Consider the following 144,179-nt stretch of genomic DNA (forward strand, 5'->3'; position numbering starts at 1 on the left):
AACAGAAGAGAGTTCAACTGATTTGGCACCTGCCACCTGCCACCATGTGAGAGACCAGGATGGAGTTCCTGGCTCCTGGCTTTGGCCTGTCCGGACCTGGCTGTTGTATGCATTTGGGAGTGAACCAATAGTAGGAGATCTCTTTCTCATTCGCTCTGTCTCTCTGTCTCTGTCACCTGCCCTTCAACTAAATAGGTAAATAAATCTTTAAAAAATCATTCATGAAGTAAATTTTACTGGTCACAAGATGCTGATGGTCTGCTACCCCTAGTTCCCTTTATGACCTAGAGAATCCCTCTTGTAGTAGTCCAGGTGAGAGATAATGTAATAGATGAAATATCCCTTAAGTTTAATCCATATTTTGTTACCCTCTTTGTTTTTTCAACCAAGTTGTGGCTATTACAAACACCTCTAGCCAACTTTACTACATCAGAATGTGTTTATGCATTTTTATATAATGTCTCCTTTAAAGTTTTCTATATAGTCAAAATCAAATGTGTGCCTGTAGAAAGAAAAAAAAAAAGTCAACAATGGTAGAATACATCCTACTGGAAAACCCTATACGATAGCAAGGTCACCTTCCAAGAAGTTTAATTATCGACAAATTATTACTCTGGACACTTTTATAATTCTATGTGCTGAGAATATCTGCATCATTTCTTCCTCGCAATAGCTAATAACAGAAGCATGTCTTAAAATCAATTTCCTAGGTTACTGTTCCAAAACCACTTGATTCTTTCTAGTAGTCTTGGAACCTTTTATTATATTAAATTAAGCAACAGCCTGGTAAGCCATTAATAGAAAATTCCCCATCTTCTTGGCTGAATGCAGTACGTTTATTCAGAAGCAGTAGAGCACAGTATTTTGGGATGTGGGTTTAGGTAACAAAATGTTTGGGGTTATAATCTGACTCTGTTGATAACCAGCTATAAACATTGATGACTTATTCTACCACTTGATTTTAGTCATTGTAAAATGATAATGTAATATCATAACTATATCATGGGATTGCTATGAGACGTAATATAAAACACAAGGAACATTGTTAAATCTATGGAAAGCATCAGCAATTATGACCTATTATTAGATTTCACAAAGAAGTAAAATTATCTCCATTTGTAGCTGATATAGTCTATGTATATAAAACCTGAAGACTCCACCAAAACACAACTAGGACTGAAAAGCAAATTCAGTGAAGTTGCAGCCTACAAAGTCAACATACAAATATCAGTAGGACTTTTGTACATTAATATAAACTTACTGAGAAAGTAATAATGAGTTTAATCCACATTCACAGCAGCTACAAAAGAAATAAAATACCAAGGAATAAATTTAACCAAGGAAGCAAGTACTTAAATACTTAACACCTTGATGAGAGAAATTGAAAACAGACAAAATAATATACTCCCCATCTCATGTCCATGGATTGGAAAATCAATTCAATTAAAATAACTGTACTACCGAAAAATGATTTACAAGTTCAGTGAAATATCCATTAAAATATTAATGATATTTGTCATAGAACTCAAACTAAGAATTCTTATGAAAACACAAAAGACCCCAAATAACCTATCTGTCTTGAACAAAAGGAACAAATTGGGAGAATTACAATACCTGAATTCACAAAATGAGTTAATGGTAAGCAAAACAGATTTGTACTGGATACAGACAGACACATGGATCAAGCAAATGAAATAGAGATCCCAGAAATAAGCCTACATATCTGTTGCCAACCAAGTCTTCACAATGATATCAAGAACATACAAAAGAGAGAGCACATCCTTTTGAATAAATAATGCATAGAAAACTGGATGACTTAATGCAGTAGAAAGAACTTTACCCCACCTCTTACCCTATATCAAAATCAACTAAAAATCAAAGACCTTCATATGAGATCACAAACTATGACATTGTTAGAAGACAACAGAGAGGAAGAAATTCAAGATATCAGTATAGGAAATGATTTCACCTTCAAGGTCCCCAAAACAATTTCACCAAAAGCAGAAATGTTTCATTTTCTAAATGTTCACTACAAAAATTATTTTTAAAGTCTTATATAAAGGTTAAATGATAAAACAATTATCATAGCTCTGATTCTCATTCAGCTACCTGTATTAGAATTTTCATAGTTGCATAGCAAGTCCAAAATCTTCATGGCAAAACAACAAGTTAGAAGAATTACAATTTCTTTTTTTTTTAACTTTTATTTAATGAATATAAATTTCCAGTGTACAGCTTATGGATTACAATAGCTTCCCCCCCCCATAACTTCCCTCCCACCCGCAACCCTCCCCTCTCCCGCTCCCTCTCCCCTTCCATTTGCATCAAGATTCATTTTCAATTTTCTTTATATACAGAAGATCAATTTAGTATAAAGATTTCAACAGTTTGCACCTACATAGAAACACAAAGTGAAACATCCTGTTTGAGTACTAGTTATAGCATTAAATCACAATATACAGCACATTAAGGACAGAGATCCCACATGAGGAGCAAGTGCACAGTGGCTCCTGTTGTTGACCCAACAAATTGACACTCTAGTTTATGGCGCCAGTAACCATCCTAGGCTGTCGTCATGAGTTGCCAAGGATTACAATTTCAGACAGAAAACAGTTTCCTTTCAGGGAAGTCAGTTTCTTTCACTAAGATGTTCAAATGATGGGATAAAGCACACCTATATTATGGAGAATAGTTTACTTAACTCAGAAGTTAATGATTGAAATATTAATCTCTTGTAAGTAATACCTTCAGAGAAACATCTAGAATAATGTTACACCCAATAACTGAGTGCTGAGAATAGTGAAATTGGCAAATAAAATTAATCAACACAATTCCTTGTCTCTGCTTCCTATCATTACATGAATTATGCTTGAAAAGTGAAGGAAGTAGGTAAATACATGGGAAAGAAATTTTGGATGATTAAACAAGATTTTACTAAGATTTCACTAAAATTCACTAACAATGAACTGTTGACATGTGCAGTAATAAGGTGACATAATTACAATGGATTCAAGAATTTGAATATCTAGCATTGTAATCTACTAGTTGCAATTACCCATCCTTTCAAATGATACGATATGATAAATATTGTGTCTGTATGTCATTTGAATTAGTCTTTTAAATGGAGCCTATAAAATAATCACTAAATGTGGTTAAAATAAGATGGTACATGATAGATTTCTTTCTTTTAAAAGATTGTTATTTATTTATAGAGTTACAGACAGAGGAAGAGACAGAGAGAAATGTCTTCCATTTGCTTGTTCACTCCCCAAATGACTACAAAGGCCAGAGCTGAGCTGATCTTATATCAGGTGCCAGGAGCTTCCTCTAGGTCTCCCACACAGGTGCAGTGGCCCAAGCTCTTGGGCCATCTGCCACTGCTTTCCCAGGCCACAGCAGAGAGCAGTATTGGAAGAGGAGCATCAGGGCCTAGAACCAGTGCCTATATGGGATGCTAGCACTGTGGGAGGATTAACCCACTGTGTGACAGCACTGGCCGCTAGATTTCTTGATGATTGTAAACTTCTTATCATTCTCTCAAAGAATGAAATACCTTTACTGCAATTGCTTACTTAATCATTTGCGGTAAGCACATATAACTTTCACAATAAATGTGAACAAAGAAAACAAAGAAACCAACAACAACAACCAAAAAAAGAAACCCTCAGTTTCTATTTATTTACTTTGATTTTTTTAAGGAAGTTCTCTGGGCTCTATTCTTTACCTGTCTATCTATGTGCTTTGAAATTGTACACAACCAAAGGTATTTGAAAAAGTTCATGGAAAGGCAAATCTGAAAGATAAGTTTCTTTTGGTACAAAAAAATACAACAACCCTGAAATGCAAGCATAGGAGTTTTTTTTCACAATATGTGTCATGCATAAATTTTTTGAAGACATCCCCACTCCCATACATCTTTGTTTTTTCCGTTTTCAACTTTTGGTTATCTACTTTAGGTTTCCAGTTTCAACTAGTATCTGTGTACCTGACTTTAATTTGATACTACTGGAGATTTATCCTTAATCACTACTCCTCCAACCCCAAGCATCCTAGGGGTTAAGTATTCATTAAACTACCAAGCACCCCAATTTCCTGGTGAGACAGAAATCTAATACATACACTGGTTGCTAATAGATTAATAAATCACATCCACAGTTTTACAACAAATATGTCCTTTCCTGGAATAAATATGTTTGGTAATCCATATAGGCAGAGCAACCTGCATAATTATGTTAGAGTAAGTAGTGGTGCACAGGGGCTTTTAGTGAGCCAGAATTAACAACAAGCACTCCTGTGTTCAGGAAAATAAATAAATAGAGAGACCAGTTTTCTAACAGTGCTAACAAAATTACGTCTGCCTATTCCAGAATCCACTAAACAGAATACATCATACTAAGTATAAGAGGAGCTTTTATGATAGCGGAACAATATTAATTAATTCTTATTTCTTTGTATTAAAAGCCTGCCTTCATTCCCTAGTTGTAGCAAATGTCTGTTCTTCCAGTAATACCCAGAAATAGCTATGCTGTTAACCACTCCAGACATAACTCCTGGAAAAATATTCTTCCTAATATCTTTACTTGCATGTAAATTTTATCTTAAATACACTTATTTCAATAGCAACAATAGAATGATTAAATACCTACTGTGTGGTACCTGGTAGGTAGTGCATGCCTTCTAAATATTATGAGTTATGAAATACATATCTGCCTTGTTGTATGGGCCATATGCCTATTAAAGGAAATACTTGGTTAATCCCTTCCCATAAGGAGCTTGTGGTAATATGAAACCTAGAAAATTATACACATAATTACAGAAAATAAATATTCTCTAGAAATTCCTTTTGATGAGTTTCTTTTAAATGTCCCTGAAATATGTTAGAGCTATGGCTCCATGGACTCCTCTAATACAATCTTATCTTCCTTACTCCTCTACTCTATATCATTTATATAAGAAATAAGTATCTTTAATGAATTGCCTAACTTGAGGCTTCATGCTGTTTTCATTCTGTGCTCACTTTATGGTTGACAACATGTTTCACACTCTTGCAGCTGCTCTTGCTTGAGGCATCAAAAACTTCATTATGACTTTTCTATTCACTGTAACTTATTATACTTTTTTGTTTTTATATATTTTGAGTTATCAGACTTTCACATTATTAATCAGTCTTCATTCCCAGATAAAAGTGGTTAAAAAACACTTTAAATTAGAAATACCTTAACCAATGATAATATTCAGATAATACTACCATAAGACGTGGTACTTTGACATATTGATTATTTGATGTTAAAAATGCTTGAAATGCAGATGTAAGAAGGGCACACTGACCTTTTTTTTAGGAAGAAGGAGGGAAGCAGGAGGTAAAATTCTATGTAAAAGGTGTCCTTATACCTGGAAGAAGAAAGACATTCTTATCACCAGAAATAGGGGGTTAGGCTAAGACAAAATTGCACAAATAAGTCCTGTTAAACAATTATTTTCTTCCTAGTCGTTTATCCTCAATTAACTTCTGTAGACCAAATTCTTCTGTCTTGTCTTGTTTTCACAACTTACTACTTACATAATTATTCAACCTAGTCAATAGGCCTGGGACCCTGGCTGTTCTTTGGGTCTCTATTTTTCTTGTGCGTGTACTTTCATATATGTTAGCATTTCTAAATAACATGTATAAGCTTGTTTATATTAATGTGTCTTATGACATTTTAATCCTTAGGCATGGCTGGAGATTCTTAGTGAGTAGAGGAGGAATATTTTCCTTTTCTTACATCAAAAGAATATGTAGTAAGTTGAATGGCAGTCCCCCCAAAATTCTAGTCAATGCAGAAACTCAGAAAGTAAACTTATTTGTAAATAGGGTTTCTACAGATGTAATTAATATAGGGCTCATAATGAGATCACGCTTAACTGGAACGGACCCTCAGTATAATGAAAGTGTCCTTATAGGAGGTTGAGCCAGGCACATAGACACCTGAGAGAAGATAGTGCAAAGATGGTGTCTTTGACTTGTCTACCAGCCACGGATGATGATTTCTAGCAAGCCAATACATATAGGAAGAAGGTATATCCTCCCCTTTTGCCCTCAAAACCATATTAACACCTCGACTTTGGACTACAGGCATTCAGTACTGTAAGAGAATGCATTTTAAACATAGACTACCAAGTTTGTGGTAATTTGGCACAAGAACCCTAGTTAAACTAATACAGAGTTCATTACATAAATACTTACAGAACAATTATGTGCCAGGCACTGATGCGAATGCTATGTATGTGACATGCAATCAGATTCTCGTCTGGTCATCAATCTGTTAACTGTAATTTGAATAACCTTGAGGAATGAGAATAATAATAGATACAAAGTTCTAATTAATTAACAGTGAATTCAACAAAGGAGTCATTAAAAGGCTATTTTAAGAAAATTGATTTTGTCCGTGTATTTTACAGACAGAATGACACACAGAGGGGAGAGAGAAAGGGGTAGGGGAGAGAGAGAGAGAGAAAGGTGTAGAGTAGATTGACTTTTCTATATACTAGTTTACTAGTATATAGTTTACAGAAAATGTGTACCTATATTTATGTATAAAATATACAATAAGCTTTTTGCAAGCCAGTTGCAAACATAATTGGTATCTGAATGAGCAAGCAGGAGACTGCAGCAAGAATCTGTATGTGGTGCTAACACTTAAGGTATAGACTGAAGGACCAGTAGTGGGGACTGTTAGGAGGGAGGTATTCAGTAAGCAGGAGACAGGGAAAACTTTGAATGGATACAAAAATCAACAATGATTGACAAATGGGAACAACTTCCACTGATGCTCTTTTTACATAAGTATTAGAGCCTTATGGAAGAGCATTTGTTTTGATAGAAGTCACCTCTTGAGAGTCATAAGAATAACATCAATGAGTTTTGCTAAATGTTTGAGCAATGTGAAAAGGAAGTGCAGTCATCATTGAATTATTCAGGGGCTGATTATCTAGGTGATGAACTCTTTCAGATGTCTCTTTTTTATTACTGTTTTCCATCTGTTGCTCACAATTGGTCATTTTACTGTTCATTAGTTTCTTTACTAGAGGGATGGGAATTGTTTTGAAACTCCAAAGTCTTTAAATGCTGGATCTTGTTTGTTTATTAATTGAGATTTTATTTGTTTTTATCTCTGTGGATTTCAGCCATCCATTTTCTGCCATCAAAGCAAGAGTGACTGTTGAAAATCATCTACCCCTATAATACCAGAGAATGCTGAATGAGTTGACCTAGGTCATATAGCTGGGAGAGGGAAAAGCTGATTCAAATTCTAGATCCCCTCAAAATTAATACGCCATCCCTTCAACTGAAGTCACTGTCTTTGCCACACTATGTCAACATTAAAAACAAGTTTAAAAAAATAATACATTAAAAATTCTATGGGTCTGTCTCCTTAATGCTCAACCCACCTCACCTTCTCACACGTCTTTCCATGTATCTTAAGGATGTAGCCTTAGACTGCTTCCCATCAGCCTTTACGCCTCTGGGTTCTGTTTCAGAGCTTGAAATAGAGCTGGGGTACAGAATGGTAAACATACTTCCAAGCCTCTGTCTCTTTGGTTCTATCAGAACAAGCCTAGAGAGCCTACATGTTTTGATTTGGTTATTAGTTTTTAAATCATCATTACAGGGTAATAAGAATAAGAGGAAAGAACACTATATTTAGACATAAACCCCTTCCCATGATGATAATTGGAGTTATCCTCTTGATTTATTTCTAAATTTTGGACTTTCATTTGCTCCTGTTCTTTCTAACTATTGTCATTAATCTGGAATATGGTCAGGAAATAGCAGAGACCTGGAGCTTCTAGCATGACTGCCACACTGGGTGGCATTTATTCTTTTGGGAAACTAAAAAATGAAATTTTAAAACGTGACAGAAAAGACAAAGAAGATAACAGCATCAGTGTCATGAATATTTTTCTTTGGGGGACATTACTACATGGGAGATGTGTGTGCACGTAGGTGTGTTTGTGTATATGTGGCATTTATATACAAACATGTGTGAATGCATTTATGTATTTGTGTGTTTGTTGCCCAGTTTATTTTTAAAAATTGACATGAAGTCAGTTACTCTGGGAAACAGAATAATGTACATAGTAGTTTATTAGGCTAACATTCAATAAGTTTTCTACCTCATTGCAATAACTTACAAATGTTTTCCGAAGAATAGGAGCAGTTGCCTTTATATTAGCAATAATTGGTACATCAACTGAAGTAAAAGCACACCTCTAAATTAATTTAAATGAAATCATTTAAATGATTAATTTAATCCATTCAATAAATATTGAGACATTCCATGTTTCATAAGTTATTTGGATTACAATAATGCAGTTCATTACACATTTCTATACTTTTTAATCCTTTCCACTATCTCACAAAACTAGCTAATTTTGTTTCCTATCTCAGCCTCCCACAGCCATTATGTCTAAATTGAGAATACTGCCTGGTATTTTTAATACCCTCATCTTCAAATTCTCTGGCTTCCAGGAATGATCTGTTTGTACCTGCAAATCTTATCTATATTTTAATTTGGTTTCGGAATTTTTGTTCAGATTTACTTCATTAGAATAGCTCTTTCTTCCATGCTTGTATATGCATTCAAAATAGAGCAGTGAACAAATACTAATAGAAAGCCTCCAAATACCAAAGTCCTACATATGTCATATTGTCTAATTCTAATGTTAACAAGTACAAAGAATTTGGTTTTTTACAAGTAAGAAATAAGATGCTCAGAGTATCATATAAGCAATTGTAAAAGCTAGCATTTAAACTATGATCAATCTATCTACCCCATGTTACAGTCATTTCCATAGTGAGGATATTCCTTACATTGTTTATTTTTGACTGTGTATAAAGCATTTATGTGTCTACAACACTGCATTTTTAGCTGAGAGGTGGAATCACATGTAATGTAGCTCTATATCTCAAAGTGACAGAGTGTTTTGTTATGTCATGTTTATCGAAATAAATTGAATAGTTTCTCAATTTTGTAAATAAAAGAAATGAATTATATGAACAGAACATGCTGAAAATCTCATTTTTAGAATAAGGCAGTGGCAATTTTGAATTCTGAACAGAAGTAAATATAATTAAATCTATTACAGATACTTTCAACTGAGGCAGGTACACATGTCAACTAAGAATTAAGCAAAAACTTTAATGCCTTAATAGTTTCCTAGGAACTGTTTTACTGCCTTGGCATAGTTCTTGAGGAACTAAGCCTGTTTCTAGCTTAAAAAAAGTATTGTAATGTCTGCTAGACTTACTTTAGTCAGTAAGCCTGGATACTTTTGCAGTCAGAACCAGAACAAGATACGTGGAAAAACACTGGGGTGGTTTCTATAAAGGGTGAATAGGATCCCTCAAATCAAATGCTGTACTAGCTGTCAAAGAAGGATCTGGATCTTTTAACATTTCTATGTGTTGTTACTCCAGGATACATATTTCATTAGAATCATTGATTTCTGGGGCCTGCTGCAGATCACTTCAATTGGGTTTAAATTGACTGATTTTTTGCCTGGCTGCCATCTAATATATGAAGATAAGTGAATTATATCCCATAAGAAGTACCCTACTTTGCTTGGGAATGGGTTTATATGTAGGCTGGCTTTTAAACCTTTTGTAGTAATGAATGGGACATAGGTTTCATCTATCATTGACTGATCTGTTATCCTCTGTTATGAGGCTGCAGACTGAAGCAGTAATCCATAGCAGCCATTACTGGATGTATACTCTGTCCCAAAGGGATTATACCAGTAAACCCTGTCGCATTAATCAGATATTAGACCCATTGCTCATGTGTGTTTGAGAGTTGGTTGGTGACATAATCACTTTACAAGCAAGACTACCTCAAAGTTTCAAAGAAAGAAAATACATAATTGGATTGTCATTTCCTGTGTATTCAATCAGGAGTTAGCTATATATGGTCAGATAATAATTGTTTTAAGCTCCATGGCCCATGAATTGTCATTTGTAATTAGAAAACAGCTAAAGACACTGCATTAACAAATGGTTTGACTGTGTTCCAATGAAATCTATTTATAGAATGTATTTATAGAAGCAGGCAGACAATAGGCTATCACCCACACACCTTACTGTACTGACTCCTAATTTAGATGTTGCAATGAATTATTCTTGTTTTCACAGCTTCTATGAGGTATATACATTTATTCCTCATTTTAGAATGAATATATAGTCACATTGTTTAACAATGGGAATACATTTTGAGAAATGTTTCATTAGATAATTTTGTTATTGTATGAAAATCGTGGAGTATACCTCTGCAAACTTAAATGGCATTGCCTGTTACACTGCTGAGATCTATGGTATGACCCATTACTTCTCAGCTACAAACCTGAAAAGAATGTTACAGTACTGAACACTGAGAGCACTTGTAACACAATGTGAATTATTTGAGAATCTAAGCATCTTAACATAGAAAATGAACACTAAAGATACTAGATAAAGGGAGTTTTTCAGCTCCATTACAATTTTGTGGGACCACTATCACATAGGATCCATCCATTTTTAAATGTGATTATGCAGCCCTTGACTGTATTTGAGAATGCAACGTTTAAGTATATTGTCATTCAACACATAAAGGTTGAGCTTTGCTTTAAGAACATATAATCATGAACTGTTCAAATTTTTCTCCTTTTGTTCAAGTATTTGTATGAGTTAAGATTAATTTCAATTGAGTGACCAAAAATACAAAATAATGTTGGGTTAAACAGACTAAAATGGACTTTTATTTAAAGTCAAACAGGTTTTCCAGGTGTAATATGAAAACTGAAGATTTCCAAATGTCTAAATCCTTTCTTCTTGTTCTTCTGTAATTCTTACCAAAAATCAAATTTGTCAATCAAGATTTCCACTCCACTTTGACCTGTCCACCATCCAAATGATATTCTGCACATCACACTTTCATTTTCCTTGTGCACATGAAAAAAGCAATAAAATAAAGTCTTTATTCCAGGCAACTAGATACCCAGGTAAAAGGCAGTTTCTATTATTGAAAATGGGAGGAACTGAAATGGAGGAGCTTCCAGATTCTCATGGGAGTTATATTTCATCTGTCTAATGCAATGAATGTGAGAGTGTGGATGCTGGCTGAAAATTATTGAGCTGCTTCAAAGGCATTTTCTGTGAACTTTGCATGGTCTCTGCCATCTAGTAGACCAAATAAGCCAGTGAAAATGCATCCTTGGTGTGTTAATTAATGTTCCTCATTCCCCACATATAATAAATAGCAAATCAAGGAACAAAACTTACTATTTATGATCTCCAAGTTCATATAATTTTCACTAGAATAGTAGCTTTTAAACAGTTTGGAGTGTTTAAACTGAGAATGTGAAAAAAAAAAAAAACCACTAACGTCAATAGAAAAACATTTATTGAAACAAAATTCCTCTTGAGAATTTCTGAGGGCAAAGATTCTATAAAACCAAAAATGGAACATATATAGCAGTGATACTTAATGAAGGTTTTAAGGAAAAAGGTCACCTTTTCCTTGGGGCTTGATCAGAATTTGAGTTGAGATGAGGGAGAGAGAATTTTTAATACATATTTTATTATAAGTAGATATGACTAAAACAAATGAAACAAAATGTAAAGATGAGAAAATTTGTGCAAGCATAATACAAAAAGTCATATAGAGATCTTGTTGAAGGGTAGATTTTAATTCTCCAGATTTGCATTGAAGCTTGCAATTATTCCAAAAAGCTCCCAGCTGAGTAGTAAAAGAACTACAGACCAATATTTTTATGAATATTTGCAAATTTCTTAACAAAATATTGGAAAACAGAATAACTGCACACTAATGGACTATATACTATGACCAAGGACATTTATAGGTGAAATGCAATGGCAGTGATACATATGAAAATCAATGTAGTATACCAAGTTGCAAAAATCAGGGAGAAAAAGGATCATCTCATGTGATGCAGAAATAGCATAGTACAAAATTTGAACTTTTTATGATAAAAATCTATGATAACTAGAAAACAGACAACATAATTAAGGCTAGAAATTAAAAATTAATATTAACCTCATGTACCATGAAGAAAGTCTCAAAGCTTTTCTTCATCAGAAGACCAGGGAGCAAGAGTAGGATGCCTTGCTTCTATTCAACAATGCACTAGAAGAGGTAACTGGAGCATCTAGGCAAGAAAAAGGTATGAATGGAGTACTTACAAGGTAATCTATAGGAGCAAAACTAACCCTTGAGATATGGTGATTTTGAACAGCCCTTGCCTTGACTGTTGAGGAGCAAAGTTTTTCTTGTTTGTTTTTGTTCTCTTTTTCTTTTTTCATCATACTTTTTGGTAAACTCTCTATAAAGTGTATGGTTAATCCTATGAGTATAAATTAACTGAAAATTGATCTCTGTAAAAAATAAGATGGGAAAGGAAGATAGAGGAGGAAGAAAAGTGCGAGTATGGATAGGAAATGAGGGAGGGGGGGGAAGACTCACCATGCTTCCAAATTTGTATATATTAAATGCATGAAGTTGTATTCCTTAAAAAATTTTTAAAAAGAAAGATATGCAAATTTGACAGGAAGAATTAAATTATCTTTGTTTACTGATGATATGATCCTAAATGTTGGACACCCTGAATATCTTATAAAAAATGTTTGTACATATATAGTCACACATTATTACAGCTAATAAATATGTTCAGCATACTTACGGGATATGAAGTCTACACATACACACAATGAATTCAACATCCAAAAAAAAAATCAGTTGCATTTCCATTCACCAAAAATGTACTGTGCAGAAATGTTAGGAATGACATCATTTGTTAGAAAATTTGCACACTGAAAACGACAAAACATGGCAGAAAGAAATTAAAGCAACAAAAAGTCAAAAAACATCAGTGTTTATGGACAGGAAGAATTAATATTGTTAAAATGCCAACACTACACAAAATTATCTATAAATTTAATGTAATTCCTATTAAAATCTCACTGAAATTTTTCATAAAAATAGAAATATCTATCCAAAAATTCATATGACATTTTAAGAGACCTCATGAAGTCAAAGTAGAGGCTGGTATTGTGGGGTAGCTGGATAAGTCGCTGCCTGCAACAGCAGCATCCCATATGGGCAACAGTTCAAGTCCCAGATACTTTGCTTCCAATCCAGCTCCCTGCTAATATGCCTTGGAAAGCAGCAGAGGATGGCCCAAGTACTTATTCTCCAGCCCTGGAGCAGAACAGGGGAGTACCTGTGGGACACCTGGAAGCATCTCCTGACTCCTGGGTTCAGCCCAGCTGTGGCTATTGCATCCATTGGGAGTGAACCAGCAGACAGAAGATACTTCTCTCTCTCCCCCCCTTTTTAACCTTGCCTTTCAAATAAATAAATCATTATAAAAGAAGCCAAAATAATCTTGAAAACGAAATTGGAAGTCTTATATTTCCTGATCTCAAAACTTTTTACAAAGTTACAGCATTTTTAAAAAGTGTGTTACGGCAATACTAGCACATACATCAGTAAATGGAATATAATAGAGAACCTGGAATATAAAGTTTGTTATTGTTAAATATGATCACCTTGCTATGGATCACTAAAACTAGCTTGCCTTATCTATCTGAAGCTCTGTATACATGCACTAACATATATCTATCTCCACCCTACTCTCAGCCTCTGGAAACCATTCCACTCTCTCTCTATTTTTTTTAAGATTTTATTTATTTATTTGAAAAAAAAAAAAAAAAGAGTTACCAGAGGCAGAGGTAGAGAGAGAGACAGAGAGAGTGAAGTCTTCCATCCGCTGGTTCACTCCACAAAGGACCGCAATGGCCGAAGCTGGGCCTATCCCGTCACGAGCCAGGAGGAGCCAGAAGCTTCCTTTGGGTCTCCCACATGGGTGCAGAGGCCCAAGGACTTGCGCCATCTTCTACTGTATTCCCAGGCCATAGCAGAGAGCTGGATTGGAAATGGAGCCGCCGGGACATGAACCAGTATCCATATGGGATGCTGGCACTGCAGGCAGCAGCTTTACCTGCTACACCACAGTGTCAGCCCCCATTCTACTCTCTTGTTCCATGATCTTGTCCTTTTAAGTTCCACATTTAATGTCATGTATGTCTTTCTTTGCTTGGCTTATTTCACTTTCTTAGTGTTTTCTATGTTCATCCATGTTGCAAATGATAGAATTTCCATCTTTATTAAGGCTGTATATAGTAGTCCACTGCAATGGATTACATTTTTCTTTATCTAATCATTGCACTTAAAATTTGTATTAAATGCATTTATATTATATGATAATATCATTCATATCATCCAGTTAAAAACACCTATTATTATCATTTTAATACAAAAAAAGCAGAGAACCTTGAAATAACTCCTTTCATATATAATAAAATGATTTTTGATAAGGATACCTAGATCATTCAGTGCAAAGAGCATTTTTCCATAGTAGTGATGGGAAAACTGGGTATCTATGTGTTTGTTTGTTTGTTTTTGACAGGCAGAGTGGACAGTGAGAGAGACAGACAGAAAGGTCTTCCTTTTCCATTGGTTCACCCTCCAATGGCCGCTGTGGCTGGCGCGCTGTGGCCAGTGCACCACGCTGATCCGAAGCCAGGAGCCAGGTGCTTTTCCTGGTCTCCCATGTGGGTGCAGGGCCCAAGGACTTGGGCCATCCTCCACTGCACTCCTGGGCCATAGCAGAGAGCTGGACATAGCAGAGAGAGGAACGACCAGGACAGAATCCGGCGCCTCGACCGGGACTAGAACCCGGTGTGCCAGTGCCACAGATGGAGGATTAGCCTATTGAGCTGTGGCGCCGACCATATCTATGTATTTAATACAGAAACTTCCTTCACAACATATACAAAAATTAATTCAAAATACATCAGAAATAGTAATGTAAGTGTTACAACTGCAACACTCTTGAAGGATAACATGGAATGAATCTTCCTGATTTAGGATTTGGCAATGATTTTTTATAATATCAAAAATAGAGGCAAGGGACCAGCATTGTGGCTTCATGGGTAAATCTGTAACCTATGAATCTAGCATGCCATGTCCATACTGGTTTGAGTGCCAGCTGCTCCATTTCTGATCTAGCCCCCTGCTAATGCTCTTGGGAAAGCAGCAGAAGATAGACCAAGTGTTTGGGCCCTTGCAACTATGTAGAAGACTTGGAAGAAGCTCCTGGCTCTAGCCAGACTATAAATAAAGAGAAAATAAATAAAATTAGAGATGGAAAAGGAGACATTACAACTGATAGCACTGAAATATAAAGAATCATAACAAATTACTATGAAGGACTATGTGCTACTAAACTGGAAAACCACAAAGAAATGGATGTCACTGTATACATATAAGTTACTTAGATTAAATGAAGAAGATATGGACAATCTAAACAGATCCATAACAAGCAAAAGATTGAAACAGTAACCCAAAGTCTTCCATCAGGGAAATTCTGGGATCTGATGGCTTTACTACTGATTTCTACAAATGTTTAATACTTTGCAAATTGTTTCATAATATTGAACACCATAGAAATCTGCCAAACTCTCTTTATGAGGCCAGCATCCCTTTGATACGAAAATGAAAGATATGACATGAAAAGAAAACTACAGACCTAAATTCTTAATGAACATTAATACAAAGATTTTCTACAACATACTAGCTGATCAAATCCAAAACCATATCCAAAATATCATACATCATGGTTTTATATATATATATATATATATATATATATATATATATATATATACCCCAGGAATGCAAGGGTAGTTCAATATTCCCAAATCAATAAATGTCATAAAGCACATCAATAGAATGAAGAACAAAAAAACACATAGTCATCTCAATAAGCACAGATAAATAATTTGATAAGATTCAACACTCCTTCATGATAAAAACCCTCCACAAAGTTTTGGGTGATACTCTTACCTGGCAGGGAGTCTGCCTGCTCTGTCCATGCAGGAAGTTGAGAGGACATGGCACACCATGCCTCCCTGGAAGGACCCCACAACCTGACTGCTGGCAGGTGGTGGGAGCCCCAGGCACTTTTCCCCACCCATTCCCTATTAAAGGCCCTGTAATTGCCAATCAGGTAAACAGCTCCCAGGGTGTGGCCCAGGCCCATTAGCACCACCTGGAAAGCTATCCTAGCTACCTGACCTTCAAGCTGATTGAAGAGGCATATTGGCACCAGTGTCAGTTCTGTCCTATAGAATTAATGTTGCCCTGAATTAGTTACACCCCTCCTGCCTGCCCTTTAAAAAGTGTACATGGTCATTAATAAGGACAGTCATGTTCACTAAAGCCTGTCTTCAGTGCTTCTTATGGAAGCACACCATTACCCCGCTCTCCCCTCCAGTGTGGGTCTCGCACAAATGAGGTATAGAAGGGGCGGTTTTTTCGATAGCTCAGTTGGTAGAGAGGAGGACTGTAGTGGAAGCTCACAGGTTAAGAAGGAACATTACTCAAAATTATAAAGGCAATATGTGACAAACCAAGAGCCAGTATCATAACTGAGTGGGGAATAACTGAAAGCATTTCCCCTCAGCTTTGGAACAAGAGTAGGATGTCCACTTTCACCACTCTTATTCAATATAGTACTGGACGTTTTAATAAGAGCAATTAAGAAAAAATAAAGAAGTAAAGGATATCAAAATTGTAAAAGAAGTCAAATTATCCATATTTGCAGATGATATGATGTACATGAAAAAAACTGAAACATTCTACAATTTTTAAAATAATTTTAAAATAAATAAACCTTTGAAAAATGATAATCATTGTACCTGTTTGAGTCTTCCATTATTTCCAGTGATTATTACACATTGTGTATTCAGTCTTGGAGTTATAAGAGCTCCAAATAGGTAATTCACTTCTTTTCTCCCCTCTTTCTTCATTCTTTTGATCATGTTCTATGCTATTCCAGGGTTGCAGAGTAGATTAGTGAGTATAAGGGAGGGGAATACACAGGAAAGAATGTTTAAAGTTTAACAGCCAGAAAGTTAGTGTGAAAAGCCTACCATTTGTCAAGGATTCAAGGAATATGTCAGTATAGTATGCATCGAGGGCTGTTCCCCTGCTAGGCTTAACAGGGCTTCCTTTCCCATTTTTACCTCTGACTGAAGCTTCCTCTTTTTATTTCCCTACATACCCCATAGAAGCACCCTGAAAAGAACAGATATTGCCAAACATGTGCTTCATTTGTGTGCCATTCTATGTGCCAAAGAATGCATTGGCTGAAGAGGATCTTGGGGAAGATGCTGGTCGTGCTGTGTCCCCTTCTGTTCTTGAGCTTCTTTGTTATGTCCATCTCTGATCTCAATCTCTTGCCAGACTTTCTGCAACGCCAGTTTGCCTCAGACCTCTCTAAAACTTGTGTTTGCCTGCTCATTCTTTCTCATAGAGACACAATTGCCTACCCTCTGTGGGAGTTCTCTCCCATGCTATTCTGTTTGACAACCCCTTGGCAAGTGCTGCTTGCAGAGGCCTGTTTTCCCTCATTGAACTGTATCCTGGCTGTGTTATCTTCAATTTCACATTTTCCCCTTTTCCTCATCCTATCCTTGTTACACTTTTGGACTCCCAACTCTACATATCTACATTTACCTGCACTAGCTTTATCTGTATCATCAGAGCCCCCTCTAATTAAGTTTTCATGTTCCAGGCCTATTTTTCCATTCAAAACAAGAGTTTCATCCCCTTTTCCTCAAGGGTACTCTTTATCACTCAGTTCTTTTCATATTTTTACTTTTGTTATTATTGCATCTTCTGCTACCTGTCTCATTGTGACTACAAGAATCCTTCTCAGCCATCCAATGCTCACTTGGCTCATTTTACTCCTTTTCTCACCCTGTGTTCTGGCCTGCCTTCTATCAGCACAGCATTTGTTACCTCTGGCCTGGCCACCTTATCACATTCCTTTCTCTCACCTTTGCCATTGAGCCTCTCTCTTAGCAAGATACTTTTTAGCTACTGAATCCCACACTTTCAGGGGAATTTCTTTCACTCCCATAACTTTCCTATTTATCTCTTCAACCAGAACACACTCAGATTCTGGATCCTATGCCTCTGGACTCTACCTCTTCAGTGGGACATACCTTCTCACAGGTCCCAGATGTTTCACCAATTAGAGATCATCCTTCAATCTGAGTAATTCATTGGCTTAGAAATCCTCTACCCGCAACCCTCTGCACCGCCACCACTACCCCCACCAGTCGTCTTCATTATCACTAAACGGTGAATTCCAGTACTTCTGAGGCCCATATGGGATTCGCTGATCCTGATTCCCTGCCCGCCCTCCGCCCTGTAAAGTTTTAAAAGGGCCTGTTCCTGAACACATGGCTCTCTTGGCTCCTCTCCTCTGCTCTCCTCTCCTCCTCTTGTCTCTCTTTTCTCTGCTCTCTCTTCTCTCCTTGCTAGCTCCTCTCCTCTCTGTCTCTCTCTTATACTCTCCTTCTCTCCCTTTTTCCCTCTTTGCCCCTTCCCTCCAGCCTGCTGGGTTTCCTCAGTAAATCCTTTCCCTTACTCCGGTGTTTGGTGTGTTTGGTGTGTTTTGTTGATGGCCTAACAGAAATACATAACAAAAGGACTGCAGAAGTCAGAAGGCCAAGCTACCTGGGTGATTTATTTTCCTAATGAACAGTAATAATGTAGAAGGATTGAGAAAAGGCAGCAGCAAGCTTAAATGAGATTTTAGGCTAGTGAATTACCAAAGGCCTTTTGGGACAAGACTTTGGCAGTCCTGCCACGGAACACACAGGTTTCTTTTGTCCCAAATAAAGCTATGGAAAATATATTTTAAAGTTGCCTACAGTAGCTCTGGGTCCAGAAACTAGGCTAAGAGCAGGAAGGTATGTTAAAGTACATCCACGTCATTAACAGACCATGTCTAAGGCTAGACCCAGATCAAATTAAAATTGGCATCATGGGCCTGAAGATCGGGTGACTCAGGAGCACATGCACACTTCAGTCCTGATCCTGGAAATATTCCATCTTTCAGAGTGGTAAGATGCAAGTAGTTTTGCACTCTTCAGTGTAGCTTTAATAAATTCTAGTAAGTTCCCTTTCTCTACCTTTATATCTCTAGAGGGTTAGGGAAAAATTCATTTCTGTAATGTATAAGCATGGAGCAGGTTCCCCTACCCCCGCCTGCAGTAATAGACTCTCATCAAAAGCAAAATAGGGCTGTCAATGATTCAAAAAATTGAAGGTAACTGTAAGATATTGTACAGATGGCATCAGAGCAATGAATTATATAAATACCATGTTTCATTCTTTAACATATTTTTAAGTTTTCATTTCATGCTAAAGCAACTTCATACGAGCCATAAGGAATATCCTGTGTTCTTATCTGATTCTAATTTACAACAGAGCCACAATCTCTTGTAAATTTCAAGCACGGACTTTAGGGACTGCTGAGAGGCTTTAAAATGTCAGAATTAGTAGAATTTGTGCTTTTCTTTAGGGAAATAGCAAGTCGTTGGAAAAATCACAAGAGTTGCAAAGTCTACATTTGGGCACTGTTTATTGAGCATGTATTATGAAAAGCTATGCAATGCAATGTTATTGAGTTTGTATATGTGCTCACATGTTACTATGTTAGAAATTCCCCATACATTATGTGAGTTACCCCTCAAACAACCCTAGATTTTTGCTCCTAAGTGTTCCATCATTCCTTCAGCTATCCCCTGGGAAGGCACGCAGCTCTTTGACTTTTCATCTGTTTTCTTCCTGTGGTCAGAATCAGCGTATCTTTTCCTTATTCAGCCATCTTGGATCTCCTGCATTTTTTTTTTTTAAGGCACCAAAATATATGGTTCTTTGTTATCATTTATCTGCTTTTGGATTCCATAATGTGAGTACCAACTCTGGAGAGACAGGAGGAACTGCTAACTGGAATTCTGATCTGCCTCAAGTACTTTCTGTGAGAGGCCCATCTGGACTGCTGCGGGACCTAGACAAGGTCTAAGAAGAGAGTGGGTCTGAGCAGGGCTGAGGCAAGCCCGGGATGTTGGCATTTACTTTCTAGAGGAGTGGTTCCTTTTCAAGCCTATGGTGTTTTGGTGAGGGTATACTGGGTTGATAAACTCATTTCCTTAATATGTAAATTCCAGTGGATTCTAAAGTTCTAAATAAATTTCTTATATAACTCTATGAACTCTGAAGTTTACTCTTTTTTTATGTGAACTTTTGTTCTCTATAGGGATTTAAGAACTAGTTCCTCTCTTTATTTTCTGTACACATTGATGACTTTGATATCAGAATTATGTTCTTGAATTTTTCTTTTTCTTCAGTGTTATCATCTTTTTCTGATCCATAGAAAAAATAATTTGAGCAAAGAAATTCAAGCTATGATGAATAAGGTTATTTTCATGGACTTTTCTCTTTATAATCTAAGCTCTTACCATCTGTTCTCTTTTCTTTACATGTTTAGGATGTGTATAATTAACTGAGCAATCATGTTATAAAAGGAAGGATATGAGTGATTTCCATGCATCTTGATACTCTTTACATAGTACATCTGTTAGGAAAAGATGTTCTTCCTAACACATGTTTCAGGTACAAATCAAAGAAAATTATTTTCTTTTGATAAACTGTTCTGAAAATGCAATGAAAATAGAAATAAAATTAAGAATTCTGTTTCCACTGAAGATACCCGGTAAGTTATAGGCAAGAATAGAGTTACTTATCAATACTTTTATCCACAGCACAAGCACTATAATAGAATGCATTTTATCTCCAATTTTACTGATTTGTCATAAATCAATAAACCCTGCTGAACTTATTGTCCAATTTGATGTGCTTCTTCTTTCTCTTGCATGAATAACATCTTTTGTTGTGCTTGAAACATCCTCATTGATCTGAAAATTGTCTCTCTGCGTAGCGCATATTTGCAATCGTGATATGCCTAGCATATTTACCAGAGTAAAACCATCATACTCTTTCATTGTAACTATTTATCCATTTAATTAACTTGGAGCTTGATTTTTAAAATAAAGATTTATTTATTTATTTGAAAGACAGAGTTATAGGCAGAGAGACAAAGAGAGAGGTCTTCCATCTACTGGTTCACTTCCCAAAAGGCCACAACAGCTGGAGCTGGCCCTATCTGAAGCCAGGAGTCAGGAGCTTCTTCTGGGTCTCCCATATGGGTCTGGAGGCTCAAGCACTTGGGCCATCTTCCACTGTGTTCCCAGGTTATAAGCAGAGCGATAGATGGGAAGAGGAGCAGCTGGAACATGAATTGGTGCCCAATGGGTTAGTAGCGCCACAGGTGGAGGCTTATACTATGCCACAGTGCCAGCCCCAATGCTCGTGTGGATATAAAATCTGAAGCTATGATATAGGAAAAAATTTTTCATAAAACAATCAATGAGCTTTGAAAGTTTCTAAACTGTGGGAGAGAAACACTGTATTTCGTAATAAAACAAATAAATCAGACTACAGAGACATTGCCCCTCTGTAAACTGTATATGCAAATATGATCTGTATAACTGAAATCTAAATCATTTACATTGCCCTGAAACGCAGTCATATGTAGGTAGAAATTAGCACTACCTAAATGCATGACAATAGTAAACAATCTATACAATTAATAATTAGATGTTATTCCTTCATATCCCCTTATATAGATTCTCCAATCAAATTCTGCTTATGTAACATATATATAGCCTGTTCTAATTATTTGGTAACTACCCAAAGACTTTTATGTATTCTCAAATCACACACATACAGATACATTTCTTCCTATATGCCACCACAATTCATGAAAAAATTATATGCACAATCACCAATGAATTCAAATAGTTATAATTTGACTTAGTTCTTAGCTTTTCTGGGGAATGACTGTGTCTTCATCCAAATATATACTTTATATCCACCATCTACTGAATTTTGTTGCAGTATTCAGCTCTGTTATACATTGCTTGATTATTTTACTTCTATTTCTTTTTTTTTTTATTTCTAAAGTCTAGAACAGTAAGACAGTTGTGGTATTTTAAGCCAATAATTTTTTTATTAAACTTTTATTTAATGAATATAAATTTCCAAAGTATAGCTTATGGGTTACAATGGCTTCCCCCCTCCCATAACTTCCCTCCCGCCCGCAACCCTCCCCTTTCCCGCTCCCTTTCCCCTTCCATTCATGTAAAGATTCATTTTCAATTCTCTTTGTATACAGAAGATCAGTTTAGTATATATTAGGTAAAGATTTCAACATTTTGCCCATATAGCAACATAAAGTGAAAAAACTACCATTGGATTACTAATTATAGCATTAAATAGCAATGTACAGCACATTAAAGACAGAGATCCTACATAATTTTTTTTCAAATTAATTAATTTTCTATGCCATTTCCATTTTAACACCAGGTTGTTTTTTTTTTTTTTTCATTTCCAATTCTCTTTATATACAGAAGATCACTTCAGTATGTAATTAGTAAAGACCTCATCAGTTTGTGCCCACACAGAAACGCAAAGTATAAAAATACTGTTTCAGTACTAGTTATAGCATCACTTCGCTTTAGACGACACATTAGGGACAGATCCCACATGGGGTGTAAGTACACAGTGACTCCTGTTGCTGACTTAACAATTTGACACTCCTGTTCATGGCGTCAGTAATCTCCCTAGGCTCTAGTCATGAGTTACCAGGGCTATGGAAGCCTTTAGAGTTCGCTGACTTTGATCTTATTCCGATAGGGTTATAGTCAAAGTGGAAGTTCTCTCCTCCCTTCGGAGAAGGGTACCTCCTTCTTTGATAGCCCCATTCTTTCCACTGGGATCTCACTCACAGAGATCATTCATTTAGGTCTATTTTTTTTCCATGATATCTTGGCTTTCCATACCTGCTATACTCTCATGGGCTCTTCCGCCAGATCCGAATGCCTTGAGGGCTGATTCTGAGGCCAGAGTGTTGTTTAGGACATCTGCCATTCTATGAGTCTGCTGTGTATCCCACTTCCCATGTTGGATCTTTCTCTCCCTTTTTGATTCTATCAGTTAGTATTAGCAGATACTTGTCTTGTTTGTGTGATCTCTTTGACTCTTAGACCTATCAGAGCTATCAATTGTGAGCTGAAATTGATCACTTGGACTAGTGCGATGGCATTGGTACATGCCATCTTGATGGGATTGTGTTGGAATCCCCTGGCACATTTCTAACTCCACCATTTGCGGCCAGTCCGATTGAGCATGTTCCAAATTGTTCATCTCCTCCCTCTCTTTTTCCACTCTTAGATTTAACAGGGATCACTTTTCAGTTAAAATTTAAACACCTAAGAATAATTGTGTGTTAATTATTGAGTTCAACCAATAGTACTAGAACAACAACAACAACAACAAATACTAAAAAGGATAAAGTATTACATTGTACATCTAAAGTCAGGACAGGAGCTGATCAGTTCATTGTTGCTTATAGTGTCCATTTCACTTCAACAGGTTTCCCCTTTGGCGCTCAGTTGTCACCGATCAGGGAAAACAAATGATATTTTTCTCTTTGGGACTGGCTTAATTCACTCAGCATGATGTTTTCCAGACTGCTCCATCTTATTGCAAATGACTGGGTTTCGTTGTTTCTTACTGCTGTATAGTATTCTATGGAGTACATGTCCCATAATTTCTTTATCCAGTCTACTGTTGATGGGCATTTGGGTTGGTTCCAGGTCTTAGCTATTGTGAATTGAGCTGCAATAAACATTAATGTGCAGATGGCTTTTTTTATTTGCCAAATTAATTTCCTTTGGGTAAATCCCAAGGAGTGGGATGGCTGGGTTGTATGGTAGGGTTATGTTCAGGTTTCTGAGGAATCTCCAGACAGACTTCCATAGTGGCTTACCCAGTTTGCATTCCCACCAACAGTGGGTTAGTGTCCCTTTTTCCCCACATCCTCTCCAGCATCTGTTGTTGGTAGATTTCTGAATGTGAGCCATTCTCACCAGGGTGAGATGGAACCTCATTGTGGTTTTGATTTGCATTTCTCTGATTGCTAGTGATCTTGAACATTTTTTCATGTGTCTGTTGGCCATTTGGATTTCCTCTTTGGAAAAATGTCCATTGAGGTCCTTGGCCCATCTCTTAAGTGGGTTGTTTGTTTTGTTGTTGTGGATTTTCTTGATTTCTTTGTAGATTCTGGTTATCAATCCTTTATCTGTAGTATAGTTTGCGAATATTTTTTCCCATTCTGTTGGTTGCCTCTTCACTTTCCTGACTGTTTCTTTTGAAGTACAGAAACTTCTCAATTTGATGCAATCCCAAATGTTAATTTTGGTTTTGACTGCCTGTGCTGTTGGAGTATTTTCCAGGAAGTCTTTGCCTGTGCCTATATCTTGCAGGGTTTCTCCAATGCTCTCTAATAATCTGATGGTTTCGGGACGTAGATTTAAGTCTTTAATCCATGTTGAGTGAATTTTTCTGTAAGGTGATAGGTATGGGTCTTGCTTCAAGCTTCTGCACGTGGAAATCCAATTTTCCCAGCACCATTTATTGAATAGACTGTCCTTATTCCAGGGATTAGATTTGGATCTTTGGTCAAATATAAGTTGGCTGTAGATGTTTTGATTGATTTCTGATGTTTCTATTCTGTTCCATTGGTCTATCCATCTGTTTCTGTACCAGTACCATGCTGTTTTGATAACAACTGCCCTGTAGTATGTCCTAAAATCAGGTACCGTGATGCCTCCGGCTTTGTTTTTGTTGTACAGGATTGCTTTGGCTATTCGAGGTCTTCTGTGTCTCCATATGAATTTCAGCATCATTTTTTCCAGATCTGAGAAGAATGCCTTTGGTATCTTGATTGGTATTGCATTGAATGTATAAATTGCTTTTGGGAGAATAGACATTTTGATGATATTGATTCTTCCAATCCATGAGCATGGAAGATTTCTCCATTTTTTGGTATCCTCTTCTATTTCTTTCTTTAAGGTTTTGTAGTTTTCATCGTAGAGATCTTTAACGTCTTTGGTTAAGTTTATTCCAAGGTATTTGATTGTTTTTGTAGCTATTGTGAATGAGATTGATTTTAGAAGTTCTTCCTCAGCCGTGGCATTGCCTGTGTATACAAAGGCTATTGATTTTTGTGCATTGATTTTATATCCTGCTACTTTGCCAAACTCTTCGATGAGTTCCAGCAGTCTCTTAGTAGAGTTCTTTGGGTCCCCTAAATAAAGAATCATATCATCTGCAAAGAGGGATAGTTTGAGTTCGTCCTTCCCGATTTGTATCCCTTTAATTTCTTTTTCTTGCCTAATAGCTCTGGCCAAAACTTCCAGAACTATATTGAATAGCAGTGGTGAGAGAGGGCATCCCTGTCTGGTACCAGATTTCAGTGGAAATGCTTCCAACTTTTCCCCATTCAATAGGATGTTGGCCGTGGGTTTTTCATATATTGCTTTGATTGTATTAAGGAATGTTCCTTCCATACCCAGTTTGCTTAGAGTTTTCATCATGAAAGGGTGTTGTATTTTATCAAATGCTTTCTCTGCATCTATTGAGAGAATCATATGGTTTTTCTTCTGCAGTCTGTTAATGTAGTATATTACGTTGATTGTTTTGCGAATGTTGAACCATCCCTGCATACCGGGGATGAATCCCACTTGGTCTGGGTGGATGATCTTTCTAATGTGTTGTTGCATTCTATTGGCCAGAATTTTATTGAGGATTTTTGCATCTATGTTCATCAGGGATATTGGTCTGTAATTCTCTTTCAATGTTGCATCTCTTTCTGGCTTAGGAATTAAGGTGATGGTGGCTTCATAGAAAGAATTTGGGAGGATTCCCTCTTTTTCGATTGCTCTAAATAGTTTGAGAAGAATTGGAGTTAGTTCTTCTCTAAATGTCTGGTAGAACTCAGCAGTGAATCCATCTGGCCCTGGGCTTTTCTTTGTTGGGAGGGCCTTTATTACTGTTTCAATTTCTGTGTCAGTTATGGGTCTGTTTAGGTTTTCTATGTCTTCCTGGCTCAATTTAGGGAGGTTGTATGTGTCCAAGAATCTGTCCATTTCTGATAGATTTCCCTGTTTGCTGGCATACAAGTCCTTGTAGTAATTTCTGATGATTCTTTTTATTTCTGTGGCGCCTGTTGTTACGTTTCCCATTTCATCTCTGATCCTATTGATTTGGGTCTTTTCTCTTCTTTTTTTAGTTAGTTGGGGCAATGGGGTGTCAATTTTGTTTATTTTTTCAAAAAACCAGCTCCTCGTTTGGCTGATTTTTTGTAATTTTTTTTTGATTCAATCCTGTTGATTTCTTCTCTGATTTTAATTATTTCTCTTCTCCTACTGGGTTTGGGTTTGGTTTGCTGCAGATTTTCTAGATCCTTGAGATGATTTGAAAGCTCATCTATTTGGTGCCTTTCCAATTTCTTGATGTAGGCACCTATTGATATAAACTTTCCTCTTAACACTGCTTTTGTTGTATCCCATAGGTTTTGGTATGTTGTGCTGTTATCCTCATTTACTTCCAGAAAATTTTTGATTTCTCTTTTAATTTCTTCTATGACCCATTGTTCATTCAGGAGCATGTTGTTCAATCTCCATGTGTTTGCACGTGCTCTAGGGATTCCTGAGTTGCCAATTTCCAATTTCATTCCTTTGTGGTCTGAGAAGCTGCATGGTATGATTCTAATTCTTTTGAATTTGCTGAGACTTGCTTTATGGCCTAGTATGTGGTCAATCCTAGAGAGGGTTCCATGTACTGCTGAGAAGAATGTAAAGTCCTTAGATGTAGGATGAAATGTTCTGTAGATATCTGTTAGATCCATTTGGGCTATAGTGTCATTTAAATCTACTGTCTCCTTGTTGATCTTCTGTTCTGTTGATCTGTCTATCTCTGAGAGTGGAGTATTGAAGTCCCCCAGTACTATTGTGTTGGGGTCTAAGTCTCCCTTTAAGTCCCTTAACAAGTCTTTTAAATAAGCTGGTGCCCTGTAATTAGGTGCATATACATTGATAATCGTTATATCTTCCTGTTGAATGGATCCCTTAATCATTATATAGTGCCCCTCTTTGTCTCTCCTAACAGTTTTTGTGGTAAAGTTTATGTTGTCTGATATTAAGATGGCTACGCCCACTCTCTTTTCATTTCTGTTGGCATGGTATATCTTTTTCCAGCCTTTCACTCTCAGCCTGTATGGATCATTGTTGGATAGATGGGTTTCTTGTAAGCAGCAAAAGGATGGGTTTTGTTCCTTAACCCAATCAACCAATTGGTGTCTTTTAACTGGACAGTTCAAGCCATTAACATTCAATGTGACTATTGAGAAGGAGTAACTTTGCCCTGCCATTAGCCAAAGATACTTTCTAATATATGGTTTGAGATTCCTGTGATCTTTTGCTGTGAGGTTTCCTACCTTTACCTTCTTTCATATTGGTGACCGTGTTTCTGTGTTTCTGTATGTAACACATCTTTAAGCATCTTTTGCAGGGCTGGACGAGTGGCGACAAATTCTTTCAATGTCTGTTTGCTGTGAAAGGTCTTTATTTCACTTTCATTCATAAATGAGAGCTTTGCAGGATATAATATTCTGGGCTGGCAGTTTTTCTCTCTTAGCACCTGGGCTATGTCTCGCCATTCTCTCCTAGCTTGTAGGGTTTCTGAAGAGAAGTCAGCTGTGAGTCTAATTGGAGATCCTCTGAGAGTAATCTGGCGTTTCTCTCTTGCACATTTTAGGATCTTTTCTTTGTGTTTCACTGTGGTGAGTTTGATTACGACATGTCGTGGTGAGGATCTCTTTTGGTCATGTTTATTAGGGGTTCTATGAGCTTCCTGTATTAGGATGTCTCCGTCTTTCTCCAAACCTGGGAAATTTTCTGCTAGTATCTCACTAAAAAGGCCTTCTAATCCTTTCTCTCTCTCCATGCCTTCAGGTACTCCTAGAACCCGAATGTTGGGTTTTTTAAGAGTATCCTGTAGATTCCTGACAGTATTTTTTAGATTTCTGATTTCTTCTTCTTTTCTTTGATTTGATTGTTTCCTTTCCTGTTCTCTGTCTTCTAAGTCTGATATTCTCTCTTCTGCTTCGCCCATTCTGTTTTTAAGACTCTCTAATGTGTTTTTCATTTGATCTATTGAATTCTTCATTTCATTATGATTTCTCATCACTATCACAGCTTCTTGTTCCACTAGTTGTTTCATTTCATTTTGATTCCTCCTTAATATTTCATTTTCACGAGAGAGATTTTCTATCTTGTCGATTAAAGATTTCTGTAGTTCAAGAATTTGTTTTTGAGAACTTCTTAATGTATTTAACAATTTTTTGAGATCTGCTTCTTGCATTTCTTCAATCTCCTCATCTTCATAATCTTGAATTGGGGTGTCTTTTTCATTTGGGGGCGTCATAGTGTCTTCCTTGTTCTTGTTACCTCGGTTTTTGCGTTTGTTGTTTGGCATGTTGGAGATATTTGGTTTCTTCACTGTGGTGTTATTTCTTGTTACACTATGGCTCTATATTAAGTGGACTGTCTGCTTTCAGTGGTGCCTTAGAGGCTTGAGATGAGTGTGGATTGAGAGCTGTGTTTGGTTCCTCAGGGCTGAGGGTGTGTCAAAGATGACACTCCCAGGTTAGGTGTGGTAAATCTCTCTCTTTTTTGATTCAAAAGGGAAGTATTTCCGCACAGCTGAACGTAATTGGAGGTACTTAGCAGGCAAATGATATACCCACAGGAGCCAGAGATTGGAAGCTCTTTCCCACGGACCACAAAGGGAATCTCTGCTGCCCTCAGTGTGGGCTCCAATTCTCCTGCAGTCTCCCACTGGGTTGCCAAGTTAGATGCTAATCTCCTGTTATTTCACCCCTCCCCCCAGAGTCAGGTTTTTCTGCTAGGCTCAGGGCCAGTGCAGACCTGAGGTCGCCCTGCTTATGACGTATGTCCAAAATGGCGCCTGCTCTGTCTTGCTCGCCTTTGAGAGGTGAGCGGAGAGAGAGAAACTTGTGTCTGTATCGGTCACTTTTTTTTATTTTTTTCCTATCTCTCTTCTAGTTAGCCTGGTGAATTTTTCCCCACGGAGTTTCAAGCCTCGTTCCCTCTAGCCTCCTCTTTCCGCTTGCCCGCTGGAGTCTTGGGCTATTGTGGTTCAGCTCACCTCGCGTTCCAGCGCTGGTGTGTTGAGTCTGCCGCTGGTGTCCCGAACTTGGGCTCCCATGCTCTCCACGCAGGTACACTGTGAATCACTAGTTCCGGAAGAGTTTCCTATGCTGTTTCATCCCCTACTCTTCCTTGACCCTGCAGTATCTCCACTTATCTCTCTCCCGGACTAATAGTGTGCTCCCTGCCTATTCCGCCATCTTGCCGCCTACTTCTATTTCAATTTAGTTTGTTTGACAGTTGGTTATATTATCTCCTTTGGAAATTGCAATGATGATCCTATTTTCAATGGTAGGATTGATTAAATACTTAAAGTCAAAATAAGCAGAACTGAAACAATAATACATTAAGTAGATATGTTTAAACTACCTAGTATATGAGGTAGGCATTCTGGTACAACAGTTAGGCTGCTGATGGAACACCAGGGTACCACAGCAGAATGCCTGTTTGAGTTTTGGCTACTCTGCTTTCAATCCAGGTTCTTGATAATGCGCCTGTAAAAACAACTGAACATGGCCCAAGTACTGGGCCCCTGCTACCCTTGTAGGAGAGCAGTTTGGATTTCCTGTGCCTGGCTTCAGCCTCATCCAGGCTGTTGCACATTTGATTTCTTTTCTCTGTGAATTTTTCCCATTGCTATATCATTAAACTATTCATTTTGTTTTAGACATTCTTTTAAAAACACACTTACTTTTAGAGAAATTCAAGGATATTTGTGAAATCATAGAGAAGTTTAATTTATAGTCATTTATGTATGTTATGGCTCACTTCTATAAATATTTTAAATGGTAATATTTTCATCTTATATTTATGACTTGAGTATTTATGACTTTCCTGATTCTCCCTAGTTAATTGGGGGAAATATTTTGCTTTAATTTTGATAACGATTACATTTAGAGTTTTGCTTTCTATTCCCAGTATGTGTTTTATACTTTTATACAAACATATATGGAATAATGTGACAGAACAACCCAATTCACAAATTTTCTGATATGATACATCTGCTCAAGATGTTGAAGTTATAAAACATTATATATTATATTTAAAATAATGGTGCCTTTAATAATTAATTCCAGTTTTTACAAAATAGTCACATGAAAGAATAGATCTCATAAACTTAATATATTGGGATTCATAAGCTATCATCAGATACTGACAGCTTCACTTTTGTCAATTATGTGCTCATTTCTGAATAAAATTTTTTTGGAAAATTATATAACCAGATGGAAAATGTATAGACAAATTGGCACTTAAGAGATATATTACAATTTATCAAGTAAAAGCGCTTATGTCTGTCTTGGAATCAAATTTCCTTTAGCAAGTATGTTTATCATTTGGTGACTTAGACTTTCTATTTTCATAAATGTAATAGAAAATATTTAAAAATAGGACAAATATATTACCAAAATATAAAAATAGTAAAAATATAAAAATAAATTATTTTAAGAAGAACCATATTCAAGCTTTTAGTTTTCAGAATATATTGTCCCCTTTTAAAAGTAAGTCCATTATTTTGATATTGAGTTGTATTATTTTAATACATTTTTAGAAACATTTCAAATAAAAATGTTATTCTATCAGTACCAGAGGGAAAATGCGAATCTAAGAAGCAAAGAATAAAGAATCTTTCTGAAAAGAAAAACTCACTGCAGGAAGCAGACATAAATTTTATATAGTATCCTTTTATTCTGAAATTAATTCAAGAGAATTTGGTTTATATATAATAAAAGATACAAGGCAAGCCTTTCAGACTGCTGAGTAAATACTATAGGAAACAGTCAAGAAAATTTTAAGGGCAGTAGAGAAAATGACAATGAAAACAAGTTTTATAAAAATAATGTGCTACATGGCTTTTAAAATACAAAGTAAGTAAAGGGATTTATAAAGAAAGCAAACTCCCAGAAGCATAGTAAAAGATGACAACAAGATCCATGGAAAATAATTCAGAAACTATTACTAAATCTGGGGTCTAGGGATACAGCAAACTTTGATGATTCTGTGCTAGAGCTCTTTAAATATCTTCTAATAACAGAACAGCTTTTGGAATGTGTGGTGGCTGTAGTTGACCATACATGGCTTAGCAAAATCAAGACAATTCAGTAGTAACAGCTTTTGTGAGAATTTTCCACTTCAGTTTGACAAACCCTACAAGGCTCCAAATCTGAGCCATTGTATGTAATTAAATCCACACATTGTGTCTGTACCTAGGCAAATTCCTTCTCCCATGCAGCCACAATTCATCTATCTATAAAAGGATGGACTTGTACAAGCAGTTTAAAAAAAAAAAAAAACATTCAAAGTCTAACCTATCCCTTCTTTGTGATGCCGGAAAGTTAATATTCTGTTTGTTTACTTCAAGTTTGATGCTGGCTAAGCAGAGACAAGTAGTAGGGTAATGAGACTCACAGGGAAAGTGAAATCGATAACCCCAAACTGGATGCATCAAAGCCTGTGCACACTCTTTGCGTCTTCCCTAGGGGCAGATGCTTGAAAGGATGGAAATGAAAGACGCCAGAACAATAACTATGAGTTCCTTGGAAACAAGAAGAAAAAAAATATAAGGCTGGTGTGATACTAGTTGATAGATGATTAAATTTTGAGGGAAGATCTTAACATTTATAAGACTGACTGGATTTTGATCATGAAACTTCATGATTTCTGCAGATGCCATATGTGCAATGTTGGATTTAGACTATATAATGTGTTAGTACGTAAAATTAGCCATCTTCCTAACTGTTCCTCCCTGCTCATAATCTCAGAATCCCAGCAATGATCTTTCCATTGAAATATATATTTCTGTTTTGGAATTAAAAGAAAATATTTAGGGATAGTAACAAACCTCAGCTCAACATCATACATTTCTTTTTCTATGATTTGCTCTCACTGTTAATTTTTTCTGTTTCCAGTTATATTTCTATACATGCCTCAATCTACATCCATTGTTATTTTTTTCCTATTCTAACCTTTTCTCCTCCTGTATGCTTATCTCCATGTAATAGAATTCAGAGCAGAAAAAGAAAGCCAACATAATAGCAACGAAATAAGCCTCAGGGATCTCATGTCCAAAGTGTTAATGTCTTACAGTTCAAAAATGTAGAAAATGACTCATCCAACTTCATGACACTGGTAATAAAAGAGTAAAAGCAGAAAATTCAATTTTAGATCAATCAAACTGTCTTATTCAATAAAAAGGCAAATAAAAATGAGAACATTGTGGTATTAAACTCAAAGATTATTTTGCTGAATTGTATTATTTGATTTGAAATAACTTTATATATGTTTCTTTTGGTGAATTTTAATTTAAATACTGATTAGAATTATCTTTATTGTAGTGTTCATATCCAGAATTTTATTCCACTGAAAGGTCATTAGTATGATCGATTTTTTAATGCCAATGAATGGAAAAAATATGCATTCTGATAATTCCAAGGAGGATACATTTAAAGATAGATCCCAGAAATTACAAAATCATTTACAACACAAGAATAATGAATTGCATGACATAGAGACCAAACTGGTTGTGGAGGTAAAAAGGCAGATGGTTTCTTTCAATTCTGTCATGTTAGTTGGGAATAACTGCACATCACTCAGAGTCTAGCCTGGATTCAAAAAGGCATGATTTTCAGTAGATGATTCATAATGTTGCCAAAGGCAATAAACAATTAAGATATTACAGCAAGTTACACATTGCAAAGTTAGGGAGTGGAGTCATATCTTTCACAGAAAATGGATGATTAATACTATATTTACCATGGAACCATAAAAATGATGAATGATAGAAATTTTGGGAGGTGATTAGCTTATTTTTAAAAAAGAAGAGTGAGATGGAGAGTGTGAATAAAAAGCATTGTCTAAAATGGAAACTCACAAAATCCATTGTTCATTTTTTAACCTAAATTCAATATAATAACAATTCTACCTTGTAAATCCAATTTTCAAAACATTGATTTTCAATCTAAAAAGACATTCTGCAATATTCTGACATTACAACACCTTAATATCACATCAGAAGGTTATTTTGAGTTTCTATTTTTATATTTTGATAAATTTTGCTGAGCTTTTCAGTAGCAAATATGTCATGATTTTCTTTTATAATCATACCTAAGTAGCTTTCAGCAGAGCAGATGGTTTTGAATAAGAATGAGGTCTAGTAAAATCCTTGCAAAGGGTTAAGTTCCTGATAAGTGTTTCCTTAGTTAAAACTTTTTGCAGAGGCATCTGATTCTATAGATAACAAGTGTGAATGTTGCAGAAGTCATGGAGGTGTGTGTGTGTGTGTGTGTGTATAATTAGGAAGCAGAAAATTTAAAAAAATCATGTTCTTTAAATCTAACAGTTGTAGGAAGATGTAGAATAAACAAGGTAAGTATAATGGAAATATATTACAAGGTAATAGATGTTAAAACAGAAAATAAAAATGAAAGTACTATGAGGATCTTTGAGGTGACGATGATAAGTTCTCCCTTAGGTGATACTTGATTGAATACTTGGAAGATCTGAGGACGTAAGCAATATGAGGAGCTGGCAGAACAGCGTTTTCAGGCAATGGGATCTGCAAATGCAATGTTCCTGAAAAGGAGTGCTCACAGTGTGCACAGTAATAAAAAGAAGGCAGTGTGTTTAGGGTTGAGAGAGGGAGAGAAGTGGAGAGGGAGAAAATTGTGGTCATGGTGTTGGGCAGTGGTAAGGTGGTACCTAACTCGCAGAAGGCCAACAAAAGACTTTTAAGGATTTTGACTTTTATTCCAAATGAGGTAGGAGGGAAGCTCACTAATTTCTGTTTCCTTACCTTTCTAAAAAATATTTTTGTCAGTACCTGTTAATTTTATCTATGACTTCTCTGGAATTTTTTGGGAAATTGTATTTAACTCTATCAGAATATTTTCACATACTACTTTTTTTTTATTTAGTGAATATAAATTTCCTAAGTGCAGCTTATGGATTACAAGGCTTCCCCCCCTACAACTTCCCCCCCACCCGCAACCCTCCCCTTTCCCACTCGCTCTCCCCTTCCATTCCCATCAAGATTCATTTTCAATTCTCTTTATATACTGAAAATCAGTTTAGTATATATAAAGATTTCAACAGTTTGCCCTCACATAGCAACACAAAGTGAAAAAAAATACTGTTGGAGTACTAGTTATAGCATTAAATAACAGTGTACATCACATTAATGACAGAGATTCTGCAAGATATTTTTTTTAAAAAAAGATTGATTATTTTTCTATGTAATTTCCAATTTAAAACCAAGGTTTTTTTTTTTCATTTTCAATTATCTTTATATACAGAAGATCGCTTTAGTATAATATATAATATATACTATATAATATATAGTATATATAATATATAATATAATATATTATATATAATATAATATATAATATAATATAATAGTATATATTATATATATATATAATAGTTGCCACCGCCCTCCTTTAGATGATAGGACATTGTGAGTGCAAAGATCATGCATTCATTTCTGGTAGTTATCTCAACATCTGGAATGCAGCAACATTGTCATCCATGTTGCTGAATAAGTACTATGATGTAAATAAATTGTATTCATTGACAGATCTCAGTCAAATATCAAAGCTTCGGATAAAAACTATATGTTAAAATTATGTATTATACTCAAGTTGGAAAATATTTAATTGCCATCTATATAAAAATTCTGTTAGTTAAAGAAGGTAGAAGGATATAGATCAGTTGTATTGGAAATAGGATGCAATGTACACAAATAGCTATCATAAAATGGAATTTGAAGGAGCAGGTGTTTGATGATTAAAATGTCCAGGTGCCTGGGTACCTGGGTTTGATTCCTGGAACTGACGCCTGACTCCAGCTTCCTGGAATGGAACCAGGATGTGAACTCATGCATTCCGATACGGAATGCAAGTGTCCCAAGTGTCATCTTAACCTTTATGCCAAGTACTTTCACTTTGAACACCCTAACAACCTAATTCTAGATTCTTACATTTATCAAATAGAAGTGTCAAGCAGACAGTAGGATGTGATTGTGAACGTCAGGAAAGATGTCTTAGCTTGTTTTAAAATAGCTATTTGGGAGATATTGCCATAAAGATTACTTTTAATGGCATGAAACCGAGTCACATCTCTAGCTCATGACCTAAGATAAAAAGAGTCCTGAGGTACAAAGACATTTAGGTGACATCATGATGAGCAGGAAACAGAATATGCATCCCAGAAAGTAAACTGAGAGAAATAAGAACACAATGTGTCTGTGGGATCTTTGAGCACAGAGAATATATCCTCTATATCTGTTTATTTCTCTATGGCTTTATTGATAGATAAATAGAAACACACACACACATACACACAAATACAAAAGTACACATGCATGCACACAGAGAATATGGTAATTATTTTTAAAATTTTATTTACAGAGAGAGGTAGAGATAGAGAGAGATGTCTTTGCTACGTTGGTTCCCTCCCCAGATGGCCGCAATGGCCAGAGATGTGCAGATCTGAAGCCAGGAGCCAGGAGCTTCCTCCAGGTCTCCCATGCGGGTGCAGGGTTCCAAGGACCTGGGCCATCTTCCACTGCTATTCCAGGCCATAACAGAGAGCTGGATCAGAAGAGGAGCAGCAGGGACTAGAACCGGTGCCCATATGGGATGCTGGCACTTCAGGACAGGGCTTTAGCCCACTGTGCCACAGTGCCAGCCCCAGAAGATGGACATTTTAAAAATACATAGAGAATATCTTGAAATTAATAAGAAAACAACACTATAAAATTGGCATTGGTATATAAAATAGAACAAGAAATATGATGTCTCATACAGATGGGAAAAGGAGTTCATCTTTCCTTGCTTCCTGGTGAGGAAACGTTTCAGGTACAAATCTGCTTTTTGATCCTGGGGCTGGAATTTCCTAAGCTATATTCCTCCTGGTTTCTTGTCAGGTTCTGTTAACGTGAGGCAGTAGAGAAAGACTAGAAGGCCAGAGAAAGGTGTACGAAATTGTCTTTTTTATAAGCCTGCTACTTCCCTTTTATCAACCCAGCAGTGTAATTTAACAGGAGTGAGTAAGTCAACTTAGGAAAACACAGAGAAGATCAAGGTCCAAGAGCAGAAGCATAAATTAGAAATTATTCTGAAAATGGACAATTGTATGCTTTTGGGAATAACATGATTTGGGATCAATAAAATTATGTGCCAAGCTGTTAAACAAAATCTCATAGTATTCACAGAATGTAAGGTGCTTAAACATATACAATGAGTAAATTAGAAGGAGGGGGGACATGCATTTAGCCTGTCAGTTAAGATGCCCAAATCCTCCATCAAAGTCCTTGGGTTTGAGACCAAGTTCTAGCTTCTGACTGCAGCTCTCTGCTAAGGCAGACCCTGGGAAGCAGTAGTGATGACTCAAGTTATTGGGTTTCTGCCACTCACATGGGGGCCTCGGATTGCTTACAGAGGCCCTATCTTAGTTTGATCTTAGCCCCCAAATTAGGTGTATTTGGGAAGTGAACCAGTGCTTGGCAGCATGCTCTCTTTACCTCTTTCTCTGCCTATATCACGAACTCTCAAATAAATAATGCTAAATAAAAATAATTATAAATACACGAGAAAATATCAGACTTTAAAATGACACTGATTAAACATGTATTAACTTAGATAATCATTAATATAAAATGTGCGTTCTTATATACATATTTTTGAAATTATACTCCAACAACGTAAAAATGTGCATAGAAAATTCTGAAATGAAACACAATTGACAGTGGTAATTGCTTTGAGATTGGGTGCCTATATGTTATTTTCTTGCACTTTCAGATATGTGTCAACTTTGCTCTACGATGTTTGTAATGAAGAAAATTCGTTGAAAAAGTATTTCCTTCCAATTCTAGTGGAGACAAATACAGCTTGTTTCTATCTAATATAGGCCTTACACTTATTAAGACACCAATAAATATAAATGAAGGTATCAACAACTTTTTTGAGGACATTGCTTCAGATTTTCTGCCAGATTACAAAACCCACATCTGCAGTCAGCCCTAAGAGTTGTGGCATGTTACTCAGCAGTATAGGATTAAATGGAATGAAATATTTAGGGACACTCTGTAATTTTCTTTCTTTCTTTTTTTTTTTTTTTTTTTTTTTTTTGACAGGCAGAGTTAGTGAGAGAGAGAGAGACAGAGAAAAAGGTCTTCCTTTTTCCGTTGGTTCACTCCCCAAGTGGCTGCTAAGGCTGGCGCATTGTGGCCAGCACGCTGTGCCGATCAAAAGACAGGAGCCAGGTGCTTCCTCCTGGTCTCCCATGTGGGTGCAGGGCCCAAGGACCTGGGCCATCCACAACTGCTCTCCCTGGGCCACAGCAGAGAGCTAGACTGGAAGAGGAGCAACCGGGACAGAATCCAGCGCCCCGACTGGGGCTAGAACCCAGGGTGTTGGCGCCGTAGGCGGAGGATTAGCCCAGTGAGCCACGACACCGGCCGACACTCTACAGATTTAAACTATGAGATTCCCCAGAATTACTATATGAGGTTAAAGGAACAAAGAAAATAAAATTAAGGCTCACTTTGTCATTGTATTTTATCATTTACAAAGCATGTTCACATAAGAGGGCACTTAACATTTTCATTTTCATTAAAAGTAGAATAAAAGTTGCTTATTTAGTGCACAAAATGTTTAAAATCCGTGTGTATGAGGGGGTCTTCAAAAAGTTCATGGAAAATTTATGTTTTTAAAAAGACCATACATATATCTCAAAATTCTTTCACACCAAAATAAACATCTTTTCATTCCATTTTCCACAAACTTTTTAAAGTACCCTCTTATAAATGTTTAGCAATTACCCAAAGTTATAATCATAGGAGTAAGAAAGTTTTAAATTGTATGCTTGTGCATAAATAACTATAAATTGCCATATAGGAAGCAGTTATAAATGGATTTCTTGTACATCATCCTATGTAATTCTCAAAATAAGCCCTACGAGGAAAGCCAACACAGTGCTGTCTCAGGAAGAACTCTGCAAAATCCAAAGTTTTCCCTGAAATTCTTGTAAAACCATTACATCTTCCACCATACCTCAAAACACACCTCGTGGGCAGGACACATTGCCCAACTCACTTTTTTATCTCCAAATCAGTCTGAGAGCTGTTTTCTTCCCCATGAATTTTCTCTCTGAACCTTTGTTTTGTGAGAGAATTGACCTAGAAACTGAAATCCCCGGAGAATTTGGACAGGGGAACCCGTGGAAAGATGAGATTAGGGCTCAGCCTTGGGGAGCTCTGTGTTAAATAGTAGACTCTCACCTTTCAACATTCCCCTTTTGTTGCTTTTTTATCTTGTGTTGATGCTGAACTGAATGATGCACTGGGACTCAGCTCACTGTCCTCTGCAAAGCAAGCTGCAGATGTTCATTATGTGTGAATAACACCACCTTCTACACTAAATTAACAGACTCTTTCCTTGTTTCTTGTTTTTAAAGTAGTTAAAATACTTTGTTACTTCTTTCTGAAAAGCTCCAGTGAATAATAGTTTTTTTATTGAATTGATTTTTCAGTCAGAAGGCCTCTGCTGAAAGAGGTGGCCAGCATCTCAGATCTACATTTATTTCATGCTCTATGGCACAGAATTCTGTTCTTTGGCAGTGTAGCTTGGGCTCTGAGGGGCTTTCAGAAGCTAAATATTGCTTTCTGTGTTCACCCTAAAAGCAAAGGAGACCCAAGGCATTTGAGAAAGAACAATGAAAAAAGCAGAAGAGCAATTCACCACTGCTTTTGGGAATATTAATGTTTTGAGGGTTGTGTATAAAGTAGTATTTTGGCTGTCAAAGCTATTTAAAACATATGCAATTATGTATAAATTAAGGGAAGTCTACACTGGGTATTTAAAATAATGAATCAGGAGTAGATTCTGTGGCACAACGGATTAAGCTGCCCTGCCACTTGGGATGCCTGCACCCAATATCAGAGTGCCAGTTGGAGTCCAAGCTCCTCCACTTCCAGCCCAGCTTCCTGGTAATCTGCTTGGGAAGGCAACAGATGACAGCTCAAGTGCTTGGATTACTGCTACCATGTGGAGAACCTGGATAGAGTTCATGGCTCCTGGCTGCAACCTGAATCAGAAGATGGGTGATCTCTTTCCCCTACTTCCTCTCTCTCTGTCTCTCTTTTTCTCTCTCTGTCACTCTTTCAACAAAAAATAAGTAAATAAAAAAAAGTGGATGAATATGTGATCAAGAGTTTTATCTAGTACTACTTTCCAAGGACATGATATATGAATATATTGAAAAATAGGCAAATTATCTGAGTGGAAAACCAATGTAAACTAGTACAACCATTATGGAAAACAGTATGGGGATTCTTCAGAAATCTGCAAATAGATCTACCATATGACCCAGCCATGACAGTCCTTGGAATTTACCCAAAGGAAATGAAATCAACATATTACAGAGTTATTTATACTCCCATGCTTATCTCAGCTCAGTTCAAAATAGCTAAGATATGGAATCGACCCGAGGTCCAACAACTGATGACTAGGTAAAGAAAATATGGTATATATACACTAAAAATACTACTCAGCCATAGAAAAACGGAATCCTGCCTTTTGCAACAAAATGGATGCAACTGGAAATCATTATGTTTAATGAAATAAGCTAGTCCCCAAAACACAAATATCATATGTGTGCTCCGATATGTGGGGGTCAATGTAGAATACAAAAACCAAAGGAATGCAATGAACATCTTGTGATTTGATTGTTGTTTTTAGCCCTTATTTATACTCCTGTGGAACTGCAGTTTTTCTACTTCTTACGTTTAATATTACATTCAGCAGTGCATTTGCCTGTGATTGTGTAGTGGAATGTAATTATGTTTTGGCAAAAATAAAAAAAAAAGGAAGGAATAAAGCACAGGGATTGAGGGAGAGAAAGAGAGAGGGAGAGAAGCATAGTTATCCTCTTAGAACTGTATCTATGAAATACATGAAATCGGTTTTCTTTATATTAAAAATTTTAAAAAGAAATTGTGGTATATATACATAAAAATAGAAACTAATAAACTTAGTTTTAAAGTGTTTTTCATTGAAATTGATGAATACAGATGCTGAAAATATACTTTCTTTGAAATACATCATTTGAATATGATAATGATTTAAATGACAATGATTTTTGAGCTTCATTTCAACAATTAAAATGCTTGAGATCACAAAACTATGAATAATTACATTAGTTTCACTTATTCTCTTAAGAGAGTTAAAACAAAGGGAAATTACATAATTGCAAATAATTATTCCAAATTCCAAAAGTCAGGAAATAAGTGAACAATTCAATGCTATTATTTCACAGATGTTAAATATCACTATTTCCTTTATCAGATATGTAACTTGTAAATATTTTCTCCCATTCTGTAGATTTTTCTTCACAATTTAGATGTATATCAGGACAATACATGACACTCAATTAATATGTAAAATTTTATGTGTTAAATTATTTATATATTTATTTGAGAGGTAAAGTTATATATATAGAGAGAGGGAGAGATAGAGATAGAGATAGAGAGATCTTCCATCTGCTGGCTGAAATGGCTGCAATGACCAGAGCTTGGTTGATTTGAAGCCAGGAGCCAGATGCTTCTTCTGGCTCTCACCTGAGTGCAGGGGCCCAAGGACTTGGGTCGTCTTCCACTGCTTTCCCAGGCCATAGGAGAGCTAGAGCAGAAGAGGAGTAGCTGAGGTGCCCATATGGGATGCTGCACTACAGGCAGCTTTACCTGCTATGTCACAGTGCTGGCCGCTGTGTTAAATAAAAAAATAAAATAAAAAAATTACAAATCACCAGATAGCTAATTGGAAGGATTTAATTTACAACTTATTTATGAATTTTGATTTAGCAATTTCAGACATATGCTCAGACCAACAGATGTGAAACATGCACCGATGTTTCTTTTTTGAAAATCAGTATGATCATGTTGTACTCCAGAAATGTATACAATAATGAAAGCCACATATATAAAAGATAAACACAAAAACAATATGTTCTAGGTACTGAACAAGAACCTTATAGATATTAGTTAATTTTTTCATACAAGCATGGGAAAAAATGGGCCCAGCATGCACAAAAATTTGGTCTCTTATGAAATATATATTATCATAAGTATATCCTACTAAAAATGGCAGGTGAAAGAAATATTAAACCTGTTTATATAAAAGCAGTCCTTTATAGAGATAAAATTATATATTTTAGAATTACATATAAAATCTTTAGAGTTAAAATCACTTTTTAATTCCTTCTTAGAGTTAAAATCATATATTTTAGTATTGCAGATAAAATCTGGACTATGAAAAAACATGAAGTTTTCAAAAGAGGTAAAAACCTGACTCCTTATTTTTCCTTTTCTTCCAATGTTTGCATTGATTCTACTTTCTTAGTGTCTCATAATTAATTTCTTTCCCTCCAACTCACTGCTTTAATTTTTGCCTACATCTTCACTCAAATTATTGCAAGAGCCTCCTAAAAGGTCTTGATTCTTGCCTCTGTGAAATGTATTCCACAGTGATCTTTTTAAAAATGCAAATCAGATTAAAATATATTCTTCCATAAATTTTTCAATGGGTACTAATTACTTTCAGCATTAAAATTAAGGAATGTAGCATGTCATACAAATTTATTATCTGGCCCTCTATCTTTTCAATCTATATTCTCATCTTTTCCCCTATTCTTGTCAATAGTTACTCCAACTGTTTTCTCTATCCAAGATACACCCCGAACCTTCATTTTCTGTGTGTTCTAAATTACATTTTCTCTTGGAGCCAGTGCTGTGGGACAGTAAGTTCGTCCTCCACCTGCAGTGCTGCCATCTCATATGGGAGCTGGTTCTAGTCCCAGCTGCTCCTCTTCTGATCCAGCTCTCTACTATGGCCTGTGAAAGCAGTGGGAGATGACCCTAGTACCTGGGCTCCTGCACTCTTGTGGGAGACTGGAAAGAAGCTCCTGGCTCCTCCTGGCTTTGGATCAGTCCAGCTCTGGCTACTGCAGCCATTTGGGGAGTGAACCAGCTGATGGAAGACCTTTCTCTCTGTCTCTTCCTCTCACTGTTTGTGACTCTACCACTCAAATAAATCAATAACCCTTAAAAAACACAAAATTACATTCTATCTACAAGGAATGTTTTTCTCACTCCAATGTCCTGTTTTTCTAACTCAGTAAATGTCATCCCATCTAAATAACTTCCTTGACTCATCATTAACAAGCCTTCAATCCCATAAAATATAATATAAAATATAATATATAATATATAATATATAAAATATATATAATATATATAATATTCTTGAGATATACACACACATGCACACACATATACCTCTCTATAGTGAGAACCGTAAAGTTCTACTCTTACTATCCATTTACTAGTCTTAGTACTAAAACTTAGATTATTATCGAATATAGGATAGCTCTTTTAAATTTTGTTATTCCCAGAGACTTATATGTGTTGAATATACAATAGGTGCTTAATAAGTGAATGAAATATAAACGAAGACAGAGTAGGGACAAATGACTTTACATTCATCTTAAACTATCTTTTTTTATCAGCATATTTTATAATGTAGTTCTTTGCAATATTATGCAAATTGCTTTCTGAGTGTGCAATTACAAGCACAATAGCTATCCCAAAAAAAGGAGTTACTTTTTATTGGTACATTAAAATTACTGCCTTGTAGAATAGGATTTCGGGTAATTTGGCAGTCTTCGGAGATTGCCAGTTGTAGATGATTCTCTTTCCTGCTGAAATCGGCACTCCTTTGATAACCCCGCTTTCTAAAGTTATTACTAGGCTCATCAGGTTTCATAGATAGCACCTAAACTGATATGATAGTACCATGAAAATCTGCCATGTGTGGGTTCCTGTGCTGATTGCCATTTGTATTATCTTACAGAAGAGGCAAATAAACTACTAAAATACATAAAGCATTGTTCATGGATAGCACTCTTTTGTAATGGTGCAGAATTGCAAAATGTACAATTAAGTTTTATGGCACTAAGATTTTGATTTATATTATCTGTAGAAGAGAAAAGAAAAAATGTAGATGGGGTAATGAAAATGAGACAACACCCTATCAAATAAATCTTAGCAATACACATTCAAACTGTCATATGCTGAAACAGAATTAAATATATGAAAGACGGTATCTCTACAAAAGTAATGGCTCGTTGGAATGCATGTTTGCTAAGGAAAATATTTCACTATCATGCTTTGTTTACAGGGTCAAACCAGCTATGGAACAGTGCAAAATTGGATTTTATTAAAAAAATGAATAACAAGCTAATCAGAAAGTTTTCCAAATTCATTGTGATACTAATAATACAGAACCTTAGATGCTTCTTGTTTTAAAAGGGCAAATGCATGAAGATCACAAAATCAGCAAGCCTATTGAAAATGTATGTGGCTCAAATGTTAGACATTTTACACCTCACAGTACTTTAAAAATCATGCTATATACTTATATATTTGCTTTATCTGCAGTTGCAATAGAATAACAACATAGTTCTTTTGAGTAGAGAGTAGGTGTGCAGTATAATATGTAGTAGATACTTGAACCTGTTTTTAGACTCCTTTCCTTGTTTTTGGAAACTGTAAATATGATGAGTTGTAGAGCTATTTTGGTATCATTTTAGGGTCATCTAACTCTGTATATGCCAGCATCAAAGGAATTATAATCAAAATCCATTTAAGAAGATGGTTCTTTCAACTTTGTGTCATCTGTGAAACCACACAGTATGCATCCTACCTCGGCTTCTGGATCATGACCATGTTTCCTCAAACTTGGGTTCATTCTCCTTATGAACTAATTCAGCTGTTATTTATCATCTTATTTGGCACATGCATCCTCTGCAGTATATAATAATTATTGTACATGAATTTACTGAAACCCATTTATAAGTAGGGTGCCTAGAATCAATGCCATAGACACTTCTCAGTTCAGTCTGCTTACCATCAAATCCCTGTGACCACATTCATTTCCATTAATTTCTTGCAACAATATAGGCTCCATAAATAATTGTTGAATAATCAATCAACTATCATGTTGAATCCTTGGCCTTTTCCCCCATGAATCTCTCCCTATTTATCCTATGCAGCGACCTGAGGCACCATCTATGCAGTAGGGACTACTTTCTACTTTAGTCCTTTATTCATGTAGATCTCTAAGCTGTTGCAATATATCCTACAAACACTAAAGAATAATCTAAACCTCATTCTATGTATATTCTTATTACAGTTCAAATATTTACAAATAGTTTGCCCTTATTATTCTTAATTTTTTTGTGATAGAAATAGATTCCTGGCCGGCGCCGTGAATCAACAGGCTAATCCTCCGCCTTGCGGCGCCAGCACATCGGGTTCTAGTCCCGGTCAGGGCACCGATCCTGTCCCGGTTGCCCCTCTTCCAGGCCAGCTCTCTGCTGTGGCCAGGGAGTGCAGTGGAGGATGGCCCAAGTTCTTGGGCCCTGCACCCCATAGGAGACCAGGATAAGTACCTGGCTCCTGCCATCGGAACAGCGTGGTGTGTCAGCCGCAGCGCGCCAGCCGCGGCGGCCATTGGAGGGTGAACCAATGGCAAAAAGGAAGACCTTTCTCTCTGTCTCCCTCTACTGTCCACTCTGCCTGACCAAAAAAAAAAAAAAAGAAATAGATTCCTTGCTCCTTACCTCAAATTGTTATACTCATATTTCTTTATAGCAAAAAAACCTTTAGACTCTGAAGTTCTAGAGATCTCTGCAAGGAATTGCCTTAACTCATCCCTTGAGTTCCTGTATTGCATATTGACTTCCATGATAGTCTCAAGTGATATATCATGGAATGTATCCCATTGAAAATATAGCTTCCGTTTTGCTTGCTGCAATGACACTTCCAACCCTGGATCAAAACAAAATAAAACAAAACTAAACTATTCAATGAATGACTTGCTTTACTGATATGTACAGTGACCTACAATAAAATTTATTTTCTCTCTGACAAATCTTACTGCTTTTCCTCAATCCTGCCTCTCTTTTATCTGCTTTTTTTTTAAGAGTTTCAGATTATAGTAATGCAGAATTACATTGCACTGTGCACAATCATGTCTTATCATAATAACTTTTATTTTATCATCTGAAATAAAAGTAAAGAATGAGATGGGACACTGGAAATAGGTCATCTTATGTATCTTGGTTATGAGACTCAAACATCCAAATTCTGAAAGAAATATCCAGATCATATTACTTTGAATCTTATGGGCTCTCAAAAATTACCCTTGGTGCCTTGGAGATATTTATGATAATATTTATAAGATATAATTTAAGAAATCGATAGGACAACTTACTATTTTATTCCTTTTAGTATTTTTGTTGTTGTGGTTGTTGTTGTTGTTGTTGCTCTGTTTGTTCTACATAAGAACACTGGTTGAAGTCTGTAATCAACGCACAATCATTCTTAGGCATTTAAAAAAAAAAGAAAGAAAGAAATCGGATAGGTAAAGCCCAAAATGAACCTATGGTTTTTGAAAAAAAAATGTATACATTACTGAAGTGACACCTTGACAGAAGGGACTCCATTTTAGAGCCCCAGAGACTCCATCTTGCTAAAGCACCCCCACCATGAGACTCTCTGCTGAAACTATGATGTAATGGTCCACCTCATCCCACTTGGCAGAACATAGAAACTCCCAGACATGGTCATTCAAGCTTAAAACAGATAGGCTGCACTGTATTAATGTTAAGATTGTAATTTGTCTATTGTTAAGATTGTAATCAGTATTAGTTTCTCATAGGCCTTAGGTTAGTTTGACCACAGCAACCATGTATTGCCCTTCCCCCATTTGTGGTTTTTGACTTTATAAAACACCGTTGCTTTGAGTTTTTGGGGTTGAGAGTTCTTTAGAGCATGCCTCTGGTAATAAAGGACCATCAAATTTTATCAATGTGTGGTGCTTCTCTGTTTGCACTTGCTCAGGTACAACAATTCATATGTTTTTAATATACTTATCAAGTTGAAAAAAAAATAAACATAAGACTATAGAGGGCTGGCACCATGGCTCACTTGGTTAATCCTCTGCCTGCATCCCATATGGGCACTGGGTTCGTGTCCCAGCTGCTCCACTTCCCATCCAGCTCTCTGCTGTGGCCCAGAATGGCAGTGGAGGATGGCCCAAGAGCTTGAGTGCCTGCATCCACGTCGGAGACCAGGAAGAAGCACCTGGCTCCTGCCTTCAGATTGGCATAGCTCCAGCCCTGGTGGCCATTTTGGGGGTGAACCAACAGAAGAAGACCTTTCTCTCTGTCTCTCTCACTGTCTAACTCTGTCAGAAAAACAACAACAACAACAACAACAACAACAACTATAGAGCAAGTGAGGAGAGTAAATTAACTATTTAAATTCATTATCTCTGCAATAAGTGTGTAAAAATCATGAATAAAGTAACTATCTTTTCCAAAATGGATGCTTAAAAAACAATCTAGGCTGTAAACTTGAGGTAAGAGTTTGAACTTTAATTCATTCTAAATGCACATGTAAATGTGAAAGGGTGATAAATTTGTTTGTATTAAAATTCAAAGACCTCTTTTTTCCTCTTATGTAAACAAATTAATGGACTAAGAAAGTTTCTGTAAATTTTAAATAAGGAATATAGGCAATGATGATGGATATTTTTAAGTCTTCTGTAACACTGACAGAGTTTGGAATATGAGACCTATTTGTCTTCATTATCTGTAAGCTGGAAGAACGGAAATTAAATTAAGACAAATATATTGAACTCACAACAGACGTATGTTGAGAGGCAGCATGTGCCCTCGTGAATTTAGAATTAAAATAAGTAGCTTACTAGTAAAGTAAGCCTTTCTTGAGTAAGCTTAAGGTGACATAACCTATTCCATGATAATTGCCTCACTTCTTTCTTAACTAGAATTTGATAATTCATCCCTTTTTCTTAAAGTATATGAAAATGTGTGGTTCTTTGCCTTTATAATCTGCTTAAAGTAATAGGCATATCACTTTTAAGTAAATTAATTTAAGTTTATTACAGGATATTTTAGCTACCTTTCAATTATAATTTCTGAATATTTTAATCAAGACAATTATTTAGGATTTATGGAAATAAAAATTGTTCAAAAAATACAATGTGCAGATGACAAGCTATGTAAAAACAAATATGGAGAATTTTTTTCAAAATTTTTTTCTGAGTTTTATTTTATGAAACTAATATATTTGGAAATTTAAATGCTAGTACAGTGAAGAAAGTTTTACATAATTTAGTTTGATTTTATGTAAAAGCACTCAATTAGATTTATGAAAACTGAAATTGAAGTATGGTGTAGCAACATGTTCTGGTAGGACTAGAAATTTATTTCTCTTGTTACACCTTCTGTTTCATGTTATTCCAAAGAAACCGAAGGAAAAGAGGGACAGTATGTGTACAGAATGTTTAGGAAAAGAATCTGGAGGAGAAAAGGACAGAGAGGAAAAAGAAAGAAAGAGAAAAAAGGAAGGGGCGGGGAAACATGGGCATCTAGTAGCAGATTAGACAAGATGAAGTGGGAAGAAAGGAACAAGCAGAGAATAAAAGTGTTAAAAGAAAAGGTAACATTTTAATGGGAAGGAGAAATAATAGGGAGGTAGGGAGAGAAAACAGGAAGAAAAGAAAGGGAAAGAAAAGAAAAGAAAAAGAAAAATATGTCAGTGATAAAAAAGACACAAATGAGGAAGAAAGGGAAGAAAAAGGTAGGAGAGCCAGAGTCATAAGAAGTCATAAGGTGGAAAACAGTTGTAATTTATCGAATGTTTTTCACTTTCAGGCACTATACAAAATATATGCATACCTAGTTTAAGTGAATCACTATGATAGATCTATAAAATGTTATTTAATTACGTCATTATATACATGAAGCAAAAGAAATAATAATGGCATTATTTTTGTGACATAGCCACTTTTCAGATTAACTGTAACGTAAACCTTAATCTGTTTAGGTTGGGAGTTTGTGATTTTTTTTTGCAGACCGGAATTTCCTTACTTAAAAAATGCTTGTATATAGTTTGTTACATATAGGCAAAAATGTGTGTAACAAATAATACCTATATTTGCAAAAGAGAATCCTCCATTTAAAAATATTAAAAGACTAAGCAAGAATTTAAACTAGCAGTTATGGCACCTACATGAGTTTCATTACCAATTTAGACTCGTGATTCTAGCTTGCTGCTAATGTACACCCTGGAAGGCAACTGATGGCTCTAGTAGTTGGTGCCTGCCATGTATGTGAGAGACCTGGTCTGAATTCTGGGCTCCTGGTTTCAGCTGGCCCAGACTTTTGGGGAGCAAACCAGCACATGGATATCTGTTTCTCTCTTTCCTTAAAGGTTATGTTACCTTGATTAGATGAACTACTTTCAGTGTCCAACATGTTTATACTCTCTTGGTGTTATACAAATAAATTCATATGCTCTGAACAGGTATACCTTTCTTCTGTTTTTCTTTATCCTTGCTTTTAAATATTCTAAATACACATCAAACCTGTTTATACTGAATATATACCCATATATAATCTATCTATACACCTATAATTTATACATATACACACATCCTTATCTGTACTTTCCAATATCCAAACTAATGTCCATGCCGATTCCTTCTTCTCTTGATTACTGATGTTTAACATTATCTTTTTATGATATAAACCTATGATTATAATTCATAATTTGGGGAAGACCATTTAACAAATCAATTACACATATTCAATGTATAAATATGAATTAATTTCTAATATTTACATACTCATGAATATTAAATTTATGAGGTTTCTTGTTTTCATAATAGGCATTGGTGCAGTATTACAAAGACTTTAAGGCCTTAAAATGATTGGTCAGTGAATGCTAATGAAGGTAAAAGAAAAAGTCAAATTTCTGATGCAAATTAAATTTGCCAATCCGCAATTACATTTTTTGATGAGTCAGAGATCCACCTGAGGCAAAGCCCATAACATTTCTATTCCTTAGTGATTTTTTTCCTTCTACTTATAAAATAATTTTAAGAACTTTAATAAAATGCATAAAATAAAAGAGCAATTAATATTAAAACTGTAATCTTAGTCTCAGATTAAGGAAAGAGCAGGTAAATATAGAGCTTTGGATAAAGAATTTACTGAAATTGGTCATTTTCTTGTTTTTCAAAACCAAAACTTGTGAATCATATTTTTTTTTATAAAAAGAAAATGCTATTTTATTTTCCAATCAGAAATGTAAGTTTTCCTCTTGATCTCATATAAGGTAGATTTTCTTGGGAAAAATTTAAGTAAGTATCATCTGTGAATTAAATATTATTAAATAGTGTTATATGCATATCAGTTTGCAATGATAGTTTTATGTTATGACAATATTTTTACACAATTTATTACCTAATCCAAAACTTGCTAATCATCAACAAAACCACAGGAGATGTGATTTCTTTCTCTATGAAAAAAAAGGTAAATAATGTTTACAGGATGGAAAGTTTCTTATATTCTTTTTTTTGTGTTTATTTTTGACAGGCAGAGTGGACAGTGAGAGAGAGAGAGACAGAGAGAAAGGTCTTCCTTTTGCCATTGGTTCACCCTCCAATGGCCGCCGCGGCCTGCGCCCTGCGGCCAGTGCACCGCACTGATCTGGCAGGAGCCAGGTGCTTCTCCTGGTCTCCCATGCAGGTGCAGGGTCCAAGCACTTAGGCCATCCTCCACTGCACTCCCTGACCACAGCAGAGAGCTGGCCTGGAAGAGGGGCAACCGGGATAGAATCTGGCGCCCCGACCGGGACTAGAACCCAGTGTGCCGGCGCTGCTAGGCGGAGGATTAGCCTGTTGAGCCATGGCGCCGGCCTTCTTATATTCTTAAAATGTTATTTTTGAGTAGTAGCATAAATATTTCAGATAAGAAGCACTTTTGAATAATTGCAAAAGTATTTTTTTACAGTTTCTTCCTCTGCCCTGTGAGGCCATGTTGTCATGGAGCCTCTTGCAAAACAGAGTTGAATAACAAGTACCAAATAATAAAATGTAAAGAAGTATGGAAGTACAAGACCACATTACTCCATAGAGCACCATGAAACACAGCAATTATTTTGTTGGTTCAGACATCCACCTTTTTTTTCCTTTATACTCCCCTGACCCTCCCCTTCTCATGCCATAGAAGTCTTTCTTTCTCTTATATACTACTAAAATATTGCTTGAACACTCTGATCTTCATTTCAGATTATTTTTGTCTAGTGTTCTTAGTTTGTTGGTGTTCTTCAGAGGGTGGGGAATGGCATTAGATTAAAGTGATAAAAAAGCATTGATCCTGGAAGTCACTGTGCATATTGTGTGTCATTTGAGGGGGTATGAAAAATGATAATGCATAAAAACCATTTGAAAGTGAACAAAAGAAGCTGAATACATGATTGGGGAGTCTATGTAATGATAAGTATAGGAAAGGGAAAAAGTCAACCTGCTTTGTGGACCACTTGCTCAGTACGTAGGACATCTACATACGTCTACTATAGACCATTAAACAGAACATGGTGCTGTTAGAATGTGTTAACACAGAACCCGGGAGCAAAGAGTAGGTCTCACATAATGCAGGCTGGCAAGAAGTCTGGCACTTCAAGGACTTCCATCAGTACATATTAGGGCTCAGGAAAACCCAGTGTGTTTGCAGAAAGAATTTTGATTGCTTAGAGGAATAGGAAATGTTGTTGTCAAAGCTGCAGTTCATATAACCAGAGTGCCTGGGAGACTTTCTAAATATGCATAAGACCAAAGATTAACCAATCAGCCAATGAACCAATTCATCCAGCAATTTTAAAATCAATTTTAAAAATTAAAAAGAGCCCATTTCAAGCAGCAAAATGATGAGTTTAATTCTATTTAGAGTATAAATAAAAATTACTTAACCAAAGGTTGTAAAATATAGGACATTCATTTAAATTTGAATTTCTATTAACCATGGATAAATTGCAATTTTGGGGACATATTTACACTTAACAATCAATAATTTATTAGATTCAAATTTAACTATGTGCTCTCTATTTTTTTTTTTTTTGACAGAGTGGACAGTGAGAGAGAGAGACAGAGAGAAAGGTCTTCCTTTTTGCCATTGGTTCACCCTCCAATGGCCGCTGTGGCCAGCGTGCTGCGGCCAGCACACCGTGCTGATCCGAAGGCAGGAGCCAGGTGCTTCTCCTGATCTCCCATGGGGTGCAGGTCCCAAGCACTTGGGCCATCCTCCACTGCACTCCCTGGCCACAGCAGAGAGCTGGACTGGAAGAGGGGCAACCAGGACAGAATCCGGTGCCCCGACCAGGACTAGAACCCAGTGTGCCGGCGCTGCAAGGCGGAGGATTAGCCTATTGAGCCGCGGCGCTGGCTGTGCTCTCTATTTTTACTGACAATCTAGCAATCCTAATTTAATGGCTTCTGCATATGAGAAGTAAGCCTTGTGTACTTCTCCAGGCCTGAATATGTAAGATAGGACAATAGTAGAGTCAACTTCAGAGCTAAGAGGCATGCAGGTGGAGGTTGGCAATCAAGCAGGCTGGGCACATGTTTGGCCTGTCTTAGGTGCTGTGGAGAGTTTCGATAAGCTATTTGCTTTTAACAATTGTATGGGGCAAACTAACCCTTTTATTTATGTCCAATTTCAATATGTATGCAACATGCAATGTTTCTAGTCTGTAGTGTTCAACAAGGGTAGGTAACCACCATGATTTTTCAAAGTCTCTGCATCAGAGACAAGCAGATTTTCTTTTAAAATATATTGCATTTTAAACTGTAAGTTAAGCTATGCAATAATGCTATGTGATGATGGCTATACTTTATCATAAGCTTTGAGTTTTGGAAGAGGAGAGTTAAGGCTTCTTGACTTGTCTGAGAAATAAAGCATACCACTTAAACGACTCACTAGCAAGAGTGATTATTAATAACAATTAGTGATGAACAAAAGCCTTAACCAACCAGACAGTCAACCAAATGCTGCTATCTGGCTCCCCAACCCAGGAGATAACAGGTTGAGACTCATCGCCCCAAGTCAGCAGGAAGCAGCTATAGAAGATAGACCATCGCCCCTTCACCCTTCCTGGACCTTTGGGCCCAAGTAATCCCATACAATGCCTGCTCTATTAAAAAATAAAAGGTGGGAATGTTAGTAAAATGATGGTATCTTATTTGTGACACCATCTATGCCCCAGATGCCATATTAGGCCCTGGCCCCCAGTACCACATTGCCCAGTAGGCTTTGGTCCTAAACCTCATGGTTCAACCACTGGTGTCAGCTCCACCCCCACCCTAATGGAATTCATTACTCCTACTTCCTACCTGCCCCCTGACAAAGGGGTATTTGGACCCATTTCCCAGACATGTGCTCTCTCTCTCTTTTCCTTCTTTGCCCCTTCCCTCTGGTCTGTCAGGTTTCCCCAGCAATAAACCCTTTCCCTTAGGAAAAAAAAAAATTAGTGGAACTCTGAACTAGATATTAGTAGCATATTCTTGCTCTTCATACCTCTAAAGCAGAAAACAATTTGTCATCCCTTACTCAGATGGATTGCCTAGAACAGGGGACTTGAGATATAAACTTTTATTTGTTGTTTCTTATTTTACTTAATCAATCTCTTAACAGTTGTCATAACTCTCCTAATAACATAGTGGTACAGTTGCAGCTGAAATTCCACTGCCAGGGAATTCATGGTTCGTGGAATTAATCTGCAGACTTATGAAACCTTTGTCCCCCAAAGCCTGTGAGTTTTTAAGGTAACACAGTGCTTTATCTCCTTCATATCTTCAATGGGATTTGCAGGATAGTTTCTATAACTACTTTAGATAATGACAATTTTCTAGTGAAATTACTTTTTTATTATTAGTCCCTGCCTCTATCTTCTATATTTTAATACCAAAATCAATATGAAATAATAAGACCATTTCCCACAAGGTAGTATTTTTGTTAACATAGAAAAAAATTCTAGCAAATATCAGAGTTCTGGCGGCTAGGAGAGAGAATCTGATTGTTTCCCCTTCTCTTTATAATTTTAATGATATATTAAATTATAAGAGGCTGTGTATTTTGCTCTACCTAAAAAAAAAAAAACATTATATGTAATTCATGGAAAAAATACTAAATTCCGGGTTTAGAAGGCATCTTTCCTGTTTAGATCCTGAGTGAACGAATGCGCCTTGTGATTGAAAGCTTCGCTAAACTCTCTGCAGGGTGTGACTTGCTTCAGATCATGGGTGACACATGATCTTCTGGCTCCCTATGCCAGAGGACGCAAGAAGAAACAAATCACAAAAAAGACCACTGACAACATACTCTCTGTCTGATCTCCTTAGAATCGTTTCTGATCATGTATTTTTTTATGGAATACTGATTATTATGATAGCATAATTTTAGGATTATTGTTTCTAAATAAGAGCAATCTATAGCAAAGTCTGCATTGGGGAATAGCTTGCATTATAAAATTTGTAAAACTTTAATATTAGGGCTTGAAATTTCACTACTCCTGGAAAAGCACAGCTATTAGAGCAAAAAAGACTTCTTAAGTGTCTTAATGCCCAGAAAAGTCATTCAATGTCCAACAGTTCTCTGCCTCAGGAAAGTAGTGATAGGGAGGAAATGAATCATAGTAATGTATTTTATTTTTTTATTTTATTTTATTTATTTATTTTTTTTTATTTTTGACAGGCAGAGTGGACAGTGAGAGAGAGAGAGAGACAGAGAGAAAGGTCTTCCTTTTGCCGTTGGTTCACCCTCTAATGGCCGCCCCGGTAGCGCGCTGCGGCTGGCGCACGGCGCTGTTCCGATGGCAGGAGCCAGGTGCTTATCCTGGTCTCCCATGGGGTGCAGAGCCCAAACACTTGGGCCATCCTCCACTGCACTCCCTGGCCACAGCAGAGAGCTGGCCTGGAAGAGGGGCAACCGGGACAGGATCGGTGCCCCGACCGGGACTAGAACCCGGTGTGCCGGCGCCGCAAGGCGGAGGATTAGCCTGTTGAGCCACGGCGCCGGCCATAGTAATGTATTTTAAAATCTTAAAAGATGCCACAAATAATAATAGCCTGAACTTTATATCACTTATACAAGAAGATGTGAATCATGATGGCTAAAATATTAGATCTAGAGCCAGAATGCCTCTGATCCTTATTAGTTGTATGGATTTTATTGTTTTATGTTTGTGTTTAGATTTAATAAATTTCATAATATTACATCATTTTGTTTTGTAAATTACTCATAGTAAGTGGCTAGATATATGTCTTTTTTTGTTTTTGTTTTTGTTTTTTGTTTGTTTTTATTAAACTTTTATTTATTGAATATAAATTTCCAAAGTACAGCTTATGGGTTACAATGGCTTACCCCTCTCCCAAAACTTCCCTCCCACCCACAACCCTCCCCTTTCCCACTCCCTCTCCCCTTCCAATCACATCACGATTCATTTTCAATTCGAGAAGATCAGTTTAGTATATATTAGGTAACGATTTCAACAGTTTGCTATTGTATATAGCTATTGTTTATCTGTTGTATACCTGTTGATATAGCAACACAAAGTGAAAAAAAAATACTGTTGGAGTACTAGTTATAGCATTAAATAAGAGTGTACAGCACATTAAAGACAGAGATCCTACATAATATTTTTTTAAAAATTAATTTTCTATGCCATTTCCAATTTAACACCAGTTTTTTTTTTCATTTCCAATTATCTTTATATACAGAAGATCGATTCAGTATATAATTAGTAAAGATCTCATCAGTTTGTACCCACGCAGAAACACAAAGTGTAAAAATACTGTTTCAGTACTAGTTATAGCATCACTGCAGATTAGACAACACATTAAGGACAGATCTCACATGGGATGTAAGTACACAGTGACTTCTGTTGCTGACTTAACAATTTGACACTCCTGTTCATGGCGTCAGTATGTCTTAGACTGTGTATGGAGGTCTCCCAGAAGCAGCTTTTCCTACAACAACATGTTGTACTTTTTAAAAATTTTTTTAACTTTTATTTAGCAAATATCAATGTCCAAAGTACAGTTTATGGATTACAATGGCTGTCCCCCCCCCATAACTTCCCTCCCGCCCGCAACCCTATCAACTCCCACTCCCTCTCCCATTCCATTCACATTAAGATTCATTTTCGATTATCTTTATATACAGAATATCAATTTAGTATATATTAAGTAAAGATTTCAACACTTTGCACCCACACAGAACATAAAGTGTAAAATACTGTTTGAGTACTAGTTATAGCATTAATTCACATTGAACAACACATTAAGGACAGAGATCCTACATGAGGAGTAAGTGCACAGTGACTCCCGTTGTCAACTTAACAAATTGACACTCTTGTTTATGGTGTCAGTAATCTCCCTAGGCTCTTGTCATGAGTTGCCAAGGCTATGGAAGCCTTTTGAGTTCGCTGACTTCAATCTTATTTAGATAAGTTCATAGTCAAAGTTGATGTTCACTTCTCCCTTCAGAAAAAGGTACCTCCTTCTTTGATGGCCCGTTCTTTCAACTGGGATCTCACTGGCAGAGATCTTTCATTTAGGTTTGTTTGTTTGTTTGTTTGTTTGTTTTTACCAGAATGTCTTAGCTTTCCATGCCTAAAATATTCTCATGGGCTCTTCAGCCAGATCCGAATGCCTTAAGGGCTGATTCAATTTCAGTTCACAATTGATCATACTGATAGGTCTAAGAGTCAAAGGGATCACATAAACAACACTCTGCTAATACTAACTGATAGAGTTAAAAAAGGGAGAGAACGATCCAACATGGGAAGCGGGATACACAGCAGACTCATAGAATGGCAGACGTCCTAAACAGCACTCTGGCCTCAGTTGTAAGGAGTTTAGATGGAAGCTTTACTCACTTCCTGAGTTTGTGAATTGATACAATAAGACTAATGATAATAAATACTAATTTTAATCTATTCCTATCATTGGGTTGTTGCAGTGAGTTGTTTCTCTTAATAGTCATGAAATATTAGCTCATATTTAAAAGAATCTCTGTTATGGACACTGTGATAGGTACATTTCCGTAAATTGTAGTGAATATGATTACAAGTGAATCTGAAGATAAGGATAGCTAATAACTTCTTTATATGTGAAAAATTGAGATTTATGAATTTATAAACCAAGTGTCCTAATTGTACCAGGTCAGAGTTTGTATCCAATGTATATAAAGAAGTGATATTCAAAAGACTTAAATAGCCATCTCACTAAAGAAAACACAGAAAACAAGTTTATGAAAAGATGTTCAATAATACATTAAGATAACAATAAAAACAGCAATGAAATATGCTTATTAGAATGGTTAAAATTAAATTATTAGATAAAATTAAATTATTAGTAAGAATAAAAAGTAAAGCAGCAATGAAATATGATTAGTAGAACATAAAATTTTAAAAAAGCTATTTTAATGTGGAAAACACAATACTCTGATATGGGTTGGTGGGAATGCAAAATGGTACAGTCATTTAGAAGAACTTATGGCAGTTTTTTCTTACAAAGATAACCATAGTTGATAATATGATGTGGAAATCATCCCCTCGTTTTGAAAGTATGTGCCCACACTAAAACCTATGCATGAATATTTGTGGCAATTATATTCTTGATCCCTAAAATGTAGAAGAAATCATGGTGATCCTCAATCTGTAAATGAAGAAAATCTGCAGTGCATGCATAAAATAGAATATTATTCAGTGATAAATAAGAACGAACTAACAAGCCTTGAAAAGACATGAAAAAATGATAAATACATAACATTAAATCTAAGATGGTAATCTGAAAAGTCTACATATTAAATGATATCATGTATATGACATTATGGAAAAGAAAAGATTCTAAACCCTATAAAAATATCAGTGACTACAAAAATATACATAAATAGGTGAAGCACAGGTGATTTTTTAAAGAATCCATTCAATATAGTGCTGTAAAATAAGGCAAACACAAAAACACAAATAACACACTTTTTCTCTCATCTGTGGAGTACATATGTGTGTGTGTGTGTGTGTAGGCATTTGGGTCAGAATTGGGATTAAAAGAGGCTGGGAAGGTTGGGGGAATGGAAGATATGACAATGAGTCTCAAAATGCAGTCAGATAAAAATGATGGGTTCTGCGGTGCCACAGAACAAAATAAGGTAACTATAGCATGTGATAAAGGAAATGGAATAGCTATTGTATATTGCTATTGTTTATATCTGTTGTATACCTGTTGATATATATTTATATATATATATATATAATGTATATCTGTTGAAATATTGCATTATATTCCACAGTAGTATAGATATTTTGTGTCAATACAAAATTTTTATAATAAAAATATACTAAATATTATAATAATTGTTAAAATAGAATAAGATATTTAAGTAACACAGTGCGTTTTCCAAAACCACAAAAATGTATGATACAAAGAATGATGTACGCAAACTTTAATGCATATAAATAAAAATAATTTAAGAGATTATTAGATCCCAAATGATATGGTGACTTTGACAAAACAATCTGTTACAGATGTATGAAATGATATTACTGAATGTGTGGAGTAAATGAGCTTATCTAGGTGATTTTGGAATTGAGTGTACGATAAAATAAAAAAGGAAACCTGCATAGCAGTCTGCTTTTATTGGGAAAGTATTTCCCTTGGGAGTCTGGTTAGCAACTGTGAAACCAAAACATGTTTATACTGGAATGGAACAAGTAAGTAAACGATGGTGGATTGTGGCATTCTATTTCCATTTGTCAGCGTGTGTGTTAGATAGAATCAAAGGGAAGAGATTAGGATCACCATGTGTTGATAGTCTATAGCAGAAGCATCAGAATGTACTCATGAAAACTGACTATATAAACATGTTTAAATGTTGAAATATTTCAGATATGTGTATAGACATGTTAATATGGTCATGTTTATCACTTTGTGTTGACACCTAGGAGGGTATAGTCACAGCAAAACTTCAGTAGCAATAACTATATATCTACCAGAATTTCTAATACTGTCTACAAAGGAAGGAAGCAGGACTTCTGGAAGAAATGGCTGATTCTAGGTCTGGGATAGAAATAACACAATGCATCTGGGATATTGTAACACCATAAAATAATGGAGTGAATAGAAAAGAAGGAAGGCAAGGCAGTAACATAATCTTTACTTAATATATACTAAATTGATCTTCTGTATATAAAGGTAATTGAAAATGTATCTTGATGTGAGTGGGATGGGAGAGGGAGCGGGAGATGGGAGAGTTGTGGGTGGGAGGGAAGTTATGGGGGGGGAAGGCCACTGTAATCCAAAAGCTGTACTTTGGAAATTTATATTTATTAATAAAAGTTAAAAAAATTATAGGATATAATAGTCACAGGAACCAATTGAAGCTGCTCCCATTATACAAACCTGGAATAATTTGAACAGCAATGTATACAGTTGAGGTATGTCCCAAAGTATGAAATAACCAATCATAACCCGGCATGGATGTGAATATATAACTTAGTAAATAAATAGAGAGGGAGATGCAAATTTCCATTGTAAGAAAATTTTAAATAAATTATATAAATTCTCCATTATTAAAGAATTAGAGGATAATATTTCTTTAAGTGTGGGCTCTGTATAGCATCTTTGTTCCAAAGAGTACAGTAACAATCATTGGGATATATAGTAAATTTACAATGTCAAAACCTAACAAATACTACCTTAATTGGGCAACCAAAGCAAACATCAACAGTGGAAAATCATGTTGATCTGTACCCTTGATTTGATGTAATGGTAATGACAGTTCACCTGCCCAAAACTAATAATCACATTGTAGTCAGGAGAAAAACATCAAGCAAATACAAACTGAGGCATACAAAATACTGTATTATATTCCTTGTAACTGTAAAACTAATCAAAAACAAAGAGAATTTGTCCTAACAAAGAAGACTCTAAGAAAACATTATGGCTACATGTAATGTGGTATTTTGCATGTCACTGTGGAACAGGAACAGGACATTATGTAAAATCAAAAATAATCTGAATGATGTATGGATTTTTATAAATAAAATATATCAATATATTTTCAACAGTTATGAACTATACATCATAACACATCATAATGATGTAATATAATATTAATATATAAAGCCAGGTATGGGATAGTGGCAATACTTTGTGAAATCTCACAATATTTTATGTAAATCTAAAAGTACTCTAACATTACTTTTTTTTATTAAACTTTTATTTAATGAATATAAATTTCCAAAGTACAGCTTATGGGTTACAATGGCTTCCCCCTCCCAAAACTTCCCTCCCACCCGCAACCCTCCCCTTTCCCGCTCCCTCTCCCCTTCCAATCACATCATGATTCATTTTCAATTCTCTTTATACACAGAAGATCAGTTTAGTATATATTAGGTAACGATTTCAACAGTTTGCCCCCATATAGCAACACAAAGTGAAAAAATACTGTTGGAGTACTAGTTATAGCATTAAATAACAGTGTACAGCACATTAAAGACAGAGATCCTACATAATATTTTTTAAAAAAAATAATTAATTTTCTATGCCACTTCCAATTAACACCAGGTTTTTTTTTCATTTCCAATTATCTTTATATACAGAAGATCGATTCAGTATATAATTAGTAAAGATCTCATCAGTTTGTACCCACGCAGAAACACAAAGTGTAAAAATACTGTTTCAGTACTAGTTATAGCATCACTTCACATTAGACAACACATTAAGGACAGATCTCACATGGGATGTAAGTACACAGTGACTTCTGTTGCTGACTTAACAATTTGACACTCCTGTTCATGGCGTCAGTAATCTCCCTAGGCTCTAGTCATGAGTTGCCAGGGCTATGGAAGCCTTTAGAGTTCGCTGACTTTGATCTTATTCCGATAGGGTCATAGTCAAAGTGGAAGTTCTCTCCTCCCTTCAGAGAAAGGTACCTCCTTCTTTGATGGCCCCGTTCTTTCCACTGGGATCTCACTCACAGAGATCTTTCATTTAGGTCTTCTTCTTTTTTTTTTTTCTTTTCCATGGTATCTTGGCTTTCCATGCCTACAATACTCTCATGGGCTCTTCAGCCAGATCCAAATGCCTTAAGGGCTGATTCTGAGGTCAGAGTGTTGTTTGGGACGTCTGCCATTCTATGAGTCTGCTGTGTATCCCGCTTCCCATGTTGGATCCTTCTCTCCCTTTTTGGTTCTATCAGTTAGTATTAGCAGACACTTGTCTTGTTTGTGTGATCCCTTTGACTCTTTGACCTATCAGAGCCATCGATTGTGAACTGAAATTGATCACTTGGACTAGTGAGATGGCATTGGTACCTGCCACCTTGATGGGATTGTATTGGAATCCCCTGGCACATTTCTAACTCCATCATTTGGGGCAAGTCTGACTGTGCATGTCCCAAATTGTACATCTCCTCCCTCTCTTTTTCCACTCTGAAATTTAACAGGGATCACCTTTCAGTTAAAATTTAAACACCTAAGAATAATTGTGTGTTAATTACAGAGTTCAACCACTAGTACTAGAATAACAACAAAAAAAACAACAACAAATTCTAAAAAGGATAAAGTATTACATTGTACATCTAGAGTCAGGACAAGAGCTGGTCGGGTCATAGTTTCTTATAGTGTCCATTTCACTTCAACAGGTTTCCCCTTTGGTGCTCAGTTGTCGCTGATCAGGGAAAACAAATGATATTTGTCTCTTTGGGACTGGCTTAATTCACTCAGCATGATGTTTTCCATATTCCTCCATCTTGTTGCAAATGACTGGGTTTCGTTGTTTCTTACTGCTGTATAGTATTCTATGGAGTACATGTCCCATAATTTCTTTATCCAGTCTACTGTTGATGGGCATTTGGGTTGGTTCCAGGTCTTAGCTATTGTGAATTGAGCTGCAATAAACATTAACGTGCAGATGACTTTTTTATTAGCCAAATTAATTTCCTTTGGGTAAATTCCAAGGAGTGGGATGGCTGGGTTGTATGGTAGGGTTATGTTCAGGTTTCTGAGGAATCTCCAGACTGACTTCCATAGTGGCTTAACCAGTTTGCATTCCCACCAACAGTGGGTTAGTGTCCCTTTTTCCCCACATCCTCTCCAGCATCTATTGTTGATAGATTTCTGAATGTGAGCCATTCTCACCGGGGTGAGGTGAAACCTCATTGTGGTTTTGATTTGCATTTCTCTGATTGCTAGTGATCTTGAACATTTTTTCATGTGTCTGTTGGCCATTTGGATTTCCTCTTTCGAAAAATGTCCATTGAGGTCCTTGGCCCATCTCTTAAGTGGGTTGTTTGTTTTGTTGTTGTGGATTTTCTTGATTTCTTTGTAGATTCTGGTTATCAACCCTTTATCTGTAGTATAGTTTGCAAATATTTTTTCCCATTCTGTCGGTTGCCTCTTCACTTTCCTGACTGTTTCTTTTGAAGTACAGAAACTTCTCAATTTGATGCAATCCCAAATGTTAATTTTGGTTTTGACTGCCTGTGCTCCTGGGGTCTTTTCCAAGAAGTCTTTGCCTGTAACTATATCTTGCAGGGTTTCTCCAATGCTCTCTAGTAATTTGATGGTTTCGGGTCTTAGATTTAAGTCTTTAATCCATGTTGAGTGAATTTTTGTGTAAGGTGAAAGGTAGGGGTCTTGCTTCAAGCTTCTGCACGTGGAAATCCAATTTTCCCAGCACCATTTATTGAATAGGCTGTCCTTATTCCAAGGATTAGTTTTGGATCTTTGGTCAAATATAAGTTGGCTGTAGATGTTTGGATTGATTTCTGGTGTTTCTATTCTGTTCCATTGGTCTATCATTCTGTTTCTGTACCAGTACCATGCTTCTAAAAAGCACCTGTGTGTGAGTATATAGATGATAATGTGTAGACACATAGATATAAAGAGGATGACCACATTGACCATATGTTGGAATGATTTAAAATAGTCTGTAAATATTTTAAATATTTAAAAAATTAAATAACATTAAATATTAAATGCATTATTCTATTTTTTATTTTTTGTAGAGAGTTTATTTACTTAAAGAGACAGACAGACACAGAGAGATCTCTCATCTGCTGATTCACTCTCAAAATCCCTGCAACAACTGTTGCTGAGCCAACCCTAAGCCAGGAGCAGGGAACTTAATCCAAGTCTCCCACACAAGTGGGAGATACTGAAATCTGAAGTGGAGCCAGGACTGAACCCAGGCAGTTCAATATGGAAGATTGGCATCTAATGTAGCATCCTGACTGCCATACCAAAAGCTTGGCCCTAATTTTCAATTTTTTTGACAAGAGGAATTTTGGCAAATACAATTATTGATTCCATGTGAATATGTTTGGCTATATTACATTTATTTTGGAGAAATGTGTTAACTATAATGCAATTCATTTTCTCATTCTTCAAATGGATTCTTAAATTGCTTCCAATGGTTATGCTATGGATAATGGCAGATCTATGAAGAATCTTATGCCTGCCTTCTTATTAATGTGTGAAAGAATATCTCCTTGGCCGGTGCCGTGGCTTAACAGGCTAATCCTCCACCTTGCGGCGCTGGAACACTGGGTTCTAGTCCCGGTTGGGGCGCCGGATTCTATCCCGGTTGCCCCTCTTCCAGGCCAGCTCTCTGCTGTGGCCCGGGAGTGCAGTGGAGGATGGCCCGAGTGCTTGGGCCCTGCACCCGCATGGGATACCAGGAGAAGCACCTGGCTTCTGGCTTCGGATCAGCGAGATGCGCTGGCCGCAGCAGCCATTGGAGGGTGAACCAATGGCAAAAATGAAGACCTTTCTCTCTGTCTCTCTCTCTCTCTCACTATCCACTCTGCCTGTCAAAAAAAAAAAAAAAAGAAAGAAAGAAAATCTCCAGCATGTAAAACTACAAATGGAATTACTCAACAATAGAAAATATAGATCTGCAACCTAAGCAAATATTACAAAACTGCACTTAGTAAACCAAAGTGTATGTGTTTTCCTTACTGGTTCTCCAAAACAGAGAAAAATAAATTTGGAATTTGTACAGTTTGTTTTTTCTTTTCAACACAGATGACATAGTATCTTACTTTTCTTTTAAGTCATGGTATTTTATTATTAATGAAATGTATTATCTGCATATATATGGTGTATTCTTTTTGTCATATTATATTTATGTATTTGATTATTAATTATATATTCCTGATACTGACATGCATCAGTTATATATGCAGTCTCTGTCGTTTATTGATTACACTGTGTTTATTATTTCCTTTGGAGTGGTAATAAAATTTTGCCTAAGAGAAATATTGAAGTTTGTGGAAGCTGATCCATTTGGATTTTCTCCTGGTGTGAATTAACAATCAACCTCCCCACACCCATTGATATAATTCATTGTCTGAATAACTTTATTTTTAAAGATATATTTATTTATTTGAAAGCCAGATAGAGACAAAGAGAGAGAGAGAGAGAGAGAGAGAGAATCTTTCATGCTCTGATTCACTGAGTCCTACAACAGCAAGGGTGAGGCCAGGCCAAAGCCAGGAGCCAGGAATTCCATCCAGACCCCACATATGGGTATCACAAAACCACATACTTGGATCACCACCTGACACCTCCTGGATTCATTAACAAGAACCTAGATTGGAAGTGTGATGTAGCTGGGAATGGAACTAGGCTGCTAAGCAGCGAGTTAAACAGTTGTATCACAACACCTATCCCAATAGCTTTTATTGTAGACCGCTACTCATATATTCTTTTATTACTGATTTATAGTTCTGTGTTCATAAACTCAAATTTATATATTAATATATATAATTTAATATATAAAATACACCCATGGATCAGTATGTACACATACACAGACACACACTACATTCATCTCTCTCTGGACTTTCTGTGATGTTCCATTGACATAGTTGCTTATTCCTGAGGTGAAAAAAAGCTGAAAGTATGAGGCTTCAGATTTTGGCTCTGTTACTGAATATTTTGTCTAATCATGGGTAGTTTGATTTCATATTAAATGATGAAAATAGTAATGCATTAATATTATTTCTAAAGGCAATTTAAAGGAATTGTAGAGAGACCTGTGCCTTTATCACAATAGCTAGTCAATAAATAATCTTTCTTCTAAGTCAGTGGTATTTTTCATTGACATGGGGAGGTGTTGGGGGTGGATGTACAAGGGAAACCCCAAAACATGTATAACAGAATGATCGATTTTCATGTAATGATTTCGAGTAAGACTTCTAATTCCTATATGATGTTTATACATTTAATATGCAGAAAACCTGAAAAAAACTATTATAGAAGCTAGAAGGGCTTGGTAGAACTAAAGAGAAAGAGTATTACTTGAGAACTGCTATGCTGACCTAAAGGTTAATTTAATATATATGCTAATTATTGTTGAAAGAGGCAACATGACAGTAAGAAAAATATAAATGAAAATAGATACAATGTGGAAATTTCTAACTTTGTAATTTTGTCTATTTTCTTATATAATATGAAGCAATGTTCTTAGCAGCAAATCATTTCAAAGTAATTTTATCTTGCTCTTAAGTTAAACATTTTACCCTTCTTTAACAATAAAAGTCTTTTGCCTAAGAAGTTATATTTTCACATATTTCTGTGGGAACACTATGTTAGAAATCTCCAGGCACGAATGGTTTTAGACAAGAACAACATCTGCACACCTACCTCTACTACCCATCCGGCATATACCATGGATAATTAGCAAGTTGCCAATATATTATAAAGATTTTTAAATTATTCCTCAGTTACCTCTGTATTTTAAGAGAATTTCCTTTTATTATTTTTGTAATACCAACTTCGGACTCTAAGATGTTCCTGACAACTCAGAAACACAGATTCTGTCAGTTCTACCTGTTTACACAGACTGCTATTAATTTTCTCTGGCACCTTGTACTCTAGAATACTTGTGCTTTTGTTTTATATTTGAAATTCTGCTACAAAATAATGTTGAAATGGCTGAAGGGAATCATTTGTAGCAATTTTATTCCTGCACATGGGGGAAAATAGCAAAATAAATCACTCCAACAAATGTGCACTAAAGCTGGTGCAAACAGCACTTATGAATGATGAAAATAATGGAATGGGATCTAAAGCTACTTATCTTATAATGACTTTTCTTATAGGAATTCTAATACCTTCCCATTGAAGGTGAGTGGAAGCAAAGTCATTTTTGAACAACCTTTTTTTCGTTAGTATGTATGCCTACGATTTAGGAAATGTGCATTTTTAGACTTAAAATTTTCTTTTCTGAAGTTTCCTTGATTTGTTTCCTATGAAAATCATGACATTTCTTGTTTCCTCTTTCTTTTTTAAGATTTATTTATTTATTTGAAAGTTGGTGTTGAGAGAGAGAGAGAGGGAGAGAGATAGAGAGAGAGAGAGAGAGAGAGAGAGAGAGAGAGAGAGAGAATCTCATCTGGGTCTTCCACATGGGTGACAGGGCCCCAAGCACTTGGATCATCTTTGCTGCTTTTCCTAGGCCATTAGCAGGGAGCTAGATTGGAAATGCACCTGCCCTCGTATGCAATGCCAGGGTCACAGGCAAATGCTTTACAATTGCCCAACTTCAGGCTCTGTTTTCTCTTTCTTAAAGAGAACTATTTTCACAACTGGGGTACAGAAATACATTCACCAACCTCAGTATTGCTCCCACTGTTATAACCGCGGCTCATTAAATAAAACACAAAACAGATCGTGCACCTGTTTGTTTTCATATTTGTCAGCTACAATTCGTTCAAGTGTATGCATTACTTGAATTAACTATGCTTAATTACCCAAGGAGTAACTACAAAAATGTGCATGTAATTCTGAGCATTTTGAGAGTGAAACAGCGATGGAAGATGTTCGTGTGTGTGTGTGTGTGTGTCTTACAAATAGATAAATAAATCTTATAAAAATAACAAAATTCTTGATGGCCATGAGCATGTTTCCCATACAGTTACTTCCATCCCTGTGGTTTGAATGTTAAATATCCCATGCTGACCCCCACACTGCCACTATGTTTCTCATGTGCAAAAGGCTTGATTTCTAGAATGGCTTGTTTGGGTGGCAGTAGAGCATTTAGGAGGAGGGGTACATCGTAGACATTTGGTTACTGAAGGTGTGTTCTCCAAGAAGAGAGTTCTCACATGGGAATTGTTATATGAGCCTGAGTTTTCCTCGTTCTCTCCACTTGGTCACTAACCATGTGATTCTTCCAATGTCTGCACTCCACCATCCACCAATCCGCCATATATTATGAACCCCTTACCATAGGTAAGCCTGCACCATGCTGTGTGGAGTTTGAACCTCCAAAACCGTGGGCTATATAAAACTGTTGTTCTTGTAATATGTAAGTTCATTCGAGTATTTTGATACAGTGTCAAAAAAGCAGACAAATACATAAAGACACATCAGAAAGTTCAAGGGAAAAATCAAACTAAAATGTAAGTTGATGTTGGCTCAAATTTTTTGAAATTCATACATGCAAGGGATTTTCAAAACGTTCATCAAAAAATTCATACTATAAAAAGTAGGTATGGATTTCAAAAACTCACCCAAATATTCTTATCTTTTGATTAGACTTTTCCAAAAGCCTTTTAGAACCCATGGTGTTCTGTATGTTTTTTTAAAATATTGCTTGGTGTACATTGCTGAAAGCAGAGAATGCAGAACCCCTGCCTTCACTTAGAAAACTTTTGATGGATTTGAGATATCTCAAAGTTTTTCTCCCAATATAGATGAAAAAGAAAATAAAAACATAAAAATTCAAAAAATAATACAGTGAGCACAAATATACCTCTCAATCATAAAATGCCATATTGGTAGCATTTTCCAAATTTCTCTTTCTCCCTTTGGTCTTACATACACACACACACACACACACCATGCACAGAGACATGATATTTTGATGAACAAATTGAAACTGCAGACATAATTATATCGTTCTATGTTATCCTTACACTTTAGCATGAATCTTCCAGGAAAAAGTAATACTTTCTGTATAACCACAATATCATTAAAGTAAAAATAGCATCAATTTAATAAAGTTTCATATTTATTTTTCTGAATTTCCTAAAAATACTGCTTTGGATGAAGAAATTGTATGCAAATCTGGTTTTATTTCTTTGTGCATGGCAGTATTATTGCTTAGATGCCCAAGCATTTGTTGTTTTTCTTGATCAGTCTTATACACATTAGTTTTACTATAGCATGTCCAAAATTTGATTTGGGGCTCAATTTTCTGAGATTCTTAGTTCTTATTTACTCCATATACCTTACAGTTTTACTTCCATAAAATATCATGGATCATAACATTTAACATTCAGACCACAGAGATTGAGGCATCTCTTTTATTGTTTTAACTTTTGCCTCCTGTAATTTTACAGATGTATCATTTTCTTTTTTTGATCTTACATATCTAATTCTTGATGATCCTTTTAATGACTCTATGTATTTCCTCGTTATTCTTCTTTTTTGATCTCCATTTTTAATCTCTGTACTCAAACTATTATCTTACTTTCAATAAAATATATTCCTTCTTTTATATTTTGTAAATTAGATTATATTTCTGGAAGAAATTTGTATTTTCTGTCTCTTTTTCTTGGATCTGACTAATTTGCTAATCTTCATTTTTCAACTGGGCTTTACTTAACTGTTTTCAATATTTTCTTTTCTTTTTCTTTTTTTTATTTGCATGCATTTCATAACTACAACTTTAGGAACATAGTAATTCCCACTGTACCCACCCTCCCACACACACTCCTACACCTCCTCTTTTTCTATCCCCTGTTCCCAATCTTGTTTTTTTTTTTTTTACTAAAATCTATTTTCGTTTAACTTTCTACACAGAAGATTAACTCTGATATTTGCTTTTCTAAAGTGAATATTGCTCCCTCTCTGCAAAACATTTTATGGAGATTTTATTCTTGTACATTTTTTGCTAGAGTTTTCACCAGTTGTGAGACTGTCTTGGGGAGTGTTTTCTTCAACTGCAAAGTAGTCTGTTGTTTACATGTTGTAGAAGTCTGTGTGTGTGTGTTGCCATTTTTCTCTACTTTAAAAATATCTTTGATGTTCCTTGATTGGCAAGGAACTACTCCTTCATTGGTAGGTGAAGAGTTGATGATATGTTCTAGGTTTTTCTATTAGAAGGAACCATCTTCTGGTTTTTTTTTTGTTGTTGTTGTTGTTTTTTGACAGGCAGAGTTAGACAGTGAGAGAGACAGACAGAGAGAAAGGTCTTCCTTTTTCTGTTGGTTCACCCCATAAGTGGCCGCTAAGGCCGGCGCGTTGCGGCCGGTGGGCTGCACTGATCCGAAGCCAGGGGCCAGGGGCTTCCTCCTGGTCTCCCATGCGGGTGCAGGGCCCAAGGACCTGGGCCATCCTCCACTGCCTTCCTGGGCCACAGCAGAGAGCTGCACTGGGAGAGGAGCAACCAGGACAGAATCTGGCACCCCAACCGGGACTAGAACCTGGTGTGCCAGCGCCACAGGCGGAGGATTAGCCAATTGAGTTGTGGCGCTGGCCCCATCTTCTGTTTAATAGAAAAGTATTTATTTGATTTTACTTTTATTTTTGAGGAGAATATTTGCTGTCTTTCTCCACTTTGGACATTATTTCCTGTAACCTCCAAATCTCCAGAGACAACCTCTCACACACCAAAGTTGACTTCCACAATCCATAAATGGCTACTTCAGAAGATTGCTGCTTCCAGTGCTGTCCTGTCTTAGGCCTCATTTCTCAACTTATCAGCCAGTCGTCCATTATATCAGGTTTCAGATCATCCTCTGTAATTCTCTTCAGAAGCTAAAACTCCTTACTTGTTGGTATAAATGCATCTGCTTTCTGACACCACTGTGATATAATTTTTTCTGGTACTTTTCTCTTTGACTTTAGAGTTTATTTCAATTACTTATTTCTGTTATGAATTAAATTTTATTGTATGCCGACTTCAAATTCTGCTATGCATGTTACTAATTTTTTTAACTTTTATTTAATGAATATAAATTTCCAAAGTACAGTTTATGGATTGCAATGGCTTTCTCCCCCCCACCATAACTTCCCTCCCACCCGCAACTCTCCCCTTTCCCACTCACTCTCCCCTTCCATTCACATCAAGATTCATTTTCAATTCTCTTTATATACAAAAGATCAGTTTAGTATATATTAAGTAAAGACTTCAACAGTTTGCACCTACATAGAAACACAAAGTGAAAAATACTGTTTGAGTACTATTATAGCATTAAATCACAATGTACAGCACATTAAGGACAGAGATCCTACATGAGGAGTAAGTGCACAGTGACTCCTGTTGTTGACTTAACAAATTGACACTCTTGTTTATGGCATCAGTAATCACCCTAGGCTCTTGTCATGAGTTGCCAAGGCTATGGAAGTCTTTTGAGTTCACTGACTCTGATCATATTTAAACAAGTTCATAGTCAAAGTGGAAGTCCTCTCCTCCCTTCTCCTCCCTTCAGAGAAATGTGCCTCCTTCTTTGATGACCTGTTCTTACCACTGTTGTGGTGGAGTTTCTTGATCACGTTGTAGATTCTGGTTATTAATCCTTTATCTGTAGCATAGTTTGCAAATATTTTTTCCCATTCTCTCGGTTGCCTCTTCACTCTCCTGACTGTTTCTTTTGCAGTACAGAAACTTCTCAATTTGATGCAATCCCATTAGTTAATTTTGGCTTTGATTGCCTGCGCCTCCAGGGTCTTTTCCAGGAATTCTTTGCCGGTGCCAATATCTTGCAGGGTTTCTCCAATGTTCTCTAATAATTTGATGGTGTCAGGTAATAGATTTAGGTCTTTAATCCATGTTGAGTGGATTTTTGTGTAAGATGTAAGGTAGGGGTGTTGCTTCATGCTTCTGCACGTGGAAATCCAGTTTTCCCTGCACCATTTATTGAATAGACTGTCCTTGCTACAGGAATTGGTTTTAGATCCTTGATCAAATGTAAGTTGGCTGTAGATCTGGGTTGATTTCTGGTGTTTCTATTCTGTTCCATTGGTCTATCCATCTGTTTCTGTACCAGTACCATGCTGTTTTGATTACAACTGCCCTGTAGTATGTCCTGAAATCTGGTATTGTGATGCCTCCGGCTTTGCTTTTGTTGTACAAAATGGCTTTAGCTATTCGAGCTCTCCTGTGTCTCCATATGAATTTCAACATCATTTTTTCCAGATCTGAAAAGAATGTCTTTGGTATCTTGATTGGTTTCGCATTGAATCTTAAATTGCTTTTGGGAGAATGGACATTTTGATGATGTTGATTCTTCCAATCCATGAGCATGGAAGATTTTTCCATTTTTTGGTATCCTCTTCTATTTCTTTCTTTAAGATTTTGTAATTCTCGTCGTAGAGATCTTTAACATCCTTGGTTAAGTTTATTCCAAGGTATTTGATTGTTTTTGTAGCTATTGTGAATGGGATTGATCTTAGAAGTTCTTCCTCAGCCGTGGCATTGCCTGTGTATACAAAGGCTGTTGATTTTTGTGCATTGATTTTATATCCTGCTACTTTGCCAAACTCTTCGATGAGTTCCAATAGTCTCTTAGTAAAGTTCTTTGGATCCTTTAAATAAAGAATCATATCATCTGCAGAGAGGGATAGTTTGAGTTCTTCCTTCCCAATTTGTATCCCTTTAATTTCTTTTTCTTGCCTCATGGCTCTGGCTAAAATTTCCAGAACTATATTGAATAGCAGTGGTGAGAGTGGGCATCCCTGTCTGGTACCAGATCTCGGTGGAAATGCTTCCAACTTTTCCCCATTCAATAGGATGCTGGCCATGGGTTTTTCATAAATTGCTTTGATTATATTGAGGAATGTTCCTTCTATACACAATTTGCTTAGAATTTTCATCATGCAAGGGTGTTGAATTTTATCGAATGCTTTCTCTGCATCTACTGAGATAATCATATGGTTTTTCTTCTGCAGTTTTTTAATGTGGTGTATCACATTGATTGATTTACATATTGAACCATCCCTGCATACCAGGGATAAATCCCACTTGCTCTGGGTGGATGATTTTTTTGATGTGTTGTTGTATTCCATTGGCAAGAATTTTATTGATGATTTTTGTGTCTATGTTCATCATGGATATTGGTCTGTAATTTTCTTTCAAAGCTATTCTTTCTCTGGCTTAGGGATTAAGGTGATGCTGGCTTCATAGAAAGAATTTGGGAGGATTCCCTCTTTTTTGATTGTTCTGAATAGTTTGAGAAGAATTGGAGTTAGTTCTTCTTTAAATGTCTGGTTGAATTCAGCAGTGAATCCATCTGGTCCTGGATTTGCTTTGTTGGGATGGCCTTTATTACTGTTTCAATTTCTTTCTCAATTATGGGTCTATTTAGGTTTTCTATGTCTTCATGGTTCAATTTAGGTAGATTGCATGTGTCCAGGAATCTATCCATTTCTGATAGATTTCTCTGTTTGCTTGCATACAACTCTTTGTAGTAATTTCTGATGATTCTTTTTATTTCTGTGGTGTCTGTTGTTACGTTTCCTTTTTCATCTCTGATTTTATTGATTTGGGTCTTTTCTCTTCTTTTTTTAGTTAGTTGAGCCAATGGTGTGTCAATTTTATTCATTTTTTCAAAAGCCAGCTCTTCACTTGGCTGATTTTTTGTAATTTTTTTTTTGGATTCAATCCTGTTTATTTCTTCTCTGATTTTAATTATTTCTCTTCTCCTACTAGATTTGGATCTGGTTTGCTGCAGTTTTTCTAGATCCTTGAGATGCATTGAAAGCTCATTTATTTGGTGCCTTTCCAATTTCCTGATGTAGGCAGCTATTGCTATAAACTTTCCTCTCAACACTGCTTTTGCTGTGTGCCATAAGTTTTGATATGCTGTGTTGTTATTCTCATTTACTTCCAGAAAGTTTTTGATTTCTCTTTTGATTTCTTCTATGACCCAGTGTTCATTGAGGAGCATGTTGTTCAGTCTCCATATGTTTGCATACTCTTTAGGGATTCCTGAGTTGCTAATTTCCACCTTCATTCCACTGTGGTCTGAGAAGCTACATCATATGATTCTAATTCTTTTAAATTTGCTGAGACTTGCTTTATGGCCTAGTATGTGGTCAATCCTAGAGAAGGTTCCATGTACTGCTGAGAAGAATGTAAATTGTTTATGTGTAGGATGAAAAGTTCTGTAGATATCTGTTAGATACATTTTTGCAATAGTGTCAATTAAATCTCCTGTTTCTTTGTTGATCTTCTGTCCGGTTGTTCTGTCTATGTCTGAGAGTGGAGTATTGAAGTCCCCCAGTGCTATTGTACTGGAATCTGTCTCCCTTTAAGTTCCTTAACATATCTTTTAAATAAACCGGTGCACTGTAATTAGGTGCATATACATTTGTAATAGTTACATCTTCCTGTTGAATTGAACCCTTAATCATTATATAGTGTATATAGTGTCCCTCTTTGTCTCTCTTAACAGTTTTTGTGTTAAAGTTTATTTTGTCTGATATTAATATGGCTACGCCTGCTCTTTTTTGGTTTCTTTTGGCATGGAATATCTTTTTCCAACCTTTCACTTTCAGTCTGCATGCATCTTTGTTGGAAAGATGTGTTTCTTGTAGGCAGCAAATATATGGGTTTTATTCCTTAATCCATTCAGCCAGTCTGTGCCTTTTAACTATAGAGTTGAGTCCATTAACGTTCAATGTGACTATTGATAAGTAGTGACTTTACCCTGCCATTTTCCCAAAGATATTTTGTAGTATATGCTTTGAGCTTCCTATGATCTTTTACTGGTAAGTTTTTTTCCTTAACCATATTTCATATTGATGGCCGTGTTTCTGTGTTTCTGTGTGTAGCACATCTTTAAGCATCTTTTGCAGGGCTGGACGAGTGGCGACAAATTCTTTCAATTTCTGTTTGCTATGAAAGGTCTTTATTTCACCTTCATTCACAAATGAGAGCTTTGCAGGATATAATATTCTGGGCTGGCAGTTTTTCTCTCTTAGTACCTGGGCTATATCTCACCATTCGCTGCTAGCCAGTAGGGTTTCTGATGAGAAGTCAGCTGTGAGTCTAATTGGAGATCTCTGAGAGAATCTGACGTTTCTCTCTTGTACATTTTAGGATCTTTTCTTTATGTTTCACTGTGGTGAGTTTAAGTACAACGTGTCGTGGTGAGGATCTCTTTTGATCATGTTTATTAGGGGTTCTATGAGCTTCCTGTACTAGGATGTCTCTGTCCTTCTCCAAACCTGGGAAATTTTCTGCTAGTATCTCACTAAAAAGGCCTTCTAATCCTTTCTCCCTCTCCATGCCTTCAGGAACTCCTAGAACCCAATGTTGGGTTTCTAAATAGTATCCTGTAGATTCCTGACAATATTTTTCTAATTTCCTCTTCTTTTCTTTGGTTTGCCTGTTTCCTTTCCTATTCTCTGTCTTCTAAGTCCGATATTCTCTCTTCTGCTTCACCCATTCTGTTTTTAAGGCTCTCTAATGTGTTTGTCATTTGATCTATTGAATTCTTCATTTCATTATGATTTCTCATCACTATCACAGTTTCATGTTCTACTAGTTGCTTCATTTCATTTTGATTCCTCCTTAGTATTTCATTTTCACGTGAGAGATTTTCTATCTTGTCCATGAAGGATTTCTGTAGTTCAAGAATTTGTTTTTGAGAACGTCTTAGTGTTCTTATCAATTTTTTGAGATCTGCTTCTTGCATTTCTTCTATCTCATCATCTTCATAATCTTGGATTGGGGTGTCTTTTTCATTTGGGGACATCATAGTGTCTTCTTTGTTCTTGTTACCTCAGTTTTTGCATTTGTTGTTTGGCATTTTGGAGATATTCTTTGGTTTCTTCACTGTGGTGCTTTTTCTCGTTATACTATGACTCTAGATTAAGTGGACTGTCTCCTTTTGATGGATCCTTAGAGGCTGTGATGGGTGTGGCCAGAGAGCTCTGTTTGGTTCTTCAGGATTAAGGGTGTGCCAAAGGTAACTCACCCAGGTTATACTCTCTAGCTCGCTCTCTCTCTCTTTCGTCTGCTCTACCCCTGGGACCACACAAAGAGTTTATGCTTCCCTCAGTGTGGTCTCAAATTCTCTGCAGTCTCTCACCAGGTTGCCAAGGTTACCAAGTTTGTGTACTCGGTGAGTTCTTTCGCCCACCCTCAGATTTTCACAGTTTCAGTTCGTTAGCTCCACACTTTCACTAGGTCCTAACCTCCTGTTATTTCTCCCCACCAGAGTCAGGTTTTTCTGCTTGGCTGATGGCGGGCACCACTTTACATATGTCCAAAATGGCGCCAGCTCTTTGTCTTGCCTGGCTTTGTAAGGTGAGTGGAGAGACAGGCTAGTGTCTGTGCCGGTTCCCCTTATTTATTCATTTTTTTCTCTCCTCCAGTCAGCCTGGTGAACTTTCCCCAGTGGGGCTTCAAGCCTCGTTCCCTCTAGGCTCTTTCTGCATTTCCCTGCCAATGTCTTGGGTTACCGAGGTTTTTGTCTCACCTCCCCTTTCAGCGCTGGTGCGCAGACTCTGTGGCTGGGCTTCTGTGCGGTGGGTGACCTTCCTTTCCCCGTAGGTCCTCCATATCATATCCACTAGATCTGTGAGAGTTTCCTCTGTAATTTTTTCCTGAGCCTTTTCCTGAGACTACAGTAACTCCACTTTTATTAAACTATCTTTTCCCGGACTATCAGTGCGCGCCCTTACTATTCCACCTTCTTGGCTCCGCCCACATGTTACTATTTTAAATATTTGTATTCTTCTCTCTGTGTGTGTGTGTGTGTCTGAGATGTAGATTTCAATAGCTAAATACATTTTTTAGAATGTTGCCAAGTTTATTCTAAAATTAGCAACAAAAACTATAAAATATATACTTTTGCATTTTAATTTTTGATCCAAATAATAATATTTTAGGACATAAAATGTGCCTATCTCTTATGTAGTTACTATCAATTATTTCAAATTTACTTTTCTTTAATGGTATCAATGAGCTCTGAAAAAACAAATGCAATTGCAGCTAATAAATTTTATCCCTAATTTTAATTGAAATTATGTTACAGGGAAATTGTATAAAACAGAAAAAATGTGGTTTACAGATCAGTTCCTTGGGCTTTCATTGTGGTGCAGAGGTTAAACTGCCACTTGGGACAGTGAATTGCAATATTGTAGTGCGGCTATGAGTACCAGCTGCTCCACTCCCATACCAGCTTCCACCACTGCACCTGGGAAGGCAGTGGAAGATGGCCCAAGTACTTTGGTCCCTGCCACCTTTGTTGGAGACTTGGATGGACTTCCTAGCTCCTTGCTTTGTCCAGATCCAGACCTGACTGTTAGGGACATTTCAGAAGTGAAGCGATGAATAATCTTTTTCTGTCTCTCCCTAACTCTATCACTTTTCCTTTAAAATAGATACTTAGATAGTTGATAGATAGATAAATAGATAGAAAGATAAATATATAATGATAGATAGATCTGTCAATTGATAGCTGTTTCCAATTGTATATGCTGTTGGACATTTTATACCTCATCTCTCTCATACATATATAATATGAAAAACTGTAACTCAAGGATAGATCTGAGGATTAAGAATTCAAAGGAAACTGTTACAAAGCATAAAGAACTGTACAAGTTACTTCAATAAATGAGAGATATTTATTGAAATTTGTTTAGAAAAATATCATCAAACAGTCCATGCTTCTAGTCATCATCTAAATTTATTTTTAAGATATATTATTTATTTATTTGAAAGGTAAAATTATGAAGAGAAAGGCCAGAGAGAGAGAGAGAGAGGGAGATCTCCCATCCACTGATCACTCACCAAATGGCCACAATGGCCCAGTCTGGAACAGATGGAAGCTAAGAGCACAGAGCTTCTTCCAGGGCTCCACATGGATGCAGGGGCTGAAAGCCCTTGGGCCATCTTCCACTGCTTTCCCAGATGCATTAGCAGGGAGCTGAATCAGAGGTAGAGCAGCCTAGTCTCGAACTGTGCCCATATGAGATTCCGGCATCACAGGTGGAGGCTTAACCTGGTTTGCCACAAAGCCAGCCCTCTAAATTTATTCTTGACAGATACTTTACAAAAGTAATCCAATTACAAAGAAAATCTATCCATTTTGAGTAACATGTTCAAATTAATTTCAGCATGTTAGACTTTGTGCTAATTTACTGCATGTACGTGTCTGTGTGTGTGTGTGTGTGTGATCATTTCCTTTGCTGTGAAGAAGCTTCTGAGTTTGATACAGTCCCATTTGTTGAGTTTTGCTTTTGTTGCCTACATTTTGGGGATCTTGTCCAAGATGTTGTCCCCTACACCGATGTCTTGGAGTTTATAAACAAAAATGACATTGGAACTCCAGCCTTCAGAAACTAGGCCAACCCGTACTTACAGTGTGCACTTCATTGAATCTCCTGTCTACTGAAGTAACAATTTAAACTTTCTTCAAAATATTTAAAGATATTAATAACATTGTATGAAAAATGGACAAGATACTAGAACATATATGCCATAAAAAGAATCAGGAGAATCTGAACTATCAAGGGAATAGAAAACAGAAAGTTGGATTGGTGTTATGGCGTAGCCAGTAAAAGTCCTACCTGCAGTGGCCATCTCCCAGCTGCTCCACTTCTGATCCAGATTCTTGCTAATGATTCAGGAAAAGCTGTGGAAGATACTGGGCCCCTGCCACCCACTTGGGAGACCTGGATGAATTTCCTGGCTCTTGACATTGCCCTGCCCAACCCTGGCCATTGCAGCCATCTGGGTAGTGAATCAAAGGATGGGAGATCTCTCTCCATCTTTGTCTCTCTGTAACTCTGAGTTTCAAAATAAAATAGAAAGAACTTCTAGTTTCAAGTATCAATATATTGAAATTTTAAAATATTAATAATTAAAAATTTATAGGTAAAATGTTAATTGAAGTTGATATAAAATTTGGTGAGTATATTATAATCTTTGGAATAAGCTTGAATAAACATAAACAAAGATATATAATTAAAATTCAATTGATAAATTTAAGAAGGATTCTTAAAAATTATATAAGTAAGAAAAGGAGAAACAGTAATGGAAATGTGTTGTGACAAGAAAAAAATAATAGGGGCCAGTGCTGTGGCACAGCGGGTTAAAGCCCTGGCCTGAAGCACCAACATCCCATGTGGGTGCCAGTTCTAGTCCTGGCTGCTCCACTTCCAATCCAGCTCTCTGCAATGGCCTGGGAAAGCAGTAGAGGATGGCCCAAGTTTTTGGGTCATCGCACTTGGGAGACCCGCAAGAAGATCCTGGCTCCTGGCTCCTGGCTTCAGATCGGCACAGCTCCAGCCGTTGCAGCCATCTGGGAATGAACCAGCGGATGGAAGACTTCTCTCTCTGTCTCCTCCTCTCTCTGTAACTCTTTCAAATAAATAAAATAAATATTTAAAAAAAAGAAAAACAAATAATAAAATATAGGCCTTAAATAATGATATAAATTGTTAGCTAAATATAATGTTCAAAATATGTCATTTAAAGATAGATTGACAGGTTACATTAAAATTTAAAATTATTTTATACTTGTTTAAAAGTATTTGCTTGAAACATAATATTGTAGATAGCACACAAGCAAAAATATGGACAATCATGTCCTGCAAGTACTAATTAATATTTCAATGGCTATAACATGATAAGACAATGCAAAGTAAAATAATTAAAATAGCATTTATGAATACAGCATTACATAGTGATAAACAATCAAAGATCCCAAAAGATCTACTATCCTCAATTTGCATGTGCCTTACAAACACACCTTCAAATTACATGGAATAAAAAAATTTATCCCCAAATAATTAATAGAACAAGTAGGGGAAATCAGGGAAGTTAAGATATGAAGCATCAATAAATAATTTCCCTGATTGATATCTATAGTACACTACAATAGCAGAATAAGCATCATTTTCACATGCATGTGAACTCTTCAACAAGGTAGAATATATTATTGATTAAAAACTGCCTTTCATTTGAGTTAAAAGTGTTACAAAAATTCAAGTATTAGACCTGACACTTTCAAAATTGAACAAAATGCCAAAATTAGAATGATATATAGAAATAGAGATATTTGAAAATACACTACTTAATAATCCATGAGTCAAAGATGAAAGTCTCAAAGGTAACTAGAAGAAAAAAAGTTTGCATTGCAAGGAATCAAGAAAAAGCAAGGCTTGTAGCATGATTTCTGTTGTTTCATCAAATGAAGAGATGAAGTTTCAATGATTGAATCATCCACTTTGACTGACTGAGGCTTTGGAAAAACCATAGTATTAAAAGAACAAATGGAATAAGGATACAACCATAAGCCAATTAAGAATATAAATGACATCAAAAGCTAGTTCTTTGAAAAGTTTGATAAATAAGCCTCTAGCCACATGGGCAAATGAAGAGTCAGGGGAAAATCACCAGTTCTAGGAATGAAAGAGAAGATATCACTCCAGACACAGAAACTTGAAAATAATAAGGGAGTATTACAGAAGAATTTGGGCACATAAATGAGACAATTGGATTGAAATGAACTGTTTTTGACAGATTACAATACCATTCTCTCAAGAAAAAAATTCAAATATTTCTATATCTTTGAAGAATTAGAATCAACAGAAGGAAGAAAAAAAAGTTTTTTTTTTCATTGTAAACATTATTCTTTTATCAAAGAATACAAAAATAAGCATCAGTAAAATTTTGACGTAGTCCAGTAATAATTGAAAAGTTTACCAAATCAAAATAAGCACACCTTAGTTTAGCCTTGTGAATAAGACCTTGATGTTCAACACTGGAGTGCCCAAATTAGATCCCTGGATCTAGATCCTGACTCCAGCTTTCTGCAGACCAAATGAAGTAGCAGTAAGGACTTAAGGGATCCAGTTTCTTCCAGTTTGGTAGGAGACCTAGATTATGTTTCTGGCTCCTTTTTCCTGCCCTAACCCAGTACTAGGCCGGTAGGCTTTGGGGGAGCTCACTCATCTATCTATGTATGTGTCTCTTCTCTCTTTCTCTCTGACTCCCAAAAATGTTGATAAATGTCTTCAAAAAGTACACAATTATATCAATAGATGCAACAAAACTATTTGACAAATTCAACATTGATTCTTGATAAAGCTTATCTGTATGCCAGGAATAGAAATCAACTTTCACAATCTGATAAAAGGTATATACAAAAGAAAAAAAAGCTTTCAAGGAACAAAGGGACATCATATTTAGTTTTGAAAAAACTGAATGCTATTTCCCTTTGATAAGGAACTGGCGGAGAATGTCCCATTGGGATTTTCAGCAACTGTAGTACGGCAAGACAAATAAAAGTCACTCATATAGGAAAAGAAGAGATAATGTTACTCCTATCCACAGATGACAGGATTTTTATTTCAAAGAATCTACAAAATTGTCTTAGAAGCAATAAGGGAATTTAGCAAGTTAACGTGATATAAAATCAAAAGATAAAAAGGAGTCACTTTTATGCTTTAGAAATGACCATTTAGAAACAAATTTTCAAAAAGTATTAATTATAACAGTATCCTAAAACTGAAATATGTAAATATTAACCTAGTGATCTATGTGCAGAGTGAGTCAAAACTATATAATGTGGATTTAAAAAGAGAAAGTATTTAAACAGTGTGTTTAACATGTGTAAAGAGGTATTGTATTAATTTATTACAAGATATAATTTTTGCTACAATGTTAGTTTCTTCTGAAATGAGCCAAAGGTTTATTTTTTAAAGTTTTTAAAAGATTTATTTATTTAGGCCGGCGCCGTGGCTTAACTGGCTAATCCTCCGCCTTGCGGTGCCGCCACACCGGGTTCTAGTCCCGGTTGGGGAGCCGGATTCTATCCCTGTTGCCCCTCTTCCAGGCCAGCTCTCTGCTGTGGCCCGGGAGTGCAGTGGAGGATGGCTCAAGTGCTTGGGCCCTGCACCCACATGGGAGACCAGGAGAAGCACCTGGCTCCTGGCTTCGGATCAGCACGATGCGCCGGCCGCAGCAGCCATTGGAGGGTGAACCAACGGCAAAAAGGAAGACCTTTCTCTCTGTCTCTCTCTCTCACTATCCACTCTGCCTGTCAAAAAAAAAAAAAAAAAAGATTTATTTATTTATTTGAAAGTCAGAGTTATACAGAGAGAGTAGAGGAAGAGAGAGACAGAGAGAGTCTTCCATTCGTTGGTTCACTCCCCAGATGGCCACAATGGCCGGAGCTGCACCAATCTGAAGCCAGGAGCCAGGAGATTCTTCCAGGTCTCTCATGCAGGAACAGAGGCTCAAGGCCTTGGGCCATCTTCTACTGCTTTCCCAGGCCACAGCAGAGAGCTGGATCAGAAGTGGAACCACTGGATCTCGAACAAGCACTTATACGGGATGCTGGCACTGCAGGTGGCAGCTTTACCAACTAAGCCACAATGCCAGCCCCATTAGCCATAGATTTAAAACAGCCCCCTCCAAAATTAAAAAAGGAGTCTTTATATATAAGTAGATAAACTGATCCCAAATTTTGGAAAAAAATAAATTAGTGTAGTCAAGACGTTTTTTGGCAAAGGACGAGTTGGAAGACTCACACAATACAATTTAGGATAAAACTATAAACAATAGTTAATGCCGGCGCTGTGGCTCATTTGGCTAATCCTCCGCCTGTGGCGCCAGCACCCCAGGTTCTAGTCCTGGTTGGGGCATTGAATTCTGTCCCGGTTGCCCCTTTTCCAGTCCAGCTCTCTGCTGTGGCCAGGGAGTGCAGTGGAGGATGGCCCAAGTGCTTGGGCCCTGCACCCGCATGGGAGACCAGGAGGAAGCAGCTGGCTCCTGGCTTCAGATCAGCACAGCACATCAGCCGTCGTGGCCATTTGGGGACTGAACCAATGGAAGGAAGACCTTTCTCTCTCTCTCTCTCTCTCTCTCTCTCACTAACTCTGCCTGTCAAAAAAAAAAAAGTTAAGACACTGTATTCACCAAAGAATAGAAAAAAGGACCAATTGCATCAAAGAAAAATCTAGGAAAAAAAAACTATAATATGTTCAACCTAGCTTTGAAAATGATACAAACGCAGCCGAGTGTCTTTTCAACAGTTTTATTTGAAACAACTAGATATCCATGTGCAAAACTGGGAAACTTTGCTATATATATATATATATATATATATATATATATATATAAAACATATATAGACATAAATCCAAGTAGAGATCTTCTATATTGAAAACAACTTCCTGGGTTTTGTTACATAAATATTTCTTAAAAGCAATGCAAAAGTACATTTGAATAATTAATTGGACTTCATCATAATTAAGAAACTTTGTTATGTTAAGGTTAGAAGTAAGAATAAAAAGAGCATGTCACAGATATGAGGAACAAATTTACAAATCACACATTAAAAAGGTTATATCTTGGCTATATAAAGGTTATATCTTGGCCGGCACTGTGGCACAGTGGGTTAATTCTCTGGCCTGAAGAGCCGATATCCCGTATGGGTGCCGGTTCAAGTTCCAGCTGCTCCTCTTCCAATCCAGCTCTCTGCTGTGGCCTGGGAGAGTAGTGGAAGATGGCCCAAGTCATTGGGCCCCTGCTCCTGGCTTCAGATTGGCGCATCTCTGGCTATTGTGGCCATCTGGAGAGTGGGCCAGCAGAGTAAGTGCACAGTGACTCCTGTTGTTGATTTAACAATTGACACTCTTGTTTATGGCATCAGTAATCTCCCTAGGCTCTTGTCATGAGTTGCCAAGGCTATGGAAGCCTTTTGAGTTCACCAACTCCGATCTTATTTAGACAAGGCAATAGTCAAAGTGGAAGTTCTCTCCTCCCTTCAGGGAAAGGTACCTCCTTCTTTGATGACCTATTCTTTCTACTGGGATCTCACTTGCAGAGATCTTTCATTTAGGTGTTTTTTTTTTGTTTTTTTGTTTTTTTGTTTTTTTTTTGTTTTTTTTTTTTTTTGCCACTGTGTCTTGGCTTTCCATACCTGAAATAATCTCATGGGCTTTTTAGCTGTATCTGAATGCATAAGGGCTGATTCTGAGGCCAGAGTGCTGTTTAGGATATCTGCCATTCTATGAGTCTGCTATGCATCCTGCTTCCCATGTTGGATTGTTCCCTCCTTTTAAATTCTATCAATTAGTATTAGCAGACACTGGTCTTGTTTATGTGATCCCTTTGACTCTTAATCCTATCATTATGATCAGTTATGATCTGAAAGTTGATCACTTTGACTAGTGAGATGGCATTGGTACATGCTACCTTGATGGGATTGAGTTGGAATCCCCAGGCACGTTTCTAACTCTACCGTTTGGGGCAAGTCCAATTGAGCATGTGCCAAATTGTACATCTCCTCTGTCTCTTATTCCCATTCTTATATTTAACTGGGATCACTTTTCAGTTAAATTTAATTGACTAACAATAATTGTGTGTTAATTAAAGAGTTCAACCAAGAGTATTAAGTAGAACAAAAAAAAAATACTAAAAGGGATAAAGTATTAAGTTGTTCCTCAACAGTCAGGACAAGGCCTGATCAAGTCATTGTTTCTCATAGTGTCCATTTCACTTCAACAGGTTTCCTTTTTTGGTGCTCTGTTAGTAGGACAACCATTTTAACAAGTAGAAAAGAGTTATACTTAATAAGGTAATGATGGAATTAAAACTAAACAATTAAAAGCATACATGAAATTCATACCAAACAGAAAAAGAGAAGGAGGGACTCAGAATATAGAGAAAAAATGGAAACAAACCAGCAGATTGATATATAAATAATTGTATTATTTGTAAATGGCCTGAGATTCTATATAGAATGCTGTGAATGTTGCACAATGCAGGAAATCCTAACTACTTTTCATAAGAATCCCATGTAAAATACACAGGTAGATACACTAAAAGTAAAAAAGAAAGAAAAGAGATTCATTGAAAAAATCAATCAGAAGTATACTGGAGAGGTTACTTAAATAATAGACAAAGGCAGCTTCAGATCAAGGAGTTTTACAAGAGAAGAGGAAAATATTGCATAATCATTAAATATTGTATTCTCCCAGGAGACAGCATGCTTCAATAGCTAATTCACTTAAAAACAGAACTTCCAATTGAATGAAATAAAATCTGACAGAATCCAAAAGAGAACTAGACAAATCCACAATTGTAGTTTGAAATATCATCTTTCAGTAAGCAGTAGAAAAAATAAAAAAAATTCCATCAAATTACAGAGGTCTGAATAGCCCCAATCAACTCAAACTACTGAGCAATCATAGACTAATCTTCCAAACAGAAGCAAATGTTTACATACATTCTTCACAGGTGTAAAGTTGTCATGTATTTTGTTCATCCAGTTTCACCAATAGTTATTTTAAGATTTAGTTATTTATTTGAGAGGCAGTGTAACAGACAGAGACAGGGAGAGACAGAGAGAGAGCTCTTCCATCCACTGGGTCAGGCCGTATATGGTAGCAATGGTCAGAGCTGGGCCAATCATAAGCCAGGAGCCGGGAGCTTCTTTCAGTTCTTCATGTGGGTGCAAGCGCCCAAGCACCTGGGCCATCTTCCACTGCTTTCCCAGGCTATTAGTAGGGAGCTGGATTGGAAGTGTACTTGAACTAGTGCTCTATGGGATACCAGCACCTAAGACTTAACCAACTACTCCACAGTGCCAACCCCTCCATTAGTTAACATGTTACATTACTGTGATATATTTTCTCGACTACCAACCAACGTTGGCACATTGTTATTATTAACCAAATTTCACACTGGATTTAAATTTTACTAAATTTTCCTTTCCTGTACATTTTCTGTTCCAGCATCCTCACTCAAGAGATCACATTGCATGATCTCATCTCCTTTGTTTCTTCTGGTCTGTACAATTTCCTTACCTTCCATTATTTTTCATTACCTTAGCAATTTTGAGGAGCATTCCATAGAATGTGCTTCAGCTCAGGTTTGTCTTATGTATTCCTCTTGATTGGACTGAGGTTATGGGTCTTGAAAGAACAAAAGTACCATTTGTCACATATCAGAAGTGCAGGCTATCAACATGACTTGTCACTGAGGATATTGACCTTGTTCACCTAGTTAAGGTGGTGGTTGCCAGTTTCTGCCACTAATCCTTTCATTTTTACCAGGCTGTAGAATTTAGGAACAAATCTGTGAATGTCACAGTCAAGATAGTGGAAGAGAGGAGTAAGATTCATGCCTTGAAGAGACAAAGACCTACATAGTATATTTAGATTCTTTGTAAAAAAAAGTCTTATTTCTTATTTATTTATTTAATCATTTATTTATATCAGTTTGGATTCTTGGATACTTTTATTTTGAGGGTTAATGCCTGATAAAATATATTATTAGTGTATTTAGGTTATTATATATTGTTTATTAGTGGTCACTAATTTTGAGTAAGGTACATATCAAACTTCCATCAAACTACCTCATTTGTTATTGCTTTCTTACTGACTAAATGAGTTTATTACTGGTTAAATTATTTCTAGAATGCCTATTTTTAGTTAAATATAAGAATTATAAAGAAAATAGAATTTATTATAAAATGATCTGTTATTATTCTATATCTGAATTATTTAATCTGTTTTCATTTTTATTGGTTAGATGAACTTTTGTAAATGAGAATATTACCAAGTATTAATGTTACTCTCATCATTATAATATATGAGGGCAGGTATTTTTCATGTTCTTCTATTAAAATCAAAGCAACACAGTTTCCACTTTATATGCTATTTTGGTTGAAAATATAAGAAAAATGAAAGGAACATATGAAGCTTGCATTTTTTGAATATATCTTGTTTCTGGTAAAATAACATATTCTGTTTTATTGTGAAGTATCTGGTACATAAGCAATCATTCTCTGATATATACCTCAGAGGTTTATGAGGCATATATATATATATATTTATTTATTTTAAATTCTTTTCACATGTACATAGTCCATATTCTCGAGACTAAGTAATTTTATGCCTGGGAAACCTACTAGCAGGATTTGAGGAAAATTAAAAATGCTCCTATATGAACCATGGAGTAAGAGAATGGAAAATGTCAACCACAAGTCTAAATACACACTCATTCTTCCTATTTAATTAGTTTGGATTCTATGGAATGAGAAAATAAAGAAAGATACAACAACAAAAATAATTAAATAACTCTAAAACTCCAGAGAACAGTCTAAATATTCAAGCTTGAAGTGAATCAAATTAGCTACAAAGTTGACAAAGATATGAATCATTGTTTCATGAGTGAATAAATAAGCATTTTATCATAAAATGAAAAACAAATAGAAACACTAAGAAATTCATTATCTGAGGAAAGTGATTAGATCTATTGTCCAGTAATTTGTTAATTTCCCTTTCTGTTCACTTTATTAGTAATGGAGATTAAATATAGAAAAATTATGGTATTATCTTTCCATAACAACACATTTCAATACATGAACTATAAATGATATTAACTACACCTTAAAATTATTTTAATTAAAGTCTGATGGAATACAATTCAAAGGTGCAAAATACTAAGTCATGTTGTATTTATATTTCTACCCAGATAAAGCTTTCTATATAAATTGTAACTGGTAATGAAAAATGTGTGTAATTATTATGTGCAATTTGTTTTGAAATACACATAAATATATACCATGGTAACTATTTTTTTTTATTTTTTTGACAGGCAGAGTGGACAGTGAGAGAGACAGACAGAGAGAAAGGTCTTCCTTTTGCCGTTGGTTCACCCTCCAATGGCCGCCGCGGCTGGCACGCTGCGGCCGGCGCACCGCGCTGATCCGATGGCAGGAGCCAGGTGCTTCTCCTGGTCTCCCATGCGGGTGCAGGACCCAAGCACTTGGGCCATCCTCCACTGCACTCCCTGGCCACAGCAGAGAGCTGGCCTGTAAGAGGGGCAACCGGGACAGAATCCGGCGCCCTGACCGGGACTAGAACCAGGTGTGCCAGCGCCGCAAGGCGGAGGATTAGCCTAGTGAGCCGCGGCGCCGGCCCATCGTAACTATTTAAAATTAGCATGTTGGGCAGTGCCATGCCTTAGCAGGTAAAGTAACTGCCTGCAGCTCCGGCATCCTATATGGGTGCCAGTTTGAGTGCCAGCTACTCCACTTCCAATCCAGCTTCCTATTAATGTGCCTAAGAAAACAGCAGAGGATGACCCAAATGCTTGGACCCTTGCACCCACATGGGAGACTTAGATGCAGTTCCTGACCCCTGGCTTTTAGCACTGGTGTTTGTGTCCATTTGGGGAGTGAACCAGTGGATAGAGGTCTCTTTGTCTTTCTCTCTCTCTAGTTAATCGTAAGGAGTTCTGAACACCTTTTTTCTCAAGACTATTTTGTAAATTTCTACTGACATTCTTCCCCCATTGCTTAATGTGTCTTCAAGATACTCAAGATTTTGCTTTCATCATTTAAATTGTATTGTAAAAGAAAAGCTTAAAAACATGAAGGAAATAGGTGAGTAGGTAGTAAGAGTTATACTACCAATATTAATCCAATAAAGAGATAATTTGATAAATCAACTACTACAGAACTAATTGAGAAGATGACAGTAAGTCTCTTTTTAAAAGTCATTGACCAGTGGGTTAGTCCTCTGCCTGTGGCACCAGCATCTCATATTGGTGCTGGTTCTAGTCCCGGCTGCTCCTCCTCCAATCCTGCTCTCTTCTGTGGCCTGAGATAGCAGTAGAGAATGGCCCAGGTCCTTGGGCCTCTGCACCTGTGTGGGAGACCAAGAAGAAGCTCCTGTCTCCTGGATTCAGATCAGCGAAGCTCTGTCCATTGTGGCCATTTTGAGAGTGAACCAATGGAAGGAAGACCTTTCTCTCTGTCTCTCCCTCTCACTGTCTGTAACTCTACCTCTCAAATAAATAAATAAAATCAAAAAGAAAAAAGAAAAATCATTGACCAGGGGCAGACCTTTGGTGTAGACATTAATCCACATGTATCACATATGAGAATGCCTAGGTTCCCGTTTAGGTTCCACTCCCAATTCCAACTTCCAATGCACACCCTGGAAGACAGCACTTGATGGCTCATGTAGCTGGGTCCTTGCTATGCAAGGAAAATTTCAACTCAACTCTAAATATCCAAGAAATATATTGTCATTTTTTATGAAAACACAAGCGAACCTCCATGTCTAATTTATTGTAGCTGTATAAATCAGGTACAAAACATATCTACACTTGTGTGATACAAACACATATCTGATTTTCAAACTGAAACCCATTATGCTTAAATGGTTTATTTTACTTCTAAAGACTCATGTCAACATTCAGAGAGCTAATCACCCACTAGTAATTATAAATCCTAATGTTATTTGCAGGTCTAATTTTATATGCAGTATTTTCTATGGTCGTGCTTTATAAGTGTACTTATTTTATCAGACTGTAATCTTCTTAGGATGGGAATAAATAGAGGTTTGCTGAAGCTTAATACAGTATGGTTACACTGAGGAAACCGAATTGAGGCTTTCAAAATCCGAAGACTGATTCAAAGTGGAATGATTAACCCATGTTACATGGAGACACCGTAAATGATACTCAGATTCCTGCAGTGGAATACATGCCAAAGATGCCAGAAGATTTGTAAAGAAAATGTGAAAATTTCCTAACATCACAGAACAATGCATTAGAGCAGAAAATTCCATTTTGAGGCTTTGAGAAATGAAACCACAGTCAGTTGGTACATTTAAAATGAAACTTCACTGAATGTACCTTGAAATTTCCTGACAGAAGGGAATGCTGGCCATCATATCATCCAGAAATTCCCCCATGTGTTCATTCTGTCGGCTGAGAAAGATGCAATCGATTATGACAGAAGGGCATGAAATCTGTCACAGTTCTGATGGATGAATACTAAGAGACAGATTATGACTTCGTGATTATTTTTTTGTGAAGCCAATCATCTGTACTGAGTACTTATTATAAGCTACTCAAGGAAAATTATTATTGCCTACTAATTGGCATATATTTTCACTTTTGACTTAAAATGTCAATGATAATATTATGCTTGAAATGATTATGTATAGCAATACAGAAAATCATCAACTTCATAGCATACAGTTTTAAAAATCATTTATATTTCACTGTTTGTTTCTACATTATTTATTATCAGTGCCAAATGTACCTGAAGTATAAGAATATACAAAATTATGGCTTGATTACACTGTCTCCAGTCTGTATCATGCTTTTGTTTATGTTAACATAAGAGTACAGTACATCTTAATTTTTCCATAAAACTCTTCTGAAAAAAAAATCACTTGGATACTGTACCTGTGTAACTTTTCTAGTGTGTAAATTGATTTTGTGATTTATAATGGTCAGATTATACATGTAAAGTTCATGTAAGAGCAAACACAGTTTAACATATTCTAATGCGTGCCGTATACCAGGCTGGAGATCTGCAGACAAATAAAATTAGAAGTAAACTTATATAAATAGAACTATTCATCTTATGCATCTCAGTTTTGATCATCATTATGTCTTGAAAAACCACATATATTTTACAAAGTCTTTATTTTTCAATATGTTCTATTTAGAGTTCCTTGACATAGCCAGGAAGGTTTTTTTGGTTTTTTTTTTAATGTAATGCACTTTCATTTTCCTTAACATAGCATGTTAATAGCATGTTACAGTAGCCCAGAGCCAATTGCTCTCATTCCTTTCCTGGCTCTCCTTACTCTGATTGGCCCAGCAGAAAACATGAACTCGGCATAATAGGTTTTTTGGCTGCAGTTTTAGCAAACTTCCAACCTGAGAAATTAATATGTGGCACTAACTTCCATTTTTTTTGAATGATAGCAGATGGTAGTGTGGATTCAAATTTTCAGAAGTAGCACCAGCTTCGAAGTAACAAGCCATAGTTACAATGTCTATAGGAAGATCCCAACTTCTGGACTATTACTTTTCACTTTGTCTTAGCAGATTAAATGTGGTAGTGTTTTTCTGTTATAGCTAATATCAGAGTATCCTCAATTTTTGTTTCTATCTTCTCAGCTCCATCATTCATATAACACATTTCTATTCAATTACATAGGTTTTAAATACTTTGAATGGTTCCTATTTTTCTGAGATTTTGAATGTCACATATTCCAATTGAAAAGAAAAAAATTAGTAGGTGCCTTAACTGGTATGTCAAAGTGTGCCTTGAGGCTATACAGTGGTTGGGATCAGCTCTAAATGCATACCATGGAGAAGGACAAACTATGTATCTACTCACATGCCTACAATACATGGCTATTCCTGCTTCACTAGACACTTCAGAATCCTTATATTACCTGTCATTTGATCTTGCCACCATAGACTTGTCTTCATCATGTACACTCTAAGTAACTCCCTTCCCAAGAAACTACATCATTCTCTCCTTTCAACTCCCTGCATTATAAAAGTTTCTGAAACTTAAGGTCCTCACTGCTTTAAGATCAACTCACTTTTTAAATTTTTTATTTTAATTTTTAATTAGATTTTGACAGACTCCATGTAATTTGTAGATAAAATTCTTTTGGTTCAAGTCCCGGCTGCTCCACTTCCAATTCAGCTCCCTCCTAATGCACCTGGGAAAGCAGTGGAAGATAACTCAATTCCTTGAGTCTCTGCACCCATATGGGAAAGCCACAAGAAGCTCCTTGCTCCTGGCTCCTGGCTTTAGCCTAGCCCAACCCTGGCTGTTGTGGCCATATGGAGAGTGTCTATTTGGGGAATGAACCAATGAATGGAAGATTTTCTGTCTTTCTCTCTCCCTTTCTCTCTATTTCTCCCCCCTGCCCTATAACTCTCCATTTCAAATAAATAAAATAAATCTTAAAAAAGAAAAAAATACTAATATTCCCTCCTCCATCCTTCCCTCCTTCTCTCCCTCCCACCCTCCCTCCTTCTCCCTTTCTTTCTCTTTTTTTTTAGCTTTTGAGATAGCATATTTTAAATTAACATATTAGTAAAAAGATTTAATGCTTCACTGAATAACAAGTTTAATAAATAAAAAACAAGAATACTGTAGTGTAGTAGGAATATAGACAGCTGTTATAAACAATACTTGAATGGAAAAATGATCATTTCACCTATATTCAGTAAATTTAAAAATAATCACAGATATTAAAATAATACTACTATAACATTCTTAACCATTGGTTTGACAAAGGTATAAAACTGCCTGTGTGTATCAGTATTGTTGCAAATATAGTTTTGTAAGACCAGCTCATTTTTTAAAGATTTTTATTTATTTACTTATTTGAGAAGTATAGTAACAGACAGAGAGAGGGTGAGAGAGAGAAAAAGGTCTTCCATCCACTGGTTCACTCCCCAAATGGCCGCAAAAGCTGAAGCTGAGCTGATCATAAGCTAGGAGTTTCTTCTGGGTCTCCCACATGGGTACAGGTGCCCAAGCATTTGGGCTATCTTCCACTACTCTCCCAGGCCATAAGCAGAGAGCTGGATCAGAAGAGGAGCAGCTGGGACATGAACCTGCACCCATATGGAATGCCAGCACTGAAGATGGAGGCCTAGCCCACTATGCCACGGCACTGGCCCCAACCAACTCATTTTTAAACCCAGGAAATATGGTTCCATATTTTAACATGTATTGGAAATTAGATTTGGACCTATATTCATGTTCTGTTGCTGCTATCAGACATTAACACAAATGCAGTGAGCTAAATTTATTATTTCTAGTTACAGGAATTAGAAGTCTCACTGGATTAAACACAGTGCCTGCAGCCCTGCATTTGTCCAGAGGCTTTAGAGGTGATATCCATTCATTATATTTTCCAACTGCTAGTGGCCGCCTCCATTGGTTGGCTGGTGAGTTTCCTATCTTCTACATTAGCAATTGCATCACTCTAACCTTTGCTTCTATGCTCATATATTCTTCCGTGATTTTGGTGTCTCTCTTATCACACTGGTGTACCTGGACAGAATAATCCCCTCACATCGAATTCTTTTTTTTTTATTTTTTATTTTATTTTTTTTGACAGGCAGAGTGGATAGTGAGAGAGACAGAGAGAAAGGTCTTCCTTTGCCATTGGTTCACCCTCCAATAGCCGCTGCGGCCAGCGCACCGCGCTGATTTGATGGCAGGAGCCAGGTGCTTCTCCTGGTTTCCCATGGGGTGCAGGGCCCAAAGACTTGGGCCATCCTCCACTGCACTCCCTGGCCACAGCAAAGAGCTGGCCTGGAAGAGGGGCAACCGGGATAGAATCCGGTGCCCTGACTGGGACTAGAACCCGGTGTGCCGGCGCCACTAGGCAGAGGATTAGCCTATTGAGCCGCGGCTCCAGCCTCACATCGAATTCTTTAAGTTCATCATATCTGGAAAGCTCATTGTATCATGTAAACTGAAATGTTTTCAGGTTCCAGGATTAAGACAAGATCATCTATTGGGAGATAGTGGTCATTATTATTTCATCTATCATTGAATCCGAATCTACTTGAATTCACATTGCATGTTGTTAGGCTTTGTGAAACACAGATATTCCATGATTATAGCATAATACAGGGTTCACATATTTCCTAAGTACAACACAAAAGGAAAATAATAACTATTCTTATCCTTGTTGTATGGTCATTGTAAGATGAGAATTATGTCTTTCCAGAGCTATGGTAGAGCAGATGGCTGAATTTGCTTCAGCATAACTGAATAAGTTTCAGTAGGGTGGTTTGGGTAGGAAATAACCAAGATCTTTGGCTTATTTACTACAACTACTAAGGAGGATCCCGTGTTTCACAGAAAATAATGTGTTCAAAGTTTAATGTAATCTGATACAGAATGCATTCTGGGCTAGCCTTCATAATTGAGCACAGGATGTGTTAACAGTTTCGTACTCATCTTCATCTTTGAAATAAAAGGACTCTAAACATGAAGAATGGGGTAGCCTCTATATTTAAATTAACAGACAAGATTAATTTCTGGTTTAATAATGTAAGAAGCTTCAAAGTTATTATTTCATTCTAACAATTAAAAGGCATAGCAAACTGAAAAATCAACTATTCTTCTAAGAACTGTCAGAAAAGTGAAGTCACAGTGCAAACCAAAGCTTCCCGAATTGGAAAGATGGACAGGTAAACCCAGAGAATCACAGCTTAGTGTAGCAGAAACCCAGGAGCAAAAGCTCAGCAGGAGCCAACAGAGAATAGCACAGCCGGCACTGTAAATGACAGGTCACCGGAGGCTGTGTGGAGATGGCTGAGAGTTCCAAACTCCAGGGAGGCTGGGGTGAGGGTGGGCTACCGGGGCCAGGATGCATTTGTAACTTTTAGCTCCAGGGGTTTTACTAGAGTCTTACAGTGATGATTTGTGAAAAATCTTCTCATGCTTCCTAGGGAGCGCAAAAGTAGCCATACTGAAATTGTCTGGAGTATTCTGCTTTTCTTCTCAAGACTTGCCCTCAAGAGAAGCTATTTTACCAAGGAATAACTTTTGGGGATTTTGTCAAATCCTAACGTACCAGGGGGAGGGGAAAAATCCAATTCTAGGCCCCTCTAATGATCCATATAGGGGAGGGAAAATACCCAACTGTAATTCCCACTAGTCTTCAGTGTGGGGGAAGGGAAATGCTAAACCCCATCCTGCTCTATCCTGGTGTGAAGTTCACAGCTGAGAGACCAAGTCCCACCAAATGACTGAGACCTAATCAGAGACAGTAAAATCCTTCTCTTACCCCATCAAATTACTACTACACCAACAGTGGTCTCAATACCAGAGTTTGTTTTGCCTAGAACATCACGCCCAGCTTTCAAGAATAATTACAAAAATAGGCAAAAATACCCTTTGGAGAGACAGAGCAAGCATCAGAGCCAGATTCAAATATCTATGTGATTTGGAAATTATCAGATTAGGAATTTAAAATAGCTGTGATCAATATGCTAAGAGCTATAATGGCAAAAGTAGATGAGGATACTAGAACTGGTAGGTAATGTAAACAGACAGATGGAAATTCTAAGAAAGAATTGTTAGAAACTAAAATTACTCTAAAAAAAGGAAAACTGTCTTTCCTCAGCTCATTATTAGATTCAACAAGCTAATGAAAGAATCACAGAATGCACGAATATGTGAATAGAAATTTTCAAAACTGAAAAATAAAGAATTATAAAGATAGGATGGAATGAATACTCTATGTACACTGGAATAACTACAAAATGTATACCACACATATAATAGGAATGCCAGAAGAAGAGAAAAAATGGGAAAGAGAGAGACAGAGAAAGAAATAAATGGAAAAATATTTTAGAAAATAACAATTGAGACTCTTCCCAAATAAATATTATATATCAAATCACAAGTCTAGAAAGCCCAGATTCCACCATATAAATTAAATACCAAACAAAACAGAAAAAAAAAAGTCTATTTTATCCTATTCAAATTGTAGGAAAACAGATTTAAAAAAAATTCTTAAAAGAAGTTATAGGGTTAAAAACATTTATTTACAATGAGTAAAAAGAATTACATTGAGCTTCTCATAAATTGGGCAAACAAAAAAAGAATAGAGCAAAATATTAAAAATATTTACAGTAGAAAAATATCAACTTCATTTAGCCTCCAAAATTGATCTTCAGAACTGAAGGAGGGGCCAGGTATTGTGGCTTGGTGGTTTAGGCTGACACTTGAGACTCTGGTACAACATATATAGGAGTGCCACTTCTCGTCCTTTTATTCTCCTTTGAACCCAACTTCTTGTGAAGGGCCTGGGATGGCAGTGGAAGATGGCTCAAATATCTAGGCCCTGCCACCCATGTGGGAAACCTGGTGGAGTTACAGTCTCCTGGTTTTGGCATGGACTACTCTGGCTGTTATTGCCATTTAAGGACTGCACCAGTAGATGGAAGGTATCAGTGAGTCTGTGTTAATGATATTTCCATCCCTCCATCCTTCATCTTTCCTTTATTTATTTTTTTCTGTTTTAAATTCTGTGATTACGTATTTTTAATTTACTTTATAATCACAGACCTAATAACACATAAAAAGTAGAAAGATCATCGTTTGCAGGAACATAGATAAGGGCTAGAAGCAATAATCAAATTCCAAAATACCAATTTCACTAATGTATATTGAGTTTTTTGCCTTTAAAAAAGTGAAAGAAATAAAGACTAAAATAAATAACATCATTGCTTATAGAACTACTGTGTTATAAATATTAAAACCTTTCCAGAGAGATGGAAAATGTTTTGGGATACTGGATGAAATGGACTAATCCCTTAATGACATAGAATACCAACATTTATACAACGAGTAGACAACCTGAGTAGGACTGTATCTATTAAAAAAATTGAGTCAATACTTATTTAAACTGCCAAAATGTATAAGAATTATATGGTCATTGTGGAATAATTTTCATTTTTAGTCCTTGTTTACACTCCTGTGGATTTGTGGCCTTCCTATTTTTTATTTGTTAAATACTATTATTAATGGCAAATTAAACCTGTGAATATGGAGTGGATTATAATTATGTCTTTAGAAAAACTGATGAAGAGAGGGTAGGGAGGGAAGGAGATGGGAAAATACCCTTTAGACTGTTTCTCAGTCATTCTCTGTGTGTCTCTCTGCTTTTCAAATAAAATCCAAAAAACAAAAATGAAAGTCAATCAATGCATCCCATTATGTTAAAAAGCTAAAGAAAAGGTCACATGACTATATCAATAAATACATGTGAAAAAGTCCAATAAATTGCTCTGACAAAATTGAAATTAGAGGGGAACTTTCTTATCCCAATAAAGAAAATTTATAAAGGAAAAGCAGGCAGTGCCATACTTAATGGTGAGAAACTCAATTTTCCAGCTAAGATATGAATTAAAGCAAATTTTCCTTTTACTAACTATTTAATGTAGATAATGGTAATGGGACAAAAAAAGAAGCAAAATTGTACAGATTTCAAAAAAGAAATGTCTTTTTGCAGATGACATGATCATACATATAGAAAATATGAAAAAAATTAATGAAATATTCCTGAGACTATATGTGATTATATTTCAGATTATAGATGGATACAAGGTTAATATACGTCAGCCATTTTGTTATACACTAACAGTAATCAATTGAATTTGAAATGAAAATCACAGTATAATTTACCTTAACATTTTTTCAAAGTGAAATATTTATGTATAAATGTAATACAAATCTACACAAGCAAAACTATAAGCCTAATGAATACAGTTAAAAAAGCCCTAAGTAGACACTACCCAAAGATCATGGATAGGAAAATCCAAAGTAGTCAAGATGTCATTTCTTCCCAACTTGATGTATAGATTCAACATAATTCCAATCAACATCCCAGCAAGCTATTTCATGAATTTCAATAAAATAATAACAAAGTTTAGATGGAGAAGCAGAAGCCCCAGAATTGCTAACAAAATATGAAAGGAGAAGAACAAAGTTAGAAGTCTGACACTAAATGACATCAAACCTCACTAAAATATTACAGTAATCAATAAAGTATTGTATTGGTAATAAAATAGACTAATAGATGAATGGAAAATAATACAATGTCCAGAAATAGATACATACAAATATAGTCAAGATATCTTTGACAAAAGGACAAAGTAATTACAAAGAGAAAAAATACACTTTTCAAGTGCTTTTAAAAATAGATAAAAATTGAATCACATCACAGATTAGATAAACTTCATAAAAATTAAGTCAAAATGAACAATAGAATTAAATATAAAATGCTGAACTATAAAAGTCCTGGAAGATAACATAAATGACAATCTAGATAATCTTGGGTTTTGCAATGAGTTCTTAGACACAATGTAAATGAAAAATCTATCAAAGAAATTTCTGGTAAGTTGGACTTCATCAAAACTAAACATTTCTGCTCTGTGAAAGATAATGTCAGGGCTGGCGCTGTGGCACAGTAGGTTATCACCCTGAGCTGAAGTGCCGGCATCCCATATGGGTGCCAGTTTGAGACCCGCCTGCTCCACTTCCAATCTAGCTCTCTGCTATGGCCTGGGAAAGCAGTGGAAGATGGGCCAAGTCGTTGGGCCCCTGAACCTGCATGGGAGACCTGGAAGAGGCTCCTGGCTCCTGGCTTTGATTGGTTCAGCTCCAGCATTGCAGCCAGTTGGGGAGTGAACCAGCGGATGGAAGACCTCTCTCTCTCTCTCTTCCTCTCCTTCTCTCTCTGTGTAATTCTGACTTTCAAATAAATAAATAAATCTTTTAAAAAAAGACCCAAACCCACAATCTTAAAAACAAAAAGAAAGATGTCAACAGAATTAAAAAGAAAAAAAAAACCAGGATATTGGCTGGTAGAAAATATTTGTGGAAAACATATCTGATAAAGGTACATTTAAATGTACAAAGAAATCTTAAGACTCAAAAATAAGAAAACAATAGCTCAATTAAAGAATGAATTAAAGCCCTTAACACACATTTCACAATAGAAAAGTACATTTGTCAAGTAAGCATATGAAACATACTGCACATAATGTGTCATCAAAGAAGTGCAAATTAAAATATAATACCACTACATAACTATTAGATTTGTCAAAATCTAAAATGCCAAGAACACCAAAATCTGAGGAGGATCTTGAAAACCAAGGATTCTCATTCATTTCTGATGAAACTGTAAAATATTACAACCTCTTTGGAGGATAATGCGCAGTTTCTTTCTAAGCTAATCAAACTCTTACCCAACAAACTCTTACCCTACAACACAACAATCGACCTCTTGATATTTAGTCAAATGAGTCAGCCATTTGTGTTCACAGAAAAATCTGCATACAAATGTTTGCAGGTGCTTTTATTCACAATTGCAAAACTTGGAAGCAGTCAAGCAATCCTTCAGTAGGTGAATGGATAAATAAATTGTGCTTTATCCAGAGCATGGAATATTATTCAGTGCAAAAAAGAAATTAACAATCTAGCTATGAAAAGATATGGAAGATCTTCAAATACGTATTACTAAGTGAAAGAATACAATCTTAAAAGGCAACATAGAGTGTTATTACAAAGATATGATGCTCTGGGAAAGACAAAACTATACACATAGTAACACGATCACTGTTTGCAGGGATTTGAGGAGAGGGAGGGAATAATAGGCAGAGCACAGAGGATTGTTATGGCAGTGAAATCATTCTATGTGATACTAAAATGGTAGAAGTCATGATGCCTTTGTCAAAACCCATGGACTGTGCAACATCAGAGTGAATCCTAAAAGGGTGTGTTAATTTACTATTATGTCAGGTTCATTGATAACAAATATACCCTTCTGGTGTAGGATGTTGACTGTTGAGGAGCTTATTCAAGTTTGAAGGAAGGATGTATATAGCAAACTGCTATACCTTCCTCTCAATTTTGATGTGAATCAAAAAATATAATGAGTCAAAGTGTTCAATCAATCTTCTATTGGTATCCACATCTAGTCCAAAAACAGAAATTTAATCTCTTGTGATCATTCATAGACTTCCATTCGTTGGAAACAATATGTGGGGAAAACGCAAATGTAGAGGGTAAAGCTGCAGGTACAAGACCCAGCTGCTCCACTTCCAATCCAGCTACCTGCTAATGTGTCTGGGAAAGCAGCAGAAAATGATCCAAGTGCCTTAAATACAAAAACAATTTGAGCAAAAATCACCATAGTGACTCAGCAAACCCTTAACATGAAAATCTGTGGAGTATTTGGCAGTCTTGTGTGAATAGGTTAAGGAATCCATGTAGTCCACTATGAGGGTACATTATCAGCAGTTGACAGAGTATCAGTTATTCTAGTTAAGGAGAAAGCCAATTGGCTTGTGAAAAGTAACGCCTTATTTCTAACATTAGCAGACACAAGGGATCCATACACTTGAGGTGTTGCTGAATAATCAGCCTCAAGTGGGAGTATCTTGGAGGAGAGCTTTATTTTCTGTGACAAGTAAAGGTGACGGGGGCATATATAGTTACCTAAAGAAACTGCTTTACTAAGAAGCAAGGAGTCAGAGAGGATCTGGATGTAGAAAAGGAGAACAAAGAGTCTTCCCCATTTGCAGTAAACACGCAGGATGTAGGAAAGGGGAATGAGTATGTCCCTTCCAGCTCAAGCAGCAGAGTTCTTGATCCATTGTTCAAAAATTTGACTCAGATTGGCTTCTCACAGGTTGTGTTGTCTATGGTCCACCTTCCCTGAGTTCAATGTCACAAGCTAGACTCCTGGATCATCCTCTGAAAACAAGCTCTGAAGAGGAAACTGTTTCAGCCTCTCTGTATATGCTTCTGTGCTGCACTCTGGGTTCCAAAAGCACCCTCAGATACTGCATTCCTCATTCATGCAGGGAGAGGCAGGAAGGTCAGTCTTCTGAACTGCTTCCTGCTTAATGAGGATGCTGCCTTCTCCCAGGCTAGAGGGGCAAAACGCTCATGCAACAAAAACACAACTTTCTCCCCTTATTCCTAGGGTAACTCAGGCGTTTTGGGGAAAGAACTGGATTTTGTTGTAAGAAGCCAATTAGGGAGCCCCTGACCCTTCTTGAGCTTCTGTCAAGAAGAGCAGAAAAGAATCCATTTGCCCTCAAATGTGCCTCCTGCTTGCAATATGCACACTAGTAAGACTCCAATTTAGTTGGTGCCCTATTACTAGTCCTGCACTGGGGGCCAGGCTTTGTCACACACAGAGGTTTCCCTAATCTGCTGGGTTCAGCAGACTGAAGAATAATGGCCAATAAAATCATCCCCTTTGATTTCTTTTTGTAATCCTTTTTATTGTGTGCCGTGTCTCTGTTTTTTAAAACCTTAAAGGCAAACTCTACCAACAGAAAGGGATTGGTCTCAGGAGCCATATCCAAGTCCTGAAAGCTTTCTCTGGATGTTCCAAGCACTCTGAGATAGGGGATAGATGTTCAGTGCTCCCTAACTTCTCTGGGCTTCAGAGTCCCAGGAAGTACACTGAAACACTTCATTGGCCTCCCTAGGAAGACAGAATTTCCTCTGTTGTAGCTCTCTTAGTTTACTCCAGTTTGGTGGGGTCAGTGGGGCAATAAGGAGGCTGCGTGTTTCTGGCATGCATTTCACCAACGTAGTCCTATACTAAATTAATTATTTTATGTCTATTGGTAGAGTGGAGTCCCAGTTTAGGACCATCATTGGGACTGATTCCTCAGCTGGCCTCCATACCTGGTTACCATGGTGATTGGTGTGCTGCTTGTCAACATGTTGTCTGACCTTTGCTAGCAAAGTTCACTTTTCCTTTATTGTCAGGTAAGTGATCATTAAGGTTTGAATATCTTCCCAGGTGGTGTTGTGGGTTGTAAAACTCCCCTTAGAAGTGACAGGGATTCTTCAGCGTAGGCTTTTAATGTGTGCCTTCTAATTATCCAAGTCGGAGGTGGTGAATTGTACATGCACTTTAATCACCTTCCCTTCCCCATCTGTAACCTTTAAGACAGGGAACACATCTCCTCAGGGGTTACAGCTAGCGCCATGCCAGATTATCTGAACTGCGCCATTGAGAAGGGATGGGTATAGTGCTGACTGAGCGGCTCCTGTAGATACAGAGCTAGCTTTAAAATCAGGGGATGTGATAGGAGTCTTTGTAGATCCTTAGTATTAGGAGTTGAGATTTTAGGCACAGGACTGAGTACCAGAGGTATCCTGCCCCCTTATCTTTTACTCTTATAAATCTAAAGAGATTCTTGTTCTTATGGGGGCTGTTAAGAATGAGAATTCTGGGGGCCGAAGCAGTGGTGTAGCAGGTAGGCCGTGCCAGCATCCCAAATGGGTGCCGGTTTGAGTCCTGGCTGCTTCACTTCTGATCCAGCTCTCTGCTATGGCCTGGCAAAGCAGTGGAAGATGTCTCAAGTCCTCAGGCCCCTGTACCCACATGGGAGACCTGGAAGAATCTCCTGTCTCCTAGCCTCAAACCAGCCCAGCTCTGGCCGTTGTGGCCATCTGGGGAGTGAACCAGCGGATGGAAGACCTCTTTCTTTTCTCTCTCTCTCTCTCTCTCTCTCTCTCTCTCTCTAACTCTGCCTTTCAAATAAATAAATAAATAAATAAATCTTCTAAAAAAATAATGAGAATTCCTTTCTCTTTGGGTTTAGGAAAGAAATAATTAACTTGAGTATTATCCATTTTCAAGTTCCTAGGGGCTCTTGGTGGTGAGTTGTAATTACAATTTCTGATCAATAGTCTTTTCCAGTAGTTCTCTTTCCAAGTTATCCTTGCTATCACACTTGTGAAACAGGGAGGGGCAGGTTCAAGTAAACCAGACTAACAGATAAACCTGGCTTAAAAAGTTCTTCAGTTATCCTTTTGCAATACTGCATCCTTCAGAGTGAACCCTGACACTTTTCATTCAAGCATCTCCAGGAAAAGGACATCACTTTCTCGATCTTATTACTTTCCAAATGGAGCCTCCCTGTTTTACGTTTTGGTTTTAACAACTTTTAGACATTTATAAGAGCAGCAATCTCAAATAACTCACTCCTTGAGTCCCTGGGGTGCTGGGCAGAAAAGAGTCCAGGTAGGCACTTTACCTTTGATCTCTGAGATACCAGATTAGGACCACCAAGCAAACTCTCCTGTACCAACAAGATGGAGCAACAATTTCCCAAGAATGAATAAGCCCACGTTAAACTGCTTCTGCTAAATTGCTTTATTCCCAGTTCCCAGTCACGACAATCCTAGACTAGGGACAATCCTGTGTGTCTCCAATTTTGTTACTGAGCACAAAAGTTCCATTCACTTGGAATATTACTGAATAATCAGCCTTGAGTGGGAGTTACTCAGAACACTTTCCTATGACAAGTAATGGAGACAGTAATAAAGTACTATTCCCTAAAGAAACTGTCTCACTGAAAAATCCTTTGCCAGGACTTTACAGCAAGAGTTGGGGGAGTTGTCCAAGATACAGAAAGGGAAAAGCAAGAGGACCTTTCCTGCTTGTAATATACATCAGGATATAGAAAAGGTGGATAGGGCTGGCCCTTCACTGTAAGCAATATGTATTCATATATAGCAAGTTCAAAAAATCTACTCAAACCGGTTTCTTACACATTTTCTTGTTTGTATTGGTTGTTTGGCCCTCTGAGAGTACAATGTGGCAACCATCCTCTGGAAAACCAATGAACTGTTGCAGATATTCTTGCCTGGGTCCATGTGCCTCTCTCCTACCTAAAACCTATACTGTTGAGTAACACTACATTTTAGTAACACTAAAATAAAATAAATGAAAGGCTAGGGAAGCAGTCACAATGAAACAAATGTGTTGAGGAATATCTACAGCTGAGGTATGATCTTTGGAAATTAATAAATATCATTCATATAGATTTTCACACATTACTAAATTTTAGAAATCATGGTGCTAAAAATATCAAAGCCTGAATTTCAATACAATTTTTTAAATGTGTTCATTCTGTTTTTACCACATGAAATCATTTCCCAAGTACTCACTAGAAAGTTTATAAGTACTCAGAATAATGTACTCATGTTTCAACTAGCAGGTAGAAGAGATGATCCTGATTTACATTTAGTGAGAGTGAAAAATTACATAGCTCTTAGAATTAATTTTGTGCATTTGAATAAGCCATTTTCTAGTTGCACGTCAAAATTCAAAATTAGTAAGAGCATTTTCACTTTATTTTCATTCAAATGTTACATAAGCTTCTCTTGCAACCTGAACCCTTGGGGCATTAAGAGACTTTTATTCTTTAATGTATTGTATATGGGGAGATAACTAAGAATTTTGGCCAAACCGGACACTTGATGTGGTTAGAGATATAGTACAATCATAAGTTGGAAATAACAGTACCCTGATAAGATTTTAAGTAATTCTGGTGAAATTGTAACTGTTGATATAGAAAAAAAAATGAACATACTGGAAACAGTTGAACTAAAATGTTAAAATTGACAATATAGTATGCAATGTAATCCTAGCTTACATTTTACCAATTTCTACTTTAGCAGAAAAGGATAATTTCACAAAAAAGAAACTTGACATTATTTATCTGTTGGAACTGTAGAACTGAAACGTCCCCTGATTTATTCTTCATATTATACTTTTCTAACAATTAATGTGAATGTCATCAGTAACTCAAAACCCAATGAAAAGAAAAGGACAGTGACATTATAAAGAAACAATCTTTAGCAAAAAAAAAAAAAAAAAAAAAAAAAAAAACATTTTTTTCCAAAGATTCTCATAACACATTGAAAATGTCACTAAAATCAACAAAATTAAGATACTGGATTTAGTTCCTAAAAGTTGAGTTACAGAACATGAGTAGATGAAAATTATAAATAATTAAAAGGGCTATATATTTTCAGTCATAATTTTATGGCACTGAAAGACAGACTCTTGAATTGCTTTGGATTTATTTTTACCCTTTAAATATGAAAAAAATCTATGAGTACCTAATGTTCAATGCATTTCATGAGAATGAAATATATCAGATATATTTTCCTGACTTCTCTTACTTGATCTCTTGATAATTCATGATAATATTATTTACTTTAGTGACTGGAAAATACTGCAAAACTAACTAAATTAGATTCATAAACATTATATTAGAAGAAAACAATTTATACAGATACATAGACATTATTGAAAGTGAAATATTTCATTTCTCTTTTGAAGGAAAATAATTGTCTCTATTGTTACCTTGCAATATAATTGTGAATAATATAATTTACATACACATAGATATTGGTTATATTCCATAAATAACTTCATATTGTTTTGATGATCATCCACCTAGAAAAGTATTTCTGTAATATAAAGAGAATAAAAACCTATCGGCAGTTTCTTAAGCATGATCTTTTTCTTTATTTTGTGAATTAGAGCATCCATAATCACAAAAATAAAACTTTTTAACATTGCAATTTCAACATTTCTTTCTGGTTTTAAAATTACCTATTTGAATTACAATTTTAAATGTTTACTTCACTAAGTTTAAGTACTACTGAACTACCACTAAGTTTTAAACAGTTTAACACAAGAAAAGGGAGTATACTTATGCCACACTTTGGTCACCTTAATTTTATACAATTTTAACTGCTTGTATGAAAATAGCAATATCTCCTCTCCCATTGATTAAATTTTGGAGCTATATTAATATTTGGATATTACTATAAGGCAGTTATGAACATTTTATATGATTTTTATGTTTATTTTGGAAATTGTGTTATTTCTTTGGACCCTTATTTAATTTTATATTTAAAAAATATCAGTGGAAGGGCCAGCCTTGTGGCACAGTGTGTTTGACTTCTACTTGCAACTCTCACCCCTGTATTGTAATGGCTGTTCAAGTTCCAGATGCTTTTCTTCCAATCCATCCACTTGGCAATGCACCAGAAAAAGGAGCAGAAGATGGCCCAATTACCCAGAACCCTTCTGCCCACAAGATGCCAAGATGTAGTTCTAGACTGCTCCTGCTGTTGTGGGGAGTTAACCAGCAGATGGAAGATCTCTTTCTGTCCCTCTCCCTGTCTCCCTCTGCCTTTCAAATAAATAAATACATCTTGAACAAAGGGAATTTATAAATGTATACTTGTACATGGTACAAAAAGGGGCATATAGTGATGCATCTTCCAACCACTGACTCACTCTCCAAATGCCACAAAAAGCCAGGGCTGGACCAGGTCAAATCCAAGAGCCTATAACCTAATTTGAATATTCCCTGTCGAAGCCAGGGACCCAAGTACTAGAGTCATCATTGCCTATTTCCAGAGTGTATATTATCAAGAAACCAACTTGGAAGCCAATGTGGGACTCAAACCTGGATATTCCAGTATCGGAAGTGGGCATTCCAACTGGCATCTTAAATGCTCCACCAAACATCTGATCTATAAGTAGCATTTTATGTGGATGCTATAGCACATTGCTTTTTTTTTTTTTTTTTTTTTTGACAGGCAGAGTGGACAGTGAGAGAGACAGACAGAGAGAAAGGTCTTCCTTTGCTGTTGGTTCACCCTCCAATGGCCACCGCGGTCAGCGCGCTGCTGCCGGCGCACCGTCCTGATCTGAAGGCAGGAGCCAGGTGCTTCTCCTGGTCTCCCATGCGGGTGCAGGACCCAAGCACTTGGGCCATCCTCCACTGCACTCCCTGGCCACAGCAGAGAGCTTGCCTGTAAGAGGGGCAACCGGGACAGAATCCGGCGCCCCGACCGGGACTAGAACCTGGTGTGCCGGCGCCTCAAAGCGGAGGATTAGCCTATTGAGCCGTGGCGCCGGCCAGCACATTGCTTTTAATATTTCCCTTAATATTGTTTTGTAGAGATATAACTCAAATATTTTCACTACTTAGTACTCTGTGGATGACTCCTCTCAAAGTGATGTACTTTGTATGAGTATTTGTCTGTTTTCAGCATCTTACTATTGCTCATTAAAATTATAATAAGTAATCTTATACATAACTTATTTGGATATATGGAGGCAAGAAGTGACTTTCTGGGTCTAAATAGCAGAATATACAGAATGTTGTATATGAAAGGGCACCTCAAATATTCATGGCAAGAATGAGATTAAAAGGTAAGTTCATTCTGAGACAAACTTTTTTTAATCGATGCAGTTTTGTCATAAGATGAATTTGCCATGATTTTTTTGCAGACCCCTCCTAGTTTCCATTCTGTGACAACACATTGAGTTATGAACTATTGTAGTTTTCCAGTCTGCTCTAAGCATAGAGAAAAATGGGATTTAATGCATTATTTTGCTATGTTTTCTGCACACTTGTGGCATTTTTTTAGTATAAAAGGAAATATAGATAATTTATGGCTTCTCTTTAGGATTCAAAACTTGAAAGAGTGCTGATTCCAATATGACTAGAAAAAGCAAGATGATCTATAAATCTTCTACTCATCAGAGAATTGAGGTCAAAGGATGGACAAATTTTCTGCAACAGGGCCTTGCCTCTGAAACATGAGACAGAAGTTCTGACTTTGACAGAGTGTGGGTGGGAAGAAAAATTCAACCAAAATTATTAACACATTTATAACATTTGGGTGTCAGCAAATGTGAGTATATTGCAACATTAGAAGCCAAAATGCAAGAAAGTGTCCTACCATTCACTTCCCCCAAAACTACACAGGATGTTGTCAAGAAAGATTTAGTAAAGAAGAAGAGATCAGAGAACTCCTTCCTCAGTGGTTTGTTCCTGGATGTGGGAAAAAACACTCAAGGCTTGTGGGGAAGAATATTAATGCTGGTACTTGCAAGGCATAAGTGAATACCCATTGCTATTCTTGGGTGAGAGGTAAGATCATCCAAGCCCCAAATCACTGAATTTCGGTTATCACTGGGCAATGGTGTTAGAAGTGAAAAATTCAATTCCTGATTGCAAGAACTAAAAACCTGTGTAAGCCTGAAGTTGAATCAAACCAAGATCATCACTTTTCTGTTTTTACTTCCAGACTAGAAAACTGCAAAAATGCGCAATAATAATTTATTGCTGAAACACAGGCAAGGTATGAGACCTTCTGTGAAATGCAGTCATGAAGGAAAAGCCGAAATTTCCTGATGGAACAGAAACACTGAGTAAAACCATTTGCAAAATCAACACCTGCCACAAGCAAAAGGTAACTATACAGATTTAGAAATGCCCATTTAGTGGCAGTAACAGCAACAATGAAATATGAATCCAGTTCAATTCCTGACTAAGCTGACTGAAATTACACACTAACAACCTTGCAAGACACGAGACACAGACATTTAAAGGCCTAAGTACTATTTATCCAAGTGTTTACTGTCCGCACATGACATCTGTCATTTATTCCAAATACCTAGACCTAGAAAGAAACAAGATAAATTAGTAGGGGACAAAGAAGACTTAAGAACCACACTTAGAGATGAAGTATCTATTAGAGAATTCAAAATTACTGTAATTAATATGCTAAAGAAACTTGTGGAAAATCTTGGCAGACATGTGTGAACAGATGTTAAATAGAAGCTACCCAACCAGATGCACAAATAGATAAAAGAGTGGGAGGGAATTAAGGCTTACACAGGATTTTGCTTCCCAGTTTCATTCAGATGCTGAAACCTATCTTGTGTTGAGTTTGCTGTATTTGTGCTAGTGATAGATGGATTAGGGTGGAGACTTGGTGCAATAATGGCAACCAGGAGGAAGGCACAGTGGACATCTTCAGATCATGGAGAGCTTGCCTTTGGAAGGAAGTCCTTGCAAGAAGCTTGGTTATTGAAGCTGAGTGTGTCCCAGCTTCTTTTGTTTTTTTTTTTTTAATATTTTTTAAGATCCATTTATTTATTTGAAAGGAAGAGCCACAGAGATATAGATAGAGGGAGAACAGAGCAAGAGAGAGATCATCCATTCACCAGTTCACTCCCCAATTGACTGCAGCAGTCCAGGCTGGGCCAATCCAAAGTCAGGTGCCAGGAGCTTCATTCAGGTCTCCCAAGCAGGTACAGGGGCCCCAAGCACTTGAATCTTACTCCACTGCTTTCCCATGCCATCAGCAGGGAGCTGAAAAAAGTAGTAGAGCAGCTGGCACTCAAACCGGTACCCATATGGGATGCCAGCACGCAGGAGGCAGCTTTACCCGCTACGCCACAAGGCTGGCCCCTGTTCCAGCTTCTCGGTAAGTTTCCTGGCTTATCATATGATCACCCCTCCACACATGCCATATCAGTGCCAGCCCCCCCACCAACCAGATTAACGAGGCTGCCTGATCTTGGACACTGAATCTCCAGAATCTAAGTCAAATAAGAGAGGGAGAAGATGTACAATTTGGGACATGCTCAAGCTGACATGCCCCAAATGGTAGAGTTAGAAACGTGCCAGGGGAGTCCAATTCAATCCCATCAAGGTGGCATGTACCAATGCCATCTCACTAGTCAAAGTGATCAATTTCATTTCACAATTGATCATAATGATAGGACTAAGAGTCAAAGGGATCACATAAACAAGACTAGTGTCTGCTAATACTAACTGATAGAATCAAAAAGGGAGAGAATGATCCAACATGGGAAGCAGGATACACAGCAGACTCATAGAATGGCAGATGTCCTAAACAGCACTCTGGCCTCAGAATCTCCCAGGGGAAAGAACGGAGGTACCTTTCTCTGAAGGGAGGAGAGAACTTCCACTTTGACTATGACCTTGTCTAAATAAGATTAGAGTCGGTGAACTCAAAAGGCTTCCATAGCCTTGGCAACTCATGACAAGAGCCTAGGGAGATTACTGATGCCATAAACAAGAGTGTCAATTTCTTAAGTCAACAACAAGAGTCACTGTGCACTTACTCCTCATGTAAGTTCTCTGTCCTTAATGTGTTGTTCAATGTGAATTAATGCTGTAACAAGTACTGAAATAGTATTTTACACTTTATGTTTCTGTGTGGGTGCAAAGTGTTGAAATCTTTACTTAATAATACTAAATTGATCTTCTGTATATAAAGAGAATTGAAAATGAATCTTCATGTGAATGGAATGGGAGAATGATTGGGAGATGGGAGGGTTGAGGGTGGGAGGGAAGTTATGGGCGGGGGGGAAGCCGTTGTAATCCATAAGCTGTACTTTGGAAATGTATATGTATTAAATAAATGTTTAAAAACAAAAACTTAGAATGGTGCAGGAAGCCAAATTTAGACACTAAGTTCTACAATATTATTAGCTTTTTATGTTATCTTGTTTATACTTTCTCTAATGTGTAACAAAGAGTGTTAATGAAACAAATGCAATTCTAGATTTGTTAATAAGCCTCAATGGCTAAAATGTATAAATGGAGATTGTTTACCAGTTTTAGTGCAATCTATGCATTAATTGTACATTTAAATGTTCTGGTAGGTTATTTGTGAGTGTGGTTACTCATTTGCTTTTCATAATTTATCTGAATTATGTCCAGGCTAGTGAGCCCTGCTATTTTTAAAAGGCAAAATACAGAGCTGATTTGTTATTCACCTTGCACTACATGTTGATAATTTTTTAACTTATAGAAGTTATTAGCATGCTCTTAGATAAGTTATTGCCATGAAAACTGAATTCTGAAGCACACAAGGTATTTGGATTATACTGCATATATTGAAACTGTATCCATTAGCAGCAGACTAAGTAAGTAAAAAGACCATGTTTTTACTTTAAAAGCTATAAATGCATATTTTATAGTGAATATTGGATTTTTGTGAGTCATTTTCTCCAAAGGACTACAAACATAAAAGAGATAACTTAAGAGTTAACTCCAAAAGGGCTAGTGAATAATTAGAAAGATCAAAGAAAGATAATTCCTTTGGTTTTGGGTGGATAGTAATAGACGACAATGGAAAATAACAACAAGGATAACTTAAAAGCATGGGAAGGCTGGACTTAATGGATATTTCCACTAGTCAGGGTGAGTAAATTATGGGTGGTGAAATACAAATCTCTTTTATGTTAAAATCTATTTACTTTTTTATTTTTATTTTTTGTATATTAAAATCTATTTCTAATCCATAAAGAAGAAAGAGACTGATTTTCAGGGAGAAGTGTGGTGATCAAGGCCCAATTTGAACTAGAAAATCTTGCAAAGCTCATACTCAGACACACTTCTGGCAGTTTCCTTTGTGCTGCCATCACAGATTACTCCAACCTGGGTAATTTATACAGAACATAAATTCATTCTCCCACAGCTGCGGAGGCTGGGAAGTTCTGGATTAAGGAGCCAGAACTTGGTGAGGATTTTGGAGCCAGAACTTGGTGAGGATTTTGTTGTTTTTGTTGTTGTTTTACGGCATCCTCATAGGGTGTAAGGATGAAGGACGAAAGAAGAATGTGCTATTTGTTCTCACAAAGCGGAAGAGGAGAAATGAAAGAACCCACTCCTTCCAGCTGCTTTCTTGGCAGCATCAAGCTACTCAAGAAGGGGAATCACTGTGATAGAAAACTTCCCATAGATGATCTATCTTCTGATGCTGGTGCCTTGTTGATTGAGTTTCCAACAAATGAATTTAGGGGAACACATTCAGACCGCAGAATGTTCTGAGCAGAAAACAGGAAGCAACCACAGGTTTATCGTGATAGGGGATTCCCTGGGGAAAGACTAAAGACTGACCTGCCTAAATTTTCACTGTAGATGAGTTCATTCCAAAATTGATATTGGATATTCTTTAAGAGTTTTCATTCTAATCAACTTTTTATGTGAAAAAGGCATAAGAAAGAAGTACATTGCATTCTATTGCTGTTGAAGGAACCTATCACAAATTTAGAGCTCAAGACATTTTATTGTTTTAGAATCCTGTAGATTAGAAGTCCAACACAAGGCTCACTGGGCTAAATTCAAGGCATCAGTTAGAATCTTGTATTTAGAAGCCTCAGGGGAGGGGCCAGCACTGTAGCATAGTGGGTAAAGCTGCCACCTGCAGTGCCAGCATCCCATATGGGCGCAGGTTCAAGTCTCGGCTAGTCCACTACCAAGTCAGCTCTCTGATATGGGCTGGGGAAAGCAGTAGAAGATGGCCCAAGTGCTTGAGCTCCTGCACCTGCGTGGGGGGCCTGGAAGAAGCTCCTGGCTCCTGACTTCCAATCATTAAAGCTCCAGCTGTTGTGGCCAACAGAGGAGTGAACCAGGTGATGGAGACCTCTCTCTCTCTCTCTCTCTCTCTCTCTCTCTCTCTCTCTCTCTCTCTCTCTCTCCCCCTCCCTCCCTCTCTCCCTCCCCTTCTCTCTCTGTGTAACTCTAACTTTCAAATATATAAATAAACCTCAAAAAGAAAGAAGCCTCAGGGGAAGAATATGTTTCAAACCTTTCTCCAGCTTCTGAAACCTACCACAGAATTCCTAACACTCAATATCTGATAAAAAGCAGAGCTGAGATTAGAAATCGCACATTGTGAGTCCGTGATTTTATCACATGACAAATTATTTCAATCATCTAAAGTGGAGTAAATAACTTAGAATACTACTAACTTCTAGACTAGATAGCTTATTGTATATAGGAAAAACAACCTTTTTATTAACAAAGGATTATGGACGTCCCCACTGTTTATTTTAACCAAGTATTGTGTAACAATATAGGCTTAGAACTGAGATTTATAGAGAGAGACTAAAAAATGATAACACATTTGGAGGGTCCATGCCAGAAATGTGCAGTCATAGTCAATCTTGGAGATGGCATCTGGTAACATGACAAAAGTTGATGTGACCAGTAGTTAATGTGGCTTAGAAGATTTTATCAGAAAAAAGCCGGCACCGTGGCTTAACAGGCTAATCCTCCACCTTGCGGCACTGGCCCAGCGAGTTCTAGTCCCGGTTGGGGCGCCGGATTCAATCCCGGTTGCCCCTCTTCCAGGCCAGCTCTCTGCTATGGCCCAGGAAAGCAGTGGAGGATGGCCCAAGTCCCTGGGCCCTGCACCCACATGGGAGACCAGGAGAAGCACCTGGCTCCTGGCTTCGGATCAGCGAGATGCGCTGGCCGCAGCGGCCATTGGAGGGTGAACCAATGGCAAAAAGGAAGACCTTTCTCTCTCTCTCTCTCTATCCACTCTGCCTGTCAAAAAAAAAAAAAAAGACCCTCAAGTGGCCATTGGATTACAGATCATTTATAGGAAACTTAGGGAAGACATCATTCTTTCCACAGGAACTCAGTCATCTACCCACTAATGCATAGGTAAACCCTCACTGAGAGCTGAGCTGCAAAGTTTTATACCTTTTATGTTTTTACTTCATTTGGCCAGGTCAAATTAATATTCTAGAATCTCTTAGTTGGTATGTATAAGCAAATTTATCCCCCACCAATTTAATAATACCTCCCCACAGACTGGCTTAACTTACTTTTAAAATTTACTATGAAAATAATGCAAAACTCTGACAATTTATTTAACTAAAAATGTATCTCATTAATATCTAAATTTGCATTTCATTTCTATTGTAAGTGATTTCACAATGCCTGATATTTGATTTCATTTAATCTGGCTAAATGTGTATACTTTCCCTTTCATTAATGCATTTTTCCCCTTCCTGTTGTCTTCTGCATATTCAATGATGAATGAAAGCGATATATTATCCAATCCAATAGGTCTAATGGGCAACAGAGGAAACAATCAAGTGAAAAAACAGTGGCACAGGGAACAAAAGTGTTAAGTGTTGTTTGACAGAGGAGGTGGAAAAAGCTTAGAACTAAAATAGTTACTTAAGAAAGGATTCAAGATGTAGTTTAAAAATTCCCTTTTATGTTTGAAGGTAAATATACAACTCCTTGATATAAATGACATTCTAGAAAGAAAAAAGGTCAGGATTTGTTTTGTTTCATTATCACAATACTCTATGACTAACTGTATTCTTTATTTTGTTTAATAAGACACTATCATCGGCCAGCACTGCAGCTCACTAGGCTAATCCTCCGCCTAGTGGCACCGGCACCCCGAGGTTCTAGTCCCGGTCAGGGCACCGGATTCTGTCCCGGTTGCCCCTCTTCCAGGCCAGCTCTCTGCTGTGGCCCGGGAGTGCAGTGGAGGATGGATGGCCCAAGTCCTTGGGCCCTGCATCCCATGGGAGACCAGGAGAAGCACCTGGCTCCTGGCTTCAGATCAGCGTGGTGCGCAGGCCACAGCGTGACGGCCGCGGCAGCCATTGGAGGGTGAACCAACAGTAAAGGAAGACCTTTCTCTCTGTCTGTCTCTCACTGTGTGCTCTGCCTGTCAAAAAAAAAATTAGACACTATCATCAACAACACAATAGCATAACTGTATAGACAACATAGATGCACATATCTTCATTTAATATTAAATAAAAATAAGTCAAAGAAAGTTGAATTGAATTGTTCAGATAAAATCACAACCATGTTTCAATCTCAGCCTTTACCCTGCTCAATACAGGGTCTTGAGATCAAGACTTAATCCCATTTTACTTCATGGTGATAATCATAATCCAAGTGTCATATTTTAATATAACAAAAATATTTTATTAAAAATTATTGGGGTAGGCATTTGGCCTAGCAATTAAGACACTGATTTAGATGCCTGCATCCTGTTAGCAGAGTGTCTGGATTTTACCCTTGGCTCTTCTTTCAATTCGTTTCCTGCTAATGTGTACCCTGATTGACAGCAGGTGATGGCTCAAATAATTGAGTCTCTGCCAAACACATAGGAGATCTGCTTTGCATTCCTCTCTTGTCTTCATCCAACTCTGATTGTTGATGACCTTTGGGGAATGAACCAGTGGATGAGCTATCCCTCTCTCATCCCCTTTTCACATAAAAAATATATAAATATTTTTAAAAAACATTAATGAATTCACATTTGGTATGATTTGGCAGAGTAAGATGGTGTCAGTCTATTTAATGACATCTATCTTAACTTCTTGTCACTTCCCAAAGATTTACTGCCTGTCATCATATTGATTGTCACATACTCCATCCCTCTCTATCCTCTCAACTGCCAAGTTTTTTGTCACAAATTATTTAGTACCAGATAGAGTAACTAAGGTGCACTACAGTAATCAAAGAAGGTACACAGTCTGTGAGTCACTAATTCTAAAGTTGCAAGTTTTATAATTTATGGTAGGTTTAAATTAGAATAAAATAAAATAAAATAATGTGTCTTATGATAGAGCATAGGCAAAGGACAGAATGTCTGCATATACTAAAGATTGTATTTTATGAGTCTCTATTACAATTTTCCTATGTTCTTATTCACATTTGAAATATGCAATTTAGATAGGCAGAATGTGAGAATGTCATTTGTTCAGAATCCAAAGCACAATACTTCCTATAACTTTAAAATATAGCAAGGTACAGTATTTCTTTTTATAAATTACTGTTGAGATATATTTAGTATTAAGTGTGAAAGGTTCCTATACTAATTTAATTTAATTTTTTGTTAAGAAGAAAAGTTAAATTGATTTCAACATATTGTATTTTGGTTAAATATGTACAAAACGATATATGATATTAAAGTTAATATTATAATCAATAAAGAAGTGTGCATTTTTACTTTTAATAAAGAATGCCACAGGGTTGGCATGTGGTCCTTCAGGTTCAGCCACAATTGACACTGGCATCCCATGTCAGAATGCTCCTTCAAGTCTGGTTGTTCCACTTACAAGCCAACTCCCTGCTGATGCATCTGGAAGGGAAGTGCATGCTGGCCCAAATAATTAGGCCCTGCCACCCACATGGAAGGTCCAATAACAGGCTCCTGTCTTCAGCCTGGCCTAGCCTCGGATGTTGTGGGCCATTTGGGGAGGGAACAAGCAGATGGAAGATGAATCTCTCTCTCTTTCTCTCTCTCTCTCCCTCTCTCTCTCTCTCTCTCTTTATCTCTCTATCCCCTTTTCTCTCTCCTCTTTCTGTCACTCTTTCCAAAATAAATAAATCTCAAAAAAGATTGCCTCATGTAGGAACTCAATATGAATTTTTTAAAGGATTGCATTTTCAAGGTGTCCAAAAGTATTCTTCAGTGATAGATTTCATTGAAACTGCAGCAGCTATTTCAAGACATTCAGTATGGCAAGAATTAGTTCTCATTGCATCGTGGAGATTGACAACTGACTTAAGCTGATGTCAGGTGAGAACAAAGCCACATACAAGGAAAATTGAACAATGTTACATCTTAAGTTTACTGATGCAGTCAGAAAAAACATATTCCCTAGGAATAAAGCACTTGAAAAAAATCTAAGTGGGAAAGACTTTGTAATGATAAATGAAATTGCATGGTCTCCATGGCCCATAAAATTAGATTTTATTTTATTCTAATTGGTTTTTGATTTAAAACTTCTAGCACAAATAAAAATCGTGAAAGGGGAAGAAGCTTTAAAAGAACAATTTGATTATCTGTATTATATGAGGTTTGACCTTAGTACTTTTCCATTGAACTATGTAACTACCCTATTATTGTTAGGGCATAGTGTATTGAATCTTTAAGATGAATATATGGTAAGAAAAACATGCAATTTACTCACCCAGTCAGCTTTAAAATAATGTTTGCATAAGTTAGCACAATCATTTATGGCTGATCTAACCATCAGAGGCTAAACATTTATTTATTTATTTATTTATTTATTTTTTGACAGGCAGAGTGGACAGTGAGAGAGAGAAAGAGAGAAAGGTCTTCCTTTGCTGTTGGTTCACTCCCCAGTGGCTGCTGCGGCCAGCGCGCTGCAGCCGGCGCATCGCACTGATCTGAAGCCAGGAGCCAGGTGCTTCTCCTGGTCTTCCATGCGGGTGCAGGGCCCAAGGACTTGGGCCATCCATCCTCCACTGCACTCCCGGGCCACAGCAGAGAGCTGGCCTAGAAGAGGGGCAACTGGGACAGAATCCAGCACCCCGACCGGGACTAGAACCCGGTGTGCCGGGGCCGCAAGGCAGAGGATTAGCCTATTGAGCCGCAGTGCCGGCCCAGAGGGTAAACATTTATTAACCACTTAACTGTCATTTACATTTTCAGTTTCTTACAGTTAATTGTAAAAAATTGAAAATGATTTAAATTGTGTAATCTCCCAGTTAACTTTTTAAAAGATAACTATATAGACTTTATTAGATTCTGTAGATCCTACAAAATGATGATTTCCAAAGTATTTATAATTGTGTATTACAAATGGCATGATGTCCTGGCTGAAAGGATTAAAAGTATGACATTTCCTCAAATGTTTTGCTCAATGTCAGGTTTACAAAGTTTAACTAATTTAGATAAAACAATGAAGAAGAATTGAAAGAACTCTGAACTATTTCACAAGACAGATGATGGAAGGCAGCATGGCGTTTTGAAAGAACAAATAGTTGTCTCACAGGGGAATTAGATATATCTCTTTAGTATTTGAAAGCCTGTCATGAATAAGGGGATTCATGTCTGCTTCAGATAAGTATTTCAAATATAGATTTGTGTTTAAGTAAAGGTAGAGTTTTGTGCCAGAGTGATCCAATTGTATCTGGTACTGGAGAAAATGAGTACCCAAGCCCTGTATGTGTTAAGCATTGGTTCAATAGACGTTAAAGGTGAATGTTCTTGAGAAAATGTAATTGTTATCTAAGCAACGTCCATCTGTTGATATTGGAATTAAATTAACTAACTACTCAATAGCCCAAATGTAATATCAGTATGAATACACACTGATGTATATTTATAAATCAGCTACTACTGTACTGGTCATATTAGTTAGATCAATTAATTGCGATGTTGGTGTAAAGATTCAAACTTAGCTGATAAGGAATATATGTTGAAATTTCTAATGAAAGCATATCTTGAACAAAACAAGGATCTTTTAAAAATCCAAATATTTCTGGCAAAAAGCTATTTCCTTAACATGCTTCTATGGGTTAAAACTGAATATATTAGGTTTTTTTTAGAAAGTACCATTATATTCTTAGAATTCTACCTATGAACTCAATAACTCTTTCTTCTTTGTATTATTATCATATTATGTGAGAATTGATAAAAATTGTGTCATAGTAATTAGCATACATCTGTTCTAACCATGAAAATCTAATGCATTAGTGACTTCCTTTTAAAAAATGGTAGGTTTTTGAATTCAGTCATATCTAGGCTACAATTTCCACTCTGCGATGTATTTATCAGTCATTGCATATACTCTGTAGATGGAGAATAAAAAGGATAAATGTATAGATAAAATTACATGATATAAGAAATGGTCTCATTCAATATCTCTCACATACCATATGCTCATATAGGATCATTTCATTCTCTTGATGTTAAATGCAATTCATTTAATTTCTCACAGGAAACAATAACAATTTTAATAATAATTCCCAGATAATAAAAAGACCAAAATATGACTTTTAGAAAATAATGTCTACAAAACTTACCTTCATGTCTTAATCTACCCTGAATTCATCTACATCATTAGGAGATCAAGCTAAACTTACAGAAGTATAAGCTGTTCATGGCATTTTTCCCATATATAGTCAGTTACAATAATCAGTGCAAACTACATTGTTTAAGACTAAGTCCATGTTCTGTCCATTTGGGCACAAAGTAAACTCTCACTGCCTGGTGACCTAGGACTAACCTCATACTGAAATGACTATCTGCAATTTCTGCTGAAACTGTAAGTTCTTAAAAAGTACAGAAAACTCACCATCCTCCTATTTAAAAATCCGTTTAATGTCTGGAAGCCATAAAATTTGGCAGAGACAAATGAACTCTCAAATGCAAACCATAAGGGCCAAAAGAGTCTTGTAACTTGTTCTGAGGGAGAGAGAAAAGCATAGAGAAGTTCAGATAGCTGATTTGTAACCCTCAGTCATCCCCTAGGACAGCATTGATAATGGGTCACTTTTCCATATAGTAAAGACAAAGGGATGTCAAAAAGTTTCTAGAGAATGGAATTAAAATATGTTTATTCCTGTACAAAAACAGTTTTGAAGCTTGTGTACACAAGAGGTCATAATAAAATTCATGAAAAAATCATATTGTGAGAAAATTATAGGTGAATTTAAAAAAAAATGTTTGTACCAAAATAAATACCTTTATATTACATTTTTCATAAACTTTTTGAGTATGCTCACATTTTTCCTTCTATACAGTGTATCTGAGTTATCACTACTTCAAGATAATAAATGCAATTTTCTTTCTTTCTTTTTTTTTTTTTTTTTTTTGACAGGCAGAGTGGACAGTGAGAGAGAGAGACAGGGAGAAAGGTCTTCCTTTACCATTGGTTCATCCTCCAATGGCCACTGTGGCCGGCGCGCTGCGGCCGGCACACCACGCTGATCCAAAGCCAGGAGCCAGGTTTACCATACTGGTGCAGGGCCCAAGGACTTGGGCCATCCTCCACTGCATTCCCGGGCCACAGCAGAGAGCTGGCCTGGAAGAGGGGCAACCGGGACAGAATCCGGTGCCCCGACAGGGACTAGAACCCAGTGTGCCGGTGCCACAGGCAGAGGATTAGCCTATTGAGCTGCAGCGCCGGCCAAATACAATTTTCTAAATCTTAATAGTGTGCTACTTTGACTTGTTCCACAAAATAGTTGATTACATTTCCACAGGCATGGAATCACAAAACCTCATTTTCTCTTTTTCATTAGTTTTTATTATTGTTAGAATGTAACTACAAATGACTTTTGATCTCTCTCTAACAATTTTGAATCAATAGATTCACCCAAGTATAGACAGTCACTTAGATTTTAATTAAATAAATGGAATTTTAATTATATATTTGCTACAATGCAAATTCAGATAAGCATATAATGGTCATGTAATTTGGATAACTATGGATTTTTGAACTACTGTTATTATATGTATTTGTCAGCAAATATAAGTAAGTCTTAGTGAAAATAAAAAATTATATAAACGACTTACAAGCACACACCCTACTTTTCCTGACAAATATTGCATCATACTATTTTAAAATTTTATTGTATTATTTAATTTTTTTAATTTGGAGGTAGAAGAGGATTAAATAGTGATATATAATCTGACTAGGTTCATCAAGCTCTAACTACTTTGTCTAGATTAGATTAGAGAATGTTATACCTACAAATACTACTTTGACTTTTCTGTGTCTTCTCCCCTCTTTTTTTTCCACTCCCCTTCTCTGCTTTCATGAATAATTCCAACCAGGTCTGGAGCAAGAGGGACATCATTTGAAGAGATGTCCTGACAAAAGGTCAGAGACCAATGAGGTGACAATGGCATCCGTATTGAGAGGCCTCTTGGCATGGGGTGCTGTCTTGCTCTGTTTTCTGTTACTGTAACAATATCTGAGATTGGGAAATTTATAAATTAACAGGTTTATTTAGTTTTTATATAGTTTTATTTCTCAGTTTTGGGGGGCTAAAGAAGAAAACATTGGGGTTGGCCCTGGTGATTTCAACATGAACTATATGGGGAAAAGGTGAGAAATATATAAATGGAATCTCTCCTGTTGTCTATATATTTCTCTATGGAGGCATAATTTCTAAAAGACATGCAATTTATCATAAACTGCTGGTAAATTACACAAAATACATGGGGGGAAAACCTCTTTACAAACACTGACCAAGAGTAGAATCCCAGAATTTGCATTTTCAAACCATGTCATTCTTTCATGGTGATTCTTCCCGTGTACTTCTCAGGTCAGGGCTGCCACTTTGAGGAATCCCTGCACAACTTTTATTTTTGCCCCATGTCTGGCTAACACTCTGTGTGAAGTCATCTTCACCAGAGTTACCAGTTTTCTGCCCAAAGGAGGGTTCTAAACAGCAGAAGACAAAGCAGTAGAAAAAAGACAGTCTTTTCAGCAAAAGATGCTGGACCACCTAGACAGTTATATGCCAAAAAAATGTAGACAAGCCATACTCTCTTCAGAAGTGCAACTCAAAATTGTATACTTAGATATAAAATATGAAACTGTAAAACTTCTAGAAGAGAACAAAAGAAAATATATATTTCCAATGTTGTGTAGTAATTTGAGGTACGGGGTTGGAGATTTAGGCATTTGATCCATTCTGAGTGGATTTTTTGTGTAAGGTGTAGTGTAGGGGTCTAATCAGTCTTATACTTCTGCATGCAGAGATGCAGTTTTACCAGCAACATTTGTTGAAGAGATTGTCTTTGCTCCAGGGATTGACTTTAGCTCCTTTGTCAAGGATGAGTTGGTTATAGATACATGGATTGATTTCTGGAGTTTCTATATGTTCCATTGGTCTATATGTCTGTTTTTGTGCAAGTACCTTTTTTTTTTTTTAGTATAACTGCTCTATAGTAAGTTTTGAAATCTAGTATTGTGATGCCTCCAGCTTTGTTTTTGTTGCATAAAATTGCTTTAGCTATTTGGGGTCTCCTGTGTTTCCATATGAGGCTTTTTTTTTTTTTTTTTTGACAGGCAGAGTGGACAGTGAGAGAGAGAGACAGGGAGAAAGGTCTTCCTTTACTGTTGGTTCACCCTCCAATGGCCGCTGCAGCCGGCGCGCTGCGGCCGGCACACCATACTGATCCAAAGCCAGGAGCCAGGTTTACCATACTGGTGCAGGGCCCAAGCACTTAGGCCATCCTCCACTGCACTCCCAGGCCACAGCAGAGAGCTGGACTGGAAGAGGGGCAACTGCGACAGAATCCGGTGCCCCGACCGGGACTAGAACCCAGGGTGCTGGTGCCACAGGTGGAGGATTAGCCTATTGAGCCGTGGTACCGGCCTCCATATGAGTTTTAACATCACTTTTTTCTAGATCTGAGAAGAATGTCACTGGTATTTTGATTGGGATCACATTGAATCTGTAAGTTGCTTTCAGTAGTATGGACACTTTGATGTTATTGATTTTTCCAGTCCATGATCATGGGATATTTTTTCCTTTTCTTATCTCTTTTTCTAGTTATTTCTTTAATTAATGTTTTATAATTTTCATCATAGAGACTAATGACATCCTTGGTTAAATTTATTCTGAAGTAGTTAATTTTTCTGTAGCTATTGTGAATGGGATTGATCTTTAAAGTTCTTTCTCAGACATGGCATTATCTATGTATACAAATGCACTTGATTTTTGTGTGTTGCTTTTATATTCTGTGACTTTACCAACTCTTATGAGTTCCAGTAGTCTCTCAGCAGTCTTTTGGATCCCCTGTGTATAGAATCATGTCATCTGAAAATAGGGATAGCTGGAATTATTCCTTTCCAATTTGTATCCATTTGATTTCTTTTCTTTCCTGAACGCTCTGGCTAAAACTTTCAGGACTATATTAAACAGCCATGATCAGAGTAGATATCTTTGTCTGGGTCTGTGTCTTAGGGGGAGGGTTTCCAGCTTTTCCCCATTCAATAAGATGATGGCTGTGGGTTTGTCATAAATTGCCTTGGTTGTATTGAGAAATTTTCCTTCTATACCCAGTTTTCTTTTTTTTTTCAATTTTTTTTAACTTTTATTTAATGAATATAAATTTCCAGTGTACAGCTTATGGATTACAATGGCTTCCCCCTCCCATAACTTCCCTCCCACCTGCAACCCTCCCCTCTCGTGCTCCCTCTCCCCTTCCATTCACATCAAGATACATTTTCAATTCTCTTTATATACAGAATATCAATTTAGTATAAAGATTTCAACAGTTTGCACCCACATAGAAACACAAAGTGAAACATACTGTTTGAGTACTAGTTATAGCATTAAATCACAATGTACAGCACATTAAGGACAGAGATCCCACATGAGGAACAAGTGCACAGTGGCTCCTGTTGTTGACCCAACAAATTGACACTCTAGTTTATGGCGCCAGTAACCACCCTAGGCTGTCGTCATGAGTTGCCAAGGCTATGGAAGCCTTCCAAGTTTGCCGACTCTGATCATATTTAGACAAGGTCATAAGAGACAGAGTGAGGATAGTAACCAATGATCCTAAGAGTGGCATTTGCCAGGTTTGAACAATTATACAGCATTAAGTGGGGAAGAGGACCATCAGTACACACATGTTGGGAGTAGAGACATTGGTGGTAGAGTAGAGGTTATGATTACAAAGGAATGAGGCCCAAGTGCGCTAGACAGGGTCTAGAACAAAGCACAGAGTCATTATTAGAGGAGCTAAGAAAGGTGCTGTCTAAGCTACAATTAAGTTTTCTGATTTAGAGGCAAATAGAACCTGATAGAAGGGGCTTGATAACAATCTTTTGGGCTTTAGGCCTTGTAAGTTAAGAGGCCCAGACCTATCTATCTCTTCACATGGGGTATATCCTAAGGGAGGTGTGAACCTCCTAGGGGAAGGCACTCTGTTGACTTTCATTACTTGGCTGGCCTGGGAGGAGAGCTGGCCAGGTAAAGGCAGGTGGCATCTCTAACAAGAAATTTACAGTTCTGCCTGCAATGCTGCTGACCCTACTTGGCCATCCCCTCAGCTGCAGTGGTCACTTTGGAAGTTGGGCTGAGTGAAGGGCTTTTCAGCTTAGAGCCAGTAAGATCTGTGGCTCTGACCTGGGCATCCTTTGACTCCAGGGCAGGTCCATTACCAGTGATCCAACTCTTGGCAGAGCTGCCAGAGCTCTTCACAAGCTGACTTCTGCTGAAACCAAGGCTTACCACATTGAAAGCCACTGCAGTGGACTGGCCTGTTGGGTCTCCTTGAGGGCAGATCACTGTACAGATCAGCCATTAATAGGCCCGCCACCCATTGCTTCTGATGCCTAGCTTTCTTTTCCTCCTGGTTTGTGTTAAAGCAGACCAGAGGATGCAAGTCAAGGGAGTGCCCGTGTCCCATCTCTAATCTTCGGTGGCCTGAACTACAAGTCTATAGTCACAGGCATGTTCTGTAGTAGTTTTTCTAAGGTAGACAATGCCCATGAGGAAAATTATATTCTCACTTTAAAACTTTCTTTCCCTTTGGTCTGAAAGGGAGGTTTTTTCTACTTACTGTATACTTCGCTGATGGCGAAGAGAATCTAGCTATGAGATTATAATTTAAGTTCTTATTTTGGCTATGCTATTACAGAAAAATGTTAGCCATCTCTTGCATAAGGTCTAAAGATTAAATTGTGCGTCCTACAGATTCCTTCATAATAGAATTAGTTTCCTACCTTGAAGAGAATAGAGAGATGAAAGAACAAGTTGGGCTTAGAATAGAGAAATGAGGGAGCAAGTCCTAGATCGCTTGCTGACAATAGCAATATTGCATGAATACTTAGCAAACCGTTTCAACCATTAGATAACAACTTAAGAAAACATTTACCAGAAGGTCCAATGCCTTCTATAAATTTTAAGAATCATGTATTTGAAAACACCTCTTAAATATCTAACATGGTGTACTTTGTTTAACCAGTAAACTTAAGCATAACCATATAAAATGTTTTTAGTTTCTTTCTACCAACAAGTTTAAAACATATGATACACAGATTCAGGTCACACAAATTAAAATCTACCTTTGATTGATTTTAGCAGCTTAAATTTATGGACAATCTTATCTATAAGCCATTTAAAATAAAACTCTTAATAAAATTTTCCCATATGGACATACAACATGTACACATATATAACATAGCATAGTAGACCAATATAGCAATTTTAATAATAGCTTTTAAAATCTTTAACTCTTTTTGTAGATTGCCAATTGATTTGAATTGCTTTTTGTTTTTAGTAACCTCAGTTAACCATACTTTCTCTCAGTTGGTACTGTTAATACATTATTGGCTTCATCTGTTTACAGAGCCATCCCAAAGTACTGGATACAATAGAAGTGGCTGGAAAAAGTCCATAGGAACCTATAGGAGGACAGCTAAACACAGAACCAACAACGCTTTAGTTTTATGAGCAGCAAATCATATATAACTGTGGATGACAAAAGACTTTAAGTCGCCATGTTTAAAATTATAAACTCATCAACCAACAAGAGGCACTTGCTTACTTCACAGTATTTTTGAAAGCACTTGTAGGATTTTACAAGTATTTAACCCTTTAGGCCTCTGGGGCTTTCTCATTAAGATAACTATCATGTCTAGTAACACAAGATCATTAGACTTTTTAATTCTCAAACATTTGTATTAATAGCATTTTCCATTATAGAAACTTAAAGTTTGGTACCACGTCACATCTTGACAGTCCTTCTAATATAATCCAAATAGCCTGATTAGTTGGTGTCTCTATAAGATGAGAGACATAGGTCCTTCGATTTTTTCAGTTGGGCCCAAACTGGAAAAACCAAAGTCCAAGCTTTACTGGAAATTTTAGAGACCAGATTGTTTGAAACTTTGATTTTTTGAATGCCTGTCAAGAATGCCAAGAAGGCTCAAAGTCCAAAATACCTGGTTGAAATAAGATTCCTTAAAATGATGACATAACATAGACCAAATTTGATCATTGTTACAAGGTGATTATTCAAATCTTTGAAAATAAGCACATATTTAAATAACCCATAGCTCTTAATAAAAATTCAGCTGTTTTTGAACAATTAGAATTTAACAGACATCAAGAGAACATAATAGATTACTTTAACACATTGCTTTAACAGAGCATCAGAGTTTAATTCTATGTCAAAGAGAAATTGAGCTTCCTGTGATCTTTTGCTGTGAGGTTTCCTTCCTTTACCTTCTTTCATATTGGTGACCATGTTTCTGTGTTTCTGTGTGTAACACATCTTTAAGCATCTTTTGCAGGGCAGGATGAGTGGCAACAAATTCTTTCAGTTTCTGTTTGCTATGAAAGGTCTTTATTTCACCTTCATTCACAAATGAGAGCTTTGCAGGATATAATATTCTGGGCTGGCAGTTTTTCTCTCTTAGTACCTGGGCTATGTCTCACCATTCCCTTCTAGCTTGTAGGGTTTCTGCTGAGAAGTCTGCTGTGAGTCTAATTGGAGATCCTCTAAGAGTAATCTGACGTTTCTCTCTTGCACATTTTAGGATCTTTTCTTTATGTTTCACTGTGGTGAGTTTGATTATAACATGTCGTGGTGAGGATCTCTTTTGGTCATGTTTATTAGGGGTTCTATAAGCTTCCTGTACTAAGGTGCCTCTGTCCTTCTCCAAACCTGGGAAATTTTCTGCTAGTATCTCACTGAAAATGCCTTCTAATCCTTTCTCCCTCTCCATGCCTTCAGGAACTCCTAGAACCCGAATGTTCGGTTTTTTAATGGTATCCTGTAGATTCCTGACAATATTTTTTAGATTTCTAATTTCTTCTTCTTTTCTTTGGTTTGCTTGTTTCCTTTCCTGTTCTCTGTCTTCTAAGTCTGATATTCTCTCTTCTGCTTTGCCCATTCTGTTTTTAAGGCTCTCCAATGTGTTTGTCATTTGATCTATTGAATTCTTCATTTCATTATGATTTCTCGTCACTATCACAGTTTCTTGTTCTACTAGTTGTTTCATTTCATTTTGATTCCTCCTTAATATTTCATTTTCATGAGAGAGATTTTCTATCTTGTCCATTAAGGATTTCTGTAGTTCAAGAATTTGTTTTTGAGAACTTCTTAATGTTCTTATCAATTTTTTGAGATCCGCTTCTTGCATTTCTTCGATCTCATCATCTTCGTAATCTTGAATTGGGGTGTCTTTTTCATTTGGGGACATCATAGTGTCTTCTTTGTTCTTGTTACCTTGGTTTTTGCGTTTGTTGTTTGGCATGTTGGAGATATTTGGTTTCTTCACTGTGGTGTTTTTTCTTGGTACACTATGGCTCTATATTAAGTGGAGTGTCTGCTTTCGGTGGAGCCTTAGAGGCTTGAGATGAGTGTGGACTGAGAGCTGTGTTTGGTTCCTCAGGGCTGAGGGTGTGTCAAAGATGACACTCCCAGGTTAGGCGTAGTAAATCTCTCTTTCTTTTTTTTTTTTTTTTTTTTGATTCAAAAGGGAAGTAATTCCGCACAGCTGAACGTACTTGGAGGTAGTTAGCAGGCAAATGATATACCCACAGGAGCTAGAGATTGGAAGCTCTTTCCCACGGACCACACAGGGAATCTGTGCTGCCCTCAGTGTGGGCTCCAATTCTCCTGCAGTCTCCCACTGGGTTGCCAAGTTAGATCCTAATCTCCTGTTATTTCACCCCTCCCCCCAGAGTCAGGTTTTTCTGCTAGGCTCAGGGCCGGTGCAGACCTGAGGTCGCCCTGCTTATGACGTATCTCCAAAATGGCGCCTGCTCTTTGTCTTGCTCGCCTTTGAGGGGTGAGCGGAGAGAAACTAGTGTCCATATCAGTCACTTTTTTTTTCCCTCTCTCTCTCTTCTAGTTAGCCTGGTGAACTTTTCCCCACTGAGTTTCAAGCCTCGTTCCCTCTAGCCTCCTTTTCCACTTGCCCGCTGGTGTCTTGGGCTATTGAGGTTCGGCTCACCTCGCATTCCAGCGCTGGTGTGTTGAGTCTGCCGCTGGTGTCCCAAACTTGGGCTCCCACGCTCTCCACGCAGGTCCACCGTGAATCACTAGTTCCAGAGGAGTTTCCTCTGCTGTTTCTTCCCCTACTCTTCCTTGACCCTGCAGTATCTCCACTTTTATTAACCTGTCTCTCCCCCAGACTAATAGTGTGCTCCCTTCCTATTCTGCCATCTTGCCGCTCTCTCTCCTATACCCAGTTTTCTTAAGGTTTCATAATGAAAAGATGTATTTTATCAAATGCTTTTTATGCATATATTGAGATAACTATGATTTTTGTTCATCAATTTGTTAATGTGTTGTATCACATTTATTCATTTGTGAATGTTGAGCTATCCCTGCATACTAGGGATAAATCTCATTTGGTCCAGATGAATGATCCTTCTGATGTTTTCTTGCATTAGATGAGCTAATATTTTGTTGAGGATTTTGCTTCTATGTTTATCAGGGATATTGGTCTATGGTTCTCTTTCTCTGTTGTATCTTTTCAGGTTTGGGTATTAAGGTGATGCTGGCTTTGATAAACAAAGTTTGGAAGGAATCTTCCCCTTTCAATTTTTGAATAGCTTGAGAAAAATTGGAATTAGTGTTTTTTAAATATCTGGTAAAATTCAGCAGGGAGGCAAGCAGTTCTTGGTTTTTCTTTCTTGGGAGAGTATTACTGATTCAATCTCCATCTTGATTATTAGTCTGTTTTGGTTTTCTATGTCTTCATGAGTCAATTTTGGTAGATTGTATGTGTCCAGGAATCTTCCATTTCTTTTACATTTCCCAATTTGTAAATATACAGCTCCTCATAGTAATTCCTGATGAGTCTTTTTTAATTTTGGTATCTGTTACATTTCCGTTCACCTTTGATATTATTGATTTGAGTATTCTCCTTTTTTTTTTTTTTTTGGTTAGTTGGGCCAATGTATCAATTTTTTTTTTCACAAAGCTAACTCTTTTTTTTTTTTTTTGGACAGGCAGAGTGGACAGTGAGAGAGAGAAACAGAGAGAAAGGTCTTCCTTTACTGTTGGTTCACCCTTCAATGGCCAGCGCACTGAGGCCGGCGCACCGCACTAATCCAAAGTCAGGAGCCAGGTGCTTCCTCCTGGTCCCCCATGCGGGTGCAGGGCCCAAGGACCTGGGCCATCCTCCACTGCACTCCCAGGCCACAGCAGAGAGCTGGACTGGAAGAGGAGCAACCGGGACAGAATCCGGCACCCCGACCGGGACTGGAACCCAGGCTGCCGGCCCTGCAGGTAGAGGATTAGCCTATTGAGCCATGGCACCAGCCAGAAAGCTAACTTTTAATTTCACTGATCATTTGTATTTGTTTTTTTGTTTCAATTTTATTTTTTCTCTAATTTTAATTATTTCCTCATACTAATTTGGAGTTTGGTGTGTTGTTTTTCTAGGTCGTTGAGATGCATTTGTAGCTTATTTATCTAATATAGATAAATATAGAATATATTTATATAGAATACATGAAGCTAATATAACTTAAACATTTTAAGAAAGAATGAAATTCTACCATTTGTAGCAATATGGACACAACTGGAGGACATCTTATTGAGTGAAATAATCTGGACTCATAAAGAGAAATATTACATGTTTTCCCTTATATATGTGAGTTAAAATTCAAAAACAAAATCAACAAAACAAATAGAAAAAAGTTAAAAAAAAGATACTCCATTCTCTGTAAAAATCAGTGAATCTTAATCAAAGGAAATGCTTGGCACAAGTGATTAGTGAAGTATGGAACACAAATATACTCAAGTTATACAAAAGGGGATAGAAAAGAGATATGTCATACCTGACATATTATCTAATTGTCATGCCCCCAGTATCCTATTATTAACATCTGTAAAAGTTGAGAAAAATTTGTAGTTAGGCAGGTAAGTGTTTGGGACTTATAGAACTTCAAGGGAATTATTTAACCTCTTTATGTCATAGGCAACTTACCTTTAATACCATATACACCAAGTGATTTCCCTCTCTATTTTGAATTGTGTTAAGTTCTTCAATGATATTAACAAGGAAAAGAATAATTACGAGGCCTAAGTTTTGTTATACTCATTCATACAAAATCTAGTCTCACGTAAATTATCCATGGCAATAGTACTCAAAAATAAAATGTGTGTCACCTTTTAACTTGTAGCTTATTCTGACAGGCATTTCCTTGCTGAGAGGATGCTCTGACTGATAACTGTCAGTGCCTGCAGCTGGATGCAGTTGTGAGAAAACCACATACTGACTAGAAATGTGCATAAGATTTAGAAACCATAGCCAAAAGCCACAAAAGGAAAAGCAGCCTTAGACATCTGATGGACCATAAACTTAATATAAAGGAACTGTAACATGAGTGAGGCTGCATTAGTTGAAATTTAATCCTTAGGGTTGAGAAAGCAAAACAATTCTGCTCTCTTCTGATTCCCTGAACCAGAATTTTGAGTAATGCTTGTAGTCATGGGCATTTCACTTTCAGTGGCATTGATACATTGGGGAACATTAGAAGACAGTGACCTTTGTCTTGGAATCATGGTTTATGAGGAATATTTGAAAAGCAAACACAATAATATTTTGTATGAAATCAAATAAAATCAAATAATAAATGTTCCAACAATTGCTACATAACAGGCTATGAAATAGGTCACAGAAAAAAAAAGTACCAGAAGCTAAACAACAAAGAAAACTTTATTCTTGACTTTTGCCCAACTAAGTGGAGATGTCTGTCAGAAGGTAACTCTGTGCTGTGATCAAAACTTGAAATTGTTTGGCATGTGTATTGTATTTTCATTTGATGACATTAGTTAAGTCACAAAAGAAGACAGTGAGGGGCTAATGTTGTGGCACAGCAGGTCAAGCCTCCTGCAGTGCTTACATTCTTTATAGGCAATGGTTCCAGTCCTGGATGTTCACATCTAATCCAGCTCCCTGAAATGTGCCTGAGAAAGCAGCAGAAGATGGCCTGAGTCCTTAGGCCCTTGTACCCACGTGGGGGATCCAAAAGAAGCTCTCTTCTGGCTTTGGTCTGGCCCAACCCTGGCTATTGCGGCCATTTGTGGGGTACACTGTGGATGTAAGATCTCTCTCTGTCTCTGTCCCTCTCTCTCTCTCTCTCTCTCTCTGTCCCTTTCTCTCTGTAACTCAGTCTTTCTAATAAACAAAATAAATATTTTTAAAAAGACAGTGAAAGTAATTAAAAAGACAGTTGAGCTTGTGGAATAAGACCCCTGAAAACAAAGGAAAATTGATGAAACTATGATAATGGAAGAATTCAAACTAGCAGAATTTAGTATCCTAAAGGACAAAGAGGAAACTTTTCCAAATCCAAAGGAATAGTCAACTGTGTGAAAGCAGCAGTGGCAAGTCAGGTAGTGAGTGATTTCCACTGGATGTTATTGATAAACCATATGAAGATCAGTTTTATGAAGTTTGGAGTTTGGGTGATAGGGGATGATTGAAATGGATTGAAAGTGGGAAATAAAAAGAAGAGTGTATTTCATGCAACAGAGAAACTTCCAATGAAGAGAAACAAGTAGGAGATTCTTGAGGAAAATAGATGACAGATTGGGTAAGGCATTGGCAGGGGATGTGCTCCCAAAGGAACTTGGAAAATGGCCTTTGATAGAAGGAGCTCATTTCCTCTGTGGCTTACAACTATCCACAGAAAATGAGTACAGGCACCTAAGAAATTGCAATAGAGCTAAAAAAACATTATGTGTTAAGGATGTACCTAAGATTGATAATAATGCATTTCTGATGGCTTTCAGTCTTCCCCAGCTCTGTCTTGATGGCATGGAGAAAGCAAGTATTTCACTTATAGTTTGGGACATTAGGATTTAGCAAATAGGTGAATACAGTTGATAGTGAAGTAAATGAGTCAAGAAACTTATGGATAGGACAATTTTGTAGGTAAGTACCTATGAGGTGGGAAATTATTAGCAGAAGGAGGAGTTGGTCAAGAAAGTTGAAGTTTGTGGTCAGAATGTGTTTGTGTGTATACATTTACTTAAATGGGATCATGCTTAATATACAGTTGAATGACTAAAAGAGACCACAATGTAGAATTTTTTTAACCATACTATCTTTTTGATTATTCTGCTTTTATGATTGTAAATAATGTTGCCATGAAAATATGTGTGCATAAATTTAACACACACACACACATACACACACACACACCTACTGTAATAGAGGTCAAACATGGGAGAAACATTACATTCAACTCCACTGAGTAAAAGAGAAAGAGTGTTTAAGAATGATATGATTGATTAGGCCAGATGTGTTTGCTAATAGGTTCTTATCAAAGTTAGTTGTCTACTCTCTCACAAAGGCTAAGAAATTTGAGCATTGTCTTTTTTTGATTATTATGTTTCAAATAGATGCCTGTCTAGTCCTTGAGAAAGATATTCCTGGTTGTAAAACTGAGTGACTGGAGGAAGATTTATAGACAAGTTGCATTCTGAGTGATATTAATGACAGGAAGTTACACTTACTAAAGAAAATTTAAATGAATCTGACCTATGCATAATTATGTAGAAATTTTATAATACAATGATATTTATAGGTTATATAATACTAATATATTGATAACAATAAATATATTAGTTACATTCCATCAATTTTAACTTCAATTGCAAGAGGATTCCATTAATTTATACCATAGGAGTTACAGGACACAAAGGAGACTCGCTGTTAGTAATTTCTGTGTACAGGAGATCAGAAACAAAAATGGAAATATATTAGCATAAACAAATGGGCTTAATGATTCCATTAATTAGGCTGTAGGTACATTGCATAATAGACTTTTTAGCTCTTGTTTATACTGCTATGGAATTGTAGTTTTCCTACTTTTACTTGTGAATATTATAAAAGTGGTGAATTAAGTCTGTGAATATAGAGTGGATTAAAATTATGCCTTTGCAAAAACTGAAGACAGGGAGAGAGAGAGAGGTGCTACATAGGAGCATGCAAATGAGGAAAGTGCAGTTATCTTCTTGGAACTGTACCTATGGAATGCATAAAATCTGTTAACTTTATATTACTAAAATTTTTTAAAAGACTTTCATATTACTTTTTCAAAAACATTATTTTACTATTTTCTACAAGCAGTTTCTCTGCAAGTTTTTTTTTTTTTCTGTTAAGAAACCTTATATCTGTGATGTCACAAATGTCATTAGCTTTATGGGGTTAAAACTTCAACATTATTATTAGAACCATTTATGACAAATCGATCAGTAGCCTAGATTGGTGGCATTTCAATGTGGGCAAGAGAGTCAAGTTTAGTTGAAGAGATAGACCCTGATGAATTATTTTTAACCTTTAAAATTATCTCTCATTTAGAAACGACTATCAAATAGCTTGTGTTTCAATAACCACCTCAGTGTTTAAATCTATAAAATTATAAAGCCTATTTTACCAAAATAGAATGTTAATAATTCTCAAAGAATGAAGATTTTTGTCCTTACATTTCTATGATATAATATAAAAATTAACACAGATATGGTTTCCATTTTAATTTTTAGTGATAACATACACTAGCTGCATAATGATGTCATCATTTTAACACAATTATCAACAAACTAAGTCAATGACTTCTTCCTCTAATTAATGCCCACATTCATCCTAGGAATCAAGTCACACTGGATTACTCATTGCTCCCCAAATATTATCATTTACTTCCTACTGCCTCAGCCTTTGCATTCCCCTTGATTACTCACCTCTGAGTCATTGATATTTATCATCATGGGGAAACATTTTTAGTCACTTACAGGGATCTGCTACTCTAATCACTGTAATTTTAAAATTCTATATACAAATGAAATTTCTACCATTTTGAATATGATTAATAGATGTAAGTTGTAATTTTCATTTTTTAAATCACATGTTTTACAGTATTGGAATCTGAATAGCTATTCACCAAAATAATTTTCTGTTTCTTCTTGGCTGACAGGTAGACCATATTCATCATACTTTTATGTTTAGGTATGACAGATGCTAGTGAAATATATGAATTCTTCCATTCTTATTTCAGTTCTGGCCTGTAAATGCCTTCCATTACATTCTTCACCATTTATTTTTCTTCTCCTCTCATATGCGCATAGCATGTGGATAGCTAATTGGTCTGGAAAGCTATGTATTGGTATTGGCATTGTTTTTCTGTATAATTGAAGGGCTGCATGTAGCAATCATCCCCTAGTGCCATGCAAGTGATTGGATTATCCTTTTAATTTTTGTTTGATTTTAAGTAGCTGAGATTTTTGTGCAATTTATGTTACTACCTCATGTGTCACCAAATCTATTTATCCACTTAGCAAATATATATTGAGAGCTGAGTATCTGCTAAACACTTTTATATTTATTCAATAGCATGGAGTTCCTGCTATATACCAAGAGATGTTTGTAGCACTTGACACACATTCACTCATTTACTCTTCTCTTTACATACAAGGAAATTGAGACACAGAGAAGTCATTTCACCTACTATAAGTGATCCAGTGGATAGGTGGCAAAACCAGGTCAAGGCTGTGGTACCTACCTGTAATTCTAGCTCTCTGTTGCCTCTCCTGTTGCAGAAACATTACAACAAACAAAGCTGTGCAGTCTTTAAATAAACAGATGATCTAGAATGAGATTTAAAGAGTTTTTAAAAATTTTTAAAATATAATTGGCAGTATTATGATAATTTTCAAAATACAGCACCAATTTCAAATGCCTCATTTTCATTCTTTAAAATAATTTCACTTATAAGTGTAATGATCATACTTATTACTGAAGTTAGATACAGAAAGAAAATGATAAAGCAAAAGCAAAGGAACAAATTGAAATATAAATAATTATTGAATTTAAGTAAAAGACTTATAGGAATTTTGTGAAATTCCCTTTGAAATTTTCTGCTATTTATTTGCAATTAGAGTAAACTAAGATTATTATTAAAAATTCAGTAATACCAAGGTACTTCAAAAGTCACAGAAAATTAAATTAAATGTTTAGTTTGGTCCAAAAAATTTCTAAAATCATATATTAGTATGTCTTCAAAAAGTGTGTGGAAATATGCATTATGAAAAAATATGCATGAACTTCAAAAATTTTCCAACTCTTGTAAGTTTATTTTGGTGTGCCACATTTTGGAAATGCATGTATGATTTTTAAATAATATTTATTTTTCTTGAACCTTGGGTGTGTGTTGATGAAATTCCACTTTCTTCCCCTCCCCCTATATACACACACACACAATCATTAATTCTTGAGTCCAAAAGATGAGTTCAAATATTTGCCTCTGACAACTCATAAAAATATTCAACATCTGAAATTATTTGTTGTTGTAGCTGTTTCAGCTTCTGAAGACAGCAATAGTCTCATACAAAATCATCAACTATGGCTTAAAGGTGCTTCCAAAACTCTACCTATTCCTTGAGTAACTGCCTTACTTTTAGTTCTAGAGCAAATTCCAGTGATCATGACATTTCAACACTTTTCATAAAATGATTGATAATTAAATGAAGGTAGTATTTGTAATTGGATGTGACTAATGTCTTATTTCTAATTAAGTAAAACTTTTAAAAACATAAGAATCTTGAATAAGCAGGTAACATATTCACCATTGTGCAACTATGTGAGTGATTGAAAAACAAGAAAGGCATAGAAGCTGGTATTTTGGTCGAGTCCTGGCTGCTCCACTTACTCCAACTCCCTGCTGATGCTCCTGGAAAGGTAGCAGAGAATGAGCTGCTGCACCCATGGAGGAGACCAGGATGAAGTTTCTGGCTCCTAGCTTTGGCCTGGCCCATTGCTGACTGCTGCAGCTGTTTGGGAAGTGAACCAGCAGATGGAATACCTTCCTCTCTCTCTCTTTCTCATCTCTTTCTCTCTCCCTCTCCACCTCTCCCTCTCCCTCTCCTTCTCTCTCCCTCTCTAATTCTACCCTTCAAATAAATAATATAAATCTTTAAAAATTTATAGACATATACACATAGCAGACATGATTATGGTAGAAATGTATAATTTTCACCAGTGTCAACACGGCATTTTAAAAGCCTGCTGGTAATAATATTCATGTTACAGTACACAATGATTTTGCTTGTAGGACACTGACCAAATCCCTAGTCGTATTATAGTGGGTGAAGTCTGTTTGTACTTATGGATGTTATAGTATTAAAAGTTAGAGTGTGACATGGTACACTGGATAGGATCTTCCTCATTGGAAGGTACAGACAAAATTAGGGAACAAAGTCAATATGCTCCTTCTGTATTTATTGGCCTTGTCAAAAATAGGACATAACCAGCCATCCTGGGCTGATAGCTGATTTTTCATTGCCATCGTTATTCACTGGTAGTAGCATTGCCATTTTCTAAAAGGAAAGCTGAAAATCAATAAAACTACTAATAATGTTGACTCACCTACAGCTAATCTACACTGTGAGTTGGATCTGCTTTATTATAATTACTGATAAATGATGTGAAATTGACTCTTCACATAGCCAAAACAACTTGGCACTGTTAGAAAAAAATCCCAGAAAAACTTTGTCATAATTCACACTAAAAGTCCAATTGCTTACAAAAAACAGGTTTAAAAAAATCTTCAGGTATGAATTTCTAGGTAAGAATTTATTTTCTCCAAAAGGAATAATATTGAAGAGACATATTTCAGCCAACATTACAAAGCACCTCAGGACTAATCATAAGATGCATAATTTCTTTACTTTGAGTTTCTAAGTGTAAGGCAAATGATAGTCTTTAATGATGGAGATAGGCAAATTTTATCCAATAATTCCACATTTGGGAAGACTGCGCCACAGGTGGAGATAATTCCCTGGTGCTTAGAAAAACATTTCTTCAACTGCTTCCTGTACAAGATAGTGGCAAAGGAGCAGAAGTGTTACTTTCCTCATTGGAAGAATATTCAAAGTCATTTCAGTGGTGTACTTGATAAAGACAAATTGTCATGAAAAAATCTGATACCCTGTGTGGCCTAATCATTCAATTATTTATTTAAGTTGTTGAGCCATCAGTTTTTCAAGTAACAGTCATCATGTGCTGTTTCCCACAGTGTACATTAGTAGGCTGCTGGAACTGGAAATGCAGCTGAGGCACCTCCATGTGGTAGGTTAGCATCCCAAACTGCATCGAAGCAACCCTGCCAAATGCTTGCCCTTATCCTAACCACTCTATGGAATCTTTCGGGCATTTGGGGGGTTGAAATATTTTATTTTCATAATTTCACTTACAGAAATTGAATGCACTGATTTTGACATGTGAGCGTTTAAAACTTTCCTTCATTCTAAATTTTATTTGGGATTTCTCATTCTTCCCCAGCCTATAAAATTTTACTACCACGAATAACACTAAATGTGTATAGGTAAAGACACATATTTTTGTTGAAAAAGTTTCAGTTCATCAGGATCCCATACATAAAAGTATCTAGAAATCTTTGAAGACTCATTATTTGGTCCCTAAGTCCCCTCTAGCTGTGTGACTAAATGTTTATTTGCAGATTCCTAGTGTCAGCTTCTTAGTTTCAGTACCTCCTCCAGCTTCTGGATCCATGCTGATTCCCAGACTAATACTGTGTTCCAAATAGCAGCATCGCTTCAACTATAGCCCTGTCCTTATTTCATGAGACTAATTCTTGAGGGTGTAATGTAATGTAAAATAAGATGTGATTAAGGTTTCAGAGATAACAACAGTAGTATAGCTCTTATCACCAGTGGCTACTCTTGCACCTAGCAGTCCGCTGTCCCATTTTCACATTGTCCTGGCAGTGGAGACCCTACTTAGTCAGCGAGGTGCTTGGTGAAGCAGACTACTTCTCCAGGAAATGATATTACATGTGTCCCTTTCAAAAGATTTGATTTTTCCCTCATGAAGTGAACAGAGACAGCAAAAGTTTCTCCCAACTTTGAGTTGGAGATTTTTTTCCTTAGTTCCCATTTTTCTGTGTGAATACTGAATTCCTCTAAGGTAGTTGACAATATTTTGACAATATTTGAACCCTATCATTTATAGGAAGTTCCCTCTATTTTCATAGAGGGGGGAAAGCCATTAGAAGACATAGGGGGCGGTCAGCGCCGCAGCTCAATAGGCTAATCCTCCGCCTAGCGGCGCCGGCACACCGGGTTCTAGTCCCGGTCAGGGCACGGATCCTGTCCCGGTTGCCCCTCTTCCAGGCCAGCTCTCTGCTGTGGCCAGGGAGTGCAGTGGAGGATGGCCCAGATCCTTGGGCCCTGCACCCCATGGAGGACCAGGAGAAGCACCTGGCTCCTGCCATCGGATCAGCGCGGTGCGCTGGCCGCAGCGCGCCTACCGCGGCGGCCATTGGAGGGTGAACCAACGGCAAAAGGAAGACCTTTCTCTCTGTCTCTCTCTCTCTCTACTGTCCACTCTGCCTGTCAAAAATTAAAAAAAAAAAAAAGAAGACATAGGGGGCAACATTGTGATGCAGCTGGTTAAGCCCTTCCTTTTGATGTCGGCATCACATATCAGAGGGCCAGTTTAAGATCCAGGTGTCTGATTCAAATCCTTGCTAATGCACCTGGGAAAGCAGCAAATGGTGCCCAAGTTGTTGGGCCCCTGTGGGAGACAATGATGGAATTCTTGGGGTGTGCATCAACACATGGAAGATCTCTCCCTCCCTCTCGCCCTTCCTGCCTCTCCCTCTGTTGCTCTATCTTTGAACTTGTAAAACTAATTAATTAATTAAACAAATATATGGTATGTTGTGAGGAAGAATATATAATGAATTCGCTTATGCTCTTGGAAGGAAATAAGAATTTAAAAGGCAGACACGGTTTATTCATATCTCCATAACTTCAATCTAAACCCATTCTCCCTCTAAGTGGGTGCTCAAATTACTGAAAAAATACTACATCCTTAATATTTTCCTGACATGTTGTTTCTTTATAATTGATTTCAGAAGTTTCCTAAGGAGTAGGCACAATGATACAGACTGAAAGATGCAGTTATATTCAACATCTTAATAAGGTATTTTGAAATAGTTCTTCTTGTCTAGAACACTTCAATCCATCAGTACATTTTTCTCCAAAATGAGATTCATTGACTTTTTTTTTTTTTGATAGGCAGAGTTAGTGAGAGAGAGAGAGAGAGAGAGAGACTGAGAGAAAGGTTTTCCTTCCGTTGGTTCACCTCTCAAATGGTCACTATGGCCAGCACGCTGCACTGATCCGAAGCCAGGAGCCAGGTGCTTCCTCCTGGTCTCTCATGAGGGTGCAGGGCCCAAGCACTTGAGCCATCCTCCACTGCCTTCCCAGGCCATAGCAGAGAGCTGGACTGGAAGAGGGGCAACTGGGACAGAACCGGCACCCCAGCCGGGACTAGAACTCAGAGTACCGGTGCCGCAGGCAGAGGATTAGCCTAGTGAGCTGCGGCGCCGGCCAAGATTCTTTGACTTTTAAGTGCCAAGACTGCATTAATTTATGATGGTTAAGATATTTAACTAAATCTATTTAACTAAATCAAGTATTACTTGAGTAGAAAATAATAAGGACTATTAAATATACAAGAGAGGAAATCACTAGCTAGGTTCTTAATTATTTTTTAAAGATTTTATTTATTTATTTTAATTAATTAATTAATTTATGTGAGATATAGAGTTATAGACAATGAGAAGGAGAGACAGAGAGAAAGGTCTTCCATCCACTGGTTCACTCCCCAGATGGGTGCAATGGCCAGAGCTGAGCTGATCTGAAACCAGGAGCCAGGAGCTTCTTTCTGGTCTACCACGTGGTTGCATGGGCCCAAGAGCTTGGGCCATCTTCTACTGCTTTCCTAAGCCATAACAGAGAGCTAGATTGGAAGAGGAGCAGCTGGGACTAGAACTAGCGCCCATATGGGATGCCAGTGCTGCAGGCAGAGGATTAACTTACTGCACCACAGCACTGGCTCTGAGATTCTTAATTTAAACACATATAAACAGACTTTCATTTGAGCTGTTAGGCTTATAATTATAAATCATTAAATTGCTTCAATAACTTATTTACAAATGATAAATAGTAATGTTTTTAACATTTATCTTTGATTAAAATTTATTAACAATGTTACTATATATTGCTTGTTGTTTTTCTATTACATTATAATTCTGATGTTTCCATTTGCCTTTATTTAAATATTTTTTGAATAAAATAAAGAACAGTAAAAATCCTGTTGAATAGTTGAACATAGAGTATTAAGAATATTTTTTTCTTGAACTGTTTCAGAGGAAATTGCTGACTTGAAATCTCATCATCTCCAGAAACTATTTTGTGACTTTTCTACAAATAGAAATGTAGGAAAGGGGAAAGAAAGGAATAAAGTGTAGTAGTGTTAGAGTTTTCGATTTTTCTAGTGCATAGCCAACAGTTCCTATCTCCACAGCTACTGTTGATTATTTGGATATTAACTGTTGACTATAGTAGGAAAATTTGACACTTTAAGTGCTTGATTTATTCCTTTCTCTTCCTCGAGCAGATAAACAGGTATATTTATAGCACTCCATTTCTCTAATATTCTACTCCGAATGCAAATTCTTGAGGTGGAGACAGAAGACACACCTTTTCCCAGTTGTGATCATAAAAGTTAGTAAGGAAGACTGCCACACTGAATTAGATAAGTTGTGCCAAAGTTCCTTAGAATATTTTGGGGAAGGTCTTAAGAGAGTGATGCCAGTGTGATTAGCCTACAAGTAAAGATGATAAAAATACACATATATTCCCAGTTGACACAAACTTAATTCTCACCAATTTACCAAATTATGTTTGCCATATCTAGAAAAAACTAAAACTGCAAAAATGTCTTCCCACTAATATTGATCTAATATATTCTTCAGGATTGTAATAATGGAATTTATATCCACTACTATATTTCACATTGCCTGGAAAAAAGAAAGAAGCTATTTCATACCGCACTGCTTTCCTCAGAAGGATGCTGTTTCTCGATTGTACTTCCCTGATGTTATAGGATATGGCATTTCAGAAAACTTTTAAGTGAATTTGGTAAAGGAAAAAAGTCATGATACATATAGTTCTGTATTTTAAATGATAAAAGAGTCCTCAAACTAATGCTGAATTCAAATATCATTTAATAGCTTTCTTAGGCTCACAACTCAAATAAGGAAGTAAAATACAAAAACAGTAATGAAATGTGAATTTGACACCACTAATATGCTGCTTCTGATCCCTCAGCTTCTCTTGACTGCTTGCTTATCCCCAGACACCCATTAAAAAGACCAGAGTCATTTTGTTTCACTGCTGGAGTAGTGACTGACTCTTCCTCCCACTCTCAGAGATACATGAAACACTGGGCCACAAGTCATTTTATCTGACTCCCACAGGGAGAGTTTAAGGAATCTAGTGATGTAACGGAATTGAAGAGTGAATAACCAATAAAAGAGAGAAGATGGAGGTTTGGGGCACTCATCTTTTGTGAGTTACACTTTCACTGTCCAGGCATTGCATCTCCTAATAAAGAAATAACACTTAAACTTGCCTTAGGGAAGGAAAACCATTGGTTGAAAGTTGACTTTTCTTGCAAAGGGATTAAACACACAAAATCATCAGCTATAGGGATTATAGCATAAATGCGTTAGTATTATTGTGAGCCCAAATTTTCAAAAGTTTTGTGCAGCTTGCTTGACAACTTCAAATGCAGCCTGGGTTTGTTGAAGCATTCTGATTGATAAATTAACCAGTATCAATGCTCAAAGACAATGCTAAAGTGAAATGCCACTTTCTTTACTACTGAGAGCCCCCTAAAAGCCTGGGTCCTCTTTGTGGTAGCAATGGCAATTGCAAAGGAATTTTTCTTTGACTACTGAAGAGACTGAGGAGATTCCTTATGAATATGCCCATGTGATGCTAAGAAACTTAGCCTGGCAAACAAGTTCTCTGAATTTTGTAGGTGTTTATAGATCAACTTTTATAGTACAGATACGGTAACACTGCAATCAGTTTCATTGACACTGAGCTGAGGCTTTTGACTTGCTAACCAAGAAGGCAATATTCCTAGAGTGAACAGCTTACATACATTTTAGAACTTTTTTTGTTGCCTTCAGCATTTCTTTTTAAAATTTGTGTGGCTTTTACTTGAATGGAAGTGAAGCCATTGTGATGAGACTTGTGTTCTGATTTGGCATCACTGAAAATTTTATCAGGAATATTTTACTATACCATCAAAAATCACTTAAGACTTCTGTTTCAGCTACTGCATATTAAAAAAAATGGAGAAATTGAAAATCAACATTTACATAAGAGAAGATACATAAATGATAAACATAATAAAAATACATATAACACATATGTCATATATTTAACAAAAATGCATAAATGATAAAATAATTTTAAAAAGTAGGATAAATAATATGGAAGGGGGAGACTCAGAGAATGGGAATGGGGAGTCCTAGGATAGCAGATTCAAATGTAAACTGGGATGGAAGAAGAGTTTTACTGAAGCTGTTACTTTAAATAAAAATATGAAGGAAAGAGGACAAGTCACATAAGGCAAAAATCACAAAGCAATGTAAAAAGGATCATTCTAGGGCTATATGCAGTTACTTGTGATGGCACAGAGTAGGAAATTATGCATCTGGCATAGTTATTGAAACATACGTTCATTATCTATGCTCTTTTGATACATGGATTATAAATAAATAGAAAATATTTTCTAAGTTAATAAATTAAAAAGGGATTCAAGCCAGAAGTTCCAACCATTAGGAGGACAAAAGGATGAAATTCCTAGTGTGTACGTTCGCCCTTTATGTATTTTCCTTTGGGGGAGTAGAATAAAGGCATACTATGAAACTGAAGGAAATGACATGACTGAAGTAAGAAAGCTAATCTTCCAAAGCTCAGCATTTTTCTGAAGAGTTTTACTTAAAGTTTACAGAAAAAAATGAACCAGTCAGATTTTTAGTAACTTTTATAGCACCATTTTTAAACAGTATTATCTGAGGTCTTTTGACAGTGAAGTCCTCTGACAGCAGGAATATAATAAACACATGAGTTTCACTGAAAATTCATGACAAATCAGTGTCAACTAGAGATGTTTTTCAGTGGCGCTCTATGAAACCTTGCTATCACCTATTTTCTCACCTTCACAATTTTGTAAAGCTAAAACTGTATTTTCCATATGCATGCAGTGAAAACGTTTATCTCACTTTCTTTCAGCAAATTTATCTTATTTTGTTCAAAACCGTTAGGTTTTAGAACTTGTAGTGTTCTAGGAGGTTCAGAGATGACTAATTAAGGCAGATCATACTTTATTTCAAGAGGGACAGAGTGGGTGGGTAAAGAGAATGGGAGTAGAACCCTCCTGGACAGTGGGAGGAGGGTTTGAAGTCAGGCTCCATTCCACTTGTGTAGCAGGCAGAGTCCCTTTTAAGCTGCTTGCGTGGGGAGGTCATGTGGACACATAGAGTGTCACACAGCCCCTGGCAAGGTGGGTGGGGAATCTGCAGAAAGTCTCCTTGACAAAGTTTACAATGTTCTGTCTTAATGTTTTGAAATAAAAATTCCACTAGCCTTTGGATGATCTATCTGTGCCCAGTTTCATCCAGTTTAGGGTCAACGATTCATGCCTCAGTGGCTTAACAGATGCTAACAAATCCATCCTATGTGTGAGATTTGTGTTTGTGTTATTTAAAAGTGAGAGGATGAGGTTGAACACACATTCTCAGCGATACACACCAGGAAATCCTGGCAGTAATCTGCAGAAGCGGCAAGAAAATCATCTTTGGATTTTGGAGCTCAGAATAAGCAGAACAGCTTAAGGAGAGATAAAGGCACTCAGGAGTACACTGGAAAAAATCACCCAGAGGAACGGATCCCAGAGGAAAGTGAAATTATTCTTCCATTTGGAAAGGGGAGTAAAACAACAGGGTTCAGGACAAGACCATGAAACTATCTGAAGTCAGACAGGGAGGTTTCATGGTATTGTGAGCAGACATATCTTTTTCTGAGTCCTCTGGAATAGCAGGGAGACAGGGCCTCACCATTGTTGTTATCTTTCTGGATCTGGGAAAGTTTTAATCTGGAAAAGTGAATCCTGCAGGGAAAACCTGAGTTTTGTAGCTCAGTTGGTAGCTGAAGTGACCTAATAAGGCCAGTTGGAATGGTCGATTGTAATGGAAAAGGATCCTTAAGGGATACTTCTAAAGAGGTGTGAGCCCTCCATTTCCCCTTCCCTCTGTTTATTTGGGACACCACTGGGTGGAGGGTTTCCTGGGTACAGAATTCCCAAAATTCTTTCAAGAGCTCCATAATGGTCATGATAAAGGACCTAATGGTCTCCTTGGTATGAAATCGGCCATGAGCCCCTAAACATTTACACCAAAATGTGGCCCCTTAAAGTTCCCCAGAAATGCTATCTGGAGTGCCACATGTGCTACCGGAATTTGGGATGCCATACGATTTCACCATGAGCTTATTAATAAATCCCCAATATTAATAAAACCTAAGAGGGTTCTTGCCTATTTAGAGAAGAGTTCTAAATTCCACCATAGATAAACGAGGCATCATGATACGTTTTAGGCTTTTATTTAGTGCAAGCGAGTGCAAACAAAGGAGCTCCACACATTGATAAAATTTGATGGTCCTTTATTGCCGGCGGTGGAGAGTGGGCTCATGCCCTAAAGAACTCTCGACCCTGAAGCCCAAAGCAACAGGGTTTATACAGGCAAAAACCACAAAATCAGGAGGGGAATACATGGTTGCTAGGATCGGGGGGAATACATGGTTACTGGGGTCAAGCTGACCTAAAACCTATGCAAAACTAGTATCAATTATAATCTTGACAATACCAGTTACAATCTTAACAATTTCAATTATAATCTTGACATTAATCCAGGTATTGGTTTTAATCATATGTAGGACATAGACAAATTACATTTTTATTATTAACCCAGGTATAGCCTACTCACTTCCAAGCTTGAGCGGTCATGGTAGGGGGTTTCTGTGCTCTGCCAAGTGTGATGTAGTGGACTGCTATTGTTCAACTGTTTTAGATCATAGTCTCAGACCAGAGTCTCACGGTGTGGGGGGGGGCACCTTCCCAGAATGGAGTCTCAGGTTCTCCAAAATGGAGTTCCTACTGTCAAGGTGCTACTTCAGAGGTATCTAGGAAAGTGAAGGCTTTAGTTCAGGTTGGAGAGAGGGGAAAGTCTGGAAACTAGGGTAGCGTCCATACCACTCAGAGAGCAGGCCAAAGCCATGTGCAGCAAGCACCTCGAGCTGCGATCCACTGCTCATCACTGGCAGCAATGCAGAGGCCAAGAGAATGCTTTATTTAAGAGAGAGAGGTAAATAGGGGTTCATACCGAGCACCAGGAACCAGCCTCGTGGAAGAGCATCTAAACCAGGAAGCCCAGGAGGTGCAGGGCTGAAGCAAGCCTCCCTCCTGGCAAGAGGCCAGGGAAAAGAGAAGGGTGGACACACTGTGTCCCAGGCTTTTAACCTACTTCCAAAGAGGAATGGTTAATTAACCTGATTGGCTGGTTGGCGCCCAGGTCTGGCAAGGTAGGGGCATGAGGTCACACAGGGGTGTGGTGAAGGTATCAGTAAGGGATGAGGTCATACAGGGGCATGGCAAAGGCGTGGTCTTCCAGCTCATAAACCTAATCAATTTTAACCTGTATTTTAACCTGCCTACTTCAGGTATATAGCACAGGAAAGATTCCCACCCAACAAGGTGTGAACAAAGCAAGATTTTTGATGCACAAATGCTGGTCTGCTTCCAGGGCTTACTTTATCTTTTCCCTCATTTAACCATACACAAATTTCCAATTCTTTTGGTCCCTTCCATGCATATAGGTTATTGTTTACCTAGCTAACTTAACATTTCCGCCTCAAGAGAAGTAACTCAGAACTTTATGCAGGTAGCATGAAGGGCAACTGAAGGGTGTTAGTGTCTCAGGCATGGGAGTTTACATAGCTGGAAACAACATTCAGAAATCTGGGGCCAGCGATGTGGAGTAACAGCTAAAGCTGCCAATCTCAATATCAGCATCCCATATGGGGCCAGTTGGAAGCTCAGCTGTTCTATTTCCAATTCAACTCCCTGCTAATATGCCTGAGAAAGCAGCAGGAGATTGGTTGAAGTACTTGGGCTGCTACACCTGGATGAGGGACCTGGATGAAGTTTCTGTCTCCTTGAAGTAGGCAGGCATGCAGGTTAAAATCGATTAGGTTTGTGAGCTGGAAGTCCACGCCTTCGCCATGCCCTGTGTGACCTCATGCCCTACCTGATACCTTCACCACGCCCCTGGCCCCTGTGTGACCTCATGCCCCTACCTGGCCACACCTGGGTGCCAACCAGCCAATCAGGTTAATTAACCACTCTCCTTTAGAAGTGGGTTAAAAGCCTGGGATACAGTTTGTCCTGGCCCTTCTCTTTTCCGTAGCCTCTTGCCAAGAGGGGGCTTGCTGTAGCTCTGTGCCTCCAGGGCGTGCGGCCTTCTGGACACACGCACCCCAGGCTTCCTGGCCTAGATGCTCCTCCACGTGGCTGGTTCCTGGTGTTTGGTATGAACCCAGATTTACCTCTCTCTCTTGAAAAAGCTCTCACTCTTCTATGCATCTTTCTTACTAAATAAAGGCTTAAAATGCACCATGCTGTCTCGTTTATCTGTGCCGGTATTTAGAATTCTTCTCTAAATGTTAGGCAAGAACCCTCTTGGGCTTATTAATATTGTGGATTTATTAATAAGCATATGGTGATATTGCATGGCACCCCAAATTCCAGTAGCATATGTGACACCCCAGATAGCACTTCTGGGGAACATTTTTGTATAAAATTTAAGGAGTCACTCCTGATTTCATCCTGACTTTGGCATGGCCCAGCCCCAGCCATTTCAGCCATTTGTGGAAGGAACCTGCAGATGAAAGTTTCTCTCTTTTTTTCCCTCTTTCTCATTTTCCCTGTAATTCTGTCTTTCAAATAAATAAAAACATCTTTTTTAAATGCAGAAGTTATAGGCGGCTTGGGGTCTGTGGAAAGGGGGTTAGTCCCCTCGATAGCAATGTTAAGCTGAGTACAGGGTTTGTTTCAGCTCCGGTCAACAGGTTTTGTGATTCTGATCCTGGAATCCTTGAGCGGTCGGGGAAATCTCACTTCCAGTGGACAGATTTTATTCATTTATTTATTGTTTTTTGTTTTTTCCAGAGTGGGCAGAGCTTCTTTAGAAGTCAGCCTCTGTCACTGCGGCTGTTTGTCCAATGCCCTGGATTTTTGCATTGAAAACAGGTGGGAAGAACAAAAGAGAAAGAAAGAGAAAGAAAGAAATAAAGAGAGACAAAGGGAGGGAGAGAGGTAGGGGAGGAGGGAGGAAGGGATGGGATGAAAAAAGAACACAAAGCTATTTGGGTTGGACTGGCCTTGTTTGGTCTCTTGATGGTAGGTCACCATGTAAAGTAGTTACTAATCGAGGTTATTTTACTTTTAATTTTTTAATACCAGGGGTGGCCTGAACTAGAAATCTGTAGTCATGGTCATGCTTTGACATTGTCTTTTTTGTGAATTAAGACAGTTCCCATAAGAAGGACTATGCCCTTTCAGATAGGATCAAACATGTCAGTCGCCTTACAACATTTATCTATTTATTAGGATAATAGCTTTTGTGCA

This window comes from Lepus europaeus, chromosome 12 (genome assembly GCF_033115175.1).
Source record: "Lepus europaeus isolate LE1 chromosome 12, mLepTim1.pri, whole genome shotgun sequence".
NCBI lineage: Eukaryota > Metazoa > Chordata > Mammalia > Lagomorpha > Leporidae > Lepus > Lepus europaeus.